The sequence below is a fragment of the Pleurodeles waltl genome, chromosome 6 (genome assembly GCF_031143425.1).
Source record: "Pleurodeles waltl isolate 20211129_DDA chromosome 6, aPleWal1.hap1.20221129, whole genome shotgun sequence".
NCBI classification, from domain to species: domain Eukaryota; kingdom Metazoa; phylum Chordata; class Amphibia; order Caudata; family Salamandridae; genus Pleurodeles; species Pleurodeles waltl.
The window spans coordinates 323,423,315-323,567,493 of NC_090445.1; the positions used below are offsets into that span (position 1 = coordinate 323,423,315).

At 46.9% G+C, this 144,179-nt stretch overlaps 1 protein-coding gene across 1 annotated transcript; it reads left to right on the forward strand.

Annotated features, from left to right (window-relative positions):
* The first annotated feature begins 27,947 nt into the window (after window positions 1-27,947).
* TGM1 (transglutaminase 1) lies at window positions 27,948-78,674 on the forward strand. Its single transcript, XM_069238153.1, has 15 exons — window positions 27,948-28,345; window positions 47,654-47,992; window positions 48,979-49,170; window positions 52,831-53,082; window positions 60,461-60,579; window positions 60,661-60,768; window positions 65,396-65,570; window positions 68,508-68,646; window positions 69,017-69,120; window positions 70,113-70,201; window positions 70,746-70,899; window positions 72,179-72,520; window positions 73,535-73,695; window positions 75,053-75,189; window positions 76,539-78,674. The coding sequence occupies exons 2-15, from the start codon at window positions 47,659-47,661 to the stop codon at window positions 76,681-76,683; spliced, it is 2,451 nt and encodes an 816-aa protein (XP_069094254.1). The 5' UTR covers window positions 27,948-28,345; window positions 47,654-47,658; the 3' UTR covers window positions 76,684-78,674.
* The last annotated feature ends 65,505 nt before the right edge of the window (window positions 78,675-144,179 follow it).

A 144,179-nucleotide genomic window follows, 5' to 3' on the forward strand; every position in this document is an offset into this window, starting at 1 on the left:
CTCACCTTCAGGAGACTCCTCAAGACCTGGCTCTTTGACCAGTAGCAGCAGCCCCCCCCCCTCCAGCGCCTTGAAACCCTAACGGGTACGTAGTGCGCTCTATAAATACTGTGATTGATTGATTGATTGATTGAGGATATGGCAGTGGCCAACCCACCCACTTGTGAGACTTGAGAGACTGTGGCTTTGCACTCCCCAGGATGCAGCAGTGGGCGACCCACCCACTGTAGAGACTTGAGAGACTGTGGCTTTGCACTCCCCAGGATCTGGCAGTGGGCAACCCACCCACTTGTGAGACTTGAGAGACTGTGGCTTTGCACTCCCCAGGATGCAGCAGTGGGCAACCCACCCACTGTAGAGACTTGAGAGACTGTGGCTTTGCACTCCCCAGGATATGGCAGTGGCCAACCCACCCACTTGTGAGACTTGAGAGACTGTGGCTTTGCACTCCCCAGGATGCAGCAGTGGGCAACCCACCCACTGTAGAGAATTGAGAGACTGTGTCTTTGCACTCCCCAGGATCTGGCAGTGGGCAACCTACCCACTTGTGAGACTTGAGAGACTGTGGCTTTGCACTCCCCAGGATGGTACAGTGGGCAACCCACCCACTGTAGAGACTTGAGAGACTGTGGCTTTGCACTCCCCAGGATACATGAATGGGCATGGAGCCCCGTCGTGGATTTGACGTGGTGCTGTAATCCGGCTGAGGTGCACCCCCTTCCCTTCCCACTGAGGTGCCTGTTGTATTTCTATCTAATGCCCCTGCAGTGTTCTCTCCGTTTATGTACAGGTATCTTGTGTGGGCCTCGCCCATGCATTTTTGGCCCAGTGGTGCACGGACATTGATATGTGCATATCTGCACTACTTCTCATAATGTATATACTTTTGAATGTGTTTATATATATCTGTATATATTTGGTACATGTATTTTGATACATTACAATGTTTGAACTGATTTCCTTTTGTCTTATCATTCTTCCGGGGGGGTTGTGGGTTGTTACTGTGATGTTTGGAAATGTATTGGTGTGTGTGTTGTAATGCGCGAGGGTGGGGGTGTTGTGTGTGTGTGTCCCTGACTTTTGCCTCCCCCCTCCCCTATGTCGTAGGTGCAGTACTCACTGTTGTCTTCGCCACCGCCGGCGCTGGTGTTCGTAGATGAGTAGGAAGACAAAGGCAGGGAGGATTTGTAATTCCAGCTCCATGGTGGCCTCCTTCCTCGTGGGATGTGTAGAGGTGAGCGTTTTCCCATTGCAAAAGCTGTTTCCGCCGTGTTTTTATCCACGGTGAATCCGCCCCGGAAAAGGTGGCGGATTGGCGGGTTGTGATACTGTGGGCGGTACATTGTCTTCCTCCTGTCTGTTGGCGGTGACCGCCGCGCTGCTTGTCTGTACCGCTGTGGCGGTCGGAGTGTTAAAGTGGCTGTCTTTGTTGGCGGTTTCCACCACGGTCATAATTCCCTTTTTTTGTCCGCCGGCCTGTTTGCGGTATTACCGCACCTTTAACACCGTCCGCCAGGGTTGTAATGACCACCTGAGTCCTGCCTTTTCAGCATCCTGCCATCATCCGTATCCAGCTTGCCTCATTAACAACTCATTGACAACACATTTTCATAAACATTTTTATCTCAGAAGTTAAACTTTCCACCAGGATGAATCAGGTCCCTGTATCTGACCCGCACTCCATTGCACTCAATCTTAACTTTTGAAATTGATCCGGTCTAGTGTGACCAGATAACTGGTGTTGGTGCTTTGTGCTTTTTTACACTATTTTAAATTCAAGCTTTAAAAATTCATATCTCCGGTTCTCCTGCTTGGATTTTTGTTATTTTGGTGTAATTTGCTTTATTCAAATGTATTCTGTTTTTCTAAAGTAGTTTGGGATTTTTCTCCTGTTGTGTTTTTTTCTTTATTACTGTTTGAGTGCTGCATCAATATTTACTCATTACCTCTAAGTTAAGCCTAAGTGCTTTGTGCGAAGCTACCCAAGGGTTACGCACAGGTTTCTTTGGTGACTCCCCCGGCTTGCCCTGACAAGGACTGCAATTATTATTTGAGGGGTTTTATCAATCCCCCCCATTAATATTCCAATTCCTTACACCAGATGAGTGTTGATAAGGCAAGTAAGTTTGAGGTGGTCCTATTTGTTCTAGTTGAAAGACAATCTTGCTGCCAGGTTAGGGCTCAGATTTACAAAGAAATCATGCCACACAGCGCAGCATGTAAAGTTTCTGTAGGAGGGAGTCCCTTATACAAAAACTATGCGGAAAGACATTTATGCTGTAAAATGTAGCACACATGCAAACAGGGAAACACAAGGAGAAATGAAAATAGTTCTTGTTACGCCTGCCTCAGGGAGGTACTGGATTCTGGTGCAAACCCCTGTCTTCAATTGTTTAGAGATAGCACAGATGCAAAGTCTTTGTAAATCTGGCCCATGGTCTCTGTTATAGTCTGCTGTGGAACATTTGGGTGGGCCAGTACAGACCACACTGCAATCATTGAGTGGGGCCATGACCAGTGACACAGTTGGCTTCCCACAGTTTGTGGAGCAGAAAAACATAACAAGCATGTATTCAGCTTTTACCTGGTGGTGAATGAAAGGTCTAAAAAAAAAAGCTGCTTTGTGACTATTCCCAAAATTGGAGGCAGTGCAACAAAACATTTGTCCTTATCTGCCCCCACAGAATTCACATTTCAAAATAATAGCCTTGACATTCAGGCATAGAAATACTCCCCACAACCAATGGTCAAGGTGGTTTTATGCATTTTGTGGCCTTGATTTGATTCCTGGATTAATTTGCAAGCTGGAGTGACTCTGAGTATCCTCCTTGTTTACCTAGAACTCTAGACTGAATTATGAGCTGAGATGGGTTCATGCATGTATTAAGTGTAGGAAAGTCACTCTTTTTGGCATGGTTACGCACACTCTCTCCTATTGTCAGTGTGCTGTTTTCACTGGATCCTGCTAACCAGAACCCCAGTGATTGTGCTCTCTCCCCTAAATTTGGTTGCATTGGTACCCTTCACACCCCACAATTGGCATACAGGTGTACCCATGTAGGTCCCTAGTATATGGTACTTAGGTACCCAGGACATTGGTACACCGGGTTCCCCCATGGGCTGCAGCACGTATTATGCTACCCATGGGAGTCCATGCAAACCGGTTCTGCAGGCCTGCCGTTTGCAGCCTGCATGAAAAGGTGCATGCACCCTTTCACTGCTGGTCACTACACCTGGTCACTCTAAGTCACCACTATAGTAGGCTCTTCCAGCCCTAAGGGCAGGGTGCAGGTCACTGTGTGTGTGGGCACCCCTGCATGAACAGAGGTGCCCCTATGAACACCAGTTCCAATTCCCTGCATTTCATAAGTGCAGGGAAACCATTTTAGCTATCTACTGGTCCAGCTATATAATGGTAACTCAACACCTAGGCATGTTTAGTATCAAACATGTTGGAATCATACCCCAATACCGATGCCAGTATTAGTGGCATGATTTCATGCACTCAGGAAGCCCTTTAGAGGACCCCACAGTTTTACTCCTACCAGTCTTCCAGATCTCCAAGCAGCCCACGCTGCTGCAGACCTTCAGACAGGATTTTGCCCTCCTGCTGCTTGACCAGATCATGCAGGGGAAGGCAGAACAATGGATTTCCTGTGAGAGAGGGAGCAACCTCCTTTCCCTTGGAAAAAGGTGTTACAAGGCTGGGGAGGGGTAGCCTCCTCACGCCACCAGCTTGCTTTGAAGGGCACAATTCGTACCCTCCTTGCATAATCTGGTTTGCATCAGTCCAGGGACCCCAGGTCCCTGCTCTGGCATGAAACTACACAAAGGAAAAGGGAGTGGCCACTCTGCTGTCCATCACCATTTCAAGGGTGGCGCACAGAGCTCCTACAGGTGGCCACTAGATTCTGCCATCTTGAAACCAAGCTGGGCAGGGGCCCCTGGGAGCATCTGAGTGGTCAAGTTAGGCAGGTGATGTCAGTGACTCCCTCTGATAGGTGGTTATCTAGCAAAGTGACCAAGACCCTTTTTGGGCTAGTTAGGGACTCCCTTGCAGGTGGTCCCCAGATTCGACATGCAAGACTCCACCAGGACTCCTCAGCAATGACCTCTTCTGCTTCTGGCCACAGGAAATGCTACTGGACTTCACAGGTACCGGACAAGACTGCAATACCGACACAACTGTCAGCACTTTGCAACATTTCCATGGCATCCTGTGGGGTTGGCAAGACTTCAGCTGCACCAAAGAAGCTGAACAAATCTCCCTTGGAGTGAAGGAGTCACTCCCCTGCATCCGCAGGCACCTAAGGCAAAAATGTCCGGCTGTTGAGATCTTCTGTCCTCTGGATCTGCAAAGATTCTCCAACACAGGTAGTGGTTTAGGGGTTCCCTGGGTCCTCTCTGCTTTCTTTCCAACTTGGGAGACAGTAAGCCCTTGCCTCTTCCTCCAGGACAGAATCCCTGTGCACCATGACTGTTGCAGCAACTAGGGCTTGCTGACTCCTGCACCAAGGGATCTTCAGGCTCCGAGTAGCCCCGGTCCCCAGCACTCTACCTGTGCAAGGACAGTCTCCTCTCTCCTGCTCTAGTGACGTGGGACTCCTCTTCAGGTGTGCTGCTTGGGCCTCACTGCAACCTATTGTGCCTGCTTGGATTGCTTGTGGAGGTATAGACTTTTTCTGTCTCCTCTCCTGTCTTCTGAGGATCAGCCTGGACTCACTCCTAGGGTCAAGTCGCCAGGACCTTGCTGGTCTTCTCCAGCCCTGCAAATCTTCACCAGCTCAGAACTTTCATTTGCTTGTGCTTGTTGGTAGTCTTCTGGAGGACTGACCCATCTGCAACCCCTGGACTCCGAAGATGGCCTGCATCCATCACTGTCGTCCCGGATCTTTACCCACAGAAGGATGGGCATTGCCTCCTGCCCTGTCTTGACACTCCTGGTTGGACCGGACTCTGTCCCCTTCTTTCACAGGTCCTCTTCAACTGGAATCCACTGTTGGGTTCCACTGGTCTGGTCTTGTTCTTGCACTGTTCCAATTCGAAGTCCCCATGTTTGTCTATGGGATGACTAGGTAACTTACCTCTGCTCTCCAGGTCGCTGGGGGTCTTCTAGATACTTACCTCTTGGGGTTCCATACTCTCCCAGCCCTTGGATAACGACTCTGTATTCTCTGCTGGGGCATTCCACTATTTTAGTATATGGATTGGCCCCGCTATAGGGCCCTTGTTATTTCTTGCTATTTCTAATGTTTTTATGCTAATTCTTAGTACTTACCTTTGTATATTTTGAGTGTAGTTACCTCCAGAGAGGGGGGATTGCATATAGTATTCTAGTTCAGTGTTACTATAATAAAGTACCGTTATTTTTGCAACACTGTGTGGTTCCTTTCCTGTATGATAAATTACTGTGTAACTACCATGGTATTGCAAGTGCTTCACTCTCCTCCTAGATAAGTCTTAGCTGCTCACCACAGCTACCACTAGAGAGCTCTGGCTTCCTAGACACTGTACCACTTACAAATAAGGGTTGCCTGGACCTGGTATAAAGTGCCAACACCATAGGTGTCCACCACACACCAGGCCAGCTTCCTACATTAAGGAACAGTGCTTATAAGGATGAACAATTACAATTGTCCTCTAGGATAACACAGTGGTACTCACCTATATCAGACACCAAGGTTTCTGTTGTCCGTAAGGGCCTGAATTCTCATTACTTGTTGAGGAGTAGCCTTGATGATACGCTTGTGTTTGAATCATGATTGTAGATTAGCCTGCGCTGTTGCATGGAACAGAGTAATGATTGCTAACGGTGATGCAGCCTGTGTTGTTGCACATGGGTCTGAATCCTGACTGTTGATTGTGGAGTAGAGTTTGTTATTGTGGATGGGGCTGAGGTATTTGCTAATTGTGGTGTGCTGTTACACGGTTCTGAATTCTGATCACAGAGTAGCCTGTGTTGTTGCCCAGTTGTCTGAATCATGATTGCTGATCATTGACTATCCTGTTTTAGTGCACATATGCCTGAGTTCTAACTAATAGACATGAAACTGTTATTGCACATGTTCCTGAACCCTGGTTGTGAAACAGTGTGTAGCCTGTGCTGCAGCACGTCTGAATACTGATTTGTGACTGGGGAGTGGTCTGTGTTATTGCATATTAGTCTGATTGCAGATCCTGGAATAGACTGTCTTGTTGCATATGTCCCCAAGTCCTCACTCTTAATCATGGAGTAGCCTGTGTTGTTGGACATGTTTCTGAATCCTGATCATGGAGTAGCCAGTGTTGTTTCACAGGATTGAACACAGTTTTGTGATCTGAGAGTAACATGTATTGTTGCTAATGAGTCTGAGTCTCAATGGCTGATTGGGAAGTAGCATGTCTTGCTGCATATGAGCCTGAGTCCCGTGGAGTAGCCTGAACAAACCAGACTACAGATCCCAGAGTGCCGCACTTGTAGAAGTTGGGTATGAATCTTGATTGCTGATCGTGAAGTAGCTTGTGTTGTTTCACATTGGTATGATTCCTGATTGTGGCAAAGCACCTGTCTGAATCCTGATCATGGAGTAGCCAGTTTGTGCACTTAGGGTCTCAATCCTGATTGCTGATCATGGAAGAGCAGGTGTCTGAATCCTGATCATGGAAGTAGCCTGTCTTGTTGCACATGGGTCTGAATCCTGATTGCTGGTAAAAGAATAGTATTGGAAATTGGGTCTCTAGTTGGCAGAGGTATGCACCCTCTCCAAGCACGGGCAACAATCCTAGTCAGGGTAAGCCACAACACAACCTAAATTATCCTGTGCTCACACTCCTGTAGCTTGGCACAGAGCAGGCAGGCTTAGCTTAGAAGGCAAAGGGTAAAGTATTTGTGCAGTAACTCATAAAGTAACACAGTGAAAACACCTCAAAAAATACTTCACACTAGTTTAGGAAAATAGATAATATTTATCTGAATAAAATAAGATCAAAACAACACGAATCCAATATACACAAGTTAAGATATCACTTTTTAAAGGTTTAAATGAGACTCAATCCACAAGAATCAGTGGTTGCATCCTTTCCACACACAACACCTGGGATGTGTCAAAAATAACAAAGCAGAGTGGCCAGAGAGAAGAAGATGTGTCGGAAAATAAAGTGGTGCGTCAGTTTTTCTGACACGGCAGAGGGGATGCGTGGATAATGTCCACGCGGTAACATGATGCGTCGATTTCCAGGAGCGCAGCCTTTGTTCCTCACGGCAGTGCGGGGATATTTTGACATCCGGGGGTGATACGTGACAAATCGAGAACGCTTTGAGAAAAGGCAACAGGCGCTGTGACAATCAGGCAGGCGATGTAGTAATTTTTCAGCCTCAAGGAAGGCACTCCGTCAGTCTGGCAGATGTTGCGTCGCATTTTGCAGGAGTTGCGTCGATTTTATGACACACTGGATTTTCTTCTCTTTGGTGAAGTCTTTGATAGCTCTGAGACCTCAGAAAAGGAGGCAAGCTCAATCCAAGCCTTTGGAGAGCACTTTTGGAGGAAGGCTGAATCCCTCCAGTAGAGTTGGGGGTCTGCAGGTGGCAGGACAACAAGCAAGCCAGTAGTCCTTCCAGCAAAGCAGTCCAGATGGGTCCTTTGGGGAGCCAGACAGTTACGCTGACAGAGTCCAGTTGTAGGTCCATAAATGTCTGATTTGGTTGGGTCACAGACTCAGTATATATATATTCCCAAAAGTGCCTTTGAAGTGGAGGAAACTTCAAAGAGCGGTTTTGGAGTGCACAACTTCCCCTTTCAATCCAGCCCTGTCTGCCAGGAGCCCTGAGGGGGGTTACCAGTCCTCTGTGTGAGGGCAGGCCACTGTCCTTTGAAGTGTAATTAAGAGCCCCTCCACCCTTCCAGTCCAGGGAGACCCATCAACATGCAGATGAATGCCGATGCAGCTGAGTGTCCTGTATTTATGGCTTTCTGGGTGGAATACATAAGTGGAGCTGTCAACTAGCACAATCCAGATGTAGATTGGAGACAGGCTGTAAGGCACAGAGAGCAGTAAGTGCAGATAAGTTCCTACTTTCTAAAAGTGGCATTTCTTAAATAGTAATGTACGATCCAACTTCACCAGTAAGTTGGATTTCTCACTATCACTCCACCTATATCAAACAAGTCTATTCCTCTCAGATCAGAAATTACCACTTAAAAACATATAAGGGAAGTTCTAATGCTGGCCTATGATAGGAGCAGGCTTAACAGTAGCGAAAAACGACTTTGGTGGGTTTTCACTACCAGGACATTTAAAACATGTAAGTACATGTCCTGCTTTTTACTTACACAGCACCCTGCCCTGTGGGTTACTTAGGGACTACCTTAGGGTGACTTATATGTAGGAAAAAGGGAAATTCAGGCTTGGCAAGTAGTTTTACATGCCATGTTGAAGTGGCAGTGAAACTGCACACACAGGCCTTGCAAGCGCAGACCTGAGACATGGTTAGGGAGCTACTTATGTGGGTGGCACAATCAGTGCTGCAGGCCCACTAGTAGCATTTAATTTACAGGCCCGAGCACATCTAGTGCACTTTACTAGGGACTTACAGGTAAATTAAATATGCCAATTAGGTATGAGCCAATGTTACCATGTTTAGGTGAGAGAGCACAAACACTTTACCACTGGTCAGCAGTGGTGAAGTGCGCAGAATCCTAAAACCAGCAAAAATGAGATCAGAAAAATGGAGGGAGGCAGGCAAGAAGTTGTGGGAAGACCACCCTAAGGCTGTCAGGTCCAACTCATAACCCCCCAAATGTGAGGACAGCTACCGAACCCTTAGGGAGCTCTCTTCACTAATGCAAAAGATTCTCGAGAGACCATCAGCATTGGTGTGGTCAGTTCCAGGGAAGTGCTCCACCGTAATGTCCATTCCCTGTAGGGAGATGGACCACCTCAAAAGTTTAGGATTTTCACCCCTTATTTGCGTGAACCATCTGAGGGGGCTGTGGCCTGTCTGAACCCGCAAGTGAGTCCAAAACTAGTATGTCTCAGCTTCTTCAGTGCCAAGACCACAGGAAATCCTTCTCTCTCAATGGCACTCCACTTCTATTCCTTTGGACATAACCTCCTGGTGTAGACCCTCCTCATTGAGCTGTACTAAGACTGCCCCTATGCCATACTCTGAAGCATCCTTCTGCACAATGAATTCTTTGGAGTAATCAGGGGCCCTGAGCACAGGTGCTGTGCACATGGTTTCCTTGAGAAAATCATAGGCTTTCTGACAAGCCTCTATCCCTATCACCAATCTGGGCTGCTTCTTAGAAGTCAGCTCGATTAAGGAGGCAACAATGGTGCTATATTCCTTAACAAATCTTCTGTCATAGCCAGTAATGCCTAGGAAGGCTCTCACTTCTGTCTGGGTTCTTTTTAAGAATATTTTTATTGTTTTCTTGTATATACATAAAATGCACCATTTACAATTAAATCAACAACATAATAACAATGAAGAGCACAGCCATATATAATTATTTTACATGAGTTTTACATCTTTGTTTGTTTTTGTTTTTCTCGTTTTGCACTAGGAATGTATCATTCCTAAACTTCAATTAACATACATATTTCAAACATCATTTTACTCTTTACTCCTCTATGTTGTTGGTACTTGTCTACCCCATTTGTGTCATCCCTCTTTTTCGGTTGACTCTTCTGAAGATCGAGATTTCCTCTTGTTAGACCAGGCATCCTTGGCGGGGTCTCCCGTGTCTTTTTTTGCCTCTGCTTTCCATGTTTTGACTCTGTGCTGGACTCTGTTTTTATTGAGTACTGTTTTTAGTACTCTGGGCACTTTACCTCTGCTGACCAGTGCTATAGTGCAAGTGCTCCCTGTGTATATTGTATGCGTAATTGGCTTTCCATGATTGGCATATTTGATTTACTAGTAAGTCCCTAGTAAAGTGCACTAGAGGTGCACCTGGGCCTGTAAATCAAATGCCACTATTGGGCCTGCAGCACTGGTTGTGCCACCCACATGAGTAGTCATGCAAACATGGCTCAGACCTGCCACTGCAGTGTCTGTATGTGCAGTTTTAACCTGCCAAGTCATCCTGGCAAGTGTACCCACTTGCCAGGCCTAAGCATTCTGTTTTTATACATGTAAGGCACCCCTGAGGTAGGTCCTAGGATGGCCCATGGGCACGGTGCAGTGTACGTTAAAGGTGGGACATGTACTGACGTGTTTTACATGTCCTAACAGTGAAATACTGCCAAATTCATTTTTCACTATTGCAAGGCTTAGCTCTCTCATAGATTAACATGGGGGCTGCCTTTAAATATCCTTAAAGTGCAGTTTCCCTTTGAGATCAGATAGTGATGTGGAGTTTGGGGTCTCTGAACTCACAATTTGAAAATACATCTTTTAGTGAAGGTGGTTTTTAGATTGTTAGTTTGAAAATGCCACTTTTAGAAAGTGAGCATTTTCTTGCTTAAACCATTCTGTGACTTTGCCTGCTTGTGTATTCCCTGTCTGGGTCAGACTGACAGTTGGGCTATTTGTGAATCCCCTCTAGACAGTGACACAAAGGGAGCTGGGGTGTAGCCTACATATCCTGATGAGCCATCTGGGCTAGAGTGGAGGGGAGAGTGGTCAGGAAGCCCTGGAGCCTGAAAGAGTGCCTGCCAGAAGGAGGAAGGGCAAGGGGTGAGGGAAAACCGCCCCAGAAGTTCCCATGGTCTGGGTGGAGGCTGAACCTGAGGTAGACACCTCAGTGCCTACAGGGAAACAGGTGGCTGAACTGGGAGGTACCCGAGCTGGCTCATTGGCAGCAGGAAGGTGGACCCACCAGGGAAGCATTCTGTGAGGCACAGATGGTATGCTGTTCTCTGGAGGGTTTGCAACAGCAGGCTGCAGACCAGGCATCTGGCAAAGAGTCTGGTTCACACTTGATTTATTCGGAGGATGGCCTCCTATATAGCAAGCCTAAGGTTGCTGAGCCTGGGCAGCCCGCGTGCTGGTGGTACCCAGTGCTTCAGAGCCTTCCTACTGGGTTTGGCTCATGATGTGCCTTTAGATGGACATTTAGGGCAGGACAAGACCGTTGAGAGCCTTGTCACCCACTTTTACTAGCCCCAAATGCACAGGCACTCAGATGTGCACTATAGGTCTTGCCAAACTTGTCAGGCAAGTGGCAAGAGTGGGGGGAAATGTAAGGCTCTCCCTTCCAACCTTTTCCTGTAGTCAGCACCCCCTTTGATGGGGTGTAATAAGAAAGTGAGTTTCTTCCTGACCTCCTTTCCGCCAAAGAGAAGGATGGTTCAGTGGAAGGTGTGAACCTCTCACCCTTACTGACTCTAGAACAACATAGGGACTGTCGTCAAGTGTTGGGACAGTTTGCCTCTCTCTTTTCCTTGATCCCAGGAGTCATGCACTTCTGCACATATAATGTATACACTGGGGACAGTCCACATGTGAAACATAACGTTTACAGGGTGACTGACAAGGTTAGAGTCAGCATTAAGGATGAGGTATCCTAAATTTTAGTTCTTGGGGTTATTGAGTTTTCCAATACCCCTTGGGCAAGTCTTGTGGCCTTGGTCCCAAAAGTTGCTGCTCCTGGTGCCACTCTAGAACTCAGGTTCTGTGTGGATTACTGTGGGCTTAACGCCATCATGAACACTGACGCGCACTCCATCCCCCGAGCTGAAGAGCTCATTGATCGATTAGGGGCTGCCACATATCTCAACACATTTGATTTAACGTCTGGATATTTGAAAATTGCTCTGACTGTGGGGGCTAAGGAGAGGTCTGCATTTTCTACCCCAGATAGGCACTACCAGTTTAGGGTGATGCCCTTTGGGGTGAAAAATGCCCCTATCACCTTTCAGAGGCTGGTTAACCAGGTGCTGGCTGAATTGGATGATTTCAGTGCAGCTTACCTGGATGACATTGCTGTGTTCATCTCCATTTGGGAGGAACACTTGCAGCAAAGTGTTAGAGGCCCTGCAGAAGGCAGGCCTCACTATTAAGGCTAGCAAGTGCCAAATAGTTCTGGGCTCTGAGTGTACTTGGGGCACCTGTTGGGGAGTGGCCAGGTGGCACCCCTACAACCTAACATTGACACTGTTCTGGCTTGGGAGCCCCCAAGACCCAGACTGAATTGAGAGCCTTTATAGGTCTCACAGATTACTATAGGAGGTTTGTTGAGGTGTATGGCACCACGCTGCTCCCTTAACAGAGTTAACTTCCAAGAAGCAACCAAAGAAAGTGACCTGGACTGAGTCTTGCCAGACAGCTTTCCATGCCCTGAATGCAGCCATGTGCACGGCACCCGTGCTGAAAGCACTTGACTTCTCTCAAGAATTGTTGTGCAGACTGATGCTTCAGAGCATGGTATAGGAGCAGTGTTGTCTAAATGAGGTAAATGAGGAAGGCCTAAATCAACCTGTAGCCTTCATCTGTAGGAGGTTACTTCCTCAGGAACGTAGGTGGAGTGCAATTGATCGTGAAGCTTTTGCTGTGGTCTGGCTGCTGAAGAAGCTAAGACCCTACTTGTTTGGGACTCACTTCCAGGTTCACACCAACCACAGGCCCCTCAGATGGTTAAGGCAGATGAGGGGTGAGAATCCAAAACTGTTGTGGTGTTCACTTCCCTACAGGGGATGGACTTTACAGTGGAATACTGTCCTGGCACAGAACACGCCAGTGCTGATGGTCTGTTTAGATTCTTCCACCTTAGTGATGAGAACTCCCATGAGATTGGGTAGTTCTCGCCACTTTCAGCTAGGGGGACACGTGTTAGACCTGGCATCATTGGTGTGGTGTCTTCTAACTTTTTACCTCTACTTCCCAGGTTGCTGCTGTGTGCTGGACTCTGTTTTTGCTGTTTTTGTTACTCTGGTGACTTTAACACTGCTGACCAGTGCTAAAGTGCAAGTGCTCCCTATGTGTAAATTGTATGAGTAATTGGCTACCCATGATTGTCATATTTGATTTATTAATAGGACCCTAGTAATGTGCCGTAGGGGTGCCTGGAGCCTGTAAATCAAATGCTACTAGTGGGCCTACAGCCCTGATTGTGCCACAGACACAAGTAGCCCTGTAACCATGGCTCAAACCTGCAATTGCAGTCTCTGTGTGCAGTTTTGCATGCCAATTCTACCTGGCAAGTGTACCCACTTGCCAGGCCCACACCTCTCCTTTTTGTACATGTAAGGCACCCCTAAGGAGGCCCTAGGCAGCCCCATGGGCAGGGTGCAGTGTATGTTAAAGGTTGGATATGTACTGGTGTGTTTTACATGTTCTAACAGTGAAATAGTGCTAGATTTGTTTTTCACTGTTGAAAGGCCTACCTCTCCCATAGGTTAACATGGGGGCTGCCTTTAATTACCTTAAAGGTCAGTTTCCCTTTGAGAGCAGATACAAATTTGGAGTTTGGGGTTTCTCAACTCACAATTTAAAAATACATATTTTAGTGAAGGTGGTTTTTAGATTGTTAGTTTGAAAATGTCACTTTTAGAAAGTGGGCATTTTCTTGCTAAACTATTCTGTGACTCTGCCTGTTTGTGGATTCCTTCATTGCATTGGTCAGACTGACAGTTGGGCTGTGTGTGCATCTCCACTAGACATTGACACAAAGGGTGCTGAGGTGTAACCTGCATATCCTGATGAGCCAGCTGGGCTAGGCTGAGAGAGGAGTGGTCACTTACACCTGAAAGGGCTGTGCCTGCCCTCACACAAAGCAGTCTTCAACCCCCTGGTATGGGTCTGGAGCCGGGCCTGGGCAAGGCAGGATCCTATAAACAAAAGAGACTTTTCTTTGAAGTTGGACAACTTCAAAGACAGAAAGGAGTATAAGTATTGGACCCAAAACCCCAGACTTTAGATTACTTCAAGGATTCAAGAGGACCCTCTGCCAAGAGAAGAGCTGAAGAGCTGAGAAGAAGTGCTGCCCCTGCCAGTGCTTTCTTGGGCTATCCTGCAGTTGCTGCTTCTGCCTGTGAAAGGGGGGACAAAGACTGGACTCGCCTAGGTGTGACTAGCCTACCATCAACGTAGGCCCAACATCACTGCAGCGGCTGACATCTGCACGAACTCATGAAGTGGAGTGTTGTACACCCGATGTTCATGACACTTGACTTTGTCGCAGCACCTGTGACCCTGTGACGTGATCCTGACTCCATGAGTTCGCCACTTAGCATTGTGACTTCGCTGGACTTTGAATTTGCCGGAGGGGCCAAGGGACTGACTCCTCGCAACCAATGCCGCCTCACCTCCACTGCTCCGCAACAAGAACCCAATGCCTCTTTGTGATGCCGCCGCTCCTTCCCCCCCGCAGCACGGGAACCGACGCCGCATCAGATCCAGCAACGCCACGCTCCCCACTAGGTGCACAGGCCTGTTTTCCACCTGCTTTGTTAAGGTTCTGTACCTAGGGGTCCCTGTGGCTCAGTAAATGGCACCATTGGCATCACATTGTGGGAAACGACTCTGTCACAAAGCTGCTTTATCATCAGATTGCAGCATTTGTGCCTCTAAGCACTGTTTTTGTGTTTTTAATTGCTAAAGTCATATGTTTCATTGTGGACTGTGGATTTTTATTGTATTTGGTCTTGTTGTATTTAGATAAATATTTACTATTTTTCTAAACCTGTGTGGTGTCCATTTTGTGGCGTTTCTCTGTATTACTGTGTCTTACTGTGTGTGTTGGTACAAATAGTTTACACATTGTCTCTGGGTTAAGCCTTTCCACTCATGCCAAACTACCAAGGGGGTGAGCGGGGGTTAACTGGGTGTGTTTCTCCTTTACCCTGACTAGAGTGAGGGTCCTTGCTTGGACAGGGGGCAACCTGTCTGCCAACCAAAGACCCCCATTTCTAACACCCACTATCACTTTGTCGATATTATATTGTGATCGTTTCTGAGGGGTAGAGGAAATGATAACCCCCAAGAAGCTGTTCTTGTCTGTCTCCCACTGCAAATGTAGATTTGGTAGTGCTATTGGGTCCACCCTCACCAGTCTCCCCAGTGGACCACCAGGGATTTGCTCTGATTAATTTGGAGTCCTGTGATGTCCCAATTTTTTTTAAATAATGGAGCAAAGTAGGCAACTATTCTGTTGAAGATCTCAGGTAGAAAAGGGTATCATCTGCATATAGGACACTAGGTGGGTCCCATCTCCCATCCCCATCTCCCCATCTGTTGTTGGATTTGTATCACCTGGGTTTCCATGGCCAAGGTAAAGAACAATGGGGATAGCGGGGATAATGAGCACCCTTGCCTTGTCCACCTGCTTACCATTACAGGTTTTGAACGGTCGACCAAGCATGACCCTGATCGTGGGTTCAGTGTACAGCAGCTGGATCCAAGATCAAAACTGGGGCCCAAACCCCATCACTATCAAGACTCACTGGAGAGACTGCCAATCAACAATATCAAATGCTTTAGCTATGTTCACAGACACCACAACCAGCTCGTCCTGTGAGGCTTCTGTCTCATGCATGACGTGCCGCAGATTCATGGTTGTGATCCTAACGGGTATGAACCCACATTGATCTACATGCACCAATCTTGTGATTACCAACGCAATCGAAGTGCCAGCAATTTACAGAGGATCTTAACATCCGTCTTAATCATCTTAAGCAGTCGATATATGATGGGTCCGAGGAGTCTGTACCCAGCTTCAACACCATTGTTATGTGTCCCTCTCTCATGGATGGAGGCATTGCTTCCCCTGCTTGTTGGTGGGGGTGATACTAGCTAAGAACTCCGTTGCCTGCCCTGTGTTTTGTTCAGGTGGGCTAGTGTAGACTTGTTGTAAGTGGTGTCTAAGTGAATGTAATATAGAGGACTAGGTGTATGGATCATCCCCTGGAGGAGTTCTGAGGAGCATAATAGGGGAGCGTGGTAATTCTCTATGCAGGATGAGGGAAGTAAGCACCTCAAGGTATGTCTGTCCCCTTGTATTGACTGGCAGTAGCACTTCAGTGTATAATCTCTAGCCTCTATCACTGCCACTTCAACTTGGGATTTAAAACTACTTGCCAAGCCTTAAGTTCCCCTTTTCTTACCAATAGGTCACCTCTAAGGGAGGCCCTAGGTAACCCATAGAGCAGGGTGCTATGTAAAAGGTAGGACATGTACTTGTGCGTTTTACATGTCCTGGTAGTGAAAACCCCCCAAAGTCGTTTTTCACTACTGTGAAGCCTGCTCCTTTCTAGGCCAGCATTAGGAATTCCCTTATATGTTTAAAAGTGGTAATGTATGATCTGAGAGGAATTTACTTGTCATGTTTGGAATAGTAGTGAGAAATGTAACCTACTGGTGAAGTTGGATTCTACATTACTATTTCAGAAATGCCACAAAAGACACAAAGTAGGTATTTCTCTGCACTTACTTCTCTCTGTGCCTAACAGCCTGTCTCCAATCCATGTCAGGACTGTGCTGGTTTACAGCTCCCCTTGTGCATTCCTCCCTGACATCGATAAACACAGGGCACTCAGCTGCATCTGCATTCATCTGTATACTGATGGGTGGAGGGGCTCTCACTTACACTTCAAAGGCCATTGGCCTGCCCTCACACCAAGGACTGATAAGGCTGGGTTAAAAGGGAAACTTGTGCACTTCAAAATCACTCTTTGAAGTTTCCTCCACTTCAAAAGCACTTTTGGCTAGATATACAGGGTCTGTGACCCCACCAACTCAGACACTGCTGGACCTACAACTAGACTCTGTCTGAGGGACTGCCTGGCTGCTCAAAAGACTTACCTGGACTGCTTTGCTGGAAGGACTGCTGGCCTGCTTGTTGTCCTGCTGCCTGACGACTCTGCCTTCCTCCACAAGTGCTCTCCAAGGGCTTGGATTGAGCTTGCCTCCTGTTCTGAGGTCTCAAGGCCATTAAAGACTTTACCAAAAAGAAGAAAATCCAGTGCATCAGAAAATCTATGTAACGCCGGCAAAATTTGATGCAGTGCCTCCCAAATCAACACAGCAATTGCTTTGCAGCTGAAGGATCACCGCAAGGCCCTGCCGGATTGTTGCAGCGTCCTTTCCCTCTTTCCAACGCGTTCTGGATTTTCGACACTTCGTCCATGGGCATCAAAATAAGACTTGTGTTTTTGCAGTACCATACAATAGCTACATATACATTAACTACCCACATTTGAAGACCATTTCCATTTTTTGTTCTTTTTCTGCAATTTTTCCCTGCTTCACATTTTCAATACATCCTATACATTATGTCTTTGGCTGGTTCTACAAGTAAAGCCATGGAGGTTGAGCTGGCTAAGCTGGAGGATTACATAGGCAGTTGAAAAGCTTCTGCAAAGGGATAGGGGAACCCAACTGAGAATCCACCAAGAATATGGAGTTTCAAATGGTGCTGAGGGCCTGGGCAGAATCCCACATTCGAGGGGATGATGAGTTGGGGGAGCAGGCGAATGGCTCTTCTGAGGAGCTACCTGCAGTGTTTTAGGGGGACACCCCTGGATTCATGCTGCCTGTGAAGCCAGTAAGCAGTGTCTCAAGTCACAACCTGACTGCAAAAAAAAGGAGAGAGAATTCCAGCTACAGTTGGCAAAATTAAAAATAGAGGCTGAGAAGGAAACCAAGCAAGCTGAAAGAGAGGCTGAAAGAGCCTTAGCAGAAAATAAATTACTTCTGACTCATAAACGGAGTCTGAAAGAGCTGGAACTTAAGGTCAGACAGGCAGATTCCAGCAGTGATGGTGGCATCAAACATGCAGTATCTGATGGAGACAAGAAGGCTCGTATACCCAAGGATTTGGTGTCCAGTTATGTGGTTGGAAATGACATTGATAAGTGGTTTTCTGCTTATGACGTTGCACTGAGGGCACATGGGGTTCCTGAACAGCACTGGGATGGGGGTCTGTGGAAACACATGCCAACACTTGGGAGGGACACAATTCTAACATTAGAGGTTAGGGACCAGATCAAGTACATGCCCATGAAAGCCATTTTGACTGCCAAATTTGGACTGACCCCTGAGAAGTGTCACCAAAGATTCAAAGACAGTAACAAGCTCCCCAACCAATCCTGGGTAGAATTCATTGATTACTCCAGTAAGGCACTGAATGGCTGGGTGCGGGGCAGTAAATTTAATGATTATGTTGGGTTATACCATTTAATCTTGAGAGAGCATATGCTCAGTTTTTGTTTTATAGAATTGCGGCAGAACCTATTTGACAGTAAGCTGACTGATCCCAGGAAGCTTGCGGAGGAGGCAGACCTTTGGGCTAGCACCAGAGTGTCCAAAAGGGTATCTGAGGGGGACATCCACAAAGGTGGTCAGGGTTCCCAACAGAAGAACAAGGGGGGAGAAAATAAAGAGTTCTCTAAAGGCCCCCAAAATTATTCCCCAGGGAGTAGTGGTAACCAGTCCCAGTCGGATCCTAAAAAGAAATGGTTTTATGACAATAAGACCGGGAGGTTTGTACCCCAGTGTGCAAAGTGCATCAAGTATGGATACTCCTAGGGTGACTCCAAATGTCCCAAGAGGGCACAGGCCCCCACTGGTGGGCAGACACCTGCATTGGCTAGTGTAGCGCTTGTGGAGGAGATAGTCCCAGATAGTTTTGGGTAACAGACAGTGTTAACCCTAGTGTCCCTGGGGGGTGTAGATATGGTGCCAAAAGCTCACATGCTTGTCTATACTTCCAAGTATAGTCAGTGGGCCACCATTATTGGGTAACAGGAGGAGGCTCTGTGTAACACAGGAGCCAGCATGACAACTGTCAAGTGTCATCTGGTGTCAGCAGAGCAGGTCCTATCGAACACATTCCACCAAGTCATACTCGTCGACAATTGTGAGAGCCATCTACCAGTGACTCTGGTTCCCTTTGAGGGGCTGGGGGGTTCTGTGGTACTCTGAAAGTTGCTGTGAGCCCTGCCATGCATGTAGATTGTCTGTTAGGCAATGACCTGGAGCACACTACCTGGAAGGAGATAGAGCTCATGTCTCACTTGGAGATGATGGGATTGCCTGAGTGGGTCTGTATGACCACCTGGCCCATGGCTGCCCAGGAGGAGAGTGAAGGGTGTCTGAAGCCTAGAACAATGGCCCAGACAGCTGCCAAGGAGCGGAGCAAGGGGTGCGAGAAACCAGTTCCTGAAGTTCCCACTGTGGAGGTTGACGGGGTCCCTGAAGAGGAGGTTCCTGAGCCAACCAGGGAGAACATTGCTGCCCTAGGTGACCTATCTGAGCTTGCTGACTGGCAAGTTGCAGGTGGGTCCACCAGGAAGGAATTCTACAAAGTAAACAAAGAGTGTCACACTCTTGAGGTAACAGGCCTCAGCTCATGCAGCAGGCCTCTGGAGATCACCTAATCTGCTGCGAGAATGATCTGCTATATAGCGAGTCTAAGGTTCCAGTGCTAGGGCAGCACATGTGCTGGTGGTCCCCCAGTGTTACCAGGCCTTCCTACTGGGTTTGGCTTACAAGATACCCCTGCCAGGATATTTAGGGCAAGACAAGATCATTGCCAGGCTTGCAGCACACTTCTATTGGCCCTGAATGAAGACAGCCTCAGATAAGTTCTCCAGGTCCTGTCCAACCTGCCAGACCAGTGGGAAATCAGGGAAAAAGCTGAAAGCTCCCCTGATCCCACTTTCTGTCATTGGCACTTCCTTTGAAAGGGTGTGCATTAACGTCATTGGTCCACTTGACCCTAAGACAGACAGAGGCAACAGGTTCATCTTGGTGTTGGTGGAGCATGCCACACGGTACCAAGAGGCAATTCCTCTGAGGACAGTAACTGCACCTGTGGTGATCAGAACTCTGATGGGTATCTTTCCATTTGTAGGTTTCCCGAAAGAGATAGTGTCTGACAGAGGCACTAACTTCATGTCTGCGTACATGAAGTGCATGTGGTGTAAGTTGCAAGTTCACCACACCCTAACACCCCCAATCCAATGGTCTAGTTGAACGGTTCAAGAAGACCATGATTGCAGGCCTGCATAAGGCCATGAGGTGTAAGTGGGATGTCATCTTGCTATGCCTTCTTTTCATCTACAAGGAGGTGCCACAGAAAGGAGCAGGGTTCAGTCCCTTCAAACTCCTCTGTGGCTACCCTGACAGGGAACTACTGACCATTCTCAAGGAGGGGTGGGAGAAAGCTCTCGGGAACCCCCCACCCATAGGATGTGGTCTGCTACATGTTGGCCCTCCAGAACCAAATGCGCCACTTCTGGAAAAAAGCCAAGAGCAACCACAAGGCCAGCCAAGAGGTAATGAAACGCTGGTATGACCGAAAGGCCACTCTGGTGGATTTTGACCTGGTGAAAAAGTATGGGTCATGGAGCCAGTGGAGCCAAGGGCTCCCTAGGATCGCTGGACGGGCCCATGTGAGACCAAGGAGTGTAAGAGGGAGACCTCTTGCTTAGTGGACCTCCAGACATGTAGGAACCCCATAAGGGTGCTCCACATCAACAGACTAAAGCCTCACTTTAAGAGGTCCAAAGTGAGCATGCTCCTTGTAACAAATGAGGATGCGGGGAGGAGAGCGAGCCTCTCACAGAACTCTTCTTTGCACATGAACACAATGGGTCAGTGGTGGGTGACAATCTCTCTGCCACCCTGACCCAGAGCAGCAATGTGACTGTTACCAGTTGCTGGGACAGTTTGCCTCTCTGTTCTCACTCACTGTTGGACTCACACATCTGTGCAGCCATGACACAGACAGAGGAGACAGTCCCCCTGAAAAAAACAATATGTTCAGGTTATCAGACAGGGTGAGAGCCAGCATCTAGGAGGAGGTCTCCAAGATGTTAGATTTAGGGGTGATTGAACCCTCTCACAGTCCCTGGTCCAGCCCCGTGGTGTTGGTACCAAAGGCTGCCTCACCGGGCGCCAAACTAGAACTTTGTTTCTCAGTGGACTATAGAGGACTCAATTTTGTCACCAAGACTGATGCACACCCCATTCCCAGAGCTGATGAGCCCATTGATAGGATAGGTGATGCCAAACTCCTCAGTACTTTTGATATATTATCAGGGTACTGGCAAATCGTATTGACTGAGGGAGCAAAAGGGAGGTCAGCAGTCTCAACCCCTGAGGGCCATTACCAGTTCTGGGTGATGCCTTGTGGCTTGAAGAATGCCACTGCTACCTTCCATTGGTTGGTTAACAAGGTCCTGGCTGGCAAAGAGGCTTTCTGTGCCCCCTACTTAGATGACATTGCCGTCTACAGTGGCAGCTGGGAGGAATACCTGCATAACCCCTTAGAGGTGATTCAGGCCCTGCAACAGGCGGGTATGACAATCTAGGCCAGCAGGTGCCAGAATGGGCAGTGTTCTGTGGTGTATTTAGGACATCTGGTATGTGGTGGCAAGGTGTAGCCCTTCCAGACCAAGATTGAAACCATCATGGCCTGGCAACCACCTAAAACCCAAGCAGACAAGCATGATTATATTAAGTAAATTGAAACTCCTTTCCTGGAATGTACACGGGGTTGGGAACCTATCAAAAACAAGTGCTAACCAGCTCAAGCGACGTGATGCATATTTACAGGAGACCCATCTAACTGACCAGGAAGCTAACAAACTGGCTAAGAAATGGAGGGGACAGGTGTGTTATGTCAACTACTCCTCATATTCTCGGGGGTGATGATCTGGTTTGTCCCAGGGTGCCGTTCACACTGACATACATGGAAGCAGACATTTTAAGGTAGATATTTATTGCTGCAGGGTAGATTAGATGGGATAGATGTGGCCTTTCTGAACTCGTACAGACCGAATGTTGATGATGGACAATTTTGTGGGGCACTGTTAAATGTAGTCGCCACAGCAGTAGATACAAAATTATTCTGGGCAGGAGACTTTAATTGTGTAATAGACCAGGATTGGAACCAACATCCTCCCAAACAAAACACTAAACCACGAATGACAGCGCAGCTGTGGGAGGTCATGACAAAGTTGGCGCTGTGTGACATATGGAGGGAAAAACATCCTGCGTGAAGAGAATACACATGCCACACACCAACACATGGCACATTTATTAGATTGGATAGAACCCTGATATTGGACGGTTTGACCCTGGAGATACTAGAGATCGAACATCTCTCATGCTATCTATCGGACCACACTCTGGTTGTCACATCATTTCATTGGGGTGGTGGGCACTAAGTCACCCAGCACATGTTGATTACCCCCAACATATTACAGGACAAACACGGATGGGAAATCCTAGCTGAAGCCCTGCAGACCTAGTTTACAGACAATTGGCAAGGCACACAAAGTCGCGCCACAGAATGGGAGGCAATGAAGGCAGTTCTCAGAAGTACTTTTGTGGGCCTCACTTGCGGCATCAGCAAAGCCCTCCAAACTGAACTCCTACAAAAGGAGGAAGCAATGGCATCACTACAGAGGCTGCCCTCAGAGGATATTCAGGGGAAAGAGGAAGAGATCACTTTGATTCAGACCTATGTGCAACAAGACGGCCTACTTCCATGATCAGGATTCAGACACCTGCTCCTCCAGAATCAGCAAAAAAGAGTCAGATCCATCTGAAACAACACTGATTGCTGATCCTGGATCCTGATCATGGAGGTAGCCTGTCTTGTTGCACATGGGTCGTAATCCCGATTGCTGATAATTGAATAGTCAGTGTTGTTTCACATGGATCTGACTCATGCTTACTAATTGTGGTGAATGAAGTGTCTGAATCCTGATCATGAAGTAGCCCATTTTGTTTCATGTGGGTCTGAATCCTGATTTCTCCTTGTGGAGTAGCTTGTGTTGTTTCACATGGGTCTGATTCCTGATCGTGGAAGAGCAGGTGTATGGATTCTGATCACTGGAGTAGCCCATCTTGTTGCACTTGGGTCTGAATCCTGATTGCTGATCATGGAGTAGCTTGCAGTGTATCATATCAGTCTGAATCCTGATAGCTAATCGTGGAGGAGCAGTACTCTGAATCCTGACCATCGAGTATGGTTGCACTCGGGGTCTGAATCCTGATTGCTGATCATGGAATAGAATATCTTGTTGCACATGGGCCTGAATCCTGATTATTAACCATGGAGTAGCCTGAGTTGTTTCGTGGTTCTGAATCTTTATCATGGAGTAGCCTGGCTTTGTTGTTTCACAGGTCTTACTATACATTCATGATCGGGAGTAGCCTGTATTGTTGCACAGGGGCCTGAGTCCGAAGGTTGATAGGATGACTATGGCCTTCTGTAATGGGTACCTCCGATACTAGTGCTTCGAAGATCTCCCCGATATGTGCCCCTGATGGCACCACCAGTAGTCTGTGGGTCAGGACTGTCGATAGGTGATCCAAGCACTGACCAGCTGGAGGAACAGGCTGTAGGACCACAGGCTAGTGCCATGCTGATCAGTGGTTGAGGTGTACCCTACAGCCTTGGGTCGAGCCTACCCTCAAGGATTAAATCCTGGCCCGGAGTTTATGTGCACGTATAGTCTGCAAATTTGTATCAGACTGAGGCCTGTTGTTTGGACTTTTCCAGTCACAGCACTTGGGCTAATCTGGAAGCTGAGCTCAAGCCTACTCTGGAAGTTGCACATGGGCTATTCTAGAAACTCATCTCTGGCCAATCTGTAATCTGGGCTCAAAGTCCAGTCTAGACGCTGTACTTGTGCCTGGCATTGGAGCTAGGTCTCTGAGCATCAATGGAGGCTGAGTTCTGGGTTTAGTCTGGTGGCTGTAGTCTGGATCTAAATCTGAAGTCTCCTTGAGTCTAGTTTAGATGTTGGTGTTTTAGCTCACCATACAGGAGGTGCATGTGCTGTGTTTGGAGGATGCTCACTAGCTTACTGTGCATATTGTTCTGTCTAGTAGGTTTATTAAGGCTAGAGGCTGTGCTCGGGACCTTCTCGGCAGGCTGTGTTGGGTGGAAGCTAGTTTGGAGGCTTTGCCTGGAATAATTTAGAGGTTGATGTTGAGGTTTAGATGGTGGCTGCATTCAGCGTCTAGCTAACAGACTGTTAGGGCCTATTCTGGATGCCACATGCTGATCCTACTTGGAGCGTGCACTAGGGCCTAGTATGGGGGCCATCATCACTGCCTAGTCTACAACCTGTGAAGGCTTAGACTGGAGGTTTCAAGCTGGGCCTATTGTTGAGTCTTTATTAAGGCCTAGTCTGGAGTTTCTTTTCTGTTCTAGCCTGGACAAACGATGGACTGGGATGCAGCCCCGATTAATTACCAGTGGCTGAGATTAATTCAAGCATTGCATCCATCACTGATTTATATTTTTCAATGTGACACCCTAAGTGTGACACCGTAAGGGTGATGGGTATACCTAGACCTGGGTCTTGTGCTCAATGTGCCAATGGGGCCAAGCTGCACCCAACTGAAGGGGCCCAAATAGGCTGAATTCATTCTTGGATTGAATGTGTTCTGGTTCACAGAGGACCTGGTTTGGCAGTTCAGACTGGATTGGTCTTTTTGGAGCAGGGTCAAGACTGATTTGCATAAAGCTGTGTCTAATATGAAGTGGCATGTTGAGCAAAAAAAAAAAAAGAGTGACTGGGATGCGCATTGAGTAATTACCAGTATTTGAGATTATTTTCAATCATTTACAACTATCACCTTTTTTCACGGTTCCAGTCTTTGAATACACTCTGGGCAAAGACAATCAAATGTCCTGCCAGTAAAGTCAGTCACATATAAAGATTGTTAGGGCTGAGGTAGAGTCCGTCACATGTCAAGTCAAAAGGTCGACTGAGCAAGAGGAGAGTCGAGGGGAGTCAGTCAGTTCTCAGGGTAGTGCCCCTAGAAGGGCAGCCGCAGAGCCTGTAACTTTTCTGGAGAGTCGCTGAAAGTCCAGCTTGGGTGAGAAAAGACTCTGAAAGACATGTAGTGACCAGGGAAGACTCAGATGTAGGTAAAAGTCAGATTATGTCAGGGCCTGTCGTGTGACTGGCACCACTCCAGCTACTTTCGAGACAACAGACGGACTTTTGGGAAATTATCAGATGGGTACCAGTGCCATATGAGGACGCCGAGTGATGGATGGTTTGAAAGAGTCATTGAGCAGGCAGCTCTCGGAAGCAGGAAGGGGCTCCTGGGAATGTCAGCCTGAAGTGTGAACTCAACAAAAAATCTAAATATAGGCTGTCCACTGCGAACGCATCCGGGAACCCCGCATTTAACAGAATCCTGTGGAAAAGTGACCTCAACAGCGGCAGAGATTTTGCAAGATGAGCATTTACTTAGTCATAAATAGAAATGTTGTTGAATTTGTGAAAAACGATAAAGGGCAGAGCTAGTAAATGGGTTTCGAACCGTGCGTGTTCGGTCTTTTGTGGGAGATAAATGTCTGTATAATCGCTCAGTGTGTTGATGTGATTAAAGCATGGGTTTATGCGTTACCTGCTGTTGGCTCACATATGTGCGTAACCTGCAGGTCAAGTGTGTCTTTCACAGACACGTAGCACGTCCTCCTGTTCAAATGGTCCATTATCTGTGAGAGAACTTAGGCCCATATTTACACACGGCCTGCGCAGCCGGTGTGTCACTTTTTATGATGTACCAGCAGCACAGGCTGCACATCCATATCTACAAGGCCACGCAAAGCCACTTTGCATGTTTTTACATGGCCTTGTAGATAAGGAGTAAGGCAAGGCAGCGCAAGCCACTGCGCTGTCTTACTTTGCGTCAGGGAGGCGTTTCCGTGGGTGTTGGATGGGTGTTCCCACGCAACCACCATGGATTTTGACGCATTTCCAGATTTACAAGGTTTTGTAAACCTGGGACTGCGTCAGAAGCCTATGACTCCCTATGGGAGGCATAAGAATGATGCAACAGGGATAAATAGCATTATTTCTCCCCGTTTTTTTCTCTTTCTAAGTGTGCTGCACACATCATCACGCATAAAAGGAGGATATTGCCTCCTGCACAAAAACAATCATCCCCACAAGGCAGGCACCCTGGGTGCCTTCATTGGCGCATGGCAGCAATCTGTGCGCCAGCGCAGGGGGAGAGGACAGAAATGTGCTGTATCTTGTAGATACTGCGCAGTTCTGCCCTTCCTCAGTGGCGCAGGGCAGCTCAGCAAGCCACGTGCTGCCCCTCTCTGCGCCTTGTAAATATGGCCCATAGTGGGTTAATGGCCCACTCTTGGAGCATATTTATTAAAAAATCATGCAGCACAGTAAGTCACCTTGCTGCGCTGCATGAGAGGGAAAGGGAGGGAATGTGCTGTACTTAACACTGTGCGGAGTATTCCTATCTTCCCCTTGTGCAGGCACACAATGTGCTGCCTAGCCACAACGCATCTGCATTGTAGGGACGATTGTTTTTGTGCACGACACGTAGAAATGCAGCACACATAGAAAGAGGAAGCAATGAGGAGAAATATAGTTATTTCTACTTGTTGCGCCTCACCCTGGGCGGCGTAGCATTTTGACGCATTCCCAGGTCTACCAGTAATAGTACATTTGGGAATGCACCAAAATCCATAGTTGGATGTGAGGGAACACCCCCGCTCCACCCATGGAATGCCTTTCCAGGGCAGAGTAGCGCAATGCAACACGCTGTGCTGTGTTGCATTATTCTAGATTTATCAAGCCAGGAAAGGCAACACAGCGTGGCCTTCAGCGGCTTGATAAATTGAATTTAAGAGCTGCGTCACTCTTGCACCCCATTGCGTAGCACAAGGGAGACGAAAGTCTTTAATAAATATTGCCTTAGGAGTCTGTGTGTACTGCGTAAATCAGAGATTGTTCTGAACTGTGGGAGTCTCGTGCCTAATACTTGTAACACAGCAAATACAACAGAAATAAAGATCAAAAGGCAAAAGTGATATGGTTTGACTCCCAATTTAAAAAAATGTGTTGGGTAGAATGTAGAGGAAAAACTTGCTACCACAACGACGAATACTAACTTTGGCGTGATTTTTGATAATCATTGTAATTTCAACTCTCATTTCCAGTCTCTAAGTGGAAAAGCAAGATCTTTGATACTTGCTTTTATACAGCAAACTGGGCAGTCGTTTGTTTGAACCTCTTAATACCTAAGGAAACTTGCGGATCTGAAATCCAGCGAGGGAGACATGCTATGATGCTGGATACCTTACAAGGAAACTTATGTTGCAGTTATGTAAGCTTGAAAAAACACGTCACGAGTTCAACTCGGTGTTGCAAGTCAACCACTAGCTCGACAGGGAGCCCTCATTAAAGTTTGCAAGAAACTGCCTGACGCCCCAAAAACACACATTAAGGAACTAAATCTGAGCTGAAATTACAACACCCAAATCCTACAAGCCGTGTCAATCATTTCTGTGTAACGCATTGCTTTCCCTGAAATTTGTGGGAATCACCGAACACCCCACGTTTTTTAATAAATGTGTAAATATATCGGTAAAAATACTTTCGCATTTGCAGGACAGGTATGAAGTTGCAAGTAAGGCTTACTCCTGGATGGAGATACACTCGTGTGATCAAACAACTCAACAGGAATACTCGAAGAGTCATTTCTATGCATACTTAAAAATAACATTTCTGCCGCATAGAACGAACAATGTCTCCATAAAGGAATTAACTCCGGGATGGAAAAGGGCTTGGTCCACTCCAAACCGCAGGCTGTGTGGGTGTAAAGAAGAAACGATCCTACGTATACTGCATGTGCGTCCAGCTTTGGCAGATGTTCAGGGTCAGTCTATGCGCTTATATAAGATCATACATGAGCGGTGTGATCTGAAAGACCAGCATTGATGGATTATGTCCCACACCTACTAACTACAAAATGTCTGTTCCACCCCCTTTCTGCCATCTGCACCGCACTTTATACCTTGAAATTAATACATTTATTTTATTGTATTTGTATATTACATGATGAATTGCTTTTGGGACATTACCATTGCTCAGGAGTTATTGCTTTAAACTATTTTAAACATGTAGAGTTGTGATCAGCGGCCTCTTCTTTCACTTAACTTGTTTTGTAACTGCTTTAATAACCTTACAAAAAAGGATGTCCGTACTTTAACGCAACTCAGATGGTTAATGAGCCTGCTGCAGTCCGACGCCGAGAGGCAGAGGGGTGTGTGCTGTGTTTGGCAGCTGTCTCCACTGTTTTGGGTTCCGCTCAACGTCGCCCAGGGCCAGAGACGTTCGGTGTGCAGTGTTCGAGCGCTATAAATGTCCTCATTCCCCCACTGACGCGCATCTCTTTTTTCCCTCACACGCATCCCGAGAATTTGTGAAATCGGTGAAGGGCGAGATCAGTGACTGGGCCTGTGCTCATGCTGGGCGGGAAGAGCGGCCCCTCCTCTCCACTCCCGGGACAGCCCAGTTCTTAAATCCACTGGGCCGTCCCTCTGCCAGCAGAAACCAGGCCGTGCCGTGCCCACCGGAGCTTGCCAGTGCCCAGTAGCTGCGCCAGCGTGAAGCGGAGCACCTTCCACCAGAGACGGTAAGACAGCGGGGCCTGGGACATTCACACCCGGTGTGCGCTCCGGGGACTCGCGGGCTGGTGCGCCCTCTCGGCCCCGTTTACTGTTGCCCCACTGTGGTCCAGACAGACGTCTGGATGTTACACAGTCGCTTCACAACTAGATTCCCACGCACTCCATGGTGATTCACACGTCCCGCACTAGATCCTCCACATAGAGGACGCACTCAGGTGATGCACACATCGTCCCGCACTGGATCCTCACACATAGTGAGCGCACTCGGGTGATGCACAGATCGTCCCGCACGGGATCCTCCACATAGTGAGCGCATACATCGTCCCGCGCTGGATCCTCCACATAGTGAGCGCACTCAGGTGATGCACACATCGTCCCGCACTGGATCCTCCACATAGTGAGCGCACTCAGGTGATGCACACATCGTCCCGCGCTGGATCCTCCACATAGTGAGCGCACTCAGGTGATGCACACATCGTCCCGCACTGGATCCTCACACATAGTGGACGCACTCAGGTGTTGCACACATGGTCCCGCACGGGATCCTCCACATGGTGGACGCATACATCGTCCCGCGCTGGATCCTCCACATAGTGAGCGCAGTCAGGTGATGCACACATCGTCCCGCACTGGATCCTCACACATAGTGAGCGCACTCGGGTGATGCACAGATCGTCCCGCACGGGATCCTCCACATAGTGAGCGCATACATCGTCCCGCGCTGGATCCTCCACATAGTGAGCGCACTCAGGTGATGCACACATCGCCCCGCACTGGATCCTCCACATAGTGAGCGCACTCAGGTGATGCACACATCGCCCCGCACTGGATCCTCACACATAGTGAGCGCACTCAGGTGATGCACACATCGTCCCGCGCTGGATCCTCCACATAGTGAGCGCACTCAGGTGATGCACACATCGTCCCGCACTGGATCCTCCACATAGTGAGCGCACTCAGGTGATGCACACATCGCCCCGCACTGGATCCTCACACATAGTGAGCGCAGTCAGGTGATGCACACATCGTCCCGCGCTGGATCCTCCACATAGTGAGCGCACTCAGGTGATGCACACATCGTCCCGCACTGGATCCTCCACATAGTGAGCGCACTCAGGTGATGCACACATCGTCCCGCACTGGATCCTCACACATAGTGGACGCACTCAGGTGTTGCACACATGGTCCCGCACGGGATCCTCCACATGGTGGACGCATACATCGTCCCGCGCTGGATCCTCCACATAGTGAGCGCAGTCAGGTGATGCACACATCGTCCCGCGCTGTATCCTCACACATAGTTGGCGCACTCAGGTGATGTACACATCGCCTCGCACTGGATCCTCACACATAGTTGGCGCACTCAGGTGATGTACACATCGCCTCGCACTGGTTCCTCCACATGGTGGACGCATACATCGTCCCGGGCTGGATCCTCCACATAGTGAGCGCAGTCAGGTGATGCACACATCGCCTCGCACTGGATCCTCCACATAGTGAGCGCAGTCAGGTGATGCACACATCGCCCCGCACTGGATCCTCCACATAGTGAGCGCAGTCAGGTGATGCACACATCGCCCCGCGCTGGATCCTCACACATAGTGAGCGCATACATCGTCCCGGGCTGGATCCTCCACATAGTGAGCGCAGTCAGGTGATGCACACATCGTCCCGCGCTGGATCCTCACACATAGTTGGCGCACTCAGGTGATGCACACATCGCCTCGCACTGGATCCTCACACATGGTGGGCGCAGTCAGGTGATGCACACATCGTCCCGCGCTGGATCCTCACACATAGTTGGCGCACTCAGGTGATGTACACATCGCCCCGCACTGGATCCTCACACATAGTGAGCGCACTCAGGTGATGTACACATCGCCTCGCACGGGATCCTCACACATGGTGGGCGCATTCGATTCTCACAGATCGGTTCGAATAGTCGACTCACGATCACCAGTTCCAATGTTCAGACCATTAACTGTTAGATACCTTCACACACAAGATTCTCACAGCTCCTTTTGTTTCCTCATCGGTTCTCAATACCTGTACACTCGGGTCCCAACAGTTTATCCTTGCAGATTGGCGTGCATACTCAGTTCACATTGGTCAGACAGGTGCAACCAGAACTGGTACCCATCAAACAACACACACAGTTGTTCCATATCTGTTGTTGCACTCTCAATTCCCACTCTTGATTCCCGCAACTGAGTTCACACATTCGACTATTATACATTGATTTGCTCCCCCGAGTCACACCAGCTGCTCATGCGTTCTGCCACTGCTCCCTTACACACAAGAACTGCTACACACAGTTCACGCCTGTCGTTCTCACGCCATGGTTCAGTTGGCCAATTGTTACACAGTTAAGTCTCACACTCGAATTTTGCAACCGAGTTAAAGTGTCAGGTGGGCATCTGGAGTGAAGTGCCCTGCTCTGCTGGACCTGTGAAAAAAGTGTTCTGCTCTGAAATCATGTTTAAGGAGCGCCTGGAAGTTAAGGATTCTGCTCTAGCGCTTGAATTGCATTGTTTGAGAAGTGCTTCTGAAGTGAAGTGCTCAGTGTTTGCAGCGGATTGGTGATGCTTAACAAGTGCCTATGAAGGTGTGCTCTGGCACCGAAGGACTTGTGGTGGCCCGCGGGTGGTGTGTAAGAGAAGCCTTTAAAGTAACTGGCTCCGGTGGAGCACTACCAATGCGCAGATTGAGATGGGTGTGTCAAGTGAATCTTCGGATCTGTGTGCATGTCTAGTCAACAAGCTGAGGAGGGCGAGACAACTTAACAGGGAGCAGAGCCCAGCCAAGGATGGCTCTGGCTCGAGGAGCCGAATCCTGAAAATATTCAGCATCTAAATCACGTAACAAAAGTCATGTTGGAATATGATAAGGTGTCTTCAAAATGTTTTTAAAAATATATTCCTTTAACAAGCCGATGCGTTTCACCTTAATACATCACATTATTTAAGCAATATTTATTCAAATTGAGTGTTTTTAAACATGCACTGAGAATCATCCCTGTGTCCACCCTTGCGACAGTGCAATTAGTGGACTAAGAGGCAAGTCAGGGGTCATGTGTACCCTATACCACTGTATACGTGGCCTAGATTACTATGGATAGAGCAGGGCTATAGACTATTAAATAAAACACGAGGTTTTTGCACAGCGCACTTCCTGAACTCCTATTTGAAGGTGCTCTTTATGTGGTAATGCACATAAAGGAGGCTCAGTCAAATAAAGCATTCGCCTAGGCTCTCACGATTTGGTCAAGTAATGAAAGTGGGATTGAGTCTAGATTTTTCAGTTTCCTCCCTGTGCAGAGGCGCCACTAGGTTGGAATCTCTTATTGCCATCAAAGGTTAATGCTTTGCCTTTTACTTTTGGACCATAAAATGAGTGCTGGTGACAGGCACAATCTAAGTGTTAATTTTAGTACTTGAGCCTAGCAGAACTTTGCCAAAGGACATACGAGCATTTCACAACAAACACAAACTACATTACACTTTTTTCCAATACAGGTAAGTTTGCCGGGATTTACAGGATGCTGAGTCCAGGCCAGGGGTCAGCCCTGCTTCTCCCCTGTCTCTCGTTCAGCAGCCGTAGCCACTAGGCCACACTACCTACCGGCACCTGTTGCGCTCTGTGTTCCAACAAGGCCTCTAGGCCTGGGCCAGGCATCAGGCTCGAGCCCGGCTGGAGCCTTCAGTGCCTTTTACATCAAAGTATTGGCGGTGATAGCTTTGGGCCTCTCTGGGTCGTACTTCGCAATTTAAAAAGTTTACACATTTTATTAGCATATGTCTTTAAACCCTGAACTGCCCACCCCCAGGAGCATGCCTCCGCAGCCCACTTTACTGGTGTCAGTCATCGGACTCGCTTAAGAGGACACAGTGCGTCAGGGTAACTAGGGCCGTTGCCAGTCTGTATTTCTTTGTACAGAGATAAGGCGAAAGCGAGCGGATGTGGTGCCCGAATTTTAAGCTGCGATCTTGTCACGTGAGGTAGTGCACGCGAGAATCGCCCATACTACAGCAAAAGGTGGTTTTAGAAAATCGCGAGAGCCCCCCACTGAAAGTGCGGGTCTGAGGCAGCCTCGGTGGCTGTGGAGTCTTGAAATACTTCGCTGGGACAACATGGCAGCCCACAGCTTGGGAGAGGACTCAAGAGTTAAAGTCAGTCGCTCCTATCCAGGCAGGGAGTGCCTCATGTCTGGCTGCGGGCCCCCCTCGCACCAGGACGGGGTGCTGTTCTAACATTAGCTCCCTGACAGCACTGCGGTTACTTTCTTGTGGTCCCGTGGCTCTCGGGGAACCTCCCTCTGTGTCTGCTCGGTCCCTTGACCCCCTTCGCTCTCCGTAGGCCGGGGGTGGGGGCGTTTCCTGTCACACCCTTTCTAGGCTGACGGCCAAGTTCAACTCCTCTGGTCGCCTGGGACAGAAATCCGTATCTTGTGGCCTCCGAAAAATGTTGATTTCTTGGTGCTGTGTGAGGATGATAATTCATTGTGCTCGCCCCCCCCTCCTCCCTCCACCACCATCAACAACAAAAACACCACAACTTCTCCTCTAGCCACTTCCGCTGCCACTGGCTGAGTTCAGGACAAGGCTTCAGGGGAGTTAAGATTTCTAAATCAAGCTGTCCAGACGAGGCCTGGGTAGACCAGGGCTTGTAGATGATGACTATGGGGTGGGGGTCTGTGGGAGGGGGGTGCTTGTGTATCTCACCCCCAGAGCGCCCCCATCGCAAAACTGGCTTGGAGCATTAGCGGTGCCTCGGACAGACCTCTATTTGTTTTGGTTTCTAGCTAGCGTTTTGGAACGTGCGTTTTGCTCCTCTCTTTTCCAGCCAGAGGCTTAAAATCCACATTTGGATAAATGTAAACTTCTTACATGGGCCTTGTGTACGTTTCGTGCTCTGCAGAGTCAGCAACCCTGCTTTCACAGAGCCTTGTGACTAGAGGGCAACTACTCCTGCAGAATAAGTATTAATAATCAGCAGAATTGTCTTTTACATTTCTGTGGCGTAAGAAAGGGAACATTTGTATGTGGAGGAACTGAAAAAAGTGGAAATGAAATTCACATTTTGTCAATGCCAAAAACTGCGCATCAAACGATCATTTTGCACTGTGTAGGAAAGTCACTCTTTTTGGCATGGTTACACCCCTTCCCCTTTTGACTGTTGTCAGTATGTATAGACTATTTTCGCTGGGATCCAGCTAACCAGGACCCCAGTGATTGTGCTCTCTCCACTAAATATGGTTGCCTTGGTACGCTTTACAACCCACAATTGGCATACTGGTGTACTCCTGTAAGTCCCTAGTCTATGGAACTTAGGTACCCAGGGTATATGTAGACCAGGGGTCCCCCATGGGCTGTACCATGTATTATGCCGCCCATGGGAGCCAATGCAATCTGTGTCTGCAGGCCTGCAATTTGCAGCCTACGTGAAGAGGTGAATGCTGGTCACTACACCAGGTCACTGTAAATCACCTGCTGGAGAGGGGTAGCCTTCTTACGCCACCGGATTGCTGTGAAGGTCACATCTGATGCCCTCCTTTTCATAATCCAGTGTGCTGCCAGTCCAGGGACCATGGGTCCTTGCTCCAGTACGAAACTACACAAAGGAAAGACGAGTGACCACTCTCCTGTCCATCACCACCCCAGGGGTGGTGCCCAGAACTCCTCCAGGTGGCCACTTGATTGTGCCATCTTAAAACCAAGATGGGCAGAGGCCCCTGGGACCATCTGAGTGGCCAGGTCAGTCAGATGGCATCAGTGACCCCCTCTGATAAGTGGTCACCTTGCAAAGTGACCAAGCCCCTTTTTGGGCTACTTAAGGACTCCCTGCAGGTGGATCCCCAGATTTGGTGTGCAAGACTCCACCAGGAGTCCTCTACAATGATCTCCTCTGCTTCTGGCCACTGGAACAGCTGCTGGACTCCACAGGAACGGAACAAGACTGCAACACAAGATGACCTCGCCCTGCAGCATTGTTTCAGCTTGTCTCTTCCTCCAGGACAGAATCCCTGTGCACTGCGATTGTTGCAGCAACCAAGGCTTGTTGACTCCTGCTGCGAGGGTTCTACGGGCTCAAAGTAGCCACACCTCCCAGCCCTCTACCTCTGCAAGGACAGTCTCCTCTCTGCTGCTCCAGTGACGTGGGATTCCTGTTCAGATGTGCTGCCTGGGCCACACTGTGACTTACTGTGCCTACTGCCACTGGGTAGCTCGGGGGCTCTGACTGCTTCTGTTGGCTCCCCTGTCTTCCTAGGGTCAGCTTGGACTCCCCTCCAAGGGTCAAGTCCCCAGGACCTTGCTGGTCCTCTCCAGCCTTTCAAATCTTCTTCCACTCTGACTTGCATGTGCTTGTGCTTGCTGGTGGTCCTCCTGACCACTGACCCATCTGTACTCCTGCGACCATCGAGGGAGAGCTCCTAGATGACTTCAGGGACTCTTCTGCAGTTCCTGGCCTCCACAGGTGGCCATCATCCATTACCTTAGTCCCGGATCTTCACTCACAGAAAGGTGGGCATTGCCTCCTGCCCCGCCTGGACACTCCTGCGTGGACTGGACTCTGTCCCCTTCTTTTACAGATTCTCCTAATCCGGAATCCACTATTGGGTTCCTCCGGTCTGGTCCTGTTATTGCATTGTTCCAATTCTAAGTCCGCATGTTAGCCTAGGGGACAACCAGGTAACTTACCTCTGCTCTCCTGGTTGCTGCCGGTCTTCTAGATACTAATCTCTTGTGGTTCCATACTCTCCCAGCCCTTGACTAACTACTCCATATCCTCTGATGGGGGACCCATTTTCCCATTCCACTATTTTAGTATATGGTGTACCCCCCACCCCCTATATGGCCTTTGCTGTTTCTTGCTATTTCTAATAGTTTATGCTTATTCCTGGTACTTACCTGCGTAGATTGTGTATGTACTTGCCTCCAGAGAGGGGAGACTTCCTATAGTATTCTAGTTCAGTATCACTATAATAAAGTACTTTTTTGGCAACACTCTGTGGTTCCTTTCATGAGTGATAAGTTACTGTGTGACTACTGTGGTATTGAAAATGCTTTATAATCCTCCTAGATACGTCTTGGCTACTCAGCACAGCTACCCCTAAAGAGCCCTGCCTTCCTAGACACTAAGGCCCAAATTTATACTTTTTTAGCACCGCATTTGTGCCGCTTTTTGACGCAAAAGCGGCGCAAATGAGGCACTAAAAAATATAAATATGGGCTTAAGATTCACTAATAAAGGTTGCCTGGACCTGGTATAAGGTGCCAACACCATAGGTGTCATCCACACACCAGGCCAGCCTCCTACACATGCACATATTTTACTTCCAATGTTTTCGATTGTGCCTAAGGTAGCAATTTAAAATATTTAGAGATGTCTCTGAACGTCCTTTAGTATGTTCCCATATGCTATCTTTTGTACCACCTTCTCACGCTCCTCTGGACAGCCTCCTTAATTTTCTGGTGCCTGCATTCTTGCCCTGCTGCCCCCCTTCTCTCTCTCTTCTCTCACACACATGCTCTCTTTTTTCTCTCTGACGCTCTTTCTGGCTTTCTCTTTCTTTCCCGCTCTCTCTCCCTATCTTACTCCTCTGTCTCACATGACCTTACCTAGGGTGACCAGGAGTCCCGGTTTTGCCAGGACAGTCCCGGTTTTCGGGTTGCCGTCAGATTTCATCAAATTTGACTCGTCCTGGTTTTTAGAGGGGGTTGACTGAAAATAGCTAGAGGCACTTTTTTGGGTGTTCCAAAGCAGAGCTAGTTAGTAGCTGTTGTAAGTAAGGAATGTTATTAACAGGTGTGATGTTGGTTTTAAAAAAAATGACATTTTATTACATTTCTAGGTGCTTTTTCTGCATTCTGATGTTGATTAGAACTGTCATGCTGCAACGCTCTGTTGACGTAAAAATATAGTCCTCCTTCTATTTTTGCAAAATGTCCCGGTTTTTGGTGCTCAAGATCTGGTCACCCTTCCTTTCCTCATTTCAGCCCCCAATCCCCTCGTTTCTATGTCGCCTTCAGAGCCCACTTTCTGCTGCCACACTCAAGGGATTCCTGGAAGGCTGTGCAGTGCATTAAACTGCTTCGTGATTTAGTAGGTCTGTCTCACGGTCTGCCGCAGTGCCTGGAGTAGTGAGAAACTGCCTTGTATAGTCTGCGGCGCCCAGTGCCTTCACGCACCACACGACACCACTTTGGATACTCACGCATGCACGTTCCCCGCGCGACCGCTTTCTATCCAGGTGCGTCCGGCTTCCCATAGGCCTTTGCGCGCTCCACTACTGTTCTCCCATTGGACTACTCACGAGAACCCCCACCACCATATCTCACAATCTGTCCTCATCCGCACTCCCAGCATTAGAGACCCTCCACCCAAAATAATCCTTCGCCCACTCCTGCAAGCTGTGGTCCGGGAAAGGTGTAAGCCCTACATGTCTCATCGGTGTTATCTGAGCGCTTGACCTAACTACAATGAGGACTGGTGCCGTCTTGGCGTTGTAGCTCTCGCTGTTCGTCCGTCTTTCTGGTGCACCTACAGACCTTTCTCTGCCTGGGATTGCCGGCAGCGAAACAAACGCTGGTATTTCTAAAATGTCTAACCCAGTTTCCAAATCTGGAAGTGATACCCAACAGCTGCACACATGCATTGGGAAATATACGTTTTCCCAGCTAAAGGTCGTTGTGCAACTTTGAACAGTGTGCACTCCTGGCCATGCAGTACCATGACCATGCAGCTCGCATGCTGGGTTCTAAGTGCTAGGCCTAGTCTGCCTGGTGATGCCACTTCCGCTATCCCTTGCATTTTGGTAAATTGACGTCCATGACTTTCTTCAACCTTCAACTGACCCCCACAAGTAGCCCGGTGGTTCATGCTCAAACACAGCGAGGCTAGGACTTCTTTCCAAAAACACGGCTTCTCTGCGCGCGCACTCAGTGGCTGAATGACGCACGCGGACTAGGAACACTTTCTGTTTCTTGTAAATTGGATTGAGTGCGTTTTCGAGCCCACCGCTGCCAGGGCCTTCGTGTCCGCACAGGACGAGTTAAGCCACTGGCACAAACCCCGCATTCTTGTCTGGATCCCTCCCTGGGTTCATTGTGGCTTTTTGGACTGAAAACACGGTTCCCATGCACGAGGCCCTGGCAGGAGCCCCTACTTTGCCTGGCCGGGTTCCACTTCTGTTCTTCTCAGTTCTAGTGTGAACCGGAAGTATGCTGCGTCTGGTCGTGTTTCTATCACTGTCCACATTTCCATCCCAACAAAAAACAGACTCCGTCTTACTGCATCCTCGCAACTCTGACTACTTTTGTATACTGTCGCCGCCATCCTAGGAATATCCCCTAGACACTCATGATCATATTTATAGCTTCATCTGCCACTTGTATGGCCTCGAAGCGCTTATGCACTGTCTGTAGTGAGAGCTGGTCGACTATCTGTAGGACTTGCTCTGACTGTGGGAAAGGAAGCTTTCTTGAGGGGCATTTTTATGTAGCGCCTCATAGGGTTTGCTGTCAGTAAGGGGGTAGTGGTGTTATGAAACATCCCGGAACACATTTTATCGGCCTCGTAAGGATGAAGTACAGATACATGACTCCAACCTATGGCCATATGTCTGACGAGCCATCTAACGATTTCACTATATATTATTCTTCCTCCCAAAGTGACCTCGCCCTCTTTCCTGATCTGGAATGTAATCTATGTGGGTTTCCCAAAAATCTCTGTGCTAGACTTCACAGACTAACGTATCAGGCTTTGAACCACGTGACCTCGGCCATCAGTGCACTGGCTCCCAGCGTAGCAGTGATGACATACATTACACCTAAGGCCTACAGCAGCATAGGTCACGGTTATCTGGAAAAGTGACCCTTCTACTCACAAGCCAGGAGACTGGCCAAATCACATCTCGTCCACCAGCCACTGGACAGGTCCCGCTGACTTCCTGATCCACGGCTCTGGACTCACGCCTCAGGCCTAGGCCAGCAGCAAACGCTGCTTCCGGGGGTCACTGAAAACCCCTCGTGTCGGCCTAGTTTACGGTGCAGTGGGCCTCGCCGCGCCTCACCGATGATGCCCAGCAGGGGGAGGCCAAGGGAGGCAGCGTGTGTCCTCTGTCAGAAGGGGCCGGGCTGCATGTTTGCATATTTTCGTCACATTCTAATAGCACAGTGAGCAAAACGGTGATGTGCTGGAATGCACTCTAGAGTAATTATCAGCGACTGACATCAAGCCAAGATTTGTACGAACACTCATATTTTTCATTTTTGTTTTTCGTGGCCTCAAGCCAATGGCCACAGTTCAGGGGTAGTGACTGAGGAATATGGGGGTGCTGACTCATACCTTGCACCCGGTTGGAGACTAACTGAACTTCACCTTTCTGGATCAACTACCCTGCCGTACTGCTAAAGGTGGCACGGTGCCTTAAAGTGCAGGCGCTTAGATATACATGCCGGTTCATGCTGCGCTAGGGCCGTGTGCTGTGTAATACCACTGCGAAGGCTGTCCAGAGCCGCTACCTTTCTGCAGTCTGATCTCTCGTCGAAGACCCGGCTCTCTGATGACTAGAACGCGTGCTTTCTTCAGCTGAATATGCCTTATGGATCCACAATAGGGTCCTAACCAATCACGGTTGGACTCTCTCAATTTTGTTTATGGCGGTGCGCTAAACACAGTCTTATAACCGGTTATAAGTAGTACGTGGGCTTGAGCGGGCTCAGTGTCCATCACAAGGGGAAGACGATGCGGCCACAAAGGGCACCACCCAAGGGTGGCTCTTGGTGACAAGAGGCCTTGTCCCCTTTTCTAATAACAGGAGCTCCGGCAGTTGAGTGGTTGTCCAGCCAAGTGCTTGTATTCTACCCATCAGCATAGCCCGAGGGGTCAGGGCTAGAATGCTTTTGGAACATTCCACCATTTGAGGGTAGAATGTGTTAAACAGGCAAAAACAGAAGAATAGAAGTGTTCATCAATGAGTAGCTAGCTGACATGCACCGTCATTTCATTTGAAGCGCTTCGTTGACAGAGCTTTGGAAATAAAGTTGCTATTAATTTCACTATCCTGACCCTGGCTTACTCCCCTGCTTTTCATCGGGCACTCACCCGCCAGGGTTTACTTGTACCGTCTGAATACACAGGGACGTTTACTAGTTTATGCTTTGACCCCGAGCAGGACACTGTTCACATTTGATAGTTACTTGTGGTGTCTCTTTCTAGCATTTCCCCACTCAGCATGTTGACCTTAAATGGACTTTCCAGAGATAGGCCGGTTATAGGCCGAGCTATATGTTGAACCTGGAATTACCGGGGTTGTCCGAGGTTAGTGCGCGGACTTTCACCAAGACCCACTAGCCTCTCGAAGGGACCCGCACCTCGGATGACTTCCAAGGGTTATTTGGCCTCCCCCGCCCCCTGTGAACTGGATCTCAGTTCAGGCCCTCGCCCACGTGTACATGCCCTGGAGGACAGCTCTGGACATGCGTCCTGGCACGGGCTGTACCCTCCCGCCACTCCCGAATAATTACCTCTGGCGCTCCCTGTGCCTTTGTGCAGACCAGGGCACGCCTGTGCGGGTCTGTATTCCGCTCCTACCCATCACTGGGCACTTGTGCGAGTGTGTGTGTCACACTCAGGATTGGCGGATTCATGTCACCACTGTAAGGCACTAGAAAATCATATCACTGGACCCGGAGCAGCTTAACAGGTACATTCTCAAGCAAGTAGCAGCAGTAGGACTTGCTCGTCTATTGGGCGCAGGAAGTAATGCTTCCATTTTCTTACGATAATGGCATTACTCCTAGTCCTACTCCCTCGCCTTCCTTTTAACCAATGAGGCCTCCTGCCTCCCCTCTAGACCCTCCCTTCCCCTTTCAAAAACCCCCCCCACCCTTATCCCCTCCTGTACAAAAACCAAGCCCAAGCTGCAACTCGGACAGTCCGTACCGGGAGGGTGGGAGGGAACGGAAAAGGAAGGCGAGGGAGTAGGACTAGGAGTAATGCCATTATCGTAAGAAAATGGAAGCATTACCTCCCGTCCCTCCCTCGCCTTCCTTTTAACCAATGAGACATAGCAAGAAAACACACAGGAGACGGACATCGAGTTGCAAGACCTTTATTTAATATCCTGCACCAAGAACATCCCAAACATTATCTCATAGAGGATAAGACCCGGTGACCTAACACCGACTCCAAACTACCCAAGTCCGACAGCCTATAATGACGCACAAACGTCGAAGGAGAAGCCCAAGTGGCGGCCCTGCAAATTTCCACCACGGAAGTCCCCTGAAGCTCCGCCACCGTAGCCGCCATGCCTCTGGTAGATCTCCCCTGAATCCCTTGAGGAGGAACCACCTCTTTCAAGGAATAGGCCAACAGAATTAAAGATCGAACCCACCGACTCAAGGAAGCCGTGGAAGGTTTTTCACCTTTGCGAGCCGGACCAAAATTAACAAACAGTGAATCCCCTTTACGAAAAGGAGCCACCACCCGCAGATACTCCAACAAAACCCTGCGCACATCCAACAAATGCAAACGGACCTCCTCCCTTGAGGAGGGATTCGGACAAAATGAAGGAAGGATGACCTCCTGCCGGGAATGGAACGAAGAATTGACTTTTGGAATAAAGGAAGGTACCGGAACCAGAACCACCCGATCGTGAAAAATCTTACAAAAAGGAAAGGAACAAGCCAATGCCCCCAATTCCCCCAACCGACGAGCCGAAGTAATGGCTACCAAAAAGAATGTCTTCAAAGATAGATGGCGCAAATCACAGTCCCCCAAAGGTTCAAAAGGGGGCTCCGTCAACACATCCAAAACCAAGGACAGATCCCATGAAGGAAAAGAACGTACCGGGCGAGGAAATAAATTAACAAGCCCTTGAAAAAATCTCGGCATCAAGCGCCCTTCATCCTGAAGATTACGCCATGGTCCTCTGAATGCCTGAATAGCCGCCCACTGCACCCGAAGAGATGCCACTGACAACCCTAAATGAGCACCGTCCTGCAGGAACTGCATCACCTCAAAGATAGAAGCGCAGGTAGGATCTAACTCACGACTTAAGCACCATGACGAAAACACCTTCCACTGTCTACCATAAGAAAGCAAAGTGGAACGTCTCCTCGAAGCCAGCAATGTAGAACTCAAAGCTACCGGCACCCCCAGACCTGTCAATCCCCGTCGTTCAACTTCCAGGCCGTCAAGTGTAACCTTCTCAATGACCCCAATGGGAGGCAGGGAAACTCCAGGGGAGACGGACAAAGAGGCAGAGGCCACATCCTCCCCTCCGCCATCAGCCTCAACAAGGGGAACCAATTCGCCCTCGGCCAAAGTGGCGCAATTAGGACAACCCTGGACCCCAGATCCCTCACACGTAACAGAAACGCCCTGAGTAGTTGAAAAGGAGGGAACGCATACAAAAGGCCCTGCGGCCAAGGACATGACATCCCGTCCACCTCCCATGCTTGGGGACATCGAAACCGGGAGCAGAAGCGATCCACTTTCGCATTCCCTACTGACGCAAACACATCCAGCACTGGAAGACCCCAAAGCCGAACCAGATGCTGAAACAGAGACTTCCGGAGAGAGAAAAGTTGAGAGGAAGGAATCACTCTGCTCAGCAGATCCGCCCGAACATTCACCACCCCCCGAATGTACGTAGCCCTGAGAGAAGGAACCCACTCCTGAGCCCACACAAAAATCTCCCTGACTAGATTGAACAGAGCCCTTGACCTGGTCCCTCCTTGCCGATTGACATAAGCCTTGGCCACTAAGTTGTCTGTGCGAACCAGAACCGCCGAACCCCTCAGGGAATCCTGAAAATGGACCAGAGCCAGGAATACTGCCTGCAATTCGCGCCAATTCGATGACCGACTCGCCTCCCGAGGGGACCAAAACCCCTGAATCTGAGCCGACCCCATCCATGCTCCCCAACCGGAGAGGCTGGCATCCGTCGTCACCACCACGGGTCTCAGAGGCGATAAAGAAACCCCTATCCTCAGGTGGTCTGCATCCAACCACCATTGCAACTCTCTGTGAATCAATCCGGACCCTGGAACCCTGTCCTTCAGAGAACCGGACCCTGGTGTCCACCTTCTCAAGAACCATGTCATCAAGCACAGGAGATGGAAACGTGCCCAAGGAACCAGAAATATCACCGACGCCAAATGACCCTGCAGACGCAACCATAGAAGAGCTCGGGGAGCAGACCGCAACAATACCTTCTTTACCAAAGCCTGTAGGACACCCAACCGTTTTTCTGACACAGTCACCAACCCAAGAAGAGTCTGAAACCGAGCTCCCAGAAAAACCAGATCCTGGGACGGCACTAAGTCTGACTTCTCCCAATTGATTAAAAACCCGTGGTTTTGCAGGACCCCCAGAACATGGACCACCTGCTTCTGCAAAAGGTCTCGTGATTGGGCATGAATCAAAATGTCGTCTAGATAAGGATGCAGAAATACCCCTTCTGAATGAAGCAAAGCCACTAGAGGAGCCAGCACCTTTGTGAAAATTCGAGGAGAAGATTTTAGACCGAAAGGCAGAACGCAAAACTGATAATGGTCCTGACCCACAGCAAACCTCAGGAACTTTTGAGAGGATCTTGCCACCGGTACGTGTAAGTAAGCGTCCTGCAGATCCAGTGACACCAGAAAGTCCCCGTGTCTGACAAATGGAAAAATAGTCTGAATGGACAGCATGCGGAAATGCACTGTCCTGATCCAGGTATTCACCTCCTTTAGATTGAGCACCGGCCGAAATCCCCCTGAAACTTTCTGCACAAGAAACAAGACCGAATAAGTGCCCTGACCCCGTTCGTCTAGCGGAACGTGGGAAATGGCCCCCTTGACCAGTAAGTCCCGCACTCCGTCCAATAATGCTCTTCTCCGTGACCCCTCTGAAGGCAGAGGTGTGGGACGTACCCCTGAATCTGGAGGAACCACCACAAAATCTATGACATAACCATTGGCCACAATGTCTAGTACCCAATGATCGTTTACACTGTCCTTCCAAGCCGAAAGAAAGTGACTCAGTCTTCCCCCAACCGGCCCTCTGCCAGGCCCACAGTGATTGTCAGGACCCCTTCTTGAAACCACCCCGGGTCGCAGGAGCAGACTTCTTAGTTGAAAAACGCGGCTGAAAACGCCGTTTCCTAAATGAAAAGGATTTAGCATCCCTAGTAGGAGAAGATCTGGAATGTTTCTTCCACCCTTTACCCGAAGAAGAACCCCCTTTATAAGGTAAGGCATGCTTCCGTTCCTTAAAAGCCTTGGAAAGCATGGATGGCAATTGTTCTCCAAACAAGGTACGACCTTCAAACGGCAGTCTCAACAAGGCCGCCTTTTCCCCTGGATCAGCCTTCCAGGAACGCAACCAGAGGGACCTACGAGCCCCAATCAAAGACCCAGATGCCAGAGCCGAAGTACGGACCACATCTGAAGACACATCAGCCAACAATCTGGCCTGCTGCTCCATACCAGCCAGGAGCTCCGAACATTCCGCCCCTTCCTGTACAGCCACCGCCAGATTATCAAAGTCTTGAACCAATGATTGTGACGCATAAGCAGAATAAATCCCTGCCCTCAGCGCCAGATTCTCCGCAGCAAAAGCCCTCTTAAGACCCGAATCCACTTTACGGTCAGTGGCATCCGTAGGCACACAATCCTCCGGATTGACTGCCGTTTTGCCAATCAGAGTAGCCAAAATAGAGTCCAGGCGTACTGAAGGAGGCAAAACCTCCTCACCCTCAAGTAAGTAAAGTTTCTGAAGGAATCGTGGAACCTGAGCCTTATCCACATCCTTCCACTCACGAAACACCATATCCCTCACAGGTCCCTGAAAAGGCATGGCAAACTTTGAAGGTGTCTTATATTGAGGAAATAAATGAGAATCCGAGTTTGCAGGTTGAAACACCGGGAAACCCAAATTGTCCCGAACATGTGCCATCACTTCCCACATATCTTCTCTGGAAACATATTTCCCCCCAGATGACGTCTATGGGGCCTCATCCTCACTCTCCGATGAGGATTTCCTAGCTGCTACCGATGAGTGCGCACATTTAGACTGACCAGTCCTGGCCACGCCTGCTTGTAGTGCCCTGGTCACCGCCACCTCAATCATATCCTGAACCTCCTCTCTGGACATGAGGGGAGTACCCCTGCCAGGTACCTGTGAGTTCTCAGGAGTAGTAATGCTAGCCTCACCCCCCTCCTCCTCCGAGGAAGAAGAGACAATCCTACGTCTCTTTGCTGGAACTTTAGGCATGGTAAACAAATAATCAGTGACTTGAATCCCAAAAAACTACCCTCTATATAGGCACCTGGTCCTCCCCCCAATCAGGGCTCCACCAATCCCTAAAGAGGTCACCTATTTCATCAAATACATAACAACCACGGGCCGAACGCCTGTCCTACCTGAGAGCATCTCAGAATTGAATTCCCTCGGTTCCCCGCGGCTCCGCGGCGCTGAAACCCGGAAATCAACGTCCCAGCCACAGAGGGCCGGCTGACCCCGTCAGCCGGCCTCCAGGACACGCCTCTCGAGCAACCATGCTGCTCGTTCAAGACGCGCCCCAGCCGTAGCACTCCTCGCGGAGCTCCGCGTCCCGAGGAGTGCCTCCATCGACGACCTCCAGGCCCCGCCGTGCAGGTAAGAAAGGGAAAGAAAACCGTCTAGCGTGGGCTAGACAAAAGAACAGGAGGGGATAAGGGTGGGGGGGGGGTTTGAAAGGGGAAGGGAGGGTCTAGAGGGGAGGCAGGAGGCCTCATTGGTTAAAAGGAAGGCGAGGGAGGGACGGGAGGTAATCATAAAAAGAATTGACAGCTTAGTGCTCTGTACAGCATGACAGCAACTAGTGCCATAAACAAATATTTATACTATTGCGTGTTGGTGCATGAAGGTATGTATGTATTGTGGCTTTAGAGGCTTTGTTTATGGCTATTTGAATAATAATGTGACAAGTTTCCTTTGTGTTAGTGATGATGCTGGTTGAGTTATTGATAGGTGTCACTGGATTGCTGATGTTGCGTTTTTATTGGTGCTTGCTGGGTCATCGGTGCTGTCTCCTTGGTTATGTAAGATTATGTATGGAGCATGTTGCACTATTAGTGGTATGTGCCTGCGTACCCAGGGCGCCTGTTGGTGTGTGCATGGTATGCGTGTATAAAGTGTTTAGAGGCTTTGTTTAATGTTTTTTGGGTTACTACAGTACAATTTTCCTTTGGGTTATGGCTAGTGCTTCTGGGTTATCGGCGTCTGTTGCCTGATGGTGTCTGTTGGGATACCGAGGGCATTTGTAAGGTTGTCTGTGGCACTACATGCAGGTGGGCACAGCATCAAAGCCCGAAGCCCAGCACGAGCCACATCCCTGTCTCTCCCCGGGGTTCGATCTGATTGACAGTTTAGAAGTGAAACGGGCACTGCCTGCTTCTCTTCTCATTTTGCAAACAAAACAAAACATGGGGCACCCTACCAAATGAAGACGTTCTGTTGTAAGCTGCAGGTGCACAAATCAGTTCGGGTTTTTTGTGGCTTACCCTAAAATGTATTTTTAAAGTGCAAGCAGAACCAGAAAGTGGACACAGAGATAGGAATCGTAGACAACCTGAACTGCACAGATTTAGCGCATCGGGGTCGTAAACTGAGGGTCCTGCAACCTAAGTGCCCTGCTGGGGTCTTTTATTGGCTCTGTTGAGAAGTTTGGCATCTTGTGAAATAGTTGTGTTTGTGAGGTTAGGGGAGCTAGTGACATTACACACAGGATCCATATAATACGCCCGGGGATGACACCAGGGCCCATATTTATAATTTTTTAGCGCCGCATTTGTGTCATTTTTTGACGCAAAAGTGGCGCAAACTTACAAAATAAAATTGGATTTGGTAAGTTTGCGCCGCTTTTGCATCAAAAAAGCAGTGCAAATGCGGCGCTACAAAATATAAATATGGGCCCAAGACCCCAGGGGTCTGAGGAGGCACATTCAGCAGTAAAGCTGCTGGGCGAGTCATTCCTATGACATCTGTAATGAAGCTGTGGCCATCCTTCCAAAACATCTGCACAAGGGGACTGGTTATAAAAAGAGGTCCCCTCAGCACTACACTCTTCCTAGCGATGGTCAGTATCATAAACCCGGGATACACAGTCGAGCACTGGATACCATGTACATGATATCTTGGCTATCTCCTCGGCCCCTTAGGACGGATCTCTTACTCAATCTAAGGTGGTGTGCCACACTGCCCCCCTAGTGCTGTTTTGGCCACCCAGGCCTGTTTAACTTTTAATGGTATGTGTTTGCACGCCAAAAGGTGTTAGTGGTTTATGAATACTAGAAGTGAAACTTTCAAGCATTTACCAGCAGCTTCTTTAAGGGTGTGAGCTTGTGGATAATTCTACACTCCCACATAATTGTCTCTGAGTTTTAAGAGTCATTATATTTTTGTATGTCATCTTCTGTGTAATATAACGATACTCCTTTAAGTTGCTTGACGCATGTTCTAGCTGCCAGGACTAAACCAGATCCCTAGGTTTACTCGGCTTGACTCCGATTTATGTCAACCTCCCATCTCTACTGACAGCTTGGTTACTGGGAGAATGTGGATGACTCCAGTGGTTTATGGATGGCCTCTGTAGCCTTACCAATGAGAACTTGTTGAGGTATTGACGACCTGTGGGGGTATGGGTCCTTTCTGTTGCAAAGCGTTTGGTCCTTACTAGTCATGGATGGGGCCTGTTGGGTTATTGCTACCTTGCTGAAACATAGGGTCTGTTGGGTTTTTGGTGGTACTGTATTTTGTGAAAGTTGTTTGTTGGTTGTTATTGGTACCTCTTTAGTTATGATTGCTGATTGCAGGATTGTTGATGACCCTATTGAGTAATGGATGCTGTCTGTTGAGCTGTGCTTGTTGCCTCGTGAGTTACAGAGGGGGCCCAGTGGGATACTGATAACTCCTGTGCATTGTGAATTTTGCATGTTGGACGTGGTTGGCACATTTTGTGTTAAGGATGCTTACTGGATAGTTGATGGCTCCACTGGACTATGAGAGCTGTCTGTTAAGTTGTGGTTGGCGCATGTTGGTTCATGGATGGTGCTTGTTAGGTTACTGATTACCACTTTGGGTTATGGCATCTGTCTGTTAGGTTGTGTTTAGCCTCTCTTTGTTTGTGGCTGTATCTGTCAATCAGTGATTAGAACTTTAAAGATTAATGGTGGCTTCTAATGACCTATGGATGTTGCATGGGAAGTGTGTTTGAAGCTTTTTTATGTGTTGGATTACAAACTGTACATGCACCTCTAAGCCGAATTAAATGTATTTTACAGGTACGATGCCGGCTGTTGAAAGAACAGATGCAGGCAGGTGGCCGCCTGCCGTTGCTGCAACTACGCCCCACCGGCCCAGCCGGGTGACTGCTATAGAGGTGCCAGTTGAGAGGAAGAAATCATTTTTCGAGCGCTGTTGTGGCTGTTGCAGCAGCCAGACTGCGGATGACCACTCCACCCCGTATAGAGGACACAGGCCAGGGGACAGGGACGCCAGGGACACCGACCATGGCGGAGACGGAGGCCGAGACGGACACGGAGGCAGAGAACGAGGCGAGCCCCGAGGAGTGGATGCAGACGGCATATCTTTGGACGAGCTGCCGACCAGAGAGGTTAATGGTGAGAGACGGCCTGTAGTGCGCCTCCCTTACGCACGCCACGCGCAATTGTGAAGAGTCTCCCCTGGTCTCACGCGCACAGCGTTCCTCCAGAGGGGGCATTCATTCGCGCCACCCCCTCTCTGGGGTCTGAGGTAGGGTGACCAGGCGTCCCTGATTTGCAGTGACATTCACAGATTTCACCAGCTGTCCCGGGAGATTTCGGGAAAATTAGCTCATATCCTGGCAGCTGTTATAAGAAATCAAATTAAGAAACAGGCATAATATTGGCTTTAAAAATTGCATTCCACTTATGTTCTTAGTGCCTCTTCTGGAACTCTATGCTGAGGAGCACTGTCATTCTTGGCGTTCAGTTGACTAACATCGTAGCCTTTCTTCTTAGAGAAACGTCCCGGTTTTTGGCGTTAGAATACTGGTCACCCTCGGGAGGGTACCCCTCTAGTGTGAGCTGCGCGCCTGCTTTCCCCTGTGGAGAGGGAAATGTGTATCTCGGCTTACCCGATGAGGGGAGGGAGGGAGCACCTCTAACTGGGAACAGTTTTCATCTGATTTACACCAGTACTCAGGTCACCTGGTAACAGAGCGCCCCAAAGAATGTCAGGGCTTGTTGTCTGCCTCTGTCTGGAAGCCTAACATAACCCTCGTTAGGGTGGAGGGGCACGTTTGATAGTGTCCTACCCAGCACCTGCTTAGAGTCTCATTGGGACAGGCCACCTTCCATGAGGGCTGGGGCACAGCTTTTTCCACAGACAGGAGATAGTTCCCCTTTGGTGAGGGCCAGGGTAGAGCCTTCTCTTCAGTGGGAGCTAGTGCACCATAGCTGAGGAGCAAGAAGGCAAAGGCCCCTCCATGGGGGCCAGATCACAGCTTTTTACTCAGGTGTCGAGGGGGGGTGGGGGGATGTCTCTCGTGGAGCAGAGCTCTTTGCCCCAGGGCGCCCCGGGTCGCCCTGCCACCTCTGACTGCCTCCGTGTTTTCCCTCCTCAGATGAGATGCTAGTGGTGACCGGCGTGGACCTCATGAGGGACAGGAGCGGCCGGAACCGCAGCGACCACCACACCAACGAGTTCGAGTACGACGATCTGATCGTGCGGCGCGGGCAGCCCTTCCAGGTCTGCCTTCAGCTCAAGCGGCCCTTCAACCCCGAGTGCGACCAGGTCGTCCTGCAGTTCCAAATCGGTGAGTGTGGCTGGGTGCGTGGGAACGGAGCGCCTACACGGACCCGTGCACTGAAACCAAAGACCCTACACTGGCAGCTAGGCAGAAACCGTGTAGCGCCTAGTCGAACCCGGAGTTCTACTATACCGACTTGTGAGCTCCTGTGCGGACACTAGATTCTTACACTACAGTCAAACTGAATCCAGAGCTCCTAGGGCCAGTCTACACCGCGACCAGATCTCCTGCTCTGACTTCTGCAGTGAAACCAGAGCTCATCTCTTCAAACCTGCACTCATACACTGAGACCACCATCAAAACCAGAGGGTCAACACTGTCTCTGTCACTGAAAGCATCACTTCCACACCCCCACCATCTCCCCCGCAAACAGCACATCCGCTACAGCTCTCTCGCAGATGGTACTCGCTACAGCCTGCGCGCCATGCAGCTCCTATAACACCCAATACAGCTCCCTCCCAGCCCACACTATCACACGACCCCCTGCATGGCCTTCTCACCTGGTGCACTCACTACAGCTCCCTCACAGCCAGCGCTCCAGTAACATACGCTGCAGCTTCCTCCCAGCCGGAACTCCCTACAGCTCCTTCACACCCAGCACGCTACACCACTGCCAGCAGGTGGCTCACAGCTGGACCTCTTCCTATAGTTCCCTCCCTGCCGGCGCTCCCTACAGCTCCTTCCCTGCCGGCGTCCTCTATAGCTCCCTTCCTGCCTCCCACACTCTACAACCCTCCCCACTCCCGGCCCTCCCTATAGCTCCATTCGTCCCTGGGCTATCTAGAACTCCCTTCCTGGGCTCGTACACTACCCTCTTCAACTCCATCACACCCCTGATCCATACCGCTCACCCCGAGCCACTTCACACGTGACCGCCAGAGTGTGTGTGTCCCTCGTTACCTCCCGCCCCTAGACAACCTGCGACCATTCATGACAGTCCTGGGGTCTCTCGCGCTCTCGCACCCCCTGGCGCCCGTCCCTCTCCTGTCCTTTCCGAGCCTCACGGACTATCATCGGCCTGTAATTTGCCTGCTTTGGTTTGTATCTGCAGGGCGCGGTCCCCTCAAGTTATCCGTGGCCCAGGCTCGCCCCTCTGTGGCTCCCGTGTCTGCTGAGGCCTGTAGTTGAGGCTTGGCTGGGCCTCCGTCCGGTCTGGTAATTAGCGCCTGGAGTAAGGCCTGCCAGACCCAACAGGCTGTTCTGACAGACGGGAGCCTCTGAACGGCCGGAGGGGCTTGGGGAGAGTCATTCATACATCAAGTATACACTTGCAAGAGTAACTCTTCAACCGCCATCCTCAAAATGTGGTAGAACAGACCCATGTGACTGACCCTACTCCTCTCACCTACACCGTGCCACCTGCATTACGTCATTTTTCTGACTGGCCTCGCCCAACAGAGCTACCAGAGTCACTGCCCCTACATGACTGACTGTCCCAACAGCCTTACAAGGCGAGCCTGTATGTGCTCGGCCATGCGAAAGCCTGCTACGACCTTAGCAGGAAACTTTGAGTACTGACGCGGCTAGCATCCAAGGTGACAGGGCCGTGTGAAACTGTGGGGGTGGGGGGGTCTCCAACTATACACGGGGGAGGGGAGAGAGCTAGCAGGCTAAAGCCTCGCAGACGACTTGGCGCTGACGAGAAATGACGCAGCCCCATCACAGGAGGCTGTGGGTGAAATGCTGAGTCGCAGGCCTGTGGTGGATGGGTGATATGCCGAGTCGCAGGCCTGTGCGAGATGGGTGACATGCCGAATCGCAGGCCTGTGGGAGATGGGTGACATGCTGAGTCGCAGGCCTGTGGGAGATGGGTGACATGCTGAGTCGCAGGCCTGTGGGAGATGGGTGATATGCTGACGTCGCAGGCCTGTGGGAGATGGGTGGTATGCCGAGTTGCAGTCCTGTGGGAGATGTGGGAGATGGGTGATATGCTGAGTCGCAGGCCTGTGGGAGATGGGTGACATGCTGAGTCGCAGGCCTGTGGGAGATGGGTGATATGCTGACGTCGCAGGCCTGTGGGAGATGGGTGGTATGCCGAGTTGCAGTCCTGTGGGAGATGTGGGAGATGGGTGATATGCTGACGTCGCAGGCCTGTGGGAGATGGGTGGTATGCCGAGTTGCAGTCCTGTGGGAGATGTGGGAGATAGGTGATATGCTGAGTCGCAGGCCTGTGGGAGATGGGTGACATGCTGAGTCGCAGGCCTGTGGGAGATGGGTGATATGCTGACGTCGCAGGCCTGTGGGAGATGGGTGGTATGCCGAGTTGCAGTCCTGTGGGAGATGTGGGAGATGGGTGATATGCTGACGTCGCAGGCCTGTGGGAGATGGGTGGTATGCTGACGTCGCAGGCCTGTGGGAGATGGGTGGTATGCCGAGTTGCAGTCCTGTGGGAGATGTGGGAGATGGGTGATATGCTGACGTCGCAGGCCTGTGGGAGATGGGTGGTATGCTGACGTCGCAGGCCTGTGGGAGATGGGTGGTATGCCGAGTTGCAGTCCTGTGGGAGATGTGGAAGATGGGTGATATGCTGAGTCGCAGGCCTGTGGGAGATGGGTGACATGCCGAGTCGCTCGAGAGGCAGGGCAGGCGGGGACACCGCGTTCCGAGGTCAGTTGTTGCGGAAAGGGAACATCGACAGCCTCGGGGCACTATGGAGGGTGAGTCTGGGGACACGCCCGGGCGCGGCTCACGGTACAGCGTGTCACTGCACGTCCCCGGGTGACATGGTGGCGTAAGACGAGGCACAGCGGTGCCTTCCGGTACCGCAGCGTAATTACGCCTGGTGGTAGTAATAATAATAATAAAAATACTTTATAATCTTAGACGGGTCATTCGCCTCTGTGCCTCTGTCTAGCCCCAGCCCTGCCTCGGCTTCGGGTGACCTCTCTGCCACTGATTCGTTGTGTGACATTTGGCTAACCCCAGTGGCTGTGACCCCAGACTAATTGGTTCCTCTTCACATCCGTCAATTCAATCCTGGCTCCGCCATGCTCCTTAGCCCCTGCAGATCCCAGTGCTTCAATATAAACTAGTTCACCCAGCTTCCAGCGTAATCTCAGCAAAACTATACCTGTGCATGAGTCGAATGCTACCTCTGACGCTCTCTGTGACCTTAGGAAGTCTCCCATTCCCCCGCATAAGTGACCTACTCTAACCACAGCATAACCCCTGACTCACTAATTTTAAATGATCTACATTGTTTAATTGGTCCAGAGCAGAGTTTAGAGCGCCTAGAGAGAGACTCGAGGCTTAGTGTGCTATGTACCTTCAACATGGTCGTAGCTCGTTTCTGTTTCACTGGCTAATCACTCATCCCTCAGTGTCTTGGTGTTCCCTGTTTATAACGCCGGCTCTCCGTGTACCCCTTGGACGGGTAGCGGGGTAGGCCAGCTTCTAAGGGGTCTGCCACAGACCATGTGACGTCAGGCGACCTCGTCACCAGCCCGCTCTCCAGTCTAATGCTGGTTGTTCCGCAGGGTATGTGTGTGATCTGAGGCGTGTCCTTTCACCTCCCCTTGCCCTATGATAACCCGAGTTCTGCCACTGACTCTTCATAAGACCCGACGAGCCCATTCACCTCCTCCTGCCTCACTCTAACTCGAGCTCTGACTGTGTGTGTGATCGTGGGCCAGTCCCTCCAATAACTACTGTTTTCTCCCCTTGCAGGAAATTCCCCTCAGGTGTCCAAGGGCACGATGGTCTTGGTGCCGCAGGTGCGCGAGTTCGACAACGGCCAGTGGGGGTCACAGGTGGCCGAGGCGACAGGCAACCAGGTCACCCTGTGGGTGAATACCTCGGCACAGGCTCCCATTGGCAAGTGGCATATGTTGGTGAAAACCAAGTCACCCGGCGGCAGCTACGTCATGACCAGGGACCCCAAACACGCCGTCTACATCCTCTACAACCCCTGGTGTCAATGTAAGTACCTCGTCTTTGACTCCTTTGCTCCCATGCACACTACTTTCAACGTCACCTGGTATCGGTATTCTAATTCACTGTAATCTTTTGCTATTTCATTTTTCTCATACCCTCCATTATTTAATTCCCGAGTACATGATCGCCGTCTCCTTCCTTTGTCTCAGTTGCCGTGAAATACTTTTTAACTCCTGATACCCGCGAGTATTCAGTTATCTTCTCCTTCCAGTTAGACAATTTTTTTTTTTCCAAATGTCAGGAATTCGTGCGTTGGTTCAGATACATACAATCGTCACCGTACACAAATACCTATTTGATCGTAAGTCGTAGGTAACAAGCTTGACAACATGTGCACAAGCTATCCCTTTGACCTTTTACCTGTTAAGGAAAAAGGTCACGTTAATCAAAAGAAAAACATTACATTACATCACTTTACATTTACTACACCTGTCTTCATCTGAGTCCTCTCCGTTCGCCTTTCGGGTCCTGAGGAGAAAAAAGTAGACAACAGGTTAGTGGACCCTCCAGGGCGGACCCCTTCAGGTTTCGTCGTCGCTGTCGTCGTCTGATCCGTCCAGTGCTGCGTAGTCACGCAGGAGGCTGTGGATCATCTTCCAGCAGACCAGGGTCGATGTCTCCTTCTTCCCTACTACCAGGCGGTTTCTGGAAAATAGAAGAACATCTTTAAGGCAGCACAGGAGCCTCCAGCAGCCCTGGAGGTCTCTGAGTGCATGGGAACCGGGGAACAAACCATACATTACCGAGTCTGCGGTGATGCATGTTGTTGGTATCCAGGCCCCAAGCTCCGTGCTTAGGGCCTTCAGAAGGTCCTGGGCGTAGGCGCATTCCCAGAAGAGATGGTAGGTCGTCTCATCTGCGGTGCATCCTCTTGGGCAGGACTTGTATCGGTTGAGCCCTCTTGCGTGCATGAAGGCTCTCACTGGCAGGCCTCCCTGGATGGCCATCCACGCAATGTCCTTGTGTTGGTTGGTCAGGCGTTTGGAGGCTACGTTTTTCCAGACGTGGTCCGCTGTGGCAGAGGGGAGGGCACCGATCGGTTCGCTGACGTCCCTCGCACGGATCTGTCTGTGGATGATCTTTGGAGTCCACTGCGTCGGGGCTGGTGCCGCCGGACCGTGCTCCTTGATGAACTTCTCCACTTCTTTGTAAAACCATGGGGTTTCCCAGTTGTAGGGGACTGCGCTGTCCCATTCTGCCCAACCAAGTCGCCTCCACGTCGGTAACAGGAAAAACCGTGCCATCAGGAAGCCGGCGTGGCTTTCATCTTTTGCCCTCAGGGTGTTCCTCACGCAGTGGCATACGAAGGTTGCCCTCAGGATGGTGGCGATGTCTGGCACTCCTTTGCCTCCTTTGTCGTGGGTTTTGAACATCACCTCCCTCTTCACTCTATCCATCTTGGAGTTCCAGATGAAGTAGAAGATCATTCTCGTGATGGCCTTGGCCGTTCAAGGCTGCACTGGCCATACTTGTGCGACGTACAGGAGCACTGGCAGGGTCTCGTTCCGCAGGACCAAAGACTTCCCTTCGATCGTCAGCTTCCGGAGGCTCCAGAGTCCCAGCTTCTGTTTCGTCTTTGCCAGTCTTTCTTCCCATGATTTCTCTGCAGCGCCTTTTCCGCCGAACCAGACTCCAAGGATCTTCAGGAAATCCTGCTTGATGGGGAATGGCAGTGGGTCTCTGGTGGGGGTCCAGTGGCCGAAGAGTAGGGTTTCTGACTTGGCGCTGTTTATCTTTGCTCCCGACGCCTTCCCAAACTCGATACAAGTCTTCTCAAGTTCTTTTATGGAGTGCCCGTCCGCACAGAACACTGAGACGTCGTCCATGTAGAGGGAGCACTTCACTTCGCCCTTCCCGCCGCTTCCTGGTACTATCACTCCTCTGATGTCATTGTTCTGTCTGATGCGTTCGGCGAGGAGCTCTATAACACAAATGAACAGAAGAGGTGAGAGTGGACAGCCCTGCCTAACCCCTGAAAGGACGGGGAAGGGGTCGGATCTCCATCCATTGACCAACGCTGTGCTAGAGGTGTCTCTATACATTGCGGTCACCACGTCACAGAAGAAGTCACCCAGTCCCAGTGCTCGGAGTGTCCGGTCCATGAACTCATGGGAGACGCGGTCAAAGGCCTTTTCCTGGTCCAGACTGACCAAGGCCGTCGGAACCTTTCGGCTCTTGACGTACTCGATCGTGTCTCGGACCAGGGCCAGGCTGTCTGCGATCTGCCGGCCCGGTATCCCACAGGTCTGGTCAGGGTGGACTATCTTCTCTATCACTTTCTTGAGGAGAGAGATGGGCCTCCAGTTTTTGAGGTCCTCCTTCTCTCCCTTCTGTTTGTACAAAAGCGTTATCATGCCTTCACGCAGGGACTGCGGCATACTGCCCTTGCCCACCACTTCCCCGTAGAGTTCTAGCAAGTCTGGCCCGATCAGGTCCCACAGTTCGACATAAAGTTCCACTGGGAGACCATCACTTCCGGGGGTCTTGCCTCTCTTGGAGGTCATGGCGGCCAAGTGCAGCTCTTCCAGGGTGAAGGGCGCGTTCAGGCCCCCTCTCTCTTCCGGACTCAGTGTCTTTGAGATGCCCTTTAGGAAACTGTCCGCCTGGGGTCTCTCTGACGACTTTGGTGAGTAAAGCTCGCCATAAAAGTCGGTGACGACCTTCATGATGTGCTCTTCCCACTCTGGAGGTTGCCCTCCGAGTCCCGAAGCTCTACCAGCGGGGTGCGGGCCGAGTGAAGTTTCTTGAAGAAGAAAGAGTTGCATTTCTCATCCTTCTCGAGGTTCTCGGTTCTGGTCCGGAAGATGATTTTCCTGGATTCCTCCCTGAAGTGCTCTGCGAGCCCTTTTCGGGTTTCCTCCAGTTCGTCATCCACGTCCCATCCCCTGAGCTCGAGTTCAAACAGGCACTGCAGTTTGCTTTGCAGCTGCCTGAAATCCCTCTTCTTTTCCCGTGCAGCAGCTCTGCTTGCATCCTGGAAGAAGCTCCGGAACCTGTCCTTCACCCATTCCCACCACTCGCCGGCGGAGTGAAAGAGGTCCCTCATGTCCCTCCACTCTACATACGCGACTCTGAGGTTCGCCACTAACTCCTCGTTTTCCAGCAGTGAGCAGTTCAGTTTCCACGATCCGGGGCCAGCGGGGAACTTCCCTGTAAGTTCCCCCTCGAAACTGACTGCTCTGTGGTCCGAGAAGTGGACGGCGACCATGGAGTTCCGCCCAGGCTTTACCGTTTGGGAGGTGAAGAGGAAGTCGATCCGTGAACGCACGGACCCATCCGGCCTACTCCAGGAATAATTCCTGGCGTTCGGCCCCATACTTCCTACGACATCCTGCAGGGATGCCTCGCCTGTCATCTCCACCAACAGCCTGGACGTCACGTCCATCCCTGCAGAGTCTGACCCAGTGCGTCCGTCCAACTCTACTGTGCAGTTGAAATCACCACCCATCAGGATGGTCCTGGAGGTCACAAGCTGCATCCTGAGCACCCTGAACATCTCGAGCCGTTCATTCTTCCCTGGGGGGGCGTAGACATTGATGAGCCTAACGGGCTCACCTGACCACGAGCCGTCCACGACTAGCACTCTGCCATTGACCTGCTCAGTGACCCTGTCGGTGGTGAAATGCCTCCCCTTGATCAGAATGGCGACTCCAGATGATTTGCAGTCGTTTCCTCCGGACCAAAACGATGGCCCGTGCGTCCACTGCCGCTCAAGCTGGCTGTACGACTGGGCGTACGGAATCCCGCATTCCTGCAGAAAGCAGACATCATGGTTCTGGGCGGCCAGGAAGGACAACGTGCCAACTCGCCTAACCTGGTCCTTCACACTCCTGACGTTTAGGGTGAGCAATGATATGGCCATTGTCTCGGCGGTAGCTGTCAGTTTCTGGGTAAGGGAGAACCGCTACTGGGTTGGGCCCTAAGCTGTTCTACTGGGGGTGCTGGGACTCTTGTTGGTCTCCCTTTCCCTTGCTCTCTTCCTCACTTTCATCCGAAATTACTATTTCGGCTACTGCCTCTGGGACTTTCGTCCACTGGGCCTGTTCTTTTGGGGCCCCGGTGGTATCGATCAGGGCCAGCTGTTGATGCAGCTCTTGGAGGACCGTTTGGATCAACTGGTTTGGCTCGCTCGGGGTCCCTCCTGTGTCCTCTATGGTCTCCTCGTCTGAGTCGATGGTGGTGTAGCCATCATTTTGGTCCTCAGTTTGGGAAGTGATATGCTTCTTCTTTGTGGTGTAGAAGTCCTCCTTCCTTTGCCGTTGCCTCTTTCTTCCTGATTTCTGGGGGGGTTCGGTAGCTATCTCATCCCTCTCCATCTCTTCGTCTTTCAGGGGGGTTAGACAATTACTGCACGTGGCACTCCACTTCAGCAGCAGTCCACCCGCTCCAGGGGCTCCTGGAGCCACATCCACTGCTCCGGCCACGAGCTGTTACTGTAAAAGCACTTAGGTCTCGATCGCCAAAGGCTGCGTCACTGAAACAGCGCTCCCAGCACCGAACAGCAGGTGTCACTTTAAGAGTAGTACTTGGCTGACCCTCAACAGAGTTGTGCTTCTGAAACAACACTCCCAGCCTCAGCCAGTAGGTGGCACCGTAAGATCAGAACTTGCTTGTTTTCCCTCAAAGGCTGTTACTGAAGCAGCACTCCCAGCACTAATAAGTAGGTGTCCAATTAAGAGCATTACCCTTGGTCTGTACCTCTCAGATGTCAGTGTAAGAAGGGTTTCTCTTTGTTTTTCCTCAAAGCCTGTTACCGAAGCAACACTTCCAGTTCAGGCCAGAGGGCGTCAATGTACGAGCAGTATTTATCACTCCCTCCTCAGAACTTTAAAGAAAGGCCTGTGAGCTGTTATCAGAATCACACCCAGACCCCATATGTCCATCCTAAAATGCTCTGTACTTCTCGCAGCAGCTAACACCTTCTTCTCGATTGCTGAATTATTCTTTTCAGAACCTCTCTTCGACAAAGGCAAAAGCCAGTGGTTTTTCTCCAATGCCATGCATTTGTGAGAGTTAAGCACTCAGACCAATCACACATCACTGTTTTCCAACTGACATTAAGTACTGACAGAATGTCTGCATTTGCAACTGCTGTATTTTTTCAATGGGTCTAGCTGCACATCCTCCCACAGAACCAACTTGCCATTCCTGAGCAGCAAAGGTACATTTTTAGTTCTATCTGCAAAATCTGATACAATTTTGCAGTAGTATTTCATTAACCACATGTAAGAAAGGAGCTGCTCTTTATCTCCTGGAATGGCACTACTGACAATCACACACATAAGATCAGTTTAGGCGTTACCCCCTTAGCTATGTTGAAATAACTAACATATTCCAATTTGTAAAAACAAGTATACTTGTCAGTTCATAAATCTAGATTGTCATCAGACAGCTTATCAGAGGCATTTTTCTAATCTATACGTGTGCTCTTCATTTGTTCTTCCAAAAACCGCATCTTCCTAAAAGAGCAAGACTTTGTCTTGCTGACCAAATTATCAGACATTAGTCTCTGAAACTCACTGGCGACTGACTCCAAACCAAATGGAAGTCTGTTAAACTGCAGAACCCCATTCAGAAGTTATGAATGGTGTCAATGCTTTAGATTCATGATATAAACCAATTTGGTGCTAAGCACTCCTCCAATCCAATTGTGAGAAGTACTTACCACTTTTCAACAGGAGAACCATCTCATTGATGTTTGGAAGTGGATAACAGTAAGAGACAATAATCTTATCGCAACAGCGAACCTCTATGCAAAATCTCCAATTACCATCAGCCTTTTTGATGATGACAGCTGCGGAGAGCCATTCAGCAGCTTCCACCTGCTGTATAACCATTCTCCACTGCTCCAACCAAGATTCCATTCTGTGGCTTTCTGGTCATACACCGACCTCAGCAGTGCATTAATTAATAGAAATTTCGTAATGTGCCATAATGTGCTTGCCACTGGTTAACTTAACTTTTTTACATTTATTTTTCGTTTAAGCAGTGACTTATTTTATATGTAGCTACCTGAAAGTGAAAGACCGAAACATTCAGAGTATTTTGTTTGTTTAGCCACACCTTTGACCCCGCCCCCACAGGCTCATTGACCCCGCTTCCGCTGAATATGCAGCATCACAGTTCCCATACTTTTTGTAATGCACTTTGACTCATGGCAGGAGGTAGCAGCATGTTGGAGTGAGTGAGCAGAGTTTGTAATCGGCGGCGTAGTCAGTGGCCCAGTGGGCCCAAGGACGTGATGAAGGCATGTGAGGAAGTGCAGGGAGTTACTAATTTGCTGAGTTGCTCAGCGGCCAGAGATAAATGTATTATCTACTTATCAGGAATGGTGCACAATGAATAATGCATAATTGAAGCTTCAAAATAAAGGCCCTCATTATGAACAAGGCAGTGTGGGCCACCAGCCGGCATGGCGGCCCACATCGCCACATAATGAAGCCATGGAGGGCCACCATACGCGGCCCTCACCCACCGCCAGGTTGCCTCCGTCAGGCAGCCTGGCGGTGGACGGCACGATTATCTGACAGGGCAGTGCAGCTGCCCCTCGGATAATGATCCCAAATCCCCCAGCCTTGAAAGGCTGGCGGAAGGAGTGCTCCGGTGCACCCCTGGGGACCACAGCAATGCCCATGCACTTGGCATGGGCAGTGCAGGGGCCCCTGTGCAGTGCCCCATCGTGCTGGTCACTTCCCGATTTACGGGCAGTGATCTGCGCGACAAGTGCAGCTGCACCCGCCGCACAGAGGCATTGGCTGCGGCTCCATGTGGAGCCGCCATCAATGTCCCGGCCAGGCATTCCTGTGGGCTGGCGGGCGGAAACAATGTTTCCACCCGCCGGCCCAGAGGAATGTCCATTATACAGCCGGTGGGGTTCCGGGGGAGCTGGCGGTCACTGGGAAGACTGCTAGCATGAACACGGGGGTTTCGACTGCTGTGTTCATTATGAGGGCCAAAGTCTTTCAAGCCGGTGTTGAGGCAATTCAATTTTTGAGAAAAAAACTTTGTAGGTTTAAAAGTCATCATCGGGGTTATGTCTAAACCTTTTGCTGGTCTGGACAAAGTTGTTGCCAAATTGTTGTAAACAAGCTGGAGTATTCCTTATGTTAAGGATCATTTATTCAGATATTAATCTTGTGATGGTGCTCACAAGCCAGCATATGGGAGCATCTGCCAGTCCAGAACACATGCACAAGGGAAAACAGAGAACCTAGAAGGTAGGTGAATACCAATGGGACAGTCTATGCTTAACTAAAGATACAGCATGCCGCTATGATAATGATACGAGAACTGGTGATCACTGACAAGGACGATGCTGATGCAGAAGCCTAGCCCCTTATCCACACTCTCTTTTCTTCCACAGTGGATACCGTCTTCATGAGCGACGAGTCCTGGAAGAGAGAGTACGTTCTGAATGAGATCGGACGTCTATACTACGGGACCGAGCAGCAGATTGGCGAGCGCTCATGGAACTTTGGGCAGGTAGGTTACTGAGGGGTTCAGGGTCTTAAGCGAGATGCTGGAGATTATTGCAGGTATTAACAGCCCGCTCTTTCTCCTCAGTTCAATAAAGGGGTGCTTGACGCATGCTTATACCTGCTAGACAGGGCCGGCATGCCCTATCCAGGACGAGGAGACCCTATCAACGTCACCCGAGTTGTCTCTGCTCTGGTAAGATCTTCAAAGAGCTGCAATCATTTCAAGATATATATATATATATATATATATATATATATATATATATATATATATATACGTGTGTGTATATAAAAATTATTTTATTTGATTAATAAATGAATATTAATTCAACTACACAATATAAACATCTAAAAATTGTTAATATTAGTCAGATTACTTTAATTGTATTCATACAGTTCAGGTGCACATAAGATTCTTGTCAAACATATTGCTGAAGTTACAAACCTCCTTGATTACAGTTATTTTATTTGAAATCAGTATTAGTTTAACAGCACTATTAAGGTGTCATTCCAAATATTGTGTTTTTAAGTTGACCTGACAAAATATTGTGTTCATGGTATTGGCCACCAGTATATCATCAATGTAATACAGGAGTTTTAACTGTACCTGTAGATTGGAAATCATCCATTTCTAATTCTTGCACCAACTATATCACACACCTGCCAGTCTTCAGAGACGTGGGCTCCAACAGAATGAAGGATGTGCCAGGTACCCAGCTCTCATGCAGACTTCTTACATCTGCCATGGAATTGCCCTAGGACCCAAAGTTACTTGAGTGAGATAATGTGACAGCATTTTTGATGCTATTGATGTACTGTTCAGGGTTAGCATCAAAGGAGTTAGCGTCAAAATGTTGGCGCGAACCCTGAACTGTACATAGAGGCCCATTGTAAACAGTGGTGTGCCCCCTTTAAATGCCTGCTCGGAGCAGGAGTTAAAAGTACTGGGAAAAAATGACGCATTGCCATTTTTTTGCTCCCCTCCCCCATGGGGAAACTCCCGCTTTTTATGTATTATGCATGGCACATGCATAATGTAGTGCAAAGGGTTACAAAGTGGCAGGGACAAGGCCACCTTAGCGCTGCCTTAGCATCAAAAAAATGTCACTAAGGTGGTGCTAAAGTAGAGCTAGGCACTCTTAAATCAGGGCCTTGGTTTTCAAGTGTGTCCTCCCAGGTGTCCCAAGAAAGTGCACACATTTTAAAAACAAACACCGTAGCATCAGGTGTGTCCCGCCCTTTGGCCAGGTACCGGCCTCTTCCGTGGCCATTATGGTGCTGACCCTCTGATCAAAAGTCCAATATGGCATATCCGCCAAAGAGCATCAGACCCACTCAGGGCATGTGTCACAGCATCAGCATTACTTTCTTTGGACTGAGGATCAAAACTCCAACTCAATCTGACGTCAGTCCGGCCCCCGGATACCTGGAATGCCCCACTTGGGTTAAAGTGCTCCACTTAGGCGCCAAGAATTTTGGTCAGCAGTCTTACAAAAAAACGTGACTTGGACCTTTTTCTATTTAAATTGACGGCCACAGAATTCAGGTCCCCGTTATCCAACCCTATGTGTAGTATTCAAAATTGTCACCTTTTCACTGACTTATCACAGCTAAATTCTAAGAGGTACTCTCCCCTTTCCTGCGAATGTCTTCCTCTGCTCTTCTATGACTAGTGAGTGTTCTTTTAACTTCTTTTGTGTGGTACATGGCGTTTGCTAACTGTTTGAGAGCAGTCTCTCTTTTGTCTTTAGTGAGGGGTCGTTGTTTCGCCATCTGCGGTGGTAATTATCTATGCCTTTGGTAAAGTGATGAAGGTGTGTGTGTTTTTTGAATATTTTATGAGGTGACTATATTGCAGGTCTTTGGTAAGGTATATGCGTTTTCAACCTGCTTTATGTGGTAGCTACGTTTAGCGCGTCTTTCCTGAGGTATATGTATTATGCGCGCCTTTTGTGAGATATGTTATGCACGTCATTTGTGAGGTGGCTTTATCTTGCACTGTTGTAGTAAGATGCATGCATTTTGCACGTCTTTCGTGAGGTACAGGTTTCACGCACTTCCACTGTTGGGCTGAAGTGTCGGCTAGATAGGCTCAGAGTGGGGCCGTTTTCTTGTCTCATCTCGGCCACGGGCTTCGGCAAATGGCCCACAGTGACCCTTTCAAGTTGGCCCCGCTGGCACTGCCAGAGTGTCCAACGGGACAGTCCAAAACTGTGCACATCTTGCATGGTGTGGCTCCGTTTCACACGTCTTTCATAAGGTGCATGCATCCCGCACATCTTTTGTGCCATGTATGTGTTATGCACTTGTATCGTGAGGAAGTTGTATGTTGCATGTTTTCGAGAGGTGCGTGACTTTTTCAAATGTTTCGTGGGGATCGGTGTGCGTTCTTCACGTCTTCCGTGGCACTGCTTGTTTTCACTCCTTTCATAAGGTGCACAAATGTTGCGCGTCTTTCATGAGTTGTGTGATTCCTATCTTTTGTGAGGTGGTTACCTAGTCACGTTTTTCATGAGGCAGCTGTGATTTGTATGTTTCTGTCACTTATTTAACACATTTTCCATGAGGTACCAAGCTGTTGTTGTAGGAGAGAGAGCATTAACAACCTCCCTGCTTCGCGTGCCCTTGTGATAGGCACTTTCTTTGCATGTCCCTGTGTTTCACACATGTTCATAGCGGGTTGCCAGTGGGCATTCAGGTTTCACGAGGAACCTACTCTTCCACGAGTGTTACTTGCGGTATGCAGGGCCCTGGTGCCCTTGTTTCTAATGCCAGGGCATTCCTGGCCTTCCGGCGGGGGCTGGAGTCTTCATCTTTAATGCCTGTGGTATTCAGGCCGCTGTAGTGCCTTGGCCCTCAGAGGTGAAGACAATCAGGTTTCGACCTGATGATTATCTCTTGGGCCCCCTGTTTTAATGACCTTGGGGTTCGGCGTCTGGCAGGTGTCTGGTGTACTCACTTTTAATTACAGTGGTGTTCTGGCTATGGTCTGCTTACTGGGCCTGGGATGCTCAGGTTTGATGACACTGGACTTCTGGCCTGCAGCCTGAGACCCTCACATTTAGTGACACTGGACTTCTGGCCTGCAGCCTGAGACCCTCATCTTTAATGACACTGGTCTTCTGGGCTGCAGCCTGAGACCCTCATATTTAATGACACTGAGTACTGACCTGCAGCCTGAGACCCTCACCTTTAATGCACTGGACTTCTGGCCTACTGCTTGCTTCTGTGGCCCTCAGTGTTAAAGACACTGAAGTCTGGCTATGGCGGGATGCTTGCTTCTGGGGCCCTTAGTTTTAATGGTTGAACCTATGTCTTCGGCCTTGAATTTGGGCCCTCTGTTTAAAGGACACAGTTACAGATCTCAGTTCCAGTCGCTTGGTTCTAAGACCCTCAGGCCCATATTTATACTTTATTAGCGCCGCATTTGCGCCACTTTTTGACGCAAAAGCGGCGCAAACTTTGCGCCGGTTTTGCGACAAAAAGCGGCGCAAAAATTATAAATATGGGCCTCAGTTTTTTTTTTATTGTAGTTGCATTTCTTGGCAGCAGTCAGAGCTCGGGTCTCAAATATAAACGAATGAAGTACGCGAGCTAGTGTGGGGGACCGCTGGCTGGAGCTGCCAAGTCTCCCCGAGACAGTGGCCACTCCTTCGACCAAGGGGCTGCAGAAAATGATTTGAGAGTGAGGTTATGAGAGGAGCGGTAAAGGCGTGGTGCCCACCTCTGCAGGGGGTGCAGCTCACCCTCCCTATCAGTCCAGGGTGCCAGGCATTCCGGGCAGGGGCCTGGCTGGAGGGAGCAGCCCGCGTTCCATGCGCGTGAGATCCCCTCCTCTCTGGCACTTTTATCGCAACCTTTCTCTGACATCTACCGAGCCGCCCTCCTGCTCAGTGCGAAGGCCCTTCCTTCCTCTTCTGCGACCTCGGCACGCCCAGACCAGTTACGAGTGTTTTTACAGCGTGTCTTATGATTAATGTGGGCAAGGCAAAAGATAACTGTCAAGAGGTGAACAAGAGTTCACTCATAAACACAAGCTGAGGCTGGAGGCGTAGTTTCCAGTGGTGCAGCAGGTGCAGTAGCACCAGGGGCCTGAGCGGCCGACCGAACTCTGAGTTTTGCTGTATTTCACAGTTCAAGCAGCGACCAGGGGCCCATTTTGGCCTGCAATAGGGTCCATGACACGCTGGCTACGCCGCCGCTGTACTGGGAGGGTTCCTGCGCACTGGCGTTTTGGTTATTTTGATTTGTTTAAATTTACTTGAATACTCGGTGAAAATGTACACTGAAAAATACCACACAACTCGAGGTCAAATTGGAAATAATATACACATAAAACGTAAGCCCACTTTCTTTAACTTTTATAGAAAACCTCTTAACCCCAAGCACGAGATGTTATGAAACAGTTCAAAGACACGCCAGTGTATCTTTCTTCGAAAACAGCCGTGTGATATATTTAACAAAATGTTAAAATTCCTGCTTGCCCATCAAAGTTATGGATTCATTTTGAAAACTAGGAAAAAAGTAGCGGGCAGAGCAAAGTCTGTCATTGCAACACGCTATGCTAGACCGCTTTCGTGTGTTTGTCCCATTAATACTGTGAAGAAAGTGACTTTCACCGGGCTAGAGACGGTGGCTCAGTGAGCTAAATTCTTGCCGCTGGGACGCGCTAATCTGCGGGTCGCAATTTCTAATGTCTACCGATTCCGGCTTCTGATGATACTAAAATGTGGTATTTTCAGCGCGAGGGAATAACTCCTGTATAAAATAAGCTATTATTACCATACCCTCACGAACTTTGACCTCTGTACTCTTTTCAGGTGAACTCGATGGACGATAACGGCGTGGTGGCCGGCGACTGGTCTGGAGATTATTCGGCGGGAACTAACCCCACGGCCTGGGTGGGCAGCGTGGACATCCTGCTGAAGTACCACCAGACGGGGATGCCGGTGAAGTACGGCCAGTGCTGGGTGTTCTCCGGAGTCACCACCACAGGTACGGGGCTTGGCGGCCATTTTACCGCCCGCTGTGCGAGTCATGGTTCATCTCAGAGCAGACCGCAGTGCCTTAGGAAGGATGCCGTGGGCCATAATGCAAGCACAGAAACTGGGACCCCGAGCCCCATGGTTGGGTGGTGTAACTAGTTATTTGTTTTTCATTTTCTACATTGTACAGCACAAGACCATGTCAGGTTTTACAGCCATAATAGATTGGTGAAATAAAAACATCTGCGTCATATAAGGCAGTGCTCAGAATTCCGTATAATAATCATCTCTAAGAATGCACAAGGAAGACAGGGCCGATCCATACAGTCTCGAAGTTTGATTTCAATATTGAAGGTGGAATTCTACTCCCCCTCGCCCCAGCCCTTCTTCTTTGATCTCCTGAGCTGGATTTCACGGGGAACTGGGCGGCCAAGCGTCTCTAATGAAAGGCTTTTGGCCTCTTCTGCCAAGCACCTGGTGTAGCGCTTAGAAGCGCAGTCGAAAGGTCAGAAAGTAACTTATGTATCCTTCTGGGTTCTCGAATAAACTGTTTTCTAACAAGACCGTCCAGCCCTTTAAATGGCAGCCCCGAAGGGGTTTACTTGTAGGCGGTCACCAAAAAGTCCATGACCTCACCAAAGCGCCTACCTGGGTATTGATTCCACCCCCACCCCCCCCAGTCCCAACTCCGCATTAAAGTGATGTAACACGCGGCCTCCCCAGAATTCAACCTAAACAGGTCTGTGGTCAGACGGAGAGGACGGTAGTGGTTAGATAGTCCGAGGGCTCTCCTACCCACGGGAGAAGGGACAGTGGACCAGAGTGGACTTACGGCAGGAAATAGACTCAGGCACCAAAATAAAAATGAACCCATTACCGCACCAGATACCTAAAATAAAAATTAGCCCACATTTTCAAATCGTAACAGTTTTGAACTTGTACAGACACGCTGTGTAGGTGTTTAGCAAGGTATAGGAGACTGGATTGTATTCGGGCTTGTTGCAGGCAATAGTTCTGTTAAAAGCAGGGAAATCAATAGCAATAATCGACCTACCAGACCTGAAAACAGGCCCACAAATTGCCAATAAAGAAGGCCCTCACACTCACTTTTCAGACCAGCCCATTAGCACTGCCAAATTACCCTATAAGCAGGGCCACTGGAATTTTTATAGCAGATGAAGGCCAAATTATGGGGCGGGATTTTGTAAATGATTCGGAAAGAAAAGGCAAATTATGTGGTGTCATGCGGCACATTTTGTGATAGTATTACTTCATTATTTGGTAATTTTTAAACTGGCTAACATTGTCCAGACATTGGTTGCACCTTATTAGAACCATTTTAACACTCAAATATCACAATAAGCAATAGAAAGATGACCAGTCAACCTTTGCAAAAAGGACCTTCCACTCCTACAATGAATGTCGCTGCATTTTGTAAAACCTTTGAACCGTTAGAGCTAGAAATATTTTTTTGTTTTTTATCATTTTGATAAGGCAAATGATGGATTATGTGGCAAATGCGGCAAATCTATAATTAAGTGAAAATTGCCGCACAATCGCATAATTCCAGTAGCCCTGCCTATAGGCAGCCCAAACCTCTACTGGGACCACCTCTAGTCTTCTACCGCCAGTGGCCCCTCAATAAGTGAAGAGGGAACACTTGGGTGGCAGAAGCCATTTTGTTGAATCCACTTTCCACCTCTGATCGTACCAATAGGAGTTTTTTATTTATTATATAGCGCTAACTTGACCAGAGGGCATGAGAGTCATTTATAAATAAACCAGGTGTTAACCCTGAATGCCTATTTCTATACTGTATTATGTATATATTATTATGTGATGTGCAGCGCCTTGACGTTTGGTTGATCCCCGGGCAACTGTTGCGCTTTATAAATTAAATAAACAAAAAACAATGTATACCTTCCCCTGTGATGTAACGCAGAATGATGCCCCTTCCATCCCCGTAGAACGTAATGAGAGCCACTGAACCTCTCATCACTGACATTCGCTTTGGGCTGGCTGGAGGAGGTGAGGAATGGGGTGGGGTGAACTCTAGCAGACCCCCCAGGGCAGCAAGGGCCTGTATTACTTGTTTGCTGGGGGAGGGGGGGGGAATGCACATTTTTCGAGTTCAATTCCCTTCCTTCTCACACTTCGGGCCTGGTTTACAGTTTAGCGATGAGATTACTGGTGACGGATATCCTGTCCGCCATATTATGGACTCCATCTGTGCCTCGTTCACTGAACCACGGTGGACTCAAGTTTTCAGTGAGAACGTGATGACCAAGTGACACCTACACAAAGTAGCCATTGGTCGTTGTTAGGAGTTTTCCTGCTAGCAAGGACTTTATCCAATGGTGCCTGTCATCGCCCTCTGCTGGCTGTGACCACGTAGGTCAGATCAATCATGTCAGTACAAACAGTGAACACTGGCAGCCCCTCTTTCTGGAGAGAGGAGTCCCAGGGAGTACGCAAAATATCCGTACCACAGCACTGGCCACATACCTCACTGGTACTGCACACCACACCCCGCACTAGCCTTTATCTACCACAGAATCTACTGACACACCACATCATCATTAAAGTCCGCACAAATCCACTCCCTGTTACCTGGGGGACAAACTCAAGCTATCAGGTGGCTCTAGATCATCGAGAAATATCCGAAGCAATGCTGCTAAAAACCCCCGCCTATAAAAAGGAACAACTCATGGCCCAATCCTTCTAGGGGACCGCCACCAGAATTTGGAGCTCAATACCACGCATCACACAATCAAAAGCCTGAGACCTCCACTTTGCATCCCTCAACCGCCCTGCCACCATCACACACGCACACACACACCACCTGGACGACAGAGGAGCCACCTTGAAGAATGAGGGGCAGCGAAGGCGGTAGAGAGGGTTTGTTTCTCCTCAGGTGTCAACCATATGTATGTCTCTTCCTCCACAGTCCTGAGGTGCTTCGGCATCCCATGTCGCAGTATCACCAACTTCGCCTCCGCCCACGACACTGACGCCAACCTGTGCCTCGACGCCTACTTTGATGAAAACATGCAGCCACTGGAAGACAAGAACACAGACTCCGTGTGGTGAGTGAGACTGAGGGCTACTTGGCACTGACACTAACTGGGGGGTGATGAGTGCCTGCAGTGAGCGTGGCCAACAGTGATGTGTGGGATTAGTGGTGATCTGAAGGGTTACTGTGTGTGAAAGCACTGAACGTTTCTGGTCAGCCACCTGCAAGAGTTGCATCGACGGCTCATTCAGTAACCAAGGCTTAGGGGAGTCAATAATTGGCCTAGGTGGTGGTGGTATGTGGTCACTGACTGTGGGGCACACTGACAGACATGTGAATCGACGTTGTGTAATAAATTACCCGAGGGTTGCACCCAATCCGGACAGTAAACATACTCACCACTGAATGCCCCCGTAACGTTAGCGCTCTCTCGTTACCTGCAGGAATTACCACGTCTGGAATGACTGCTGGATGTCGCGCCCTGATCTGCCGTCGGGGTATGGTGGATGGCAGGCCGTGGACGCCACGCCACAGGAGACGAGCAGCGGTAAGTTTGGGGATGATGACAACACACACATTTTGGATCTGTGGAAAGGCGATTTTATTTGGAAGCACGTTGAGTCCACAAACACCACCCTCCAACTCACTGCACGAACTACAAATGCCTAATAAGTCTAACATTAACTGCCCCTTCCATGCTCCCTCTAGTACACCAGCGCACCGCTGGGCTCGGGCGAACCAGCCCCATGGCGTGATTACCTCACCCATTTCACATTACTCCCAAGGGGGCCGTGAGGCGCTCCTCGCTGGATTCTACACCCTCTTCCCCACTGATTTACTCCTAACCAGGTAGCTTCCTCCGAGCTCTGCTTCCAGTAAAAAACACTGACAGGCATCATTTACTGTCCAGTGTGCTGGGTAAGGGTGCAAACCTGTGCCTTGGGGCCGGCTTCTTTGCGCAGAAGATTCTAACTTCCCTTCTGCGCATGTCTGAAAGTGACTTTGCGCAAACAAGGAAGCCATTCACCTACATTTCCGCCCAGCCCTCCCCAGCTCCCTGGCATACCCTTTCCGCCGAGAGCCGACCTTCGACACAAGGGCTGCATGCAAGTCACTACCACCCCCGGCAGCAGCAGGCCGGGGCTCATCTGCTCTTGCATTTCCCCCGGGGGCTGGAGCCTTTGGCGGCCGGTTCTGAAAGCCCAGGGACTGCTCCCTTTCACCAGATCCCAGAGATGAACTGAAACACACAAGTGGGGGCCTTAAGAGAGAGAGAAAGAAAGGAAGGGAACGGGTGGTAGAGAGAAAGAGATCAGAGGGAGAAGTGAGCCTGGAGACCCACCGGGCTGACAAGATATCTCTCTACAAGATCCCCTTGATTGAATGATTGAAGAGCAAAATGAGCTGTGTAAAATGTAGTCTCCCTCTACACTCAAGGAATGATTAAAGTGTGACAACGTAAGATAATCAGGAGAACGTGAAAGAATGCACAAACCGATGCTGATGAGTCTCTTTTCTTCTCTGTCCTTCCTCTGCCAGGTATGTTCCGCTGCGGACCCTGTCCCCTCCCGGCCATCAAGAACGGCTTGGTCTACGTGAAGTTTGATGCACCATTTATCTTTGCTGAGGTTAGATCACCAAAGCTTTCCTCAATGTCTGCCTCTGTCTGTGTTTGATCCGTCCCCACTATGGGGAAACGGACTCTGTCCTTCCCACCTCTGAGAGATCTGCTATCCTACCTGGTTGGTATACTCTGTTGGCCTGGCTCTGTCTGTTCTCCTAGACCTGCAGATCACACCGTGACAGTGTCACCCTAACCCACTAAGGCAGGGTGTGCACATATAGCAATGCCTAGTGGCTGAACACTTTGACAAGACACATCCTAAGTAGGGATAATGCTTAGCCTCCTTGATTAGTCCTGGTTCTCAAAGGGAAGTGGGTTCAGTGAGATTCCTTGGCCCTGGTGTTGGCTTTTCCTTTTCGCTGAACTATTTGTGGGCTGTGAGGGTCAAAGTTTTTAAGACCTTTTCTCCAAAATGTCGTTGAATTTCCCATCAATCTCTCTGATTCACACTGAAGCAGAATGGCTTTGGTGACATCACTCAGACCACTGCATGGTTTTGCTATGTCCCTTTGTGGGCTTGGTTGTTACAGCTCTAACTTCTCCTTTAGGTCAATAGTGACAAGGTGTATTACCAAAGGCAACCAGACGGCTCCTTTAAGAAGGTGTTTGTAGAAGAGAGAGCTGTGGGACATCGAATCAGTACCAAGGCTGTGGGATCTAACGCACGTGAGGACATCACACACCTGTACAAGCATCCCGAAGGTAAATCAACTTTATCGCATACCTCCATGAGTACCCCAAGGTAAAAACACTTTAAATGCATCTGTATGAGAAGCTCAGAAGTAAATTGACTCCAAGGCATCCAACTGCAAGCACTCAAAGGTAACGACCCCCAAACATACATGTAGATTCAAACCAAGGAGCAATAACTAACACACCTATACAAACATTCCCTGGTTAAGGAACCGCAAAGCACAGCTGTAGCAACACTACAGGAACAAGACCCCAAAGCAATACTATACAAGTGCCTTCAAAAGTAAAGATCGCACTATAACACTTTTACCAATATCTCAGACTCGATGAGACCCCCACACACACTTGTGTGAGAACTCTAAACAAATGAAACCACAATATAGACCTGAAGATCTGTTCTGATGATTCCAAATGTTCTGTTTCCTTCTTGGCCTTTCTTCCTTCTCTCATTTCTTACCAACTTCTCAAATTTCTGCTCCTTACTCCTCTCAACCTCCTCCGATTTGCCCACTCTCCCTTTCTTCTCTACCAACTCCACAGGTCACCTCACTATCAAAAAATGTATTTGATATACTTTTGAGTGATATTCAAATGTATCTATTACTGTGTACTTTCCCCAATGTCTTCTCACACCTTTCTCCTCTCCCCACCAACACCTACTCTCCACCCCCAGGTTTTCTGGAGCCCTTCTGCGTTAGGACTATGAAGGGAAGGAGACGCCAAAACACAGCAGTATGCGTGCCCTTAACAAAAGGTTACTTCAAACCACACTCGTTTTAGAGGCCTCCTAAAGGAAAGAGACTCCTAAACCAACTTTCCAGAGTACTTGTCAGAGAAGAGCATACCAATTCCAGCTATATCAGCACCTCATATGCAAAAGCCCCAAAGGGAAAATATCCCAAAATATACAAAGGCAAATGCTTTGAAGGGAAAGGGTGCTACCCGTATGAATGGCCCAAAGGGTAGTTTGCTACAAAACCCACCTGCAAACACATCACAAAATACTTATCTACCAGTGCTTTGAATGAAAGCGCAGCATAAAGCACATAGTGCAAGCTCATCTGTGAGCATGAATTCCTTCACTAACTTTGAAAATTTTATGACATAACACACCTGTGTGAGCATAGCAAACTTAACAGGACTCCAAAACACACCTGTATCTGCACCCCGAAGGGAGTAGTCCCCCAATACACTTGTATGACCACCCACAAAGGAAAGAGGGAACGGCAACCTACATCACATATACAGGTATCTTAATACTAACTCCGGCCCTTTGACCTATGCTCAGGCTCACCAGAAGAGAGGAGAGCGGTGATGACAGCCCTCCAGTATAGTGGTATCAAACCTCCTGTCATTGATGCCCCAGAACCGGGGGCCCCCGAGCCTAGAGACCGACGAGACGCTCCCGACGCAGAAATTAATGCGGGTCAGGACATACAAGTGACCATCGAGGCGCAGGATGGCGTGGTGATGGGCAACGACATGAACATACGAGTCATCCTGGAGAACTGTAGCAACTCACAGCGTAACGTGGCACTGTGCCTCCGCGTGGCCGCCATGTACTACACTGGGGTGTGTCGGGCGGCCTTTAAAGAGGTGACGCAAGATGTGACCCTAGGGCCTGGAGAAGGTAAGGGTAATGGTGTAAATTGCAGTGCAAATATATGCTCTAGGAGTCACAAATCTCTTGAGCTCAATTGATTACTCGAGAGTAGAGTGGGCTTTACAGGCTACCCTAGAGTGAGAGTAAGCTGCATGGTTTACTAAGATTAAGGGTGGTCTCTATGGATTACTTATGGGTTCCAAGAGTTACTGCAGTGTGATGATGGGCTCTGTGAGGGACTCAAGAGGGAATTACTCAAGTGAGGATCTGCCATTTGGTTCCTCAAGAGTGGGGGTTTGGCTCTACAGATCTCTGGAGAGTCAGGGTGGGATCAATGATTTACTTAGAAGGGTGATGGACTCTACAGGGTATTCAAAAGTGGGGTGGGTTCTACAGGTTGCTTTAGAGTGAGGGTGGGCTGTACAAGTTACATGAGATTGAGGACGGTATCTACAGGTCATTCAAGGGTTAGGGTGGACACTACTGGTTACTCACGTGAGGGTGAGCTCTAAGAATTGCTCAAGAGTGAAGCTCTGACATGAGGCTTTCTCAAGAACAGGAGAACAGGAGTGGGCTGTACAGGTCACTCGAGTCTCAGGGTGCACATTATGATTTACTCTTTAAGTTAAGTAGAGGAGGGATCTACAGGTCACTTGAGCAGGATGAGGGTGGACTGTGCAGCTCAATCAAGTGCGAAAGGCTGGCCTGTATGAGTTATGAGTGAGGCAAGGCCAGGTAGTCAGCACTGCTCACTCCAAAATACGGATCTCTCTGGTGCAAGGATTGGACTGCAGGGGTAGTTCTAGAGCTAATATCAGTGTATAGGTAGCTCAAGGGTATAAGTGTACCACTGAGCATGGGTGTGTACATTTATCTTCAAATTGGAGGGGGCTATAGACGTCAGGAGACATGGGCTCTGGGAGCACTTCAAAGCAACCATGGACTGTACAGGTTACTTAGAGGGAGCGTGGGCTTTTTGGGTAACTCTATAGGAAAACCCCACAGCACACTGGTCACAAGGCCTCTCTACTCTCATTCCAGCCAGGCCCGTGGGAATGCTTCTACGGCACTCAGAGTACCAAAACCAGCTGGTGGATCAGGGCGCCATGATGCTGACCGCCTCTGGGCAAGTGAGGGAGACCGGACAGATCATTGCTAAGCAGCACAGCTTACGAATCCGCACACCTGACCTCACCATCAAGGTAAGCATGGCATCTGAGAGACAAGGGAAGGGGGCTCCGCTTGGGCAGCTACTATATTTGTTGAATGTCCTGCATGTAAAGGAGAATTCCCCCTGCAGGCATGGTGGAGTCCCATTGATGGAGCAATGTGGGTCACGGAAAAAGCACTAAGCTGAATGAGCATGGAACCTAAATACCTCTCTCGAGCCAACACGGTGCTTTCAGTGTTGGGATGTTTTCCTCAAGTAGTCATGGGTCACCAATGTGTAGTATGTACATGGTAAGGTAAAGATGTTGTCATGGAGGATAAGGGTTCTCCAGTAGTGGGGTCTCTCCTCTACTGTGAGGTTCATTAAGCATTAGGACGTCTCAAATGTGAAGGTCCTCTCGTCGTACCGTCTCTTCCATTTATTGTGAGGGTTTTCCAGCACTATCTAGTACAATGAGGCTTATTGAGCAATGTGGCCCCTGTGTAGTGTGTATGTACTGCAACATTAGGTAGCACAGACCTAGCCTGGGAGCAGTAGACCTGTACATTGTGCAATGTGTTGGAAGATGATACAAGATCGTCTACATAAAGTGAAGATGTAAGCCCCTGAATTACACAATGATTATATCAAACATATTTACAATTGCAGTTCACACAGTCACAAATTATAGTCAGGTACAGAGGCTATGTGATTTTTCCAGAATCACACGATTCGCAGTCAAGTGGCGGTGTCAGAATTTAAGCTCAGGTACCCAGACTCCAAAATAGGCAGTTCAGCTGCTAAATCAAATCTTCTGCCCTTGAGTAGGATGATTTCTCAAGTGTAAGTGTAAGCAGTAGGGAAAGGGGACTCCATTAATAGGGGTTTTCTAGCCTAAATTTATTTTCTTTCAGTAGTAGAGTTCTTCGAGTGTAGAGTCGGATTTTGTGATAGCAGGGTTTGTCCAGGAACCATGTTGGCTGTGTTTTGATCATGACCCTTTCATTTCTCTGTACACATCATAGAGGTTAGACAAGGGAGAATGTGGGTAATTGAAGTTTGATAAAACGCATTTGTCATGTTATTACTCATTCCAACCAGGAACTGGATTTTATTGCTCGATAATTCTGATATACTTCTAATGAGGGTATATGTGGCTGGATTTCTCCTGATGGAAGATATCTTCAAAATTGGATTAGGTCAGCTTATTCTGGTTGAGTACAAATATCTTCATGTAGTAGGGTTATGCTTTCTCAGTGTAATATTATGGAGCCTCCAGCATAATGAATATTCTATGCAGGGTTTTCATTGAATCTTCTTCACCTAGTAGTAATCTTTTCAGCTGCAATTTTCTTGTTGTCTGTTGTATTCCTAGATCTCTCAAAGTACATTTTTGTATCCACTCGCAGGTATCAGGTGAACCTCAAGTTGGAAGGCAAATTAATGCAGTCATCACCTTTACTAACCCTCTGAATCAACAACTCCACAACTGTGAATTCCATGTGGAAGGTCCTGGCCTACAAAGGCCGAAGGTGGTTAGTGTTGGGTATGTATCCAAGCCAGTCAATCAGTTATGCTGTGCCTTTCCGGACTTTATGTCCCTAGACCTCTCTTCCTGTGCACCCATTTCATCTTCTCCTTGGAATTTTTCTGCACACCCAGTATCTTGGTAGCACAAACGTAGGTTCCATTTAATTTTGTAACAGTTCCACGACCACTTTGGTAGCACGTGTTCAGAAAGATTATCCGGAGTGCTTATATTTGTACCTTCTCTGCACATGAGGGGTTCAAACCACAGCAGGTTCAACAAAGCCTTTCATGTTAAAAAAGATAATAAAATGAGAGTAATAAAATGAGTATCAATTTAGACTGGGTGATATGCTTAAAACAAAATTGCATTTATTAATGTAATCTTTATAAATATTATGAAGATACTAAGAAAAACATTACCCTGCTTTTTTCTCACTGAATCTTTCGCGACTGTCTTTGAATTTGATCATTCTTGTTTTCTCTTCGTTCCGTGAAAATCTTTCTCCAATTAGCCTCCTACCTTTATTTGCCTCTCCTGATATTTTTGTCAGTTGGTGCTTCCCATGACGGCTGTCTTCCTTCTTTCCTTATTTTGCACATCATTATGTTCTTATTTTATGACCATCTTTGTTTCTTCTCATTCTCCGTTGAGCAGCTGTCTTTATGGTCATTCCATGTTTGCCATCTTTCTTTCTTCTTGTCCTCTGCTGGCCATCTTTCTTCCCATTCCCTGATAGCCACCTTTCTTTTTTTCTCCTACCCTGTTGGACATCTGTCTTTTTCTTCTCTTCGGTTGACATTTTTTTTTTATTCTCCTCATCTGTTGACCATAATAATTCTCATTCCTGATGGCCTCCTTTCTTTATTCTCCTACTCTGTTGACCATCTCTCATTATTCTTATCTTCTGTTGGCCATCTTTCTTTTTTTCGTCCTATGTCGGCCATCTTTCCTCCTAATGTCCGATGGTCATCTTTCTTTATTCTCCTTCTCCTCTGGTGGCCACCTGTCTTTATTCTCGTCTTCTGTTGGCAGTCTTTAATCTTGTTCCTAAATACCCATCTTTCTTTATTCTTCTCTGTTGGCCATCTTCAGTTATACTCCCTGTTGTCCATCTTCCTTTATTCTCCTCTACAGTTGGCTATTTTAATTTATTGTTGTTCCCCTATGCGCCCAGTGATGAAATATTAATTTGTCTAATTCAGTTTTCTAAGCGTATTTCCCCTGTTTAAAGTCCTACGTAGTCCATTTCATCTTCCTTCCCCTTTGCTTTATCTTCTTTTCTCATCCATGTATTTCGCCTCACTTATTCTCCTGCACAACCTCTTTTGCCTTTGACATATGTTTATGTTTTCCCACCTCCCTAGGAATATTGGGCCTTTGAAGTCAGTATCCATCACAGAGAAATTCACCCCCACAAGACCTGGACCACGGCAGTTCATCGCCAGCTTTGACAGCTCAGAGCTCAGTCAGATCCATGGGGTAACCGAAGTCATGGTGCGTGATGCATGAGTAACCACAGTGGCTGTGAAAGAGACTCTAACAATGGCTTGAAGATTATATTCAGTATTAGCAGCACCACATCCCCTAAAAATATGTTTTTGGGCCTACAGCGTCTTGGAACAGCTGGTACTTTGCTCCACTGGTTGTTACCAATGTCTGCTTAGTGATTTCATGACTGCATGGATAATTGCAGGGGCAGTCGCCATTGTGACCTAACCATCTAGCCAAAAAATACATAAAATGAAGGGCCCGAGAATGTAGTTGCACTAGTTTCAGAGATCTGGTTACCGCCTCAGACTTCTGAAAGTTATTTGAAATGTTCTTGAGTTACATGGCGGGGCAGCTATTCAACGAAATCATAGCTGCATTGATAGTCTCTTCTGTTGGTGCCCTTTGCTATGTTGCATACACTCAGACAGGAAGTAATGCTAAACCTTGTACCATTTATCACTTTTTTCATCACTTCCTGTTTTTGGGTCGCACTGTGCATGGTGTGTAATATTGTTAAGGCAACTCACCATAAGAAATATGGAACCAAAGAATTCAACTATAGGCAAATTACTGTCACACCAGATCCTAAGTGACCAGGCACATACTAGTACACTGTGGGCAATGTTACAGTACTACAAACAGTGAGGCGTGAGCTTTTTAGTGCACTCCGAGTGATGTTGTCATGGCACCTGCTCTTACTGTGTGCTGCAGGAGATTTTACTAATGAGATCTGAGGACTACTGTTCATGACAACTGCCAAAGACCCAATCTTGTGCTCATTTTTTAAAAAAATTGTGAAAAAGGAGAAATCCATTGTATAAAGAGTACTAGCTCACTATATCGCCCACTATTCAATGAATGATGGGACAGTGTACCAGTGCTTCGTTCCAGAGTGCCCACGACACTGCCGAAGTACTGCAGAATGGCTACAGATCCTAGCAGTAACTTTGTACAGTTCCTGAAAAGGTCCAAACGTGGAGTAGAGAGGCCAGTGACCTACCCTGAGACACGTATACTGCTCAAAACACCTTAAAGAACGGAGAGTAGCTGCAGATCAGTCCAAAGCGATAAACATTGGATCTCACCCATTTCTACAGTATGGCGGGCAGGCCCTCTACCACTGTATGGACGGAAGGACACTTATTCCTTGGCTCCTCCCCATTGTAATGGACCAGTCCGTTCAGTATGTGCTCACTGCTGGGCACGTCTGTGGCTATCTGACCTTCTTAGGTGTCCTTGTGCTTGATGATCTGTTGCACCCATCTGTACAACTGAACCTTAAATGCAAAGGTTCTGAACAATTCACTGTGAAAACATGCGCCAATTAGTGTTCATTGTTAAAGTTAGCGATTGGCTGAATAACTTTAGTGAGCAATACATGAGGTTTTATTGAGTGGACATGTTGATATTTGTTTGCTGCATACCTTTTATGATCGACACTTGGAATATAATTACTTCAATGTATTTTAATCTAATGGTCAGTGATTGCCTAAACACCTCTTACCTTGCTTCAGACCTGGTTGATTGAAGGCTATAAGTGTTCACCATTTGAGATCTCATTGGCTGAACACTCTATTTCTTACTTATTATATGACTGGCTGGACAAGTATGTCTCCACATGCAATTCAGTTGGATTGTTTTTCATCAGATAAAGTTCTTATGGCTAAAATCATCTTATGGCTTTTTACCCTAACTGTTCATATTAACTCTATCCTCTTGACACCGTCCAGCCCTTTCCGTCATATCTTATTATAACACTGTTTTGGACACGTTTCACTAGGCCATAACTTTTCTAGCTGTGATTAATGAACATATTATATACATATTTATAAATTAATAAAGTTTATGTATTTATAGAATTACAGACACAGATGACAGAAGGCACTAGAGTATGGGTGGGGGTTGGGGGAATGTTTTATTTTCCTGTCCTTTTTCTCTTGTATTTGGGGATATGTTTTTTTGTTGTCTGCTATTGTGGTAAATAAACATTTTTTTAATAGATCATATAACGTTCTTGTTGTGCTGTGATCTGTTGGATGTCGCATAGCCAGAAGCATGTGGTGAAGCTCTTACTATTGAAACAGGGATCTTTTGGAGGGGAAGGGGGAGCAATTGAAGATAACCCTGCGTGGAAACCATTGAAGCAATACAACCTCTGATGCCCTGTGCGCTAGATAATACACATAGGCCTATATATATATATACTTTTTTTGGCACTGCATTTGCACCACTTTTTAACGCAAAAGCGGCACAAACTTACAAAATACAATTGTATTTTGCAAGTTTGCGCCTCGTTTGCATAAACAAATTACGCAAATGCCGCGCTAAAAAAGTATAAATATGAGCCGTAGTGTCTGGTACAAACCTGTGTCATAGACAAAGTTAATATGCCCTGCTACAACACTGTTCTGGATATAAAATACAATATGCTGGAACCTGCACACTTGTCAGACAAACACTGGAAAAGCCAATAGGTCTCACCTAAGCAAGAGCTACTGGCGTTGCCAATATGTTTTAGCCATGTTATACATCAGCTTGGCAGATGCTCAGCATGGCTAAAAATTAGTGGTTTAAAGGAGAGTGGCGTTGAGTGGAGTGTCGTAAAGTGGGGTGTCGTAAAGTAGAGTGCTGTGGAGTAGCGTGGGGTGTTATGGAGTGGTGTAAAGAGCTGTGGAGTGGCATGGAGTGGTGTAGAGTAGATTTGAGTGCAGAGTTGATTGGCATAGAGTGCAGTGGCTTATGGTGCATTGGTTTTGAGTCGAGAAGTGTGGTGCAGCGTGGAGTAGAGTGGCGTAGAATGCAGTGGTGCAGTGTGCTGTGGCATACGGTAGATAGTTTCAGAGAAGAGTGACGTTGTACAGGGTAAAGTGGAGTGGGGCAGGATAGAGGGTAAAGGTGTAGAGTAGAGTGGCATAGAGTGCAGTGGTGTAGAGTTAAATAGATTGCAGTGGTGTGGAGTGCAGTGGGGCAGATTAGAGTGGCATAGAGTGCACTGGCGTAGAGATGAGTGGTGCAGAATAGAGTACAGTGGCATAGAGTGCAGTGTTGCAGAGCAGCATAGGGTTCAGTTGTGGAGAGTGCAGTCCTGCACAATAGAGTGTCAAAGTGAACTGGTGTAGAGTGTATTGGTGTAGACTGCAGTGGTGTCGAGAGTTGCAGAGTAGAGTGCTGCAGAGAGCAGTGGCATGCAGTACAGTGGTGCAGAGTAGAATAGAGTGACAGAGTGCTGTGACGTAGATTGTAGTGGCGTATAGTGTTGCAGAGTAGAGTATAGTGGCGTGGAGGGAACAGATGCAGAGTAGTTGGCTTAAAGTACATTGGGTAGAGTGCAGTGGTTTAGAGTAGAGTGGTGTAGAGCGCAGTGGCCTAGAGTAGAGTGGCGCAGAGTAGAGGGGTGTAGAGTGGAGCAATGTAGAGTGGCATAGAGTGCGGTGGGGTACAGTAGACTGTTTCAGAGTAGAGTGGAGTGATGCAGGGTAGAGTCTAGAGGCACAGAGTAGTGACATAGAATGGAGTGGTGCAGAATAGAGTGGAGTAGCCTAGATTAGTGTAGAGTGCAGTGGTGCAAAGTAGAGTAGCAAAGAGTGCAGTGGTGCACAGAAGATTAGAGTGGCATAGAGTGCAGTGGCTCAGAGTAGAGTGGGGCACAGTCGAATATGACAGAGTTTAATGGTAGAGATTGCAGTGTTGCAGGTTAAAGTGTTGTAAAGTGCAGTGGTATAGAGTGCCGTAGAGTGCATGGATGTAGAGAAAAGTGGCTTCGAGTTGAGTGGTGCAGAGGACATTGGCATAGAGAGCAGTGGCGTAGAGTAATGTGGTATAGAATAGAGGAGCATAGTGTTCAGTGATTTAGAATGCAGTGGGGTAGACTGCAGTGGCACAGAGTAGAGTATTGCAGAGTAACGTATAGTGGCGTACAGTGGCATAGGGTGTATTGGTTTTGAGTAAAGTGGTGTAGAGTGCAGTGGTGCAGTGGAGCAGAGAGGAGTGGCATAGAATGATATAGTGCAGAGTGGCGTAGAGTACAGTGGCACAGAGTAGAATATTTCCAAGTAGAGTAAAGCGGCGAAGAGTACAGTGGCACAGAGTAGAGTACAGTATTGTAGAGTGCAGTGGTGCAGAGTAGATTAGAGTGGTTTAGACTGAATGGGCTTAAAGTGAAGTGATGTACAGTGGGGCAGTGCAGAGTGGAGTGGTGCACAGTAGAGTGCAGTGGCATAGAGTGGAATGATGGAGAGTAGAGTGGCGTAGAGTGCACTGGCATAGAGTAGCGTAGAGTAGAGTGATGCAGAGTAGACTCCAGTGGCATGGAATGCAGTGACAGAGTAGAGTTCTGTAGCAGAGATTGCAGTGTTGCAGAGTAAACTGTGCAGTGGTGAATAGCAAAGTGGCGTAGAGTGAATTGAAGTAGAGTGCAGTGGAGTAGAGTGGTGCAGAGTAGAGCGGCATACAGTACAGTGGTAGAGATTAGAATGAAGTGGTGTAGAGTGCAGTCATGTAGAGTACAATGGTGTTGAGTGCAGTGGTGAAGAGTGTTGCAGTTTATAATTGCGTAGCATGCAGTGGTGCAGAGTAGATTCGCATATAGTGCAGTGGTAAAGAGTGCATTGTTTTTTAGTAAAGTGGTGTACAGTGAAGTGGCATACAGTGGAATTCTGCACGCTAGAGTGGAGTTGTTCAGGGTAGAGTGCAGTGGCATAGAGTGGATGGCATAGAGTGCACTGGTGTAGAGCAGCGTGATTCGGAGTAGAGTGCATTGGCACAGAGTGCAGTGGCTTAGACAAGGTTGCAGAGTGCAGTGGCATAGAGTGCAGTGGTGCATAATACTGTAAAGTGGGGTAGGGTGCATAGGTGTAGAGTGATGCAGAGTAGAGAGGTGTAGACATAAGTGGCGTAGAGTGGAATGGGGCAGAGTAGAGTGCAGTGACGCAGTGTGGAGTGGAGCAGAGTGGAGTGCAGTGAAGTGGTGTAAAGTGGAGTATGCATGGTGCCTTACAGACAACACATCTTCAATTGAAATGACCAATACATATTACACAGACATACCGTTTTACTAATAAAAGTAGACAGTGCACAAACTATAATGTGTGGAAATGTCTTCACCCAGTGTATTGGTTTGTTTTGATGGTATTAAAATATTTGTATCCACCACAATTCAGAATTACCTCCAGTAGCTAGCATGATTGTCACAAAAATCCTCTCACTTTGTAGTCAGAGAAAAAAGTAAACCAAAGCTTCCTGGGAAGACGGAGCCTGACCTTTGACCTCTGTCTTTGAACGCACAGCAAATGTGACAAGATAACAAGCTTTAAAGGCCTGTTACAGAAAGGGAGCACTTAGAAGGATACTGTAAATAAGGTTTGGGCAAGGTAAAGGACAAACTCAAGCTGGCCTACCTAAAACAAAGCCAGCAAACCGAAAGCAAGAAAATGAGAGTTACAAACCGAAAAGCCAATGGTAAGCAACGGGCAGGACGCATTCCCAGGGAAGCTTTCTGAATTTCCCAAGATGTCTTTAACAAACTAGACAGCTTCTCTGTCTGGTATGCTTTGATCTAAAAAATACTACTCACTTCTGTCCTATCCCACACGCATAGAAAAGATACAGCCCTCTAGTAAAGACTTTGAATACAAGTCACTTGCATCACTGCTGTGCACTAGGTACAGCAATATGCTGCACGCTAGAAGATTGTGCTCTGGATTTGTAAGGAATACTTTCTGTGTAAATGAGGAACAGTACCTAATAACCCATAAGAAACACTGAATAAACACCTCCTGCCTGAAGTCTGTGCCTTAAATATACTGCACGGTAGAACACTGTGCTTTAGATTTGTAAGAAATACTTTCTGTGTACAAGATACATGAGGAAGGGTACCTAGTAACTCATAACAAACACTAAATAAGCACCTCCTGCCTGAAGTCTGTGCCATAAACAGAAGAAATACTGCCTGTTACAACCCGGCGCTATGCCACAGAAGATATACACACTGCTACAATCATCTGCATTAGATGTAGAAGGTACTTTCTGCAATTCCCTGAAGAAGACACTGAGGGCCAGATTTATGGAAAGTGGCGCTGCACCGAGTGCAGCGCCACTTCACTGCGTCCCTTAGCCCACACCTACCGCCACCATGTGTGCGCTGTATTTAAAATACGGTGTACCATGGCGCAGGGTAGGGGGCAATAGCGTAATTTTTCATGACGCTACTGATGTACTCTGCTGGAGTAGCGCCAAAATATTGGAGCTACTCCTGCAGAGTACATAGGGGCACATTCTAAAGAATGGAAGTAATTAAAAGTGCCGTAAAAACTGGCGCAAGGAAATCTCAACGATTTCCTTGCATCATTTTTCCGGCTCCCCTGACGGGGAAACACCGCCTTTGCATACATTATGCCTGGCTCAGGCATAATGTAGTGCAAAGGATTACAGAGTGGCGCAATGCAGGCATTGGGCCACTCTGTAAATACAGCACTGGGAATTTCGGCCTGGTTGGGCCACATTAACATAAAAAATAATGACTTTAATGTGGCGCAAGGTGGAGCTAGGGGTCTATAAATATGCCCCTGAATGGTTGTAAGTAACAGGTACATTACCTCCTCGTGGGGTCCTCCTCGTCCCAGTCCTAACCCGTGAGGAAGTAACCAACCCCAAGTAAAACAAGGATGCACCAAAAAGCAGTAGGCAAAATATGTTTACGGGCAGAAGCCAAAGCAGAATTACTTAGCAGCAGTGTCCATCAAAGTCTTCACAGACAGAGAGACGGTAGTGAGAAAGGAATGTATGCAGGGATGACCAGGTGGCCGCCCAGCAAATTTCCAAGAGGGAAACACCCCCCTTCGTCCAGGAAGTGGATACTGCCCTAATCGGCCGCCCCTGGACATTCTCAGGGAGAAACTCCCCCACAGCAGCTAAGCACAGGTAAAAGCCTGCCTAATCCTCCTAGTAGGAGTTTGGGTGAAAACTTTTTGTCCCTCAGAAACAGAACCATAAGCCACATACAATGATTGAGACAACCGAAACGGTTTTGTACATTCCAAATAAATCAAAAAAGCCCTCCTGACATTCAGGGTAGAAGGAAAGGAAGATAAGGCATACAAAAAAAACAGGCAGAACAACCTCTTGTGCAAAATAAAAAGAGGAAGAAACCTTAGGGACAAACTTGGGGTGGATTTATAGGCCCCTAGCGCCACAGGAGCTCCTGTGGGGCTAAGCACCGCGCCATATTAACAGGGTGGCGGTAAGCCACTTTTTGTGGCTTAAAGTCACCTTGTAAATACAGCCGATTCCCACGGAGCACCGTGCGTGGAAGGGGCATGCAATTGGTGTTGCTGTGGGTGTGCCACAGAAACAACCATTGCATTTCGATGCTGCCTCAGATTTATGAAATTTCGTAAACCTGAGGCAGTGCCAAAATCTGACCCCACCCCCAGGGGTGGCGTTAGCAAGGCGCAACAAGGAGGAATACATTTATTCCTCCTTGGTTTTTGCTTTTTCAATGCGTGCTGCAGAATGCAGCACGAACAGAAACAGTGAAATGCCAGAAATGATTGTTTCTGTGCGGGAAGGTGTCCCTTCCTGCACATAAACAATTATTTGAAATTGACGCTTTGACACTTCTGTGTGTGCTGCATTGTGCAGCACACACACCAAAGCACCATTAGTGATTGTTTATGTGCAGGAAGGGACACCTTTCCACACATAAACAATCACACCCCTCAATGCAGACATCCTTGCACAATGATGCAAGGATGCCTGCGTTGGCACTGGCAGCTAAATTTAGCACCAGCGCAGGGGACCACACAGGGGTGCGCTATATTCACTTAAATACGGTGCATCCCTGCATTTCCAAAGTGGCGCGGCTCTGCCAATTTTGGCACAGCACCCTGCTGCACCACTTTTCCATAAATCTGGCCCTAAGGGTCCAACCTGAGAACCACCTGTTCCAGGAAAAACTTCAAGTAAGGAAACACAGATAGAAGTGCTCCCAATTCACCCCAAATGTCTGGCTAAAGTTATGGCCACCAAGAAAACCACCTTAGCGGACAACCGGACCAACTTCTTCCAAAGGCTCAAACGGGGCACCCTGCAAACCCCACAAAACAAGGGACAAGAAGGAATCATCTGTCGTAAAGTGGCCTCTGTAACACCAGTTGAGACAAGGTAGAGAAGTCATCAGAAAAAGAACAACAAGCCCGAATCGCAGCCCACTGAGCAGAAAGAGTGCTAGGGGTTAACCCTTTCAAAAACCCAACTTGTAAAAAAAATCCAGGATCTGAAAGGGATCAATACGAGGAGGATCCTCAGACCTAGCATTGCAACAAGTAGAGAACAACCCCCAGTGCTTACAGGGTTACAGGGTAGACTGCTTATGAGAAGATTGAACCTCTAAAGCCACTTAGGACGAACAACCCAACTGAACCAAACCTACCCATTCAATAGCCAAGCTGTCAGACACAACCGAGAGGCCATCTGGCATGACAGCAGTGGAAACGGACGGGGAGAGTTGCTGCAAGGAAGAACAAAAACCTGACCCCTGGCCAGAGACAGAAGGAGGGGAAAACGGTGACGGTGGGGCCAATAAGGTGCAATAAGGAACACATGGGACTGTTCCAACCTGACTTTTTGCAGCACCCTGGGCAGGAGTGAAATTGGAGGAAAAGCATACAGCAACCCTTGTGGCAATGGGAATGACAGAGGATCCAATGCCCATGCTAGAGGAGACGGGAGCTCTGTGCTAAAGGGATGGCATTGGGTATTGCCTGAAGAGGCAAACAAATTCAGCCAAGGAACCACGAACCGCTGACACACCCCAAGGAACAGGGGCCCAGCCAAGTGGTACATCACCGAGGACGGTAAGTTGCTGCTGAGACTGTCTGCCCAAAACTTAATCTCCACCCGGATGTACAATGCTTTCAGATCCAGAAAATTCACCTCTGCCCATGCAGAAATCTGGAATTCAACCTGATTTGGGGACCGGCATCTTGTGCCCCCTTGCCTGTTCAGGTAAGCCCTTGCTACTAGATTGTCCGTCCGGACCACAACATTTTGACCTATCAGGTGCTTCTGAAAGTGGATCCCACGACAGGGAGGAAGACGTACCTGAAACACAAAAGAGTATGGGGTTCACTTATGATAAGGAACTGCACACAGGGGAAGGTTCCCTGGTGTTCCTTAAACTCACTTGATGAGTAGCGTGTGTTAAGTGCTGTGGAGGGTCATGTCGTGATGGTGGGGGGTGTTTCCTTTACGGACTAGGTGATCTCACACACTATATAGTGTCATGCTTCATCATTTGACCACCTAGCCCCACCCAGGTAGGACAATGCCACCTGGGCAGACTCAACCTCACCGTTAAAAGGACAGGAGGGAGTGTGTACATTTTCACTGGCTGGAAAATGTGGGATCCAGCTGAACTAGGGTAAATATAAAAACACCTAGACAGTCACCTGTGTGAAAGTACACTTTTAATAGTGGTGTCTGCTGGTGTGATTAAGAACAGGGATGGGATACCTCTGTGAGAGTGAGGACTCACTGGGTCACCTATCTAAAAGTAAATGGCCAACATGTTTATGCCCTTTACAATGAGCCAGGGAAGGTCTAGGGGCATTCCTCAGGGCCTGGGATCCCTCCAAGTCATGCAATGCAAGGAAAACCTGCTCAGTTCAATAGGAGTGTGGGTGGAATGGTGTAAAAAGTGGTATGGGGCCTACCTGAAACAAGGAACTACCTTGTGGGGCCCTATACCTAAAGGCTACTAGCCCCAGGACTCCAGGAGGGGGAGTGTCCCCTTATAGTCACACAAACATCAAAGGAGGCGCTCGCTGTGCGCCTAATCTGTCCCCTCACTGGACCGGCTGAGGTGAAGACGTACCTGACCATGACAAAAACCGCAGCCATGAAGTGCACCTGGTATGGAACAAGTAATACAGGAAAGGCACCAAGCGCTGCAAAGGGCAGCAACACCTAATGAGACAGGTCGCCACTCTCATACTGAAGACGGCTCAGACAAATCATTTAGCGATGATGGCTCCTCTGCTACCTCGCTCTCCAAAGCTGACACTGTGGCTCTTCCAGAGATCGCACCACAAACAGCTGACACCATCATTTGATATTCAAACTGCTCTACTTCCTACTGTAGAACATTACACTTACTATCCTCTAGTCATCAATTACAAAACTGTCGTTTTTACCCCTCCCCCCATTATTTACAATGGTATAGCCCCACGGCTAGGGGCAACACAAGCTATCTATGCCTTAGACACAACATAATACATATACTTATGCTCCAAAGAGCTGCCTAGCTGTGTACTGATAAAAAACATGGGTTCCCATTAAAAAAACACATTCTCCCACACTGCACTGGACCCCTCCCCATTGGCTGCCCAACTACACTCTCCTTCGGAGTCTCAATTGACAGACTCTAGCTAAGTTCCTGTTATCTAATGGTTTGGGCAGGACACACTTTGGTCCATAGTTGTACCTTTTTTGCGCCACATATGCGTCACTTTTTGACGCAAAAGTGGTGCAAACTTACAAAATACAATTATATTTTGTAAGTTTGTGGCACTTTTGCGTCACAAAATTACGTAAATGCGGCGCAAAAATAGTATAAATATGGGCCCTTGCTTCTCTGCTCTTATAGTAATTCAGGTTTTCAATTACAGGTTAGTACAAAAATAGTGCAGACTATCGGCACACTACGGCTACTAACTCCCCCTCAGATCCTTTATGTATACATAACATGCCACTGCACTCCCACAGATGCCATCATGCCCCTCCGAATTTGGGAGACATATACCTTTACAACATGACCCATTTTAAAATTCTTAGGGGGAACTTGAGGGGCATGCACACGCCATTACGACAATACTCTGTCTTCTCTTATCTGAAGAGGCGAGCCACGCACAATGCCCTACTGCAGTGAACTCACCTCATTCACTCAGAAGCCCTCAAGCTGCAAAGACATTGGCGAGGGCAAGTATTCGCCACAAACCACTCCACTTACGCTAGAGGGTTATTGCTATGGGTTAAACCCATAACCCTGTTTACAGCTGATGATACGCTCATGGATCTGGAAGGCTGCTTTGTACTAGTGAAAGGCAAACTAGACGACCACCTTATTCTTCTTAGTTTCATTTACGCCTCTAATACAGAGCAAACGGCCTTCTTACATACTCTCTCCAATGTTCTATCTAGATGGAGTGAAATGCCATGGATTCTTGGGGGGATTTTAACAGTGTCCTAGACACTGCTCTTGACCGTTCTTTTTCTCCACTACCCCGCACTATGGCAACCACTAATACATAAGCGCTGATGGATTGGCTCCGTCAATGGCAGATAGTTGAACTTTGGAGGGCTGCCAACCAAGGGCCAGATGTAGGTAAGTACGGGTTTGCGACTCGCAAACCCATATGCAGGATGGTGTCTCTGACACCATCTGCGAATCGCAAGGGGGTTGCAAAGACCCACCTCATTAATATTAATGAGGTGGGTCGCAATTTGCGACCCCCTTGCGATTCCCTGCACTCACAGGGATGGTGGCCTGCTGTAGACACCAGACCACCATGTCTGTGACTGCTTTTTTAATAAAGCAGTTTTTTTTTTGTATTGCAGCCCGTTTTCCTTAAAGGAAAACGAGTTGCAATACACTCGAGAAAATGAAACCATTTGGTTTCATTTTTTCAGAGCAGGCAGTGGTCCACTTCACATGGGTGCTAACTGTGAATTGCTTTGCGACCGTGTTCACGGTCACAAAGCAATTCTGCATTGCGATGCGAATCTCAAATAGGAAGGGGAACAACCCTTCCTATTTGCGAGTCGCATTCCCATTTTGCGAGTCGGTAACCAAGTTACCGACTCGCAAGATGGAAATGAGCATCGCAATGCGCGTTTTGTACATCTGGCCCCAAGTCACCAAGGCGTACTCCTTTCACTCGGTACCAAACCACCTACATGTCCGTATCAACAGAATAGTAGGAACACCAACACTACTTTCATCTATCACAGTCATAGAATACATGGGGCGTACCCACTCAGATCATAATCCCCACAAGCTACAACTACAATGGGCCGAAGCGCCTCCCCCGCCCCTACATGGCGCTTGCAGCCTGCACAGCTGGAGGATCCTTCATTTAGCGCCTCCCTAGGGTCAATGATCACTGAGTATTTCGAAAATAACACTAATATGGCGTCCACAAAGCTGACAGAGTGGGACGCCTTCAAGGTAACACTGAGGAATGACAGCCTGGGAGTGCAGGGAAATATGAGACAGACAATTAACAGGGATCTCTCATGATTGGAGAACACACTTTTATAACTGGAGACACAGGTAGCTAATGATCCCAGAACCGAACAACAGGTAACAGGTGTACGAGGCGAACACGCTGCCCTAATGGAAATATTGGGTTGTCTTAATTATGCTGCATTTAGCACACATACATGCAACAGCTGATAAAACTGGGCAGTTGCTGGCATGGCTCATCAGGCAGGAGCAACCAAGACACCCTATATCAATGCCACGCACTGAGGCTGGCTCCATCCTTTATACACAACATGCTATCCATAACAAACTAAGTATTACACACAGGTGTAGCAGTCCCAAACAGCCCCCAATCTAGAGGCGTATACCCCGCATCACAATGGAACAACGCGCAAAACTCAATGGCCCCATCTCACTGTTTGAAGTCACAGAGGCAATCAGGGGGTTAGCCACTGGCAAATCTCTAGGACCTGATGGTCTATCTATATATCTAGTTATGCAAGGCTTTTATTCCCACACTAGCTCCACGTTTACTTGCAATGTATGAGGAGGCCTTAACCGTACGTAGCCTCACCACTTCCCAAAGGGTGGCAAATATTGTTTCTCTGTCCAAACCCAATAAGGGCCCCCTTCTCCTCACCAGTTCCTATCAACCACTGGCTCTACTTAATACTGACTATAAGATACTTGCAAAAATATTTGCAGACCTCTTGGCCTCACTGGTCCCCTGCCTAGTTCACACAGACCAACATGGGTTTGTCCCTACCTGTAATACCTCATTAAACCTACCTCAATTTTTCAGAGTCATGACTTATGCCCACCTTGCCTGGCCTCATGCGGGATGCTTGGTCTTAGACCTTGAAAAGGCCTATGACTCTCTTGAGTAGGAGTACCTCTTTGACGCACTGTAACGCTTCGGAACTGGACTCTGCTTTTTGCAACTGGTGTGACTGCTCTACATTGACCCCCTAATAAGGGTCAAGATGGAACCCCTCCTTTCAAATGCAATCCCAATACACAGGGGAACAAAGTAGGGTTGCCCACTATCGCCCTTATTGTTTTCTCTAGCAATTAGACCATTATCGTTAAGCATGGGCAATCAGGGTTATAAACTGTGATATTCCTTTAGGAGATGGAACACGTGATTTCACTATACACAGATGATATGCTACTATATGTCAGAGACACATACAGCATACATGACTCTATCCCATTAGTATAAGCCCGTTTCGCAACTACATCTGGCCTACGGGTGAACTGGGCCAATTCATGCCTATTTCCCCTTTCTGCCTACTGTTTCTGACCACAGTTATTGAGGGAGCAACCCTAACCTGGCAGAAGCATACATTTTGTTATTTGGGAGTGCTGGTGTACCACTCTCTCACTGATCTGTTTGATGGCAACATCACATGCACGGTAACATCAACACAGGCTGAAGTGGCCTTCTGGCTCACTTTGCTATTGACAGTGGCATGAAGGGTAGCTCTATTGAAGATGCTGGTGCTGCCTTGACTACTATATTTTTTCACTAACCTAACTAATCATATCCCACCATCATTCTTTAGGGCATTTGATAAACAGATTTGTGAATTTATCTGGCATGGATTATGATGTAGGATAGCACTGGCAAATCTTCGCTTACCGACAGACAAGGGGATTTGGCTGTCCCGCACTTCGAACACTATTACCTAGCCTTCCAAATCCAGTTGATTGCTAAGTGGCTGACAGGACTGCAACTGCCAGACACAGCCACAACATCACCTAGTTGGAGAGTGGCAGCCTTTCTACATCTTCTTCACCCTTGTGCAGGCAGGCACACAGCTGATTTATTTTTGCTAAGGATAGCTTATCGTTGTCACCAACGTTTTCTCACCATCACTAAACAGACACTGCCTTACGCCCCGTGCCTGGTCCTACTGGGAACGCCAAGGCCAGATAGACCCACTTCCTCAGCTGAATTAACCACATGGCATGCAGCAGGACTGCACACGCTGGGTGATCTATACAGGGATGGTATTCAAGCATCACTTAAAGTGTTGATGGCTGATGACGGCCTACCACCCAGGTCAATTTCTTTTATATAATTCCTTGCTCGCAACACCAGGGGGACACTGGGGTGACCTAACTAGTGAACCATCAACACACCTCACAGTTCAATATTTGCACTTTATGGACAGAGGTAGGCACCTCATAAGCTGGTTTGCTGACTCCCTTCATTCCCAGACTGCCTCACAACTTCCCCAGTTGCGTCACCGTTGGGAGGCAGATTTGACACACCCTTGCTTGGACAAAGAATAGGCTGCCCTGTTAGAAGAACCAAAACACATACCGAGAAATGCACAGTTTAAGCTTATTCAGCTTTATATTGTACACAGGGCTTATCTTACTCCTGCCAAAATAAATTGGTATTATCATAGAACTGAGGTAGCCTGTCCATGGTGCCCTCTTGTAAATACCGACTTGCTGTATTTCTTATGGACTTATACTAACGTACACAATTACTGGATTATCATTACCACTAGCTTAATAACATGCACAGAGCGCTCAGACTTACACAAGTGGGAAATATGATTATTGGGACTATACCATAGACATATGAAACACAGCTTAACACCCAGATTCTCAGACCTGGGATTCGTAGGAGCCAAACAGTTTATTACCAGCAGATGGAAATCACCAGAACCCCTGACGTTTATTGCTTGGAAATGCTCACTATTCAACTGGGCACATTTCATTGTGGGATTGGCCTTTCTGTGCTGGAATTCATTCAGGGTCTCTGAGGAACCACCTCGTGCCTCAGAAGGAAGGAGAGGTCCCAATGAGGTTTTGCTTAGGGACTTTGTTGCAAGACCAGGGGGCCATTTCGTTCCTTGCATAGGGTGTCCAGATACTGAAAAGCATAACCGCGACAGGCTACACAAAGAAGAAGGACTAAAGGGTGAAAGGGCATATAAGAAATGTGTGTGAGTGTGTATGGCAGTGACCTTCAAACACTGTGATAACTGATCTGACTGAATATGCTATTTACACCTAGAGGGTCTACTAGACACCTTGATAAGTAAAAGATTGTGAACCTTGTGTATCCTGCCTAATTGTGCCCAGCGCAGACTCGTTCTGAAAGTTGAATGCGCTTGCTCTTTAAAACTGTTAATTTACAAAACATCTATGGCAAAAAGCATGGACCTACTCTCTGCCCCCGAGTCAGCTTCTTCCATCTGCTGGTAGCTTGAACCGAGGCTCAAAACCACCTCCTCCTGTGCTGCCTGGAGCAAGCTCAATTACTTTTCACCTGTGGAAATGACAATGGGGGTTATTACAACTTTGGAGGAGGTGTTAATCGGTCCCAAAAGTGACAGTATAGTGAGGGATTTACCACCAGCCGTATTACGAGTCCATTATATCCTATGGAACTCGTAATACGGCTGGTGGTATATCCGTCAATTTACCGTCACTTTTGGGACGGATTAACACCTCCTCCAAAGTTGTAATAACCCCCTATATCTTTAACATTTCAGTGCTGCTATGCAGGACCAGCTACATTTCCTCCAAAAACCGGGACATGTTTTTAAAACTGTCAAAAGTGTCGGACTCTAGGACAGACTACTGCAAACAGGGACTGTCCGGGGAAATCAAGGATGTATGGTCACCCTATCTTTGCACTACAGCCTATGACACACTGGATACACCAGTTTTTGAGGCGGAAACCGTCACATCAAGTAAGGAGGAAATAAGACACCCATTGTTGTTGGCCAAAGGGTCGCCACCTGTCCCGGGCCTTTTGGGGCACAGATTTAGAATACTTTGGATGTCAGACGTCCTTTTCAAACCTGATAAGATACCACAGAGGTGTGCTCCTTCCAGGCATATCAGATGGAGGCAAAGATCAATATTTTTACAAATAAACCTAGTGCCAAAACCAGAGCCTGTGTTAGGTCACTTCTCTCCATAGCAGAAAACCCAACATAAGAAGATGGTCCCATTAAAAAAACAGAAACATATCTCTATACTGGTAGGGTGACCACCTCACCTGGAGGACGGTTCAGGGCATAACTGTAAAAAATCAGGACAACAGGTCAAAATTCAAGACAAAATTTCAGGACAAAATGTCAATTTTACTGATACATTCGAAGAGCAGCAATACCATACTACTTTATCAATGCATTTATTTACTATTTTTCATGCTTCACTATTTATTCACTGTGCTATGTATGAGACTGTCTTTAGGTATCCTATAATCATGGTGCTTTATGTCCCTGCTCAACAGTAAATTGATGCCCTTGAGCATAGTGTCAAGGGCATCACCCCTACTCAAATCTGCCCAATCTTTCTTGGAGAGAAAACAACAGCAACATTTTGATTGTGTTTCTAAACATTTTAAAACCTATGGCAGAGTTTGGGAAACATTAAGGTAAGCGACTTTTTCACCTCCTGCTACTTTAGACAAGTTGCACAAAAATAGCTAACTCACCTCACCCTCCACTGGACGTCAAACCTAAAAAAGTTAATGAAGTGGAGCAGAGTGTGTGGGCGACGATATTACACCTATGTCATGATGTGAGATACCCACAACTTGTCTGTAGACTCACAGCAACAAGAAGGCCTGACTGCTGGATTAGAATGTGGGTCAGGGACTCAGCATTTATATCAGAACTGTGAGCCTGGACCACAAAACAAGGAAAATTAAATAGCAGGATGTAGTTGAGATCAGATGGGAGATCCTTGGCAACTGATTCATAGGGTCATTCCTAAGAACCAGACAAATGAGGAAGAAAAGAACAAGGCTCAACAATTCCTAAAATTTGACAAAATGAGGCCTCTATGTGTACTGGAAAGTATTATTGGGAGTAGCCCCAGCAGAGAGGCCAGAAACAGAAGAGGCACTGACAATCGGTTGAATAAGCAGCACTCACCCTGACAAACTCTGTGGTGCAATGGTGCATTGGTAGCATATGTGGAGGGCGGGCAAAGGACGGCCTCTTGGAAGGCTGGACCCTGGGCAATTGCCCTCTCTGTCCATATCTTTAATTGGCTCTGCAGTCGAGCCAAGGCCAACCAGTTGTCTGGCTCAGCCAAATAAGAAGCAGAACCTCCAAAATATTCAGGAATGGAAATAACACAACAAACCAAATATAAGAACACGATAAAGACTTTAATATGTAGAAAGTGTTTCTTTAACATATTCAGGAGCTTCAATGTAGTACATTATATCACAACATTGCATTAAATTTTACTTGAAGTGAAAGCTTCTAAACGTGAACTTTAAAACATTTATTAATCCTTCCTCCTGCAAAAGCAATGAGTGAACAAAGTGAACCAATTGTCTGGTGTCCCCTGCATCATGTCAATATTATTTTTATCGATGGCGGAACATTAGAGGCTATTAAAGCACATACAAGTGAGGTTTTAGTACAGGGTCCACCTCAAACTGAATTACTTGATAGTGCTCTAAAATTCACTATCAAGTAAATTGACACATAAAGTAACTTGATTTGATTCAGATCACACAATTTAGCCATGGGAGGAAGCTGGGCTTTGAACCCATGTTTCCTGGTAACACCTAGTGCAATTAAGCCTCTGACCAGATTCATTTATTTTCCTCAATCCCCTTTGACAAAAGTTGACAGGCTTTCAGATGAATAGTACACAGTATATTGTGTTAAGTAAATGCAGATCACAAGTTAGTTTGACACAATATCTAAAGAAAAACGGTACACAGTGAATGTGACAGACTGCAGAGCCCCATATGCTAATATCACTGGCTTTTTCAGTCTTTTCATAGCTATTGAATGCAGCGGTTGAATTGCATTAAAAAAAGTATGGATACTGTAATAGTGCAATGGGATCAGTGAACATAGAGGTGGAATCAAAGGCGTGGCTGAGGGGAAAAAATATTCTGTGACTATTTTGTTGATTGTTTTACCATCAGGTACTGAATATAAAAGAGAAAAAACTTAAATTAAAACTGCATATGTTCATGTTCAACCAGAGGTCCATACTGTAGAAATTGCATCCTGTGTGGTACAGTAGTGAATAGGGACTTGTGTGTTTTTTTAGTTCTAGGAGGTCCCTGTCCGTCTCAGAGCACTGTGAATGTGTAAGTCATTATTTTCAATTTGCATTACACATAGTATAAGATAGGCTGCCACAAAATGTGCAAACAACTTTAGGTTAAAGATAAAAAAAAGTGCTTCCAAGGAACAGATTTTAGACATACGCAGATTGTACCTATTGCAAAAAATTTAACAACTGTCCACTAAAAACATTCACTCCATAGCTCAGCTTGGAACACCCTTCCAATACCTGTCAAAAAGAATAAATTTTGGTCTTCAGGAAGCTTAAAGTGAACTCTATCAATTAAGATCTATATGGGCTCCCAAGAAGCCTTTACATTTTCAGAATAAGAAATTGCATAGATTTACATTTCTTTCAGGCAGCAGACACCCTGGCAAGAAGACTTGTTTCTTGATTAGCTGTCTGCCCCTTCCTTCCTTGGGGTCACAGCACAGGAGAACCCCTCCCTTCTACTTCAGATGATCAACTTCAACTGTCAGAATTAACGTTTGTCTTTTAGCACAAAAGCTAAAATAATGGACAAATTCCTTCCGTCAAAACCTCCTTTATGGATAACAGATATTAGAGTTAATTTACAGAACACCTCCTGTGAATTACGGACGGATCGTCACCCTAAGTGCTGGACATCTCTTGTCTAATCTATGATAGCAAACTAGCTATTTCTGCTCAGTGGCGGGCGGCAGCTTTAGGGGGAGGTTGGGGGGGTGGGAAGCACACACACACTCATTCATCCCACATGCACGCATGTACGTCCATTAACAACACTTGTAACATTCACACATGCACGCATGCACCAAACATTCATTTTAAAAGATCTCACACACACACACACACATCCATTAACAAGACTCATAACATTCAAATATGCATGCACGCACCATTCATTTAAAAAGATCACACACACACTCATTCTTTCACACACACACACACACACACGCACGCACAACCATTAATAACAGTCATAACATTCAAACATGCATGCACGCACCAAACATTCATTTTAAAAGATCACTCACACACACACACACACACACACACACTTACCTTCAGCCTCAGAGGTCCCAGGAGGGTTGGGACTGCTGCCTTCAGCCAATGAGGGAAGGCAGCAGTCCCAGCCTCGTCACAGAGTGGGATGGGGTCAGTGAGACTGCTGACCCAACCCCACTCTGTGACGAAGTGTCACTGATTGACACTCGCCCTGGGCGTTTCAGCGTTAAACCTAAAGCGCCCAGGTCGAAGTCAATGGGTGACACTTTCCTCGTCACCCAGGGGAGGGCCTCGAGGCACCTCTGCTGAGCCGAGGAGGTCACGCCCATAGGAGCTGTGACCTCCTCAGCCCAGCAAAGTTCAGCTCAGGCAGCCAGGAGTCTGTGCAAATCACGCATGTCTGCTCCTGGCTGCCTGACCTGAACATGAAGATTGTCTGTCAGGCTGACCTTTGTTCAGCCTGACAGACACTCTTTATGAGGGGCAAAAGGTGAGGGGGCGTGGCCCCTCTGCCCTAAAGGACGGGCCATGCCTGTTTCTGCTATGTCCTTTCTGGTACAGAAGATGATCAAGACCCCTGAGCTGTGCCTTATGTTTTTTTGGGGAAAGCCTGGCACCTCAACACAACTTTATCACGGACACTGCTGAGTTATATGTTAAACATGCAGAAACTGATACAAGGACAAAAACAGCTTGAAGCTCACCCTTACATGCGTCTGCCTTTCAAATAGTACAAAGAAGGTCTGACAAGGTCGAATTAAGCTGTTTCTTTTTGTACTTGAATCTTGATGTTTTGTTTCAACAACAATCGTTGATGTGGACTTTAGTGCCCTCCCCCTCCATTGTCAGCAAGACAATGTAACATAGCCCTGGCGAGTGTTAGAAGACTAGTGCGTGATAAGAAAACGAGACATGCACATAGCGCCTGAAATTATTCACAACAAACATTCTCACTGCAACGCTGATCTTCAAAGCACTGCTCTTAGGATTTTCACTATTACATGGGCTGCAATCTGATAATGTTTGACTTAATTCTCTTGTTCTAGCTTGTCCATCCGTTTCTCTTTCTATGTGTACACTTTTCTAGATAGTGACCTCCAGCTTCGCTGCACAAGAGTAACGGAGGCCGAAGGAGGACAGAAAGGTAAAGCGAGCAGTACAGTCGGAGAACTGAAGTACAGGGATAATGGAGGAAGCAGTAGAGATGGTGAGTAGTGAGAGATACAAGGTAAAGGGAAAAAGGTGTGGTATCCCTAAAGATACAGGCAGATAGAACTTGTAATGGGTGAACAGCGACATAGAAGGGTAGCTAGAGTTTTAGTGTGAGGTAGAAAGAGCAAGAGATATGGAGAAGGAAATGTAGAGGGAGGGAGTGAGGTACACCAAGGGGTTAAAGTAGAAAGTTGGGTAAGAGAGGAAGAAAGGGGAGTTAGAAGGAGGTAGAGGCAAAGTCAGTAACGGGTGACGCAGAGAGGTGAGTGTGTGAGAGAAGTATAGAGAAATACAAGGTGGGAGAAAGGGTGATGTGGAGAGAGGAGGCAACATGAGAAGTTGAGACACAGAAAGATAGGTCAGGTAAAGATAGTAGTGAGGAAGAGAGAAAAGTAGAGAGAGACTTGGAGATTAGAGGGATGATATTTAGAGAGGAAAGAGGTAACAGATACAGAGTTTGCAAAAAGGATAGGTGAGGAGATACAGAGAAAAAGATAGACATGAAGAAGAGTAATATATAAAGATAGAGAAAGAGAAAGCTGAGGTAGAGGTGATGAGTTGAAATACAGAAGGTATGAGAGAAAGATGGTTTAAGGATAGAGAAAAATAGGTAGTGAAAGAGAAGTAACCACAAGCGAGTAAAGGAATGAGAAAGGTGACTGAACAAAGGTAGAAAGGTAGAAGGCAGCAGAAGTGCAGTAGCAAACAAATGGTGGGGTAAATTGAGAGGTGGGTTAAGAATAAATGAGGTAGTGAGAAATGTAACAGAGTGAGAAATTGGTAAAGAGAGCAGTGAGGGACAGAGAAGTGAGGTGGTGGGAAGACTTAGAAAAAGGAGAGGTAAAAACAGATGTAGAGATGTATTCAAAGATAAGGTAAAAAGATGGAGTTGAAGGACAGGTGAAGCAGATGTAGGAGAGATATAGGGAGGTGTGATGGAAACAGAGCAGAGTGCTCCTGAGAAAGGAAATGAAAGGAGTGATGAAGGATAGTGGAGCTAAAATTGTAGAGATGTAGTGGTAGGAATATAGTGTGGTAATGAAGGGTGAGGTTGTGAAATCAATCAATCATTCAAGGTTTTATATAGCACAGTTAATCACAGAGTAGGGTATCCAGGCGCGTGCAGGACCCAAGTCTTGAGGGCCTTTCCGAAATCCAGTAGTGAGGTGATGGTCCTAATCTGCAGGGGGAGGCTGTTCCAGGTCTTTGCTGCGATGTAGGAGAAGGTGCATCCTCCACTTCTCTTTCAGCGGATGCGCAGAGTGTGGGGTAGTTGCCTAAGGTGAGGTGTGACCCGGGTTTGGTGAGAGAGGTCGAGGATGAGTCTGGCTGCGGCATTCTGTCTAGTTTGCAGTCTTTGTAGGAGGTGTGTGGTGATCCCTATGTAGAGAGCATTGCCATAGTCCAGTCGGCTGGTGATGAGGGCCTGTGTCACTGTGCGTCTTGTGTGCAGGGGTAGCCACCTGAAGACTGCGCAGCATGTAAAAGCAGGCGGAGTAGACAATGTTGGTCTGTGATTTTATGGTGAGCTTGCTGTGAAGGATGTTTCAGAGGTTTCTGGTGTAGTCAGTGGGGGTTGGTGCGGGTCCTAGGTCTGGGGGGCACCAGGAGTCGTTCCAGGGGTTGGTGTAGCTGCCGAAGATCAGTACTTCAGTCTTGTCCATCTTCATTCAGTCAGCAACTCTTGTCATGCATCTGTGAAAGTTGGTCCTGGTGGTGATAGGTCATCGGCGAGGGAGAGGATGAGATGGGTGTCATCTGTGTAGGAGATGATGTTGAGTCTGTGTGCTATGACGATGGTGGCTAATGGGGTTATGCAGGCGTTGAAGAGAGTAGGGCTCAGAGATGAGCTCTGCAGGATGCTGCAGATGATATTCTTGGGTTTGGAGGTGAGGAAGGAGGTGATCCATCTGACCGAAAGACCAATAGTCAGTGGTTTGAGAGAGGTGAATTACAAGAAAGGAGAGGTAGACACAGGTAAGGTAGAGGGAGTAAAGATACAGAGACAGGGATAGGTACAAAGAGATTTAGTGATAGGTTGAGGAAAAGTTAAACATAAAGGAGTATGGTTGAAGTGGTGATGTGAAGTAAGAAAAGACACAAGACAGTTAACAGAGGTGGTCAGAGGGATGGGCAGTTAGAGAAGTGAGGTAGAGGGAATGGTGTGATTCAGTGATTTGTGAGGTAGAGATGAGATAAAAAAAGGTAAGGTGTAGAGGTGAAGGAAATAGAGAAAGGTAAAGTAGACAGAAGGAAGAGATAGAGAGGCAAAGTAGTCAGAGGTAAATGTAAGTTAGAAAGAAGTAGATGGAGAGGTAAAGGCGGGGTGAGCAAGGTTAGGAAGCAGTAGCAATTGATAGGTGAGGTAGAGAAAGAGGTAGGTAGAACGTAAGGGGGGAAGAAGGGATGCATAGCAAAAGAGAGTGTCTCAGAGGTAGAAATAGACAAGGAGTGGGTAGGAGGGTCATATAGAGATACAAAAGCGAGAGTGTTATCTGAGAGTTCTCATCACTTTACCAGAATGCCACCTGCAAGTTGGAAGCCACGGGAAATTGCCCACCTTACCCCCTCCTTAAAACGCCTCTTCTGCATGCTCAAACTATAAGTAGAATCACAGAACTCAGGAAGTTTGCTCTGTTTCACCATAGCTAACTTGTTTGTGTACTACCCCCTGTAGCATCCTTAGTGCTGCATATTTCCTACTGATTATATTGAGCTGTGATGCAATTAAAGTACTTTTCTGATTTTAAAAGGAGAGGTTTAATGGCAACCTTGGATTGGGAATTGAAAGTCAAAACAGCTACTCACATAGCAGGCCATTTGTTAGACGGGATATTTGCCCATCCTGAGGATCAGGTGATGTTGACAAATACGCCGCTTGATTGGACAGATCATCATCTTCTAACCTTCAGGTTTATGAAGGTTTATCCCTCTCAGCACATGAGTTCTAATGGGAAATCTGTAGGACAATGGAATCGTATTAAGAAGCAACAGCTAGGCCTGGCTCTAGTTGCAGGTTAGGCAGCCACCGAAAGCCTCTCTCTGTCAGCTACAGACAGTTTTAATTATAGAATAAATATTGCAGTCAATCAACTTGCCCCACTTAAGACCTCTGTCTCTCCAGAAATAAAAAAAAAACAGATGCCCTTGATTTACTAAGGACCTCAAGCAACCACAAAGAAAATATCGCCAACAAGAACGGAGATGGAAGTTAGATCTAAACTCGGCTGAGAAAGATAAGCTAAGAGTTGTCCTGAGGGCTTATAAAGTTGCTAGTACTAAAGCTAAATCTGATTATTTCACCCAAAAGATTAAGGAGGCATCAAATGCCCCCAGAGAACCTTTTAAAGTGGTACGTTCCTTGACAGCTCCTCCTGCTCCCCCGGAGTTGAAAAACTCAGTTGTAAATAAAGTTTTGCAAATTCACTTGAGCTTTAGCCATTCTGAAGGGACATTCTTCTCTCTTGATATCTCTAATAGCACTTTAGATACAGATCGTTCTCTGTTAACCAAGTTTCAGTCACTACTTCCTGAAAGGATTAAAGGGATTATGTTGGGAATTAAGTCCGGTTCCCCTAGCGATCCTTGCCCCCCGCATATCCTACAGCAGGTTCCTGAACTAGTCTCTGCAGCCCTTGCTCCGGTTTTTCTGGAAGTTTTAACCACAGGAGTTTTCCCTCCTTCTTGGAGGGAAGCGACGGTGGTTCCCCTGAAAAAGAAACCTGACGGAGCACTACATGATTTAAGTAATCTGCGGCCTATTTCTCCACTCCCTGTTCGGGCTAAGATTTTTGAGAAGCACATTAATAATGAATTAGCCAACTTTCTTCATATTTCGGGAGGCTTAGATCCCACATGGTTTTAGGAAGGCCCATAGTACTGAATCTGCACTCATTACCACTTCTGACACTATTCGTAGATTGGTGGATGAGGGTCAAGGAGCCAAATTAGTCCTATTGGACCTATCTGCTGCTTTTGACACCATTTCGCCTCAGATTATGGTAGCTCGTCTCCATTAAGTAGGGATTAGAGATACAGCATTGAACATTTTGGAATCTTTTTTGAGAGAGAGAGACCTATTACGGAGATTTTAGTGCACCGGCATATTATTTGCCATGTGGTGTCCCACAAGGCTCCTCACTGAGCCCCACCTTATTCAATTTGTATGTCGCTCCTTTAGCCAGACTAATTCGTTTGTTTGGCTTCATGCCCACCTCCTATCGGATGATACTCAACTGATCATTCCAGTTTCTAATAATTGGGAGGAAGTGGCAGACCGCTTTGTAGTGAATCCTAGTTTGTTTTAATGGGATAACAGGAGTTAGCTTAGCCTTTGGCTAGCAGACTCGTGCCCCGTCACCTAGTGACTTTTAACGTACTTAGCTTGCTCTGTCTTAGCCCATTTAAATATTTAAATCCTCTAAGATGGCTGCCTTGTTTATAGTTAGGCCACTTGTTATGATTTGCATTATCAGTGCCACCGCGTTAAGGCGTCAAGATCAAGTGACAAAGACAAACAAACAGTAGGTGTTCACACTTAGGGACTTTCCCTCTCTATGCTTTCGAGGGAATTGTTTATATTAATTGCCATGTCAGGGGTCCAAGTAGATCTGAATAAATACATCACACTTTAGACAGATAATCAGAGGGATTCCGACCAGAGGGCATCGCCACCATCGCTGATATCGATGCTGCACGTCATCTTGACGCTGACCCAGTCTTCATGTCCCTGCGGAGTCTGAGATAGAGACCTCATTCCAAGGGATGGGGGGCTCCTCTCATGGATATGGCATTGGCAGATTAGGTTTAACACACACAGCTCTCCTTTAGGTAGAAGGTTAGGTCTATCACAATAGGGTATTAGGACATATTATACACTTCATGTCTTTTCATGTTCTTGCAAGATGGTGAGGTTCTTTGTAAAAATTGCAGTTTTGTTAAATAAAAAACATTTATACTTTACTGCATCTTTGTTATTGACTGTGTTTGTATGAGACATGATATATCTGTGAGAAAGGGGTAATCTCCATTTAACCACAACACTCCCTGAGAAGTCATACTCTCGAGTCCATGCGTAAAGGCTGCCATAAATCACCTCTTACTGTTTTCGTTTCTGGTGAGGTGCTTCTAGTGAGCCGGTAAGGTTGGGATGACAGTAGCGACTTGTTGTAGGATAGGCATAGTCGCCTGCAAACATAAGTACTGTTATTCTTAAACCAGCAGTCTTGCCTAGAGCAAGAGTCCAAACTATGACATAGCGCCATGAACGATGGTGTTTAGGCACTAATTTACGGATACCCTGACTATCACTGTCACGCAGACAACAGGTACCCTAAGTACCATTATACGGAGACGTCCGTGGTCTTTGGGAAGATCCTCCTCCGCTGAACAGGTAACACCTAATTAGGCTGTAGGTTGTTCGAGCTCGAACTCATAAAAGGACTTTACTCCCCATTTGGTGTTCCGTTTCCCTAAACAAATATGGCTAATGCCATTGAAATTCCTGAGAATGCTAGACAAGCACTAACACAACACCTACTAGAGCATGGCCTTACAGAAGTTGACGGGGATGTTACTCTTATAATAGAAGCTAATGAAGCATACCAAACAGAAACATTTTATTGTTGGGTCACCTTTCGTGAGGTGGACCAAAAAACACATACATTCCACACATACGAAATTGCAAACGTACTTCAACAGTACCGAGCATACCAGTATCATGAAATATCGCTCACATACCAAGAGCATCAGAACTGGTTTGAAGGTGCCCTACCACATGTATTACAAAGGGTGAGGCTAGGTCCTTTAAGTAATGATGGACCAACGTGGCCTATGTTTGCCACATACACACCTCACCCAGTCATACTGAATATACCAATAGCAGATCTGCGAAATTTATATAATGAATTAGTGACATTATATAGACGACTAGTTCAGTTCGTAATGCGAACTTTGAACACAACACCAGCGTGTCCAGTTCCACCAGCACCTGGTTGATACCAATTGGCTACTGGGATTAATCCACAAACAGTGCATACTATCATGGGTAAAATACCCACAGAACGAGAAAAATACCGTTCTGGATAGACCAGAAAACAAACCAGCTGGAAGCTGTGTTTCCACATACGGGACCACAGGAAAAACATAGACTTCTCACAATGTGCTTGCCCTTTGGGATGGTTCCCAAGGTGGATGACTGTGCCACATGGGGTACAGTCTTCGCTGCTATATACACTACCACACATGGTACCCTGACACTTGCCAATTTACCGGAAGTGTTAAAACAAATACAGAATGAGCACAGGGCTGCACCAGCCTTAGATCTGGGGATGAAATTAATGCGTAACTTTGACACAGTTTCCTCAATAATACTCAGTAATATTAAAGGGGAAGTGGTAGTACTGGCTATACGCCAGCGTCTCCGGGAAACTCCACAATTGGAACAAGAAAGACAGCTACCAAAAATAATTTCTGACACCTATACTAGTATAGGGCGGGATAGTTTGGGAGCCAAGCCAAAGAAATTGGAATTACAAAGTACCACCCTTAAGGAAGGTACAAAGCAGGCACAAGAGGGCTCTAAAAAGCGCTGGGAAAAACAAAAAGAATTTAGGGATAGACGAAATAAGAGAGCTGATTCTACACACCCGGAGAACTCCGAAAGGAGATACAATCTCAGAAACAGGGAAAATATAAAAACTCCTGACAGATATACTGATTCACGTTCCTCTCGTTCCTTTCAGGACACACCGGATAGACGTAGCGAGAGAGGGGGCCGTCCTGATCGACGTCCTGAATACGTGAAACAAAAGAAAGACTTGCCGCAGTCTATAATTAAAAAAGAAAAAAAGACGCCTCAACAAAAGCCACAGTTTAAAAAGAAAAATTGTGGCAGCACTGTCAGCTAAAAATGCCAGTACACTTGAGTACACTGTTGAGGAACAAGACGTGGGGAGTGACACTGTTAGATAGCGCAGCAGAGGTCACGATATGTCGCCAGAGTCTGAAAGATCATCTGGATGCGACAGCAAACAGCGATTTCATTGCAGTTGAGACTACGGACGGCCGCGTTCTCCCACCCGACAGGGTTTATGATTTAAAAATTCAAATAGAGAGAGACATGGAGCGTACCATTGGTGTGATATTTTGGGGTGACATCCTATTGGCCGAAAGAGGCTGGCCACCTCAGCACATCCGTAAGCTCCCACATGGGGAAGATGTCATTTTGCCTTCTTTTTGTGATCTTGTTCCGGAAGCGGTTAAACAAGTCTATGCTTTTGAATGGGCTTTAGCGCAGGCACCTGCGTTACACCGCAATCATATGGGTTTGGACAAGGACTCTCCTTGTCATGTAATTCCCATTAGGTCTACACCCCAACCTCAGCCACAATATCTTATTAAACATGAAGCGAAAGCTCCAGTGAGGGAGATCCTCACTCAGCTAGAGTATCAGGGAGTAATAGAGCCCTGTACATCCGCAATGAATAACCCGTTATTCCCCGTTGCAAAGCCAGATAATTCCTACAGAATAGTCATTGATTACAGACATTTAAATAGTCATACACGTACATATGTTATACAAAACTCACATAGCAGGGCACTAATAAACAACATAGTGCGTAAAAAATATAAACAACGTTAGATATTTCAAATGGATTTTTCTGCCAGAATTTAGCACTTGAAAGTCGGGACCTGAGTGCATTCTCATATGGCTCAGAAAAACGCTTTTGTTGTTTACTCCAAGGTTATAAGAACAGCCCAGGGCTATTTTCAGCCCACGTAACATCAATATTACATCCTACCTGGATGACATATATCTCACAGACGACGACCTCGACAGTCATCTTGTAAGGGTCGATCGGATCATTTTGGGATTTGCAGACCTCGGTTACAAACTTAACTTTAAGGAAAGTAAGACTGCCTTTCTCAGTGTATTGTTCCTGGGATACGAACTATCGAACAAGGGGAAGAGCCTGGCCCGCACGTTCTAGAGAAACGTGCCTAACTGCACCCTCCTAACACCCTTAAGAAACTACAGTCATTACTAGGTTTCTTCAACTTTGGCAGAACATACATTCCAGACTATGCACAGCGGATCAAGCCATTTTATGACTTGGTACAGCCAAACTTTTCTAGCAGAAACTAGACAGTTGAACACACACGCATCCTTAGGGAATTGCAACAGGACATGCTAGAAGCTGAACACTTGCACACAAGGGAAAATAAAACGTACTTGGAATAATTGCTGGTGCCATTGGATTTACTTATGTCACCTTCAATGAATAGCATATAAATCACATTTATATTCAAATGCAGAACAACGTTTTGCACCTACAGAAAAGATTATGACTGCAGTTCAAATGGCCGTCATAAAGGAGAGGCCACTTGCCCAAGGGAAACTCATCATTGTCGTTTCCCCGTGCTGGCCTTAGAGGCTGTCACCAAAGCAAGCGTTCCCAACGCTAAAGCATTACATCCACATTGGATTCAATGGGCATTGTCTCTGACCGCCACTGATGTCGATTACATCTTTGATCCAAAACTTCAGACACAAGAGTTTCTCCAGTACGAACAGGAGTATCCCGCTCCTCTAAATATCTTGCCACTTGACAGATATCACACTGTCATCTACACTGTAGGTTCAGCGCAACCAGCTGTAGGTACTAAACATCAATACTCAGCCACTTGCGCAGCCGTGAGCGAAGTGATGGAGGATGGAATTTTCCATCCTCACAATACCTACACGCAGATCCTAAGAGACTGCACAGCTCAGTTGGCTGAACTTAAAGCTCTTATATTAGCGCTAGAACATACAGAGCCAGAAAGCCTGACTTTAATAGTCTGTGACTCGTACTACTGTGTTCAGTCATACAATGATTATCTTAATCATTGGAAACTGAACAGGTTTAGAGATTCTAAAGGGAACACCATTAAACACAAGACATTGTGGGGGAGGGTGGCTGATCTCAAGGATAAGCTACCATGTGTCCATGTAGTACATAGTAGGAGTACACGTTACCGGCAATGCTTTGGCGTATGAAGCAGCCAAATCTTCAGTAGCTACGGCTTCTGTGGCTGCAGTGACTCGTTCACAAACGAGATTGGATAATGAAATACTGACTGCCGTGAAAGCTTCGGCTGCAGGCAAGTCTCTACAGAAAGGATACCCTACAAATTATTCATACCATATCAGTGCACAGAATGTTCCCTACGTAACAATTCCTGGGGTTGGAGATCAAGTGATCCTCAACAAAGACCAGAGATTAGATCTAGTAAAAGCAGTGCATGAGGGTGTCGCTTCTGCACATGCTGTTATAACGGCCACGATAACACTCTTACAGAAACGCTTCTGGTGGCCTGGTCTATGCAGACGGACAACGAAATATGTCCTTTGTTGTGACATTTGCCAGCACATAAAGGGCTCCAATATCAAACGCCCACCGCAGACATCCCTCTTAGTGTCCAGCAGGCCACTACAATGTGTGTACGTGGACCACTGTGGTCCACTCCAACAAGATGGTGCATACAAATACATCTTAGTCCCTGTAGATTCTTGTTTTAGATTCCTGTGGATATGGCCGCAGCGGTCGGCTGACGCTCAAACTGTTATAAAAGACTTGCTGATCTTTATTGGTACATATGTGGTTGCAGCATTCCATTCGGACCATTCGGACCAAGGCCCTGCATTTGCCTCTAAGGCATTCAGGGACACCATGGGGACGATGGTGTTACTCCTCACCATACCATCCAGAGGGAAATTCGGTCGTGGAGAGGTGGAATCGTGATCTAAAGCAGTACTTAACAGTTCGAGTATTAGGCTCAGGCCACAGTTGGCTTCATCACCTATATGGGGTCCAGAGAGCACTGAATAATCTGCCAAGATGATCCTTGGGGGGACGCACTCCTTATGAGGTTCTCTTTGGGATACCTATGTATGTCCCAGATCTTGATGCCTCTGGTTTGGTGGCAGCAGAAACACCATTTGACATAAATGAACGTCTCACTGTCTTACAGGAGCGTCAGCAATTTCGTGATGATAAATCATCTACCAGTGCTGCCACCTTAGGAATAAGGGATTTTGCGAAAACTTTGACTGGCTGGATTCCTAAAGTTGGGGATCTGTTTTCGTGAGAAGATCGCTGTGAAGAAGGAATTCGGTCCATCATACAGAGCACTTGTCCCGGTCTTGGGCATTCAAGGTACCAGAACTGTCATCTTAACACCACTGTCTGGTTCCAGAACAAACAGATTAATTTCCATTGATGACATCAAACTACACCATGTGGCCGATCCTTCACAGTAGACCAAGAGGTCCCTTGGGTGGTTCTCGATCCCCTCTCACTACCCAACAGGACATACCTCTACATAGTAGAATAAACAACACTTCTACGGACTATGCAACTACGTCCAGCCCTGTTACAGATACCTCCTCGACCATGGGGAGGGTGGGAAACGAAATCTTGCTAGTTCCAGTTACCACTTTAATGACAACACCTGTCCAAGATTTGGCTGTTTTCTACACGAACACTACATAGACTGAGGACACCGTCTACCATGAGCCTCCACGCGAAGTGGTCCAAAGTACAAGTAATGCACCAGCTCTATTATTTGCAGAGACTGCCTCTGGCTATTTCAGAGACATTGACGACTTTTCCTCAGACTTATCCACTATTGTGATTGACAATGTTTCAAAAACACATAAGCTGTATCAATGGCATAAAAAGAACAATTTAATGTACCCATGGAACTACTTATGGTTCTGTTTGACATTTATTGCATTCTTTTTTTTGGGTTGGCTTTGTGACTGTTTTCTTTTTGCTCATAAATGGTCATTACATTCCTGATCGCTCCTCTTTTGAGCCTGTGGACGAGGTTTTAACTCCATATCATTCCTCACATATGGTCCAAAGAGACTTGTCCCCTGTGAACATTACAGCAATTCCAACTTGTGATGGGATTGTATGGGACAACATTCCCTTTGATATATACAGGCCTACTGAGGTTATTCAAATTCCATATTTATTCAAATTATCTATGACAGATGTGATTACACCTGATGTTGTATCTGATGATTGGAATGTCCAGCCAGTTAATTCCATGCTAACTGAAATGAAGGTCTATTCTGTGTTTGAAAGTGATGTGTATATGGACATACAATGAATTACGGGGAAATGTTCTGTTACAACAATTGGGGACATTACTACCTACGCCGTGCCACTAGACACAGGCCAGTATTGAACTATACACAGTGGGACAACTGTTCAACACCACCAGTGGGGAGCCCAAAACTCTATACAGATAAATTTACATATTTTACTGGGCATGATAGGAAGAATGCAGAGTCATATTACTTCAAACTGCCTCCTTCACCAATTAGGAAAACTTTGCTAACACAAAACTGATTTATTCTGATCCCTTTGTTTCCCGGCTCCCAGTTGAAGGTTATGAATACTGGAAGAGCACTATTGACTTAAAAAGTGTATGGGGAACACAAGATTGGCAGATACAGGGTAAATCAGCTTTATTTAGAGCATGCCTGATTCCTGTGCAAATGATATGTTTAAATGACACAATTCAACAGACATCCTGGCTGGGGTTAGCAAAAATTAAAGAAATGGACACGCCCAGTATCCCCACACCGGCGAAGTTTAATGATTGGTAATATTTCCTTAATATAACCGAGGAGACGCTAGATGCAATGGTTAAGGCTGGTACCTATAATTCTTCCCTTTCCAGTCCCGGCGGGTGGTTAGTTTGGCCAACTGACACCAATAGGTGTCAAGCACGTTTTTTGAACTCTTCAGGGGGTTTTACCACCGTTTTGTATCGGGTCAACATACAGGTATAATTACAACATACAGTGTGGGTAAACTGTGCCAACAATGGGTACAGACTAACACGTTAGCCGCAGTAAAAAAACATCTTAACACTCTTTCTGAAGATGTAGATTTGCAGGATTTCCTGCTAGGTCCTAGGAAACAGCGCTCTAAAAGGTTCCTGTATGCTATGTATAATGACATTTGGAAACTTTCACAGATAGAAGCTGCTGCACGTTTAAGGCAATTAGACAAAGAAAACTTGGAAAAAGCTTTAGCAGTTGTCGACAACGGCATGACCACCCTGTCCAACAGGATTTATTCTCTATCAAACATTGTGTCGTCTGCTATTGATATCATTCAGACAGACTTGTTCTGGTTATATCATGGACAAACACAACTGCGTTCCATCATGCAGCTAGGTTGGACATTACAGACACTGAAAAATGGCCGCATTCCATGGAAGTATATTAACAGTAGTGAAGTGTTCACTGATATTAATCTTTCCAGGGAACAGCAGACGATGGCTAAGAGAGAAGGTAGTTTCACCATGCTTCACGTTGAAAAGTTAGATATGTTGCCCTTCACGGTACCAGAGAGTCCTTCAACAATTTGGCTCTTACATGGCATAATTAAATTGCCCATCTCAACCTTTAGTTTCTTGAATTGCTTGAAACATCTTGCAGTGGGCAGGTTCGAGCAGCTAGGCGATAGCTATATTAAGGAAGAGTGGGCCCTTTGAGTATAAATGTTTGAACGGCAAATCAAAGGTTTTTCTAAGCGGATGCTGTTATTCATACAATGATATGCAAGCAGGTGTCCCTTCATGGCCTTTGCAATGCGGGGGTCGCAAACTTGGCCTGTTTTCTAAAGGGTACTCCTGTCCCTTTGATTTGACCGGTGTTTCATGTACTTTCAAATAGAAGTTATATAGTACTGAGCGATCAAAGTTGTTGCGGCATGCGACCAGGAATTGTCTACGCAATCTCTGTCTCGAAGGTTGTTACGTGTTGCGGACATGTTTTATTCCCCCCACACGAGAGATAAAAGTATCTGACATGTGGCCCCACAAAGATACTATTAATGTAAATTATGACAAGCTGAGCAGACTAAAGGCGCTACTGTTTCAAAAACAGGTTGCATTGACATCCGCTAGAGAGACGCATGCACTCCAGATAGCGAGATCATCAGCCGAGATACAATCCCTTTAAATACCAACTTCTCCAAGCGCTTTGGAGATCTGGTATCCAGAATATTCAATGCTTCAAGCACTGCTGGGATTGCCCACTTCTTTAAGGCTGTCGGGTCTGGTTTTGTGCCCATCTTCCAGACTGCTTTCGGAGTCATCCCATCAACCATCCATTCACTCTTTTCAAGCGTGTTTGGCGGTTTTCCGATTATTTTGGCATTAATTGGCGGACTACTACTGCTATTTCTTCTGATTTGCAGTGGTTGTTTCTTTCCAGCTACGCAGAGCAATGGAGCCCCTCCCACCAACTCAACTGTGCCGTGAACGCATGGCTCGGATCTTCGATGCTTCCTTGCTGGTGGAATTGGAGCATGATTGGTCGTTGTCATTTCGGCCACTTCTCTGGTGCGTACAACCAGTTTTCCGCTGCGTGTGGTGCCTCTTCGAACACCCGCCTATGGTGTGTCTTGCTGTTGCACTGACATCTCCTGTGGACCAGGAACTGCTGGTGTACCCGATGAGGGTTTATTCACGGTGGTGCCCCTTGAGACTAAGGCTGCTCCGCGAGGCCACTTATGAGCCTTCAGTTCTAAGATCTACTATGGACAATGGCACTGCTGCAGGTGGACCTGCACATGAGACTGGCACGCACTTCTGCTCTGTGGATCCGTTTTCCCGCCCAGTGATTGATCTAACATCTGATGACATGGACTAATTTTTGAGATCTTTGGTTGGTGACTTTGATGACACTCTTGGAGATCATGACTATAGCAAATAATTTGATGAATTGGCTTGCCATTCCCGATTAAAAGTATATATTCAAATTGCTTTTACTTTGGCCTGCTGTGCTTGTCATGGTTGACATTAACATTCTCTGTATGTATTTTTTAACTAATGTTTTAACGACTTTTTAATAAAAAAAAATAATTCATTCACCTTCGGTGGCGTCCCGTTATGGCGTCATACTTGTTACAGCAATGGGGAGGGTGTAGTGAATCCTAGTTTGTTTTAATGGGATAATAGGAGTTAGCTTAGCCTTTGGCTTGCAGACTCATGCCCCCGTCACCTAGTGACTTTTAACCTACTTAGCTTGCACTGTCTTAGCCCATTTAATTATTTAATTCTTCTAAGATGGCTGCCTCGTTTATAGTTAGGCCACTTGTTATGATTTTCATTATCAGTGCCACTGCGTTAAGGCATCAAGATCAAGAGACAAAGACAAACAAACAGTAGGTGTTCACACTTAGGGACTTTCCCTCTCTATGCTTTCGAGGGAATTGCTTATATTAATTGCCGACCCAAGCATGCCTGTTATCTATTGTTTGGGAACACACCTACGTCAGGGGTCCAAGTAGATCTGTATAAATACATTACACTTTAGGCAGATAATCAGAGGGATTCTGACCAGAGGGCATTGCCACCATCACTGATATCGATGCTGCACGTCGTCTTGACGCTGACCCAGTCTTCGTGTCCCTGCAGAGTCTGAAATAGAGACCTCATTACAAGGTAACAAGGGTTGGGGGCTCCTCTCATGGACATGGCATTGGCAGATTAGGTTTAACACACCCAGCTCTCCTTTAGGTAGAAGGTTTGGCCTATCATGATAGGGTGTTAGGACATATTATACACTTCATGTCTTTACATGTTCTTGCAAGATGGTGGGGGTCTTTGTAATAATGACTCTTGTCTTTACAATTCTTTTTCTTGCACTGTTCATTATCCTAATCATTGTAGCCCATGCAACTTATCGCGATTTGCAGTTTTGTTAATTAAAAACTGTTGTAATTTGAAATCAGTAGAGACTAGCTGATTTTACAGTCTGTTTATTAGTAGACTCCTTGCATAACACCTCCACAGCTCACTGCTTCTATCCAACTCTGTACTCTTCTTCATCAACATTCCAAAGGAGAGAAAGGAGTGCACCATTTTACTAACAAGAATAACACAATGGGATTATACGGAAATAGTAGTGGGGTAATAGGGATAGGAGAATAATAACAGTGGTGCATATAATTAGGACAACTTACTATATTACATATGTTTATGTTATTCAAACAACAATATTACAACACTTCCCCTTCCCCACCAATGCATAAAGGAGGAAGGATATGACGACATCACTTGTTAAAGTAGAATATTTTTCTTTATAATATATCAGAAAAGTCCTCCACCTGAGACAATGAACTTGCTCCCTTTCAGGATCATTGTTGCTCCGCTCTAAACCATTCTCCTGACCTCCTTGGGTCGTCCTGGATGGCAGATATGCGGTCCATACTCCATACACGGCCATCTTCCAAAGTTACTACATTCTTATGTACTTTAGTGATTCTTAAAGGTTTGGAGAACCGGCTTCCTTCCTTCCGAGTAGATCCTGGAAGTTTTACTCTGACCCATTGTCCCACCATCCATTGTTTACTCTTAGTACCAAATTTGTTATTATACCAATCCTGGTACTTCCTCTGATTCTTCCCCACTCTTGTCAATACTTCCTCACGATGAACCTTAACGGGCTCCCCTCCTCTCAACCAATTCGGGTTTAACTTGGTTCCTGGTTGCCTACTTTTGAGGGATGCGAAAGGAGATACTCCTGTGACCAAGTTGGGTGTGGTGTGGTATGACCATAACATACTCTCAATTGCACTTTCTCCTGATTCTCGAGATACGCTAGCCAACTGCAAACACTCTTTGACCATCCTGTTGACCCTCTCTACAAGACCATTTGCCCTTGGGTTGTATAATGCTGTCTGGAAATGTCTGATCCCACTGACTGTCAAGAACTCCACCATGGCGCTTGAAGTGAACTGTACCCCATTGTCTGTCACAATAGTGCTTGGAATCCCTTCTCTGGTAAAAGTTTCTTTAAGGAATTGTATTACATCATGTGTGGTTACATTATGTACGGCCTTTGTCATCACCCAGTGTGTGTGATAATCAACTAACACAAAGATGAACCTGGCTCTCGATCCTGGGCACGTAAGCGGTCCTAATATGTCCAACCCTAGCTTGTCCCATGGTTTGGTGGGGACCTCAACTGGAGATAAAGGGGACTTGTGAGTACTTTTGGTTTTGTCACTTAATGAACAATGGGTACAATCGCGCACAGTATCCTCTACTAACCTATCCATGGTGGGAAACCAGTAGGATGCTCGTAGTCTGTTTTTAGTCAAAGTTCTCCCTAGATGTCTCTCTTGTGCTAACCCAATTAGTTTTTCCCAGAGTGCTTTAGGGGGAACTATTCTCTCACCTCTCATTACTAGGTCCTTGGTTAAATGAAGTTCAGAACGTACCTCCCAATACCCCCTTAAGTCTTCTTCGAGCTGTTGACATCTATCAGGCCACCCATTCAAAATCATATCTTTCAAAGTTTGCATAGTCCGATCCAATGTTGTAGCTGTGACCCATTCTTCTTTAGTAAAATCCTGACAGTTCCACATGGAGCACAGGATCAAGGATCTCGTTAGTTTCCTCCTTCCCTCCCTTCCTGGGTAGTCTTGAGAGAGACAGTCAGCTACTATATTTCTTTTGCCTGGAACATATCGCATGTCGAAATTGAAGCCTTCCAGCCCCATGATCCATTTCGCAATACGAGGGGTAGCTTGGTCTTTACCCTTAACCGTAAATAATGAAATGAGGGGTTTGTGGTCTGTTCTAACCACGAACGGCAATCCCCACAGGAAGAATTTGAAATGATTGGTGGCCCAAAAACAGGCTAAAGCCTCCCTCTCTATCGTGGAATAATTTAGTTCTGCCTCCTTTAATGACTTGGATGCAAACGCCACAATCCTCTCCTGCCCATTTACACACTGAGACAAAGTGGCACCTAAACCTTTTCCACTCGCATCTGTAGTGAGCCAAGTTTTCCTGGTGGTGTCAAAATTTCCTAACGTGGGGCAATGGACAATGGCCTCTTTGACTTCTTCAAATGCTATTTGACACTCTTCATTCCACTCGAAAGGTAAGTCTTTCTTCAATAATGCTCTCATGGGAGCGGTGACTGCAGCAAAATTATGCACAAACTTTGACATAAACTCAGCTAAACCCAAAAACGATCTCAATTCATCTTCATTGGTAGGAGCTGGAGCTTCCTTCACAGCCGCTACCAGATCACATTTGGGTTCTACGCCATCCTTACTTATTTTGTGTCCTAGGTATTCCACTGATTCAACACCCAGTTGACACTTTTCTTTCCTGATGGTCATGCCAGCATCATCTAAGGCTTGGAACACCTCTCTTAAGGTTGAATTATGCTCACCTTCTGTACTTCCATAGACTAGTATGTCATCCTGGAAGCACATAACTTGCTTGATTCCCTGCAAGACCTTCTGCATGATTCTTTGAAATACCGCAGCAGCTGATGCAAGGCCGAATGGCATCCTGCGATATCTAAATGCCCCAAATGGAGTGATAAAGGACGTGAGCGAGCGTGATGTAGGGTGCAACTCCACCTGGTGGTATGCGGAAGATAGGTCGATTACACTAAAATATTTAGCGGACCCCAATATGCTCATCATTTCATTTATTTTGGGAAAGGGGAACCTGTCTACCCATATATTAGTATTCAAGTCCCTCAAGTCCACACACAGACGAATGCCTCTACCGTTGGGTTTCTTGGTGACCACTATAGGTGCTAACCATAAGGAACTTTCAATCGGTTCTATAACTCCCAAATTGACCAATTTGTCCAATTCTTCCTTCAGAGGTTCCCTCATTAGATACGGTACAGTTCTAACTTTATGTACCACTGGTGTAGCTCCCTCCTTAAGTTGAATTTTGTGTTGGAAGCTTTTCAACAACTCTAATCTATCTTCAAACAACCTTGGACATTCCTCGCAAACGCTTTCACAAAATTTATGCAAATCCACTAATAACACTTGTTCCTTGCCGTTGGGATCCAGTTTGATTCCAAGCTCCCTCCGGTGCATCCATCCCAGTAAGTTGGATCCCCTCTCAGTAATGTACACCATTCCTTTAGTGTGTCTACCCTTGAACGTAATGTCTAGTTCTAGCATTCCCTTAAGAGGTATAGGATCGTTGTTGTACCCTCCCGGTTTAATATTGGCTGGGTACAATTTGTAACCACGCGTTTGGAACTCGTCAACAAAGGTTTGGTAATTCAAGAATGTATAAGGTGAGCAAGAATCGGCGTAGGCCTTCACCTCAATGTCGTCAAGTTTGATGTCACACAAAGGATAAGTGTTACTGAGGGGTTCCGTCCCATGATTGCCCTTAACTTGCAGAATAAACGTAGTACCTAAATCAGTGATTTCTTCTACCCTATTTACCTTTTTCTTGGTGTTCTTATCATTTTTGCATACCCGCGCATAGTGCCCTTTTGCACCACACTTCCTACACATGCAACCACGCGCCGGGCACAAGGGACTATTGGCTAGATGTTTGGGGTTCCGGCATCTGAAACATCTTCCTTTTGTCATGTCCTCATTGAGATTTCTCCTTACCGTGGTGGCTAACACTACTGACTCTTCATCCTTATTATCCACCCCCTCACCCTGTGCATTACAACCTTTTATCTCTTTCACACCATCTACCTCAGGTGTGTTTTTAATCTCTCTCATACATTTGTATGCTCGATACTCCTTGCCATGTCCACAGCTTCTTTAAGAGGAGGGTTGTGAGTAAGGAGCTTCTCCTGCACCCTTGGGCTATTTGTACATCTAACTAGCTGATCACGGATCAATGAGTCTTCTAAATCCCCAAAAGCACATGTTTGGGCAAGCCCGCGCAAGGAAGCTATGTAGGTGGCTACCTTTTCGTCCTTGGCCTGTACTCTACAGAAAAATCTATGTCGTTCTAAGACAATATTAACTTTATGACCAAAATGACTCTCCAACCTGTACAGCGTTTGTTGAAAAACATCTAAATTTTCTCCATCATCCTCTCCTTCCTCTTCATTAACTGTCAGACTCTCATACACTTTTCTTCCCTGTATTCCTAGGTTATGTAATAGTATATGTTGCTTCCTTAATGCTGTGAACTTTTCTCCTCCAATAGCAATTAAATAAGATTCAAACAATTTAGACCACTCCTTCCAAGGTAACAACGGTTCACCTATTTCGTCTAGGAACGGGGGAGGTTGGGACATTCCCGCTGCAGCCATTTCGTTCTCACTTATTTTATAGTGGATTAGGTAATTACGTTACTAAAGTGTGTTTGTATGAGTGAGTTCTGCCTCTTTCCCAGCTCCTTCAAAATATACACTCTTGGTAAACTGTTGCACATATGATGTGCAACTTTTACATTAATAACTCAATTCCATATGATACATTACAGAATCAGCTAGAATTAAAAATATGCACAACACATTCTAGATTTTATCAATTATAAGATAACCACAGGCCTATACAATTTGCACACGATGAGGTCGCACTCATGAATAGTATTAATTGCACACTTTTAGACTCATATTTTGAAACAGTCTCAACTCAAGAAATGGCTTTTATTTTGAAGTGCGTCCATCTGCAGCCTGCGCTTGCTTGAGCCGCGAGGATTCAATCACTTCCACCAGTCCGCATCCACCGATGCGCACCTCCTATTCCCCGTGGCAATGGATCCTCAGCGCTTTATAGGTAAGCTCCAAGCGCTTGAAGATGTGGATTGCGCCTACCTCGCCTGAGGTTCCATAGGCGAGGATGCTCGAGGCAAAATTTCTTCAGCGCTTCCCTCGTTAGCGCCGTGCTGAAGTTCTCCACATTAGCGCCACGCTGAGATGCCTACACACCGCGCCTCAGCGCTGAACTGAGACGCCTACACGCCACACTGAGTTAATAGTTCAGGCCGTGTTGTTCTTACACGGCCAGCGCAAACAATTATGCATATAGGACTGTCCTATCCAGAATTGCCTTCAGCGCTTTACGCGTCAGCGCTTTTATCGCCGTAATCTTCACCCGCTGTACTGGCAAACTGCCCTAAGTAAAAGTTCTCTTCAGTGCTTCACCCGTTTGGCGCACCGCCAGGTTGAACGTTAAAGCCGCGTTGATTCAACTAGACAACACACACGATCTAGCCACTATACTCTTCACACAGCACACTCCTTGATGACGTGCTGAAGTGCTAGACAGCCCTCAACGCTGAAGATGTCACTATGAGATAAGCAAACGTCCTCTGCTGCTACTCTGCCTGCTTTCCACACACAGGCGCCACTTGACTATACCTTCTTGGTTCAAAACGGGAAGCAGATACATCCACTGTGGTGATGAATAAATCAGGGGCAAGGAGGCTTCACCGCCCCTGCGCAGCATCCCACCCTCGTCGCCAAAGTTTCCTCTGTTGTAATTTGAAATCAGTAGAGACCAGCTGATTTTACAGTCTGTTTATTAGTAGACTCCTTGCATAACACCTCCACAGCTCACTGCTTCTATCCAACTCTTTACTCTTCTTCATCAACATTCTAAGGTGCACTCCCGGTTGTACCATTAGCCAACATTCCAAAGGAGAGAAAGGAGTGCACCATTTTACTAACAAGAATAACACAATGGGATTATATGGAAATAGTAATGGGGTAATAGGGTTAGGAGAATAATAACAGTGGTGCATATAATTAGGACAACTTACTATATTACATATGTTTATGTTATTCAAACAACAATATTACAACAAAAACCATTTATACTTTACTGCATCTTTGTTATTGCCTGTGTTTGTATGAGACATGATATATCTGTGAGAAAGGAGTAATCTCCGTTTAACCACGACACTCCCTGAGAAGTCATACTCTTGAGTCCAAGTGTAAAGGCTGCCACAAATCACCTCTTACTGTTTCGGTTTCTGGTGAGGTGCTGCTAGTAAGGTTGGGATGACAGTTGCGACTTGTTGTAGGATAGGCATAGTCGCCTGCAAATATAAGTACTGTCACCCTTAAAGCAGCAGTCTTGCCTAGAGAAAGAGTCCAAACTACGACAGCTTCAATAATTGTATGCGAGAAGTCAACATTTGGATGGGCATGAATTGGCTACAGTTGAATGGTGACAAAACAGAAGTTTTGTGTTTTGGCTCCGGCAAGGAGTTGTGGAACTCAAACTGGTGGCCTCTGGAGTGTGGCGAGCTTCCTGCCCCTATTACCGCCACCAGAAACGTGGGTGTTATTTTTGACAATTGTCTTTCCTTTAAGTCCCAAGTGAACTCCATTACTAAATCAAGTTTTGGGATTTTTAAAACCTTGAAAAAGAGTTTTCCTTACTTAAAGTTGGAGTGGAGAATTACAGTCATCTTGGTATTAGTAATTTCCAAATTAGATTACTGTAATGCCTTGTTGCTCAATCTGGACATATCTTCGCTTAAGAAGCTCCAGCTGATTCAAAACACTGCTGCCCGCTTCATACTAGATCTCCTTGGTTCGGCTTCTGCTAGCAGTACCCTGAAACAATTGCATTGGCTACTGGTTGTAAAGTGCATTATGTTTAACACTCTATGTCTGACCTATAAGTCTGTGCATGGATGTGGATCAGAATATTTGTCCTCGAGGATACGTTGGTGTAGGCCGAGTCGGCAACTTAGATTAACAGGAGCCCACATGATCCATGTCCCTTGTACTCGTAGGGCTAGATGGGGAGATACAGCCTTTATGGTAGCTGCTGCCAAATACTGGAATTTACTCCCTCTTTCCATAAGGAAGCAAAAAAATGCCTTAATCAGCCTAGTGTCATTTCCTGACGCAAAATCATCCATACCCCATGACTCCTGTCTTACAAAAGACAGGAGTCATGCCCACCACCCCAATGGCCAGCACAGGGGGCAAGGGTCCCCTGGGCATGGCCATTGCACCCAGTGCCATGTAGGGGGGCCCATTCCAGCGCCCCCAATGGCACTTTAAAAATGTTTTTAAAATACTTACCTATATACTTACCCTACCTACCTGGGATGGGGTCCCGCCATCCTCTGGTGTCCCTCTAGTGTGGGTGGAAGTGTTCCTGGGGCTTGAGGTGGGCACTTGTGTGCTCTTTCCATGGTGTTTGACCATGGAAATGGGTCCACAGGTCCCCTAACGCCTGCCCTGACCCAAGCGTTAAATAACAGCGCTAAGCAGGCTTAGCGACATTATTTAGGCCCGCGTCCGCGCGAACCTTTTTTGCACGGGAGGATAAATAAGGTGCTAGGGGCTTTGAGTCATTTTTTGGGTGGGAACACCTACCTTGCACCTCATTGACACCAGGTGGTTTCACGCAAATGACTTTAATGCCAATATTTTGACGCTAGACGAGTCTAGCATCAAAATATAAATATGGAGTTTAGTTTGCACTGAATTAGCATTAAAAAATGACGCTAATTCAGCACAAAGAAAGTATAAATATGCCCCCAAGTGAGACTGTAGCTGCTGGAGAAATAACACCGCTGGATTACACTGACGAAAGTCACAGCTCAGTCAATAATTATGTACGAGTAGAGAAAAGAGGATGTAGGCTGAGAATGATATGAAGGAGACTGCATGAGAGAGAATATAAATAACCACGTCAAGGAAGAGATACGAGACATTGTTCTGCTCTTCCAGAAGAACCAGCATTGCATTAACATTTTCGTCTGAAAAAGTCTATTGTGCTCTGAAATGACTCACGTTTTATCTAGGATATGAGTCTGAATTAACTATCAACATCGTGTAAAAACAGTTGTGAATATGCATAGTACTCCAAGACGGGAGACAAAAGAGTATTAATTACGGAGAATTCAATGAGGAAACCCCGAGGAACTGGTGTGCGCTCTTCCAGAGGGAGCAGTAGTGTAGTAGCGCTCCCCTTTCGTGTATACCCCGCAAGCCCCAGAACAGCACAGAAATTAGGTGTGTGCCAGCGTCAGGCACATTCTCGGGTACCTCCAGAACACAACTAGGGGACAAGGACCACCTAGTACTGAAGACGACCCCACAAACTCTTTTCTGTCCTGCCAGAGTCGAAACACACGGTGTTAACCGTCCCCAGGAGGAATTTTGAATAAAGGCATCACTGCAGGGCAGAAGGGGCTGTTCAACTGCCTGCATAAATTATATAAATTATATATACATCCTGCCAGTGCCCCACCCTCCCCTTCAAAGACACATAGGGGGTTATTCTAACTTTGGAGGAGGTGTTAATCCGTCCCAAAAGTGACGGAAAAGTGACGGATTTACCACCAGCCGTATTACGAGTCCATTATATCCTATGGAACTCGTAATACGGCTGGTGGTATATCCGTCACTTTACCGTCACTTTTGGGACGGATTAACACTCCTCCAAAGTTAGAATAACCCCCATACTGTCAGAAGGCAGAAAACTAAGAAAAAGTTTTAAACAATTACAGAATGGTTGTATCCAGCATAAATATATTTTGTACATTTTGTAATACTCCTTATTAATTTCATATTATCATATCTGGACGTAAATCCATCATCCTCATTGAAGTTACGTAATTCATTTAACCATTGTCTAGATGTAAATCTATGAGCAATTAAAACATAATGAATAAATGGAAGTAAACCAGGTCTAAATCATGGTTTGCCAGTATATCTGGCAGATGTTGTTAGGGATCTTAACTGTCAGAACCTATTTAGGGGCCAAGATACAAGCAGGGCTCATAGGGTCACCACTGTGTAGGTTGTGGCCTTTTACCACTCAAGTTCTTCGGCCTGTTCTAGTATGAGACTGCAAATTATTGGCCAAGCACACCCTTTTTACGCTTGACACTCAGGGTAGAGAGCAGTCTTCGCCTTTTCAGGGAAATAGTATTGGGGTAGAGGCTCAGAACTCAATACAGCCAACAACAGACACAGGCAACAGCCAGCACCAGTACTCCATTTTCTGGCAGAGAACAGCAACATCATGGTGGCACTAACTGAAATGTACTGAGCTCTTAGGAAGATGTGGATCCCTAGGTTTATTGTGGAAAATCATAAGAAGGATGGGAAGCCCTCTCCATACATTGGTTGGCACTAGTTACACTCCCCAGTCAAGTGTGCCCGCACTCTGGACACAGCAGCCCGGATTTTTTTTTGCTTGACTATTCTCTTCCTGCAGAATAAGACACACTTCCTCGGGCCACAGGCAAACCCACATCTTCCAGAAGGATGTGCAGACTTCAGATGATGCCCTTAGGAGCCCAGTTGTCAGACACCAGCATTGGATCCCACCAGTTCTTTGAGTACTCTGCAGAGCACTCTCCATCTTGGAAATGAAGAACAAGAAACTGGAATTAAGTGGGATAATCTGAGTCACATGTTTATACACATTTTCTAGACAGGAGATGTTGATCACTCAGTCAACGACCAAGTACCAGTTTCAAGCAGTCTTCTTTTGACAGTTTATGTTTCCTTCTGCAGAGAAGACACATTCTTTGTCATAGGTTATGGCTCTCACAGCTGGTAGAGAAAAGACTGTGACCAACTGAAACACCTAAAATGTGAAAAAATGAAGTGTAAAGACCCTGCAACTGCCTCTGCCTGTCACCAGTGTACTGGAGAAGCACTCAGATGACAGAGAAAGGTGGCAGACACTGCCTAGAAGATTCCTTCTCCTTAACAATAAAATCTGCTGACTCACCTCTCATTCCCTGAAATCAACCCAAATGGCAGTGCTCAGGATTAGATACTCACTGGATCATTGCTAACAGGTCACAAATGAATAACTAGGGGAACCCTGTCCCTAGTCCCCCACACTTCATTGTCTGAAGCGACCTGATCTAGCGAAGGAGCGCAAACAATACACTTTCACTGTCTTTGGAGGATGTACCTCAACCTCTATCTTGTGGTATGTTTTGCCCGCTTATCCAAGATGGATCTCACTGGCCTCTGTAACTACAGACTCGCAAGAAATCCAGGGCCATATTTATAGGCCCCTAGCGCCACAGGAGTGTCACTTTTTGTGACGCTCCTGGTGCGCTAAGCACAGCGTCGTATTAGCAAGGTGGCGTTAAGCTACTTTTTGTGGCTTAACCCCACCTTGTACATACGGCCCCTTCCCATGCAGCATGGTGCGTGGAAGGGTCGTGCAATGGGTGTTGCTGTGAGCATGACACAGCAACACCCATTGCATTTTAATGCTGCCTCAGATTTATGAAATTTCACAAACCTGAGGTAGCGCCAAAATCTAAGGCCACCCCAAGGGGTGGCTTTAGCAGGGCGCAACAAGGAGGAATACTTTTATTCCTCCACGTTTTTTGCTTTTTCTATACATGCTGCATTCTGCTGCACGCATAGAAAAAGCAAAATGCCAGAAATGATTGTTTATGTGCGGGAAGGTGTCCCATCCTGCACATAAACAATCATTTGAAAATGACGCTTTGGCACTTCTGTGTGTGCTGCATTGTGCAGCACACACAGAAGTGCTAAAGTGCCATTAGTGATTGTTTATGTGCGGGAAGAGACACCTTCTCACACATAAACAATCACACCCCTCAACACAGACATCCTTGCACAATGGTGCAAGGATGCCTGCATTGGCGCTGGCAGCTAAATTTAGCGCCAGCGCAGGGGGAATCCCAGGGGTGCGCTGTATTCCCTTAAATATGGCGCATCCCTGCATTTCTAAAGTGATGCAGCACAGCGCTGCCAATTGTGACGCAGCACCACGCTGCACAACTTTTCTTTAAATCTGGCCCAGAGAGTGCTGCCCAGGTGCGGCTCACGGCGTGGAAAAGGGGTATGGCGGGGGAGGGATGAGAAACAGATTTTTTTTTTAAAACTTACCTTAGTCACTGCCTTCGCAGCGCCGCTCCTCAGTCCGCACAAACAGCAGGCACAGGCTCCCAGCCTGCCCTGCGGCCAATCCTAACGCTGCTTTCATGCTGCTGGTAGCATGAAAGCAGCATTAGTATTGGCCGGAGCACCTTGGCTTGGTGCTCCTAGGCAGATTGGGAGCCTCTGCTTGCTCTCTCCAACCCGGCAACTAAGTGCTGTATTAGAGACAGCACAGTGCGCATGTGTGTTTGGCCGGCCCAAGACATCTGGCTAAACATACATCCACACTGGAGGAGTGCTGTGCACTCACCATATATGCTTTACATCCCAATTGCCCCCTTTAAAAAATAAAACAATAATAAACATAGGCCCATATTTGTACTTTTTAGTAATCGTATTTTGTAAGTTTGCACCGCTTTTGTGTAAAAAAAATGATGCAAATGCGGCGCTAAAAAAGTATAAATATGGGCCATAGTTTATTATCGTTTTATTTTTAAAGCTTTGCAGCTGCTGCTGGCGGAGGGTGGGGGTGACGCTCCTGAGCCACAGCAGAGGAGCCACGTGCAAGCACACAGGTATGTCAGTGGGGGTCCTCAGCAGTACATTCAAGCTGAACTTTACGCATAGGAGGCCTGTAGGAACCACACTTTTCCCTGAATAGAAAACACGTCCGAGCAGTATTATCAATTAGGAAAATACTACACTGTCACCACTGTTTAAAGTATGACCCAGGACATAAACAGTAGCCCCACGTTGACTAGAGAGAATGGTTGGTGCACCCCTCAAAGCCCCAGAGCTTGGCTCTTGGTCGCAGAACCATGATGAAAAGTATGGGCTTCGCTTTGCATGGCTTTCATGTTTGCAGGGCCAAAAGAAAATCAGGAAACCAGATAACCTACAACTGAGATCACTTAGGCAGGGATGCAACCCTTTAATATCATGCAAGGCATAGTCCTACCTGAAAATTAACTATTTCAGTGTTTAGGCTCTAAGGTCAGGTTCCATCATATTTAACAGATACTTTATTCCTTGTGTGTGCGTAGTATTGGATTCGTCTGAAGGCCTACTAGTTACGATATGAGTAGCCACCCCTACAGCAATCTTGCTAATTATTACATTCTTCCATGCCTCGGGGAGGAGGAGAGGGTTTAATGAACAACCATTATTTTGTTTGTGTGGTATTTAGTCAGTACAATTATTCCTCTATGAGTTTGTGTCCGTCTCCGTCAAATCCATACCTTCTGCTGGTGGCGTGTCTCCTGATTTACTGGCCAATAAGACTGCACTGCCTTAGTGTTACCTTTATAGTTTAGTAGTTGTGTCATTTTCCTCATCCACCATCAAGTTGTTTAACAATGATGAAATAGGATGTGTTGTACGTGATTAAGAGGCTATACAATTATTTCTGTTGTACAGGACAAATGTAAAATCAATAAGCATTTTCTTTTTCTATGTTTCTTGGATCTGGCTAATTGGTCCACCAAGCATGCTTCTGGTCTACACCGAACACCACTCCTTGTGACATCTGAGGCCACTGATACTACCTTAACCTAGTATTCCTTGACATTGTCCTCAGCTGGGGAAGGTGCTGCCTGTGCCCTCAAATATCTTTCTATCACGGCTGCAGTTTGGTGCAGTTTATTAATTTGGATTAAATTAAATCTTAACTGTCTAGATACCTTCTTAGTGAACCCAGAGTTGCTATTCCAGGTTAATGAGTTCTCCACCAAATTTTAAAGCAAAACTAAAAAGCATGCGTGATTACTATCCAGCACAGCGCCAAATTGAATTTGCAGCAAAAAAAGTGCCATTCCCGGGGAGGATCAGTGCAAATACCAATAGGGTTTGATGTAATGCCTGACCAACTAGCCTAACTGGACTCTGTATAAAAATTAACGTTTGCTGAAAGCAGATAAAAGAAGATTCAAATTTTGATTTCTACCAGAAAACAATGAATTGCTTGTCTGCTGCACCGCACAGCACACATCCAATGCGTCTGACCCGACTGCAGTTGTATATACAAATTAATTTGCACTTGAAGGGTATGACTCCAGTACATATCCTAAAACATTACAATCACTGATCCTGTTTAACACAGATTAGAGCTAATGACTTGAACAGCAAGGAAACAGATTAGTTTTGTGGTCTCGTAGGTACCATTCAAACATGTTTTTTTGTTTAATTTACAAAATAGTTATAAAATAAAGAGTAGCCCATACCTAAAAGGTATTCTCTTTAGTACTAATTCATACAATCAAGACAAGTAAAAAGAATAGTGAAACATTTCTCCTAAAATGTTGACTCAAAATCCAAATCACCGGGAAATAATCTCGGCATACGTGAAATAAAAAATAAGACAAATGAAACACATATATTTTCAATAGACTAAAGTATGGAAAGTAGATCTCTCACCAGTATAGCGGAGCACCCCATAGGAGCTCAAGTATAAAGTATTCAGTGTTTGCTTGGGGTACAAGGGTAAAGTTAGAGGCAGAAGGAGATGCTTAAATGGTCAATAAAAAAAACCAAAAGCCATTTCCTGCTTCTAAGATTTAGTTTAACTCAGTTACAAAGATTGTCCTTCACATTACTCAACAAGGGTTAGAAGGTATCACGAAACATAAGACCAGACAACAAAGACAATAAACAACGTGGATGCAAAAGAAAAGAACAAATGTAGAGACCTGGAAACTGTGGAAGATGAGACGTTGGCAGAGGAGGCTGAGTCTTCCAGGTAAGTCAAAAAAGAAACACCGGTCAGAACAATGGAAGGATTGCACACAGGACAACATAAGCAACAGGAAAGAGGGAGCAAGATGTCTTGCAACTGTCTTTCCTCCTTCCCGCTTATCTGCATTGTCTGTGAAAATGGCTTCTCGGTCAGTTTTGGATGTCTACTTCTAACTTAATTGGAAGTTGCTCTAACCTACAGCATTTCCTGGTGCTCTCGTGCTCGGTAAGGTCTTCAGGTACTTCCTGGGGGGGGGGGGGGGGGGGGGGGGGAGAATAGAGAGAGAGAGAGAGGAAGAGAAATGCAATCCTGAACTCCAGAAGATGAACGTCCACTGTGTTTCTCTTTTACTCTCTGTGACCTTTCTGCCTCTCAATAACCTGTAGGTCTGAGCTGATTCAAGTCTCAGTCAACAGCTCTTATTAGCTGCAGAATATAAATCAGCATCTGGCCTGCTCATCTAAACCTCCCATATGACTCTCCTGGGTCGTAACACCCACGGAAAGGGTAGTGAGCACAATGCATTTTGAACTGGGGGAAGTAGCTTCATGGTTCTTCATCAGGGCAGAGATTGGCAGAGCTGTGAAGTATTATAAAACAATGAATGGCAAAGCCAATAGGTCTCGCCTATGGGGTAGCTATTGGCCTTGTACATTTACTTTGGCCATGCGGTAGAACAGCGTAGCTGCAATACAGCATGGCAGAAAGTTAGGGGAAAAAAGTGTCATGATGCAGCCAGCAAGGACTGCGGGTGCCACTGATCCTTTTTTCTTAGAATGGGATTATTCTTTGCCTGCACAAAAAATGAATCCTATGTCCGAGCTGAAGTTTGTTATGTTGGCCCACATGAAGACGACGCCAAAAAGATTATGCAGAGCAGAGAGCACAAAACCATCAGCATCTTTGTGGCATCTGAAAACCCGTTGGCGTGACATTTGGGTGTATTTATTTTACTGGTGGAAAGGGAGGGATCAAACAATGAAAAAGGAGGTGCAAGCAACAACAGAGGAGGGGCAGATGCGGACCAACAAGCAACAATGCAGGAAGAGGGTGGGAGAAGGACAGGAAACAATGCTGGGGGGATGAGGGAGGAATGGGGTACAATTAAAAGTTTTTAAAAACCTGTATGCATAGAGCAGTGGAAGGACACAGAAAGGGACGCAGTACTTGGGCCATGGGGGACGGGGCAGGCTGGCAAAGAAGCATACATGCGCAGCAAACATATTGAAGGGCATGAAACAACCAACAGTGCCCCCAAAATATTTAGCTGTGCGAGGGTGAAGGCAGGAACGTGTTTAAGGAACGGTAGGGATTTGTTCTGACTGAGGTAAAACACAGGATCTTTACCTCACAGTCTTTGTGACAGTGGTAAGTACCACACAAGGAAGTATTTGTACCTTTACCAAGCATTACTTTACCACACAGGTAAGTATTTGTTTAATAACATACTTATATGTTATTTTTTAAAAAAGGTGATCTTTGGGTTTAGGGGTGGGTAAAGGTAAAGGGAGACATCAGTGACTTGAGGTTTCAGGAGTGGGCAGATGTGAAGGGAGGGCAGGTTGATTGGTGAAGTTGACTTGAGGGTTCAGTGGGGGATAAAGGTAAAGGGAAGTGAGGGCGGCTTGAGGACTCAGGGGTGGACAGAGGTAAAGGGAGGGGAGGGAGATTTTAGGGGTTAGGGATGGGTAGAGGTAAAAGGGAAGCATAGAGCTTTGGAAATCACTGCATGTTTGATAATGAATAAAACATTCTTTAAATTATAAAAGAGGTAACCAACAAATAAGTAAATGTGATACAGCAGCACACGCTAATTCAGAAAAACACATACAGTATGGCAACTTTTAAATGCACAGAATATGTTTACAACTTCATCGTTATGGAAATTGGACACATGGCTCCAAGTTTCGTTATTGCTAGTGATAGAGCGGTCCGTACTAATAGTTTTACCTGTTTCGGACGATCTTTAGGCCGATGAATCTTTTGACTTAGTGGGAACTCTCTGTACTCTTAATCAATCAATTTCATTAAAATCAATAATCAATAACGAACATAAGCAATACCTTGTTCGACATAACACTTAACAATTAATCCAGAATACATTTCGACGAACCCTGACCTTTCAGTCAGGAATAACCACACCAGTTTATTCAAAGTTAGTGAATTTTATTTCCCTATATTAACAAAGCTAGCACAATATAAATGTGTCTCAACACCAAATGATAAACATATATGAACATTAATAGCTGTCCATAACGGCGGAACAAGTGCAATCTATGTAGCATTTGAACCACAAGGCATTCGATAATAGCAATGCAAATCACCAATACGATAATCTGTAATGAACTAATTGCATACATTTAGTCAGCATAACAAGATCTCAAATTGCATCGTGCGACATATGGAATCCTCGTCTAACCTCAAATTAGCATCTGCACGTGGGACTTCATGCAAAAACAATTTAGCAACATTAATTTAGAAAAAACTCCTAACTAGGGACCTTATCAAAATCAGCAGTTGGTTACCTAAAAGAAACACAATGAAATTTAACAATTTCCTTTCATATTTACCAATTACGATCAGCAATCAAGGAAGTCTTCGTCTCACAGGTACCGTTCTTCGGTCAGCATGGGTACCGTTTCTTGATCAGCATGGGACGGGGCAAAAGGGGCAGGGGTGGACGGGGCAATTGCCTCACGGCGGCAAGGTAAAACTACTACTTCATGCAAAGGGACAAATCAAAGTTAAAGTCTCTAGGGCAAGAATCATTTAAAGTCTCTTTCTCTCGATTAGAGAAAGAATCAAAGTCTCTCAAAATGGCGTCGCAGCAAAGTGGGCCATAATAGCTACGAAGTCAAAATGGCGGGATGTCCGATGATAGAGAGAGAGTTTCCTCTCGTGCACCTGGTTTTTATAGACAACAGTTCAAGTCCAGTAGGGTCTTCCATTGGAGGGTTCATAGGTTAGCTTCAAATTGACCAATCAAAAACGACAGTTCTCAAGCCTTTACTTAAGCATACATTATCCTTGGAGATGGGTACGCAAGTTGCAACATTGTCTACCAATTAGCTCACTTTCAGAGCCTCCATTGTCCGCACCTGCAAATCGACCTTGAAGTAAGGAGAAAATATGCCAGGCTGGCACGAAACCTTAAGATAAGCATGTGAACAGTTTCTGTGGAAAAGTACAGCTTCAAGCAAAAATACACGTTTATTAGCACAGTGGAAAAATACGAGCATCTAAACCGTGAGACCGGGCAACTAGGCCAAAGCCTCCGCTAAAGTCATGCTAAGCTAAAGCAATTCAAACAAGCAAATCATAGCACACGTTTATGATTATGTCGGATTAGTGCAATTCTAATACATCACGTTATATAAAGCTCGCGTATAAATGATGGCAAACTACTCTGAGGGCACATTTTGTCCCCGTACAATCTTTATTAGTTCGGTTAAAGTCACACATGATTATTTCAGCACTGCGTTTAAGCGTTAATAAATCAAAACCTTGATTTTCTGCTTCATCAATCCCTCCTCTGATGACTACTTGTCATCACACAAATCATGCCCACAAATTTTATTCCATTAAAATTCTGTCAGTTCTCTTTTCCTTTTAGTTCCCCTAGTTTGCGCTTTGTATTCTTCTGCCATTCTTTTCATAATTTTCTCTTCTTTTCTTCTTTTAATTCTTTCCATAATCATTATTATCCCCCTTTTTATTCCCCAAATTCCAAATATGCAAATTATAACTATTAATATCCCCTCTATTATTTTCAGCAATATTCCGTTCCAAATTCCCCCAATCCAATGTCCCACTGAAGCAAGTCCTTTTCCAACCTTCTCCCATACTCCTGGTTCTTTCAATTCCTTCAAATCTGCACTTTCTTTTGTTAGATTAGCAAGCATAGTTTTAATCTTCACACTATTGTCGGGTATATAGGTACAACAGTGTCGTGCACCAAGCATTTTGCAAACGCCTCCATCCTTTGCTAAAAGGATGTCTAAAGCAAGCCTATTTTGAAGAGTCATAGCTCTTTCCGCTGCAAGTTCAGCATCTATCAGGATTATAGCACCTGAAAACTTTGTCAACATGTTATCCACTATAGTAGACAACTTTCTTATTTTGATGGAATTCAACACAACTCCCAATGAAGGAATCATGGCTCCAAATATATCTCCTACCACAGCAGCTGCGGTCTCTCTTTTCTGGATACGATGGGATCCAGATGTCTTTTGAATCATCGATACGTCATCCAGTTGATAAACCTTTGGGAACACTATACCCAAATAACATCTCCCCCACCATCCCTTTGGAAGACGATAATAGGCATTATACCCACAAATGTAATATACACCTAGAATGACAGGGTCAAGTCCGTTCATCATGAATGTCCATTTGGCCTTAAAAATAAACGTATGTTTACACTCGCTCGCTCGCTCCTACAAAAATATTATCATAATAAGATTCTCCTCGATATATACAAAATTTCCCTACATGCCAAGCATCTAAAGCTATTTTCCCTTGTGTCTTTATAGCAGCAAAATCATAGTTATCTACTGAAGTCCTCTTATGTAGCTCTTTTTCTAATTTCGCCTTCATTTATGCTCTTCTATCATCTGTGCGATCTAAAAAGCTTATTTCTACAGCAGAGACTGAGCAAGTAAGGTTCTCCCTATGAGCATGAGCCGTTTCAAAAGGTTGCATTGGCTCGAAAAATTCCCTCATTATTTTTGCATCCCAATCTTTAGCAGTCTGGCTTAGCTGCGCTATTATAGGAACATAAGCAAAGGTAACATCATAATTCGAATAAAAATACTGTATGTTAGTTTGACCATAAAACCTAGACATTACTATACTACATGTAATCCCATATGTAAGAGGCATGTGGTGATAAGTTACCCCTTCCTTTACTGATGTCGGTATCTGTGTACACACATAACAATCTTTCGCATCCATAGTCTCAACATACTCTGTTAGCAAGCGATAGAAAACGTTATACGAAAGCTCTTTCTTATCGTGCAAGAGCCTCTCATCCAATGCTAGTCTTTTCAATGGTGTTAGTTCAGTGACAGTAACAGGAGCAAAAGTAGAAGCCTCAATATTCTCACTCTCACCCTTTCCATGCATTCCAAGCACAATTGCCATTATTATTAGTACACATGTAATTACCAAGCCTATACACACATATTTACAATATTTCTTTCTATTATTTTGCGTAGCGTACCTAGTCATGATCTGTATAGAATCAGAGAGCTAGAAGCACCTATAAAATAAACTATTTAGCAATTCAGTTACAAAGCTGAACGAGCGCAATGTTCACACCGTCCTTTTCAAAAGGCCAGTCACTTATCGGTTAGCAGCATTTGTCTCAATTCGGCAATAACTCAGTCTTTATCAGTTTAGCAAGTGTCTCATCCGGTTTAGCAATGTCTCAGCTGGTTGTTTCTTTCACGTTAGATTGTAGCAAGCAATATCATTTACTACTCTTTCAATCGACAGAGTCTATGAAACTTTTCTTTTCTATTGGTATCTCTTCTTCTTCTTCGTTCTCGATGCTTAGAGATACAAACTCGTCAGTCCAATCGTCATTGACTTCATATGCCCATTCAGGACCGGAATACCTTCTGTTCGGTATCCTTTTCCTTTTTTAATTTTGCTTCTCTTTTCGATTCTGCTTCGCTGGTACTCTCCTCTTTTGTCAAGTCTTTTTCCTCACTTGACGATTGTTCCACGACAGTCACTTCCTTTCTTTTCTCTTTCACTTTTGGCCTTTCTCCGTCGCCCAAACTTTCTTTACCCCTTTCTTTTATTGGTGAGATACTTAGTCTTCTCTTTGCACCGTGTCCATTTGATGGACCTGCAATCTTTTCTGTGGAAGCTTGAACCTTTTCGTTCTGTTCTGCCTCGTTCCCTCCTTCTGGGGAATCAATCACGTTCTCTTTTTCTGTATCGTCTGCTTCTGGGAAAGCCCTCCTCTGATCAGGCTCTCCTGCCTTTTCACCTTTTTCGAGCCCTTCGTCACCGTTACTTTCTTCAGGCTCCTTATCACTTTCAGCTGCTTCAGGCTCCTTGTCACCTTCAGCTGCTTCAGGCTTTTTGCTACCCTCAGCTGCTTCAGGTTGTTTGTCACCTTCAGCTTCTGCGTCGCTGTCTGAACTTTCTCCTTGGTCTCCCCCAAGCGAGTTGGTGTCTTCGTCGTCAGAGAATATCTCTTTTTCTCCAGTTTCTGCCTGTTCGCTTTCAGTTCGGTTCTGTTCTGTCTCAGCACTCAGCACTGCTTTGTCAGGCACTGGTAGTTTCAGCGCTTCAACTTCCTCATCTGTGGGACACAACACCTTCTTTGTGTGACTGGCGTGAATCCAGTTGGGAACCCCCGAACACTTCACAGCGGTAGTTGTCGTCAGGATCACTTGGAAAGGGCCTTTCCAACGGGGTTCCAGACACGACTTTCTCACGTGCTTCTTTACCACGACCCAGTCACCTGCTTTCAGTGCGTGTCCTGGACCTTGGATCGGTGGCAAGGTGGTCGCTTCCACCTGGTGAGAAAAAGAGCGAACCACGTCAGCCAGTCCTTTGCAGTAGTCTAACACCATATCATCTGTAATATTCAAAAGCGCGTTTGCAGGAACTGCAGGAAGTCTCATAGCCCTGCCCATGAGAATTTCATGCGGAGACAATCCAGTCTTTCTATCGGGAGTATTTCTCATTGACATAAGCACTAAGGGCAATGCGTCAGGCCATTTCAAATTTGTCGATGCACATATTTTTGCCATTCTCGATTTCAGCGTACCATTCATCTGCTCCACCAGTCCTGAGGCTTCAGGGCGATAGCTACAGTGCAGCTTTTGCTCAATGTTCAGCGCTTCGCAAAGTAACTTTATCACCTCGTTATTGAGGTGACTTCCCCTATCTGATTCTAAAGAGATCGGGAATCCGAAACGTGGTATCAACTCCCTCAACAATAGCTTCGCAACTGTAAGGCTGTCATTTCTACGTGTGGGGTATGCCTCAATCCAGTGACTAAAAATGCACACAATCACCAACACATACTTCAGACCCCCATGCACAGGCATCTCAATGAAGTCCATCTGCATACGACTAAAAGGCCCGCTTGCCCTACCAATGTGGCTCGCGTTCACAACTGTTCCCTTTCCTGGGTTCATCTGCTGGCAAGTGACACATCGATGGCAAACTGCTTCTGCAGCTTGACGAAATCTGGGGTTAAACCAATCAGTTTTGAACAATCTTATCATGGCATCTCTCCCTAGGTGAGCTTGCCCATGATAGAACCGCGCAAGCTGTGATAAGAGACTGTTTGGCAAAACAAATTTTCCCTCATGTGAAACCCATAACTCGTCTTGTCTCTTTATACATTGTGATTTAATCCAGGAATCTCTTTCATCTTCTCTGACGTTATTCTGCAGTGCTTTTAGTTCATCTATTGTATCTACGACCTTCAAGGCAAATGCTTCAGCTGGTTCCAGTTCTGGCTCATTTATCGTATTCCAATCATCCCTGAGTAATATACAGTTCAAGGTACAAAATCTTGCGACTTGATCCGCATATGCATTTCCCAGAGAAACATAGTCCTGTCCTTTCGTATGAGCACTACATTTTACCACTGAAACTTCAGCTGGCACTTGAATGGCGTGTAATAATTCCCTTATCCTCTCCCCGTTCTTCACTGGGGATCCTGAAGAAGTCAGGAACCCTCTCTGTGACCATAATTGCCCAAAGTCATGCACAATCCCAAACCCATATTGACTATCAGTGTAAATGGTGACTTTCATCAATGCAGACAGTTGACATGCTCTGGTAAGGGCTACAAGCTCTGCTACTTGTGCAGAATAGACTCCTTGAAGCCATCCCGCTTCCAAGACCCCTGTTACAGTACATACAGCGTATCCTGCTTTCAAAATCCCCATCCCGTCTCTTAGACATGAACCATCTACAAAAAGAATTTGGTCATTTTCATCAAGCTTGGTATCCTTGATGTCCGGTCGAGGTTTTGTGCAAAATGCAGTCACCTGAAGGCAGTCATGCTCGACGTCTTCAGCGTTCTCAATTTCGGCATTTTCTCCAGGAAGCAAGGTTGCTGGATTCAACGTAGTGCACCTTTTCAGCTGCACATTCGGTGAGCCCAGAATTATCGTTTCATACCTTGTGAGTCTTGCTCCAGTCATGTGTTGCGTTCGGGAGCGGGTCAAAAGTATCTCGACTGAGTGAGGGACCATGACTGTTACTGGGTGTCCCATCACTATTCCTTCACTCTGAGTGAGGCTGATACCAACTGCTGCTACGGCGCGCAAACACCCTGGGAGTGCTGCTGCGACCGGGTCCAAAGTAGCTGAAAAATACGCTACTGGTCTATTTACGCCACCATGGGCTTGGGTCAAGACAGACAGAGAACATGCATCACGTTCATGACAAAACAATGTGAAAGGCTTCGTGTAATCAGGCATACCTAATGCTGGAGCCCTGCACATGCATTCTTTTAGTTCAACAAAAGCATCCATCTCATCTCCTTTCAGCTCAATTTCATCCAAGGCATCCTTCTGGGTCAATTTCAGTAAAGGCTTTGCTAGAGTCGAGAAGTTGGGAATCCACTGGCGACAGTACCCCACCATTCCCAAAAACTTCCTCACCTCCTTCCTTGTCTTTGGTGGACGCTTGTAATTCTTTCCTTCATTATTCTCCGTGACCCTTTCTCTATTTGGTGACCCAAGTACTTCACTTTCTTCTGACAGAACTGTCATTTGGAAGGAGACACCTTATGTCCATTCCTTCCCAAATGATTCAACAGAGCAATGGTATCGGCTGTGCAGCCACTTTCTGTCTTTGATGCAACCAGTAAGTCATCGATGTACTGTACTAGGGTTGACTCGAATGGCAATTCTAATTCTTCCAAATCTTTCTTTAGAATCTGATTGAAGATTGACGGTGACTCAGAAAACCCTTGAGGAATTCGACACCAACTGTATACTCTGTCTAGGAATTTGAAACAAAAGAGGAATTGGCTGTCCTCATGAAGAGGCACAGAAAAGAATGCTTGTGACAAATCGATGACTGAGAACCATTCGGCATCACAAGGAATTTGAAACATTATCACAGCTGGATTCGGTACGACAGGGCAGCACTTGACTATGATGTCATTTATTTTCCTCAAATCCTGCACGAGTCGGACCTTTCCACTCGGCTTTATTAGTCCCATTATTGGTGAATTACATGGACTGCTTAACACTTCTTTCAGTACCCCCTGCTTTACAAATTCGTCAATGAGTTGAGCAACTTTCATGAGGGTATCTTGTGGCATGTGGTATTGTGGGGTCTGGGGAAAGATTGCATTGGGCTTTACAGCCACTTTCACTGGTTCCACTCCTTTCATCAATCCCACCTCTTTCCCTGTCATATCCCACACTTCCCTTCCGACTGTTTCCCGTAACTCGGCTGGAATATCCTCTTCAGTCATCATCGGGAAAAGACAAATCAGAGGATACTCTTCATCTACAGTTTCCATCTCATCCCCCTCTACACTGTCTTCTTCTTCCCCATCACTGCTCGTCTGTATTGTTATTCCTTCGTTCGAACACATGATCGAACAACCCAATTTGCACGATAGGTCTCTTCCTAACAGTGCTATCGGGCTAGAGTCACATACCACAAACTGATGCACCCCTTGATAGTTACCGATGCTGACTGGTACCGGATCTGTAATTGGGTTCGTCAGATGTCTGTTTGCTACTCCCACCACTTGAACTGTCCTCCCTGAGAGTGGCAAATTTGGTACTTCACTGCTCTTAACAGTTGAACGTGTGGCTCCCGTGTCAACCAAGAATGAGACACGATGACCCATTACTCTTCCCTCTACGTACGGACCCCTTTGATCAACCTCCAAGGATGCCGCAAGCACACAATCTCCTTCTTCTCCTGAACTTTCACTCTCCCATACTTTGTTTATTCCACTCTCACTGTGTAATGGGAACTGTTGTACGGTGCCATTTGTGCTCATTACCTGACCCGAGACCTGTGGAGGAACCATCACTTGCTGCTGACTCATTGGTGCCAAGGGTATTTGCATTTGCTGATTAGGTACCATAGGTAACTGCTGTTGCATTGGCTTCATTTGCGTCATCTGCATACGAGGCATCTGCATCTGCTGCGGCTGCATAGGTTGTAATCCCTGCAATTGATTTACGGTCTGAAAATTTGGGCTTGGACCTCTCAATTTCGGTCCCCTCATTGTCTGAAATGCATTGACATCATTGTTTTGCTGACCAACACCTGCACCTGCACCTGCACCTTCCTGCACCACCATCGGGCACTCGCGTTTCCAATGACCTACAATTCCGCACACGTGACACAGCATCACCTTCTTCATTGCCTGCACACCCGTCACAACAGTGTTCAAATCCGGACCATTATTCACAAAGCCTCCTCTGCCTCTGCCTCTGGCCTGTGGCTGAAACGCCATGTTACCCTGTAACTGCAACTGCGGTTGCGGTACCTGCTGTTGGAACCCTTGCATCCCTTGCAAACCCTGCAAACCTGTCTGAGCTGCTTTAAGCTGCATCATCATCACCTTCTCTTTCAACCTTTTCTGTTTCACTTCGATTTCGTCGCTACAGTATTTCGCATAATTCAACACCTCATCAATCGGTTTCGATTGCCAACAAATCAAATGCGACTTTATCATCTGACTTATCTCTGGTCTCAACCCTTCCACAAATCTGAAGACAAAATAGAGCATGTCCTTCGCCTCTATTGTTTCCGTGCCACTGTAATTCTTGAACGCCTTCAACAACCTCTCATAATAACTATGAATCGACTCTTTAGCCTCTTGGGCAGTTCGATCAATCTTCTGCCAAGCCACGTTTTTCGCGGGTACCTTCGTTTTCAAATGCTCAATCACCTTATAGTACAAGCTCATCACCATAGGTGATGGTGCGCCCGTCTCCCTGTCTCTCTCTGGTTCACTCGTCGGCCAACCTACAGCTCTTTTGCAATCCTCCCACAAATCTGCCGGAACCACAATCTCGAACAGAGTGTTCAGATCTTCCCAGAGACATTTGGCAAGCTTCACAAACCTGTCAGTCTGTTGATACCATTCAATCGGTTTCTCTCTCAGTTTGGGAAAATCATCCGTAAAAGACTGAATGTCGCTTCTGTGCCATGGTACATGTACTAATTTTCCCCCTGCTGTCTCCCTCATTGGTAACATTGTTATTGTATCACTACTCTGCGGTCTTTTCTCATTGTGCTCTGTAGCACTGTCCCTCCTCTTTTCCTTCCTCTTTACCCACCTGCTTTCCCACTTGTCTAGACACCTCCACACTTGGGCACTCTGCAGCAATTCTCTAAGGTGTGTCTTCATGCCTGCTGACCTCATGTGTTCAAAATCCGTGGTCCCAAAATCCAACCTGTAGCTTCTGCTCAAGTGTTTCATCTTGTCTATGTCAACCCCGTTTCTGTCAGCCGCCTCCTGCAAGCTCTTATGTACCTTGTTCACTTCCTTCGTAATCCTGGGACATAGATACCTCAGCTCTTCTTTTGTGTAGGACTCTAACCTATTCACACCCATAGTTCCTTCCACCAATTCTTGTGCTTCCATGTTCAACCTGACCCTATTCATATAGTCTTCTCCTTTCCCACTAGCTGAACTTTGTGTAGAATTCAGACTATTGAACCACTGTGTCAGCTGTTGCGCATTCAACCCCATCAATGTAGCGTTCACATCGACTGCCATCGATGGTTGAGGCAACTTTTCAGTGTTCGATGTTAAGGGTATTATCAGTGGGGGGCTCGACCTCACCAGTGTTGACTGAGCACATATGGGACTAAACTCCATCAAGGACCCAGACCCAGTTGGCTGAGCCGCTATCAGAGTTATCCCTGGAGTGTTTTCTATGCACCTCCTTTCTGTCCCACTCTGCAGCATTGATCCCTGACTGCTCGGACCCAAGTTAGGCTGACTATACAGAGGTACCGGTGGACCTACAGTAATGGGTAGTGATATCGCATCTGGGTTTTGTCCATTTCCCATGTTCTGGGGCATATTCATGCCCACACCATGGGTCATCATTGCCGGCATGCCCATCTGGCTCCCCGTCATCTGAACATGTGCGTTTCCTCCCTGCATCTGCTTTTGAGGCATCAAAAACTGTGTTGATTCAGCTTGTGCCATTGTTGGGTTGTAACCATTCTGTTCGCCCCTTACTGTTGGATCTAGAATCATTCCTGCACTGTTATCACTGTTATAGTACCCTGGCATCTGCGGCTGGTAATTTTCTGCTGGTTTCAACACGGGTACATCTGGATATATTCTCCTAACCTGTGGTATCTGCGGGGTGAACAGTAGACTCGGGTCCTTTGGTCCCGATGATGCTCCTGAACTCTGGGTTTCACTGTTCTGTACCGATGCCGGAGGGGCAGAACTGGTACTTGGACCTTGTCCATCCTCCGCATAAGGTGGTGGACGGTCGTTCAGCAATTGCATTATCAACTCCTCATCCTCTAACTCCTCTTCTCAACTTTTCCTCGTCCTCTCTACCCTTGGAACACTTCCTGTCTGTCTTACAGGTAGCTTTCTTACCTGTCTCCTCTTCTTCCTTAGTAATTGCTGGAAACAGTTTTATCCCCTGCAATACATCTGACCTCCACACCTTCTGTGCATTATCCCACCTAGCGTCCGCTAGTGTCTTTTCTACCTTCCTCATTCTGGTCTCGAACTTCTTTTGCTGTTGCTGTCTGGCCATTAGTTCCCAAATCGCTAGAGCCTCAAACTGTGCTGGCCTTGGAGGCACCTTCATGTCGTACATCGTGAATCTCAAATTCTCTAGAATCCTTATATTGAATGTCCCATGTATCGGGAACGCTACGCTCCCATGTTTCTCTGTCAGTTTGTGCCATTGCTTTAACCAAAGGCACGGAGCTACCCCCTTCTCTTCCATTACAATGTAAGCTGGTGTACCCTCGGGCGGCGTCTCCTCTCCTACGCTCGCTTTAATGTAAGACTCCCCCTTCATCGCACTCCTGAATGCTTTAAAGAATTTCATTTTCTCGTCCTTTTATTTCACAAAGTTTGTAATCAATAGGTGACTTTAATTCCCGGAATACTCTTCACCTGCCTTTCCCCTTCCAAACGAGTCCCACGGACTGCGTCCAATCCGTGCGCGACCCTTCTCTGCAACCAACCTATCCCAGCGCGGCTCCTAGTGACGTCACACTCACACACACTGCGGCTGACAAAGCCTCGCGGCTAGTCCTCCTTCACTCACCTCTTCTCGTAACAACTTTTGCATGTATTGCGAGCTACCAAAAATAAAACAGATCTGTCGGTTTACTACAGGAAGGGTAACACAATCGCTTCAGGACCTTAGGGACCTTTCACTAGCCTCGGCCGCTATTCCGTCTTTCTCAGTCCCCACATTCGCAAGCAAATCTGACCCGCAGACCTACTCTCAACTTGTCAATGATCTGTTCTAGTGCACTTAGAATCTTGTCAAAGCCCGAAGTCGAAGTTTCTTTCACTCCCTAACACACGTACCGACTCGTTGACCACGCCCGATCAACCTACTAAACCGCCCAGACCACAACATAGAACAACATACTCCGGAGTCTCTTGACCTCGCAGGGCCCGTCTCAACAACAACAACCACGTGGACCTTTTTTTTGCACAAAGCGCCACACGCACATGAAGTTCGACGACTTCCCTACTCTCACACTCGGAGTCGCACCTTCGCTATCTCTATGAAGTTCGACGACTTCTCTACTTCTACCCTCGGAGTCGCACCTCCGCTATCCTCTAAAAAGAAAAAAAAAATCCTCGCAACCTTTTCACACACCCTGCGGCAATAAGCTGTGCAAGCGCAAAACCCTAACTTCACTCATACCATCACTAGTACCGCCAACGCCGATTCCACACCTCCGTTCTCTCCATTCGCAAGCTCCGAGATCCCGGGAAAGTCGCGGTGGACCTAGCCCATCATCATTCTGTCAATCAGTTTTACTCAAGAAAAATCTAATTCAACTTCTCGAGTGGGGTCTCAAAATGCGTAACCGTTAATTCAACACCATGTACTTTATGCGTACAGGGTCCCAAAAGACGAAACCGTCCTCTGCTACCATCTACTGATAGAGCGGTCCGTACTAATAGTTTTACCTGTTTCGGACGCTCTTTAGGCCGATGAATCTTTTGACTTAGTGGGAACTCTCTGTACTCTTAATCAATCAATTTCATTAAAATCAATAATCAATAACGAACATAAGCAATACCTTGTTCGACATAACACTTAACAATTAATCCAGAATACATTTCGACGAACCCTGACCTTTCAGTCAGGAATAACCACACCAGTTTATTCAAAGTTAGTGAATTTTATTTCCCTATATTAACAAAGCTAGCACAATATAAATGTGTCTCAACACCAAATGATAAACATATATGAACATTAATAGCTGTCCATAACGGCGGAACAAGTGCAATCTATGTAGCATTTGAACCACAAGGCATTCGATAATAGCAATGCAAATCACCAATACGATAATCTGTAATGAACTAATTGCATACATTTAGTCAGCATAACAAGATCTCAAATTGCATCGTGCGACATATGGAATCCTCGTCTAACCTCAAATTAGCATCTGCATGTGGGACTTCATGCAAAAACAATTTAGCAACATTAATTTAGAAAAAACTCCTAACTAGGGACCTTATCAAAATCAGCAGTTGGTTACCTAAAAGAAACACAATGCAATTTTACAATTTCCTTTCATATTTACCAATTACGATCAGCAATCAAGGAAGTCTTCGTCTCACAGGTACCGTTCTTCGGTCAGCATGGGTACCGTTTCTTGATCAGCATGGGACGGGGCAAAAGGGGCAGGGGTGGACGGGGCAATTGCCTCACGGCGGCAAGGTAAAACTACTACTTCATGCAAAGGGACAAATCAAAGTTAAAATCTCTAGGGCAAGAATCATTTAAAGTCTCTTTCTCTCGATTAGAGAAAGAATCAAAGTCTCTCAAAATGGCGTCGCAGCAAAGTGGGCCATAATAGCTACGAAGTCAAAATGGCGGGATGTCCGATGATAGAGAGAGAGTTTCCTCTTGTGCACCTGGTTTTTATAGACAACAGTTCAAGTCCAGTAGGGTCTTCCATTGGAGGGTTCATAGGTTAGCTTCAAATTGACCAATCAAAAACGACAGTTCTCAAGCCTTTACTTAAGCATACATTATCCTTGGAGATGGGTACGCAAGTTGCAACATTGTCTACCAATTAGCTCACTTTCAGAGCCTCCATTGTCCGCACCTGCAAATCGACCTTGAAGTAAGGAGAAAATATGCCAGGCTGGCACGAAACCTTAAGATAAGCATGTGAACAGTTTCTGTGGAAAAGTACAGCTTCAAGCAAAAATACACGTTTATTAGCACAGTGGAAAAATACGAGCATCTAAACCGTGAGACCGGGCAACTAGGCCAAAGCCTCCGCTAAAGTAATGCTAAGCTAAAGCAATTCAAACAAGCAAATCATAGCACACGTTTATGATTATGTCGGATTAGTGCAATTCTAATACACCACGTTATATAAAGCTTGCGTATAAATGATGGCAAACTACTCTGAGGGCACATTTTGTCCCCGTACAATCTTTATTAGTTCGGTTAAAGTCACACATGATTATTTCAGCACTGCGTTTAAGCGTTAATAAATCAAAACCTTCATTTTCTGCTTCATCACTAGTTGTTTGCATTAGGCTCTTGGAAACACCAGGAAGTGCAAGCTTCAATTCTGATGTTTTCAAGTTGTCTTGCAAGTAAAAGCAAAAAACAAAAAGTGCCACAATCGGAGCACAAGCAGCGGGGAAGAACACTAATCACGAAATCAATTGGTACTTTGTCCATGCTCCAGAGAAGAAGGAAAACTGACAGCACTCACAAATGAAAAGGAAGGCAGATTGACAATGAAGCCAACCAAAGGTAAATAATGGGTAGTTTAAAAGCCCCTTTTTAGCACCCCCCAAAACGATAGCTGGCCGCAAGCGGCACCACATGCAGTATCTCAGATACAATCTAAAAAGGGGCAGGGAGTGCAAGGAAGCATTCATGCAATAAATGAGGCATGTACACCAATTGGCTCCAGGTCCCGCTCAGCCTGTGCTGCTGCATAGGTTTTGCTCCTGTCTTTTCCTTGTTTTTTCCCCTGTTTTTTGAGTGCCTTCTCCTTGCTTTTCTCTTTTTTACTGCTTTCTCCATGCCTTTTCCCCTGTTTTGTGTGTGCCTTCTCAATGCTTTTCCCTTGTTTTCACTGCTTTCTCCTTGCTTTTTCCCTCATTGCCACTCCGGCATGCCACCTGTTATTTCCCACCTCCCACATAGCCCTGCCCACCGCCTCCCAGTGCCCCTTCTTTCTCAAAGGACCTACTTAATGAAGGAGCTAGGGGACCCATTTAGCTGGTTCCAGGCCCAACTCTCCCAGTGCTGCTGCATCCCTCTTGCACTTGTCTTCTCATTGCTTCCCCCCCATTTTTTGAGTGCCAACTTCTTGCTTTTTACTTCATTCTCACTGCTTTCTTCTTGCTTTCCCCCAGATTTTTTGTGTGCCTTCTCCTTGCTTTGCCCTCGCTTTCGCTTCTTTCACCTTGCTTTTTGTCCCGTTTTTTGTGCAGCCTCCTTGCGCAACTCAGAATCATCACCTCACTTCTGGAATTCCAAAGGGCCCTCGGGACCTGGCTATTCGAATGAGCCTCCGGGACCTGGAAGCACCTGGACACCCTGTCGAGCACTTTACAAATCCTTATTGATTTACGGAATTGAAAAGTGTCATATCTGGTGAAAGGCATAAGGTGGGGTGCACAGGCTGCAATAATGAGAGAGAAGAATTTGAAACGACTGTCAATTTGAAGAGAATTTGACAAAGCATGTCATGTAGAAGCCCTCACCTAGAGGACGCTAGTATTTCCTGAAGGCTTCTAAGTAATATAGCAAAAAAAAGGATGAACAACGTTAATTAGCGGTGACAAGAGTCCTGTGTCTTGAAAACAAAAGTGTTCACATTGGCATGTTTAGCTTTATTACCTTCACAGGTGTGGGAGCATACAATTTCAACTAAGCACGCCCAGGGTGATGGTCCACTGTATGTAGTCAGAGGAGAGTACCATACTGCTTTAGATGTTAAGTCTGAAATCCAAGCTGTGAAAGTGATGGGGTCCGAAACAATTCTTTAGTGCTCAGCCGGTACACCAATCAGAAAAAAAATGTTTAAGCTGACAACTACTGTTTTTAATGCAAAAACTGCACTGAAGCCAGAATCAAATGTCGGCATACAGAAATATGGCCTAGTGTCATGATGTTCTTGGGGGAGTACAGGAATGGGGGCCCTGGGGGACAGACAACCATGGGAGGTCTCCCCCCAAGAGTATTGGGGAATTGATGCAGTCTGATGACTGCTTCAGACTACGTTGGGCCATTTGGGCTATTTTTTTGCCTTGTGGCATATAATCTGACATTTTAGGGGGCCAGCCACCATTCTGTCATTGGTGAATCAGTGGCTGGCCAATAGGTTGTAGTCTTTTTTGGCCTGCAGTTATTAGCTTTGGTAGCTAGTGGTGGTGTTTAGGAAGAATACAGAACGGCCTTAGTTCGTGGATTACGGGCAGCATTATTATCCGCAGCCTAACCGTAATGTCAGCAGACGAGAAAGTGGCGGAGGCCTTGCCGCTCCTAAGAGAGGCGGGTTGCCTTAACTTGATGGCGCACGGCTTGGCTGCAGGACGTTGGACGGGTTTGCGGCCGCAATATGGGCTTGCTCGTCTCCATGGACAGTCTGTACTCCTGTAGCGAAGGTAAGTTGAAGGGGTCGCTCCTGCATCAGGAAAGCGGTCGCAGGAGGGAATTACAGCAGTCGGGGAATTGTATTGACGCGGCTGCTGGCTGCGCCAGTCATAATGTCCAGGTTGGAGCCTCCATTGTAGCTGGAGGTGGTTACCTCTGGTATATGGGAGCGAGGGCTTTCTCTGTGTGCCAGAGAGACCTGTGGTCAGGGCAGTGCTTAATGCGCATGTTGGGAAGGGCAGGGTGAGCGTGGAGAGAACTGCTGACAGGCTGGAGATGGGGAGATGTGGGAGCAATGCTGTTTACAGCATGTATGAGCTAGGAGGGAGTTGGTGGTCAGGAGAATATTGTGGTCATGAATAGAAACCAGAAGGCAGTGGGGCACATGTATGAGGGTCCACAAAGACAAGATAATTTCACCCAGGAGATTTAGCCTCACATACCACTGAATGAGTCTGGCTGGCTGGAAAGGGCCTGGCTGGGGCCCAGGTACAATAGGGAAACATGCTGGACAGTGAGAGGCTGGCCCTGCAGAGGCAGCTGGACAGTGCACCCCACAGGCAAGGGTGGCACGGTGTGGGCACGGAGGCAGGGTAAGGGTCTGGGATGTGTACATCAGCAGCTCTAGTTGAGGCCCAGTTGGAATGAAGCAAGGGAGAGGAGGATGAGAGTGAGGGTCCAGGGGACAGCATTCCTTTGAGTCTGGGGGACACTGAGGCACTTGTTTGTTGGCCAAAGCATCCACTGAGGGTCTATGGCAAATGGGAA

Excerpts from the sequence above, each read along its gene's own strand:
- TGM1 (XM_069238153.1), top strand. The coding sequence starts at position 47,659 with ATGCCGGCTGTTGAAAGAACAGATGCAGGCAGGTGGCCGCCTGCCGTT. Across the intron at positions 60,580-60,660 it reads GCTCATGGAACTTTGGGCAG|TTCAATAAAGGGGTGCTTGA; the intron begins GTAGGTTACTGA and ends CTTTCTCCTCAG. Across the intron at positions 69,121-70,112 it reads GCCACAGGAGACGAGCAGCG|GTATGTTCCGCTGCGGACCC; the intron begins GTAAGTTTGGGG and ends TTCCTCTGCCAG.